The sequence below is a fragment of the Haemaphysalis longicornis genome, unplaced genomic scaffold (assembly GCF_048455015.1).
Source record: "Haemaphysalis longicornis isolate Haplotype H1 unplaced genomic scaffold, Haemaphysalis longicornis Haplotype H1 scaffold_5, whole genome shotgun sequence".
NCBI lineage: Eukaryota > Metazoa > Arthropoda > Arachnida > Ixodida > Ixodidae > Haemaphysalis > Haemaphysalis longicornis.
In genome coordinates this window covers 48,856,987-49,001,165 of record NW_027526385.1, presented here as the reverse complement: position 1 = coordinate 49,001,165, position 144,179 = coordinate 48,856,987, and the positions used below count along the sequence as shown (strand labels likewise).

The following is a 144,179-nucleotide window of genomic DNA, read 5'->3' as shown; positions in this document are numbered from 1 at the left end:
ACGACCTGGACCTTGCCAGGGATGTTAACATATTTGCCATGTTATCTATGCCAAATTTCGACTCTCTGTTGCTACAAACCATTGTATTGAAGCATTACTGGAGTAGTAGTTTTAAGACTCCGTACATTCCGACGCGCTGCCTCCGCCCTAAAGAACCGTATCTGATACCTAGATGCGCCACGAGATACGGAAAAAGAAGTCGAATTTATTATGTGCCCCATGCCTTCAATCAACTTCCTCCAAACTACCTCTCTTTTCAAACTAAGTATAAACTAAGGAAAGCGTTAAGACATTATATTGTATAAGTCCTTTCAGTATTCTGGTGATGTTTACCTCATTGACTGCCCAGTAAACAGTGTTATGTTTGTTTGCTAGTTAGCTACAAATTTCTGTTATATTAGTTTTCTTTATGTAGCATGTTTGTCCGCTCTGCCAGGCACTGCCGTTCAAGCCCTATGAGGCTTTGGTAGGCCTGACTTCTGTACAGTTTCTCTTTTTGCTGAAAATAAAGTATTATTATTATTATTATTATTATTATTATTATTATTATTATTATTATTATTCATCACCAACATAATCACCCTCTCATGTCCTGTTCAGGACGAACACCTGCTTCATACACTTCCCACCGCTATTATCCTAAGGCATCCTAATACGCTCGAACTTCAAGTCGTGCATCTTCAGCGGGCACGCCATCGCACACACCACACACCACCGTGTTCGCACATCATTGGCGTCGGCAGGATTTTGTATTTGGGGGCAAACACACGGTATTGAGGGAGAAAAGGAAGAGGGCGAGAGGCGGGGCAATTGTGCTGGGCTGGTTTGGGTGGGGGGGGACATGTTCTTCTTTTGCACACCCCTGCCGGCGCCCATGTCTCCCAGATATGACTGGTGGTCCGCAGGTGGAACTGCGTCAACATTCATCACCCTTATTATCCCCATCACCACTTCCTCCAGCTTTACCTTCTTCAAATAATATCCACCACCATCACGATCCCTCACCCCCCCCTCAACCGCAATAATAGCAATAATCGTTATTTTTACCGGTGTCGTCATAACACACATCTTATGCTGTTCGAAAGCTTTCCGCCATGGTCTGAAACCCAACCCGCGACCTCATTTTCGAAAGCAGGGCGCCCTAGCCCCTTCCCAAGGCGTGCAAACCAAACGTTCACGTAGGCCCGGCCAGGCAGGTAGTTACGACCGAACTGCCCCGATGTAGCATTTCACCGGCCTAACGCCATGGGGCACCCCTTGCGTTAATAAACATGTATGCTCGTCGCTCCTTGAACCGTGGCCGACCTTGCACGCAGTAAAACTCGCGCACACTCTGCTGGTTGCATGCGCAACTCACTCCGCAGAAAATGATAACATAGAGAAAGAAACTACTGCGGGCCGGATTTTCGTGCCGGCAAAAGTTCTCAGTAGTTTCACCCCTACTTCGCTCGCCGCCTTTGTGTGCTTCGCTTCGACCTACCCCCCCTAACTGCGTGTGCGCGTGCCCAGAACAACGCCGCTTGCAGATTAAAACTCCAAAGCGGATCATAGAACGGTTCAGTGATTTTTTGGAAGGAACTAAAGGGCGAGCCCGCCGTCCAGAACGTACTTTCGCAAAAACGAGAAAACGCCAAGAAACAAAGCCGGGCGAGATTACAAGCGCGAGGCTCTTTCTAATAAAGTGAACTTGACCGCTTCGCAAAGGAAGGCTGTTCGTGCCGGTTGCTTTCCTTCCACGGCGGTGTTTATTCTGCCAACTTTTTCAGCTGCACGGCTCGAAGCTTCACGATGCGTGCAGACAAGAAGGAGTATAAGGGCGAGGGGGCGAAGCGAAACGCGGCATGCCAAGCCGTCGCCATTTTCTTCTCCTCTCTGCCTTTTTTTTTCTTCTGCCCACCTTCCCTCTCGGACGTCTCTCAGACCACCATGTTTGTTTTCTTTCTTTCTTTCTTTCTCTCTTCACACAATCAGGGAACAACAAAAGCCTCAGCTCCAGGCGCCTTCTCTCCGACTTGACGAGGAAGCAACGCGCGTCCTTTGGGAGGCAAATTTGGGAGGTTTGTTGTTTAGATGAGCGCTTGAGCTTCTGTTTCGGCACCTCTCTGGCTTGTCTGCAACGGCAGTTCTCTCACGCACACGCTCAGTCTTTCTCTCTTTTCCTCCCTCCACATCTAGCTCCTCCATACATTTTCTTTGCCTTCTATTTCTCTGTGCTTGGGTCTTCTAGTTCTTGACGTGACCTAAACGTCGCTTCTCACCCATCGCTTCTACTAGTTAAGTCTATATTTTCCACGGCCGCCTATTTTGCGGGCCGTCTGTTTGACGTTTTCGTCGCTCAACGATTTTCGGAGGTGGGCGAGGCGCGAAGGAGGAAAGGAGCCTCCTCATCTCCATCGCCCAGCCCACGTCGTCGCTGTGCTCTCGTCAGTTCCCTTGCCGAAGCTTATAAGAAGGCGGGTCGGTCAGCAGGGGCCGTTCAGTTTGAGTTTTGACTCCGGGTGAGCGTTGTGGCCTCGCCGTAGAATATCCGCACTTGATGCTATCTCTCCAGCAATCGCGGAAAGTTTAGCTCTTCTGTGAACCTTCTGGCAAGTTCCTGGAGGTTTGCCCTGGCCTACACGTCCCCGCTGAGACGTTATCTGGAATTTAGTGGTTTTTAGATGCTTTCGAACTTTGCGGTTGTTGCATTCAACGGTGCCTGAAGAAACCACGGTGCATTTGCCTCTTTGTAAACACTCGGTTCCAAGAGGCGTTCGGAACACTGTCGGAGTGAGCCCATCTCTCTGTGGACGTTTTCAGTGGAGTGAAGTTTGAATCAGAGAACGTTGCAATCTTGAGGATCGGTACCTCTTTATTCGTAACATCATCGAACTCCTCCAAGCCACACCACCTTCGCCCAAGCTCTGTGGATTTTTTCGTGGCATGCACTGAAAGGAGCATCTTTCGTCTGCTTCTGTCGTCACCTGCTCCGACAAGTGTCGATTCGAAAGTAACGCCTGCGATTGGTCGGCCCGACTAAGTTGACGGGATTGCTGCCTCATCCACGCCACTTTGCGGTTTGGGAATTTTCGACGTTGTGGTCCGAGATCGTGTCTTCGGTGGGGGCCAGGCGTCACCAGGAAACATGAACAGGTCAGTGCTCCTCTTTATTAGCCGTATCGAAAACACCGCTTGAAAAAGAAACCATATATGCGCGTATAGCGCGACGCCAGAGTCGCGCGCGCTCGGGTAACGTGTGCCGACGATACGAGGCAGTGGCGCTTTGAAAGACTACCACTTCAACAAGATGCGTCGTAACATTGTTCACACCAGCGGTTTACGTTGCGTGACTTCTATAAAAAGGGTTTTGACAAGTGAGCAACCCTGCGAAATTACTGTGACGCCGTCCCAAGAAATGTGTTGATCGTTAAAACGCTGGATAATGTGCACCTGCCACGTTATTACTGCCCCTAAATAATCAGTTATATTCAAGAGTCTAATTATTAATGCGTCGCATTCTTTCCGAGTACCCCCACAGCGAGGACCGTGGAACGCCCTGCATTTCCACAAAAATGCAGGTATCGCGGGAGTTCCACCTGTAATCGCTGTAATGGCAAGAATGGCGATTACTGGTTACGCGAAATTCGGAAACACTAAAAAATAAGAAAAGTACGAAAAATTACAGTAAATGGAGAAACGTGCAACGGCTTGCAATTCCACAATAATGCAGGTTTCGCAAAAGTTCCACCTGTAATCCTTAAAATAGCGTAAATGGATATAATTGGTCGAAAGAAATCTTGGAACCCTAGAAAATAAAAAAAATATGAAAAGAATACGGAAAATGCCAAACCCTATCACGCCCTGCATTTCCATTCCACAATAATGCAGATTGTGCAGAAGTTCCACCTGTAATTGTCATATTAGCGTAAATGATATAATTCGCGGAACGAAGTTTTGAAACACTAGAAAATAAGAAAAATATGAAAAAATTACGGAAATGGCTAACCGTGTAACGCCCTGAATTTCCATAATAATGCAGATTTCACGAAAGTTGCAGATATAATCGTTATAATAGCGTAAATGGAGAAAATTAGTCAAACGAAATTTTTCAAAACTAAAAAATTAAGAAAAATGTGCAGAAATAACCGAAAATGGCGAACCGTGGAACGCACTGGATTTCCACAATAATGCAGATTTCGCAAAAGTTCTGCATTTAAGCTTTGTAAAAGCGTAAATGGAGATAATTGGTCGGACAGGAGTTAGGAAAGCCAGAAAGTTTGTCTCCAAAAATCTCACACTCAAGGCAAGCGGCATAAGAATGCTACACATTAGTAGATAATGCTCTGCCGAAAATTTTTTCGTAATAAAGTGAAACGGGGTGTGGAGATGGGGGAAAGAGGCGTATTTTTGTGTAAAGCCAATTAATAATTAGCAAATTCAAATTGGCAAAGTATTGGCAAATTTGAATTTAGTTTGTAGCCAATAGGTAGGTGTCATCACGCCATCCATGCTTTTCTCTTCAGACGTTTTCAGTTTATAACTTTTTATACTTGAATTCTGGTATTCTGAACAGTAAGACTATACCCAAGAAGAGAATGAGGCAGACATTCAAGCTTCAGAGAATAGTGGCGATGTCAGTAGCCAGGACTTCTACGTAAACTACATGCGACGTGCTTCAGACCTATGTTTTGTACTGGTGGTTTCAACGATGATTGACAGACTTGATAACAGAAAAGTTAAGCTAAACGTTACCTCGGGTATAACATACTAAAGGTGGCTAATAGAAAACAGCGCGAATATATGACTATGGGGACAGTAACTGCCTGAAATAAAAGTAGAAATAAGATTTGACAAGTGTGTTGTGGAAATTATTTGGAATTCCAGACCTGAAGGTTATCGCTCTTTCTGCGTTGCTTTTTACGTAGATGCTTGGAAATGCACTTGTAAACAGGAATTTTCGTGTGGGCGAGAAGTTTCGTCTTATCAGTGTTCACGTTGAAGACCAATCGTGCAGCTGATATAATTGCCGGAAATACAAAATCTTGCACCAAATGTCTAACGATACTTTAGTAGGTGGGCTGCCTAAACTTGTTCTTATAGGCGATAGTGGAAAATCATAGATCTGTAATACTGCCTGGCATCAATTTGGCATTTATATTAGGGGCTTAAGCCAAATGATGTGCCACAGACTTTAGTCAGGCAATATTAGTCAAGATTTTGAGCTGAGTCATAACCCGAATTAATGAATTCCTCTGTTTGCCGGTGTCTGTAACGCTTTCTGACGTGCGCGAAAGCGCGGTCTGTTTCTTGTAGCAGTAAAAATGCAGAAGAGTCATAAATAAGATCTTGGCATCTTTATAAGGATGTTATTAGGACGTTTATTACAAAAAAAATCAGAAGTAAAGAAATTTTTGTCGGTGAAGCAAACAAAATAGAAAGATAATATAGCCATGTAACAGCTAGCTGCATATGAATTAATCATTTGTTGTCATGAAATAACTGTTATACGTATTATAGAGATTGGATACGTTAGAATGATCAATGAGTCATCGTTTCTGCCTTCTGGAGTGCCTGTCGTATGTTTAGCAGTTTAAGTCGGTGTTTGCTATAGAATTTTGGATGACAGGGAGTCGCAGAATGTTATAGAAGCTTGGCATGGCCGAATGCTGTAGCTTTCGGTATTTATTATCTGCGACTGCATGAGAGTCCACTAATGCAACTTCGTTCCCGTAAGCATAGCCGTACAAGTAAAGCTGTGAAATGCACTATCCTCTTGTATTCCCTGGAAATTCCTGCGAAAACTGGATTCCTAGCTGTTGTTTTTCCTACTTCGAAACTCCGCAACGTTGCATCCTACCTTTTGTTATTCAAGGCAGGTTGCATTGTCGAGTCGGTTGCTGACCTTTTAATTTCATTTCCTTTATCTGCTAATTATGCTTAAGCCTACTCTTAGTCTCAGAGATATAATTGCCCCAACGCGGCATTTTTTATGACTTTTTAAAGCATGACGTCAGGCGTCAGTTACAATTAAAAGTTCCACAAACATCTTCGACTACTCGTAGCCAGAAGCAGCATACCGGCAAGTAAGATTAGATACAGCTCCGACACAAAAACAGATTGAGCCAATCTTGGACAGGGGTTTGAAGGATATTCACTTCTCAACACGTTCTTTCGCAAGCGGCGTCGTCTCAAAAATGTCTACAAGAACTGATGTTTTGGGACGCCCGCAAATGAAGATGGTCTGCATAGTGCAGTGTGCGGATCGCTTATCTTACAATTATATTCTGAGCAGTTATCACCAATTTTTCATGAACTTGAAAACGTGAAGTACCATAAAATGGGACCACGCCCCCATTTATATGTAGACCTTCGTAGCGCGACGACAGAAAAGGCTTCGAGGGAGTGCCATAGAATACCGGCAGTACTTTTCCAATAACTACGTATACGACACAAAAGTTAGTATAACATCGTTTTTGCTTGGGCATTCGATATTGAGCGTTGGAAGCAGAAGAAAGTGGCATCACTGTCCGCACATGAATATCTGTGTAAAGCATTACGCCTTTTAGAACACCTGTGGATGCATACTCACATTGTTACAGGTGTATGTTTTATTTCTACAGGTAAAAAAATTCGTTAATTCTGTATAACACTACCCAGTGAAAAGTAGTTCATAAGGTGAAGTCGGTTGAAAGAACTAGAGCGAGTTCGTGGCATTTGCAGCACCCCGTATTCACGACTACAGTGCGAAGCATACCTTCCTCTGGTACCTGGGCTGCACATTTCCTGAGAGCTGTTAAAAATTAGAACATAGTAGCAGGGTGTGAACGTCACCAAAACTGACTATAATAAAAAGATTATCTAGAAAGCTGTCCCATGGAAGTGTCGACATTTTTATTTACAACTCGACATGCTCGTAGACGTTGTGTGTATGGGTGTAGTTTGTAGCATCGTCTTGCGCTTACGTCAGCGAATGAGAATGGTGCACATATCCCACTGTGCGCGGCAAAAATCATTCCATCTAACCCCTTAAAAAGGCTTCGCTGCAAGCCCATTTGTAGTGAAAGAAAGCTGGCTTCACGAAGGGGGCATTGCTAACGATAAAACACGCAAAGCACCGTGCAGAAGCGAGGATAGCCAACAAAACCACGAAAGAATAAAATCCTACGGACATGAATAAAGGGCCCGAAAATGAAATCGCAAATAACGACAATGATGTGCAGAGCCAAGGAATTTGAAAGGGAAGTCTTTACGATAACTTCAAAGCCAGTGCTTGGCTTCTGAGTCATGGTAGGTTGCATGAGAATGAGCAGCTTCGTTCAGAAGTATACCCAAAATTAAGGGACATGTGTGGTTAGATTAAGGATAAAACGAAACGATTCCCGCCAATTTGTTGGAATGTGATTGCCCATTCAACTCTATTTGAGGGAAATATTCAACTCGCTGAAGCCCTAGGCTTTAAAATACAGAAAAAGGTAATTAAAAGGCTGCCGGAAACGAAATGCAATATAACACAGCAACCACCGGTTCCCAATTTGCATGTGAACCTGGCGCTGAAAGGAGCGCTAAATTACAAGGGGAGTACAACATAGACGCATTGGCTTTTTTATTGAGATTAGACACGTCACCTCTCTTATACAAAGGGTATGCCATAAACAATCATTCAATCATAAATTAAGCAAAACAGGACTAAACTTAAGCCAAACGCAAGTTCTGTGAGAGCAGCTCTATGCAAGCCATCACAGATCACGTTCTTCGCAAACCTAACGCTCCGACTGCACACAAAATCACGTGGAGCCTTCGAATTATAAACTAGTACCAACGCCACAATGTAGCTGGCCTTCTGCATGAAGCGACAGAAGATTGATTACACGCATTTCGTAGCGTTGGCACTGCCGATCATGGTAACAGGCGCTACTCAACGCTTACCGCTCCTTAAATGCGTAGCCTCCGCGCCTGCACATCACATAGCGCGGCTCCGCCATCGTGAGCAAACACAGTCTTCAAAAGTCTCAAGCCTTCTGGAAAGCTGTCTTTTTGGCGTGGCGTCAAAGGGGTGAGTGCCTGTGTGGTCTCGTCTTAACAGCGCCGTGTCCTTGCCTTCCTCCATGCCTTGGTGCCCCATGTGTCGACATCCTGCGCAAAGGCCTGTCATTAGCGGCGCCATTTCCGACCGCAAAGTAGCGCCATCTACAAGCAGAAATGGGTGGCTTCGCGGGGAGCGGAAATCGGGGAGGCTTAAGGGCGACCCGACCTCTGAAAGCCGGTGGCGGGGCGATAGAAACAAACAGAAATATCCCCCAGTGCGCTTTCGCACGCGTGGTCGTCGGCTCGCAGAAGATCCTCTGCTTCCAAAGACGTGCAGGCGACCAGGAAACGGAACGCAACAAGCAGCTTTGAGATGGAAGAAGGAGCCGGAGTGGCCGTTAGTTGCTGTCTTGTTTGTGGACCTGTTTGTTTTGGGGCGACTCTATTCTCTGCCTCTGGATTGATAGGTAACGGTCTGAATTCACGGTGGATTCTCGAGTCGCAAGAAAAGGCAGGGGGGCGAGGCTGGACGCCGCACAAAGGAGCAGAAGACGATGACGGATCGTAAACGATTGTAATGAGACGCTTCAAGATCCTGTTGGTGGTGCTCTGACCCAACGCTGGTTGAGGCTAGGAAAAGCGGGACTGCCTACGAGGGAAATGAATTCCGACCCCCACGGCGCCATAAGATGGCATGTGTTCGGATCCCCTTTCATTGCTTAGCGAAGTCGTAAACACTTCCCCTTTGGGACGTTCTGTGCGGGCCAACTGCCAAAGCAATCGGAATGACAAAGTGAATCCGGTTCTTGCAAGGACGGAGCAGCAATGCCCATTAAAGGGACCCTGAAACACCTTTCTAAACTTTTTTTTTTTCAAATCTTAAATGCTTCCAGAACGTTGTCAAGGAACACATCCAGTATTTAGATTAGGGGGCCGCAAAGTGCCTCAGCCAAAAATTACTGCCCTATGCCCATCAGATAACTTGGAAACTGGCTCAAAAGCTTTTTCTCTCTTTCGCGGTCTTGAAGTTCTTCGACTGCTCGAATTACGCCACTAAGGCCATGTAGCGGCTGTTGGCCGGTTTTCCTTCAGCTGCCGCAATGAACGCTTTTCAATAACAACTTAAAAAAGCCACAAAAACAAAGCGAAAATGGAAGGCGTATTTGATGCGACGAGTAAATCACGCAGTGCCGCTCCATGCTGGCGATAACTATAGCTTTCGCAATGGCTCCAGACGCGAAAGAAAGAGTGAAAGCGCTTATCGAAATTTTCGCAGGGTCCCTTTAAACTTGTAATCGGGAAGGTGGTACAATATTTCTACTGGTGAGATTGCGGTCGAAATGCGGTAACATTCCCGACTTTATCACAATCACTGCTAGATAAGGCCTTCAGATTTCTAGGGAATTGTGCGGGCTCAAAGTGTTTGCTTTGGTGTCACACTGCTCGGTGCTTGCCTGCATTAAAAGCTGCAAAAATTGACATTTTGTGTATGTCGAAAACCAACGCAAGTACAACATATATCCTTATCTACCCGCCGCGGTGGCTAAGTGGCTAAGGCGTTGCGGTGAGCACGAGGTCGCGGTTTCGATTCCCGGCCGCGGCGGCCGCTTTTCTGATGGAGGTGAAAAGCAAAAACGCCAGTGTGTTGGAGATTTCGGCGCACGTTAAAGATCCCCGGGTGGTCAAAATTAATCCGGAGCCCTCCACTACGGCGCGCCTCATCGCCTGCGTTGCGTCGGCGCGTTAAACCCTACAATCAATCAACATATATCCTTATCTTATGTGAAATAAAGATGCCCTGAAGTCTCATTTAACTCTATTTTGGCCTCGACGGTCGTAGTTCTCACAAAGAAAAACGTCACTAACATTGACAAACTTTGAACTTTATCTCTACACTTCGCCAGAGTAGCACCAGGGTCCACTACGCCGGGTTACACCAAAAAGAAAGTAATGAGTCCGTTAACTGTGTGCCAGCATTAAAACGGCGCCATCAAACGAAACCCGAGGCCCCCCTATAATCACGAAATCATGTTTATCACGGGTATTGTTGGCGGCAGCCAACCGTGCGTATCGGTTCCTGCTATGTCCAAGGGACAGTGCATGGAGGTGGTCGATGATGCGTCACTCCTTCATCTGTTTTCGTTATCTAGTTCAATGATTCGAAGCTTGCGTTAAAAATGGGCTGATTGTTGTTATGAACGGTCGGTGCTTCGAATGAAATCGGACTTGTATTATGTCTTCTTGGTCCTTTTAAGCACAGGCAACGTTTTTCTCGCTTGGTGTTGTTATGAACGGTCGGTGCATCGAATGAAATCGGACTTGTATTATGTCTTCTTGGTCTTTTTAAGCACAGGCAACGTTTTTCTCGCTTGGCTGATTGCCAACAAGTGTTTAACGTTTTTCCTTTGATTGAGTACCAACAGCGATATAGTGTGATTAAGGCTACGATCAGTGGAGCGGGAGTAATACCTCAGATTCTTTCAGTGTTAAAAATGAATACAACGCAATTATACGCATTGTCTTGACTTTCGCAGCTTGCTTTAGTCTGTACGTGCTTAGTGCCAGATGAGGAACTCGCCATTTACAAGGAGAAAAATATTTTTGAAGGTGCCAAATCAAAAGACATCCATTTGGTAGTGTTGTATTTTGGTGAAGCTCTAACGGCAACCTCTAGAACTGGGTGGTCCCCCTTCTTCAAAACAGGAACATCCGGAAAATAAGAACAATTTCTCGTCAACGTTTTTTATAGCATCTAAAAGGAAAAGCAAACGCGAGTTCTTGGCCCGTTTCCAAACCCACGGGAAGCAGTTTTCTTAGCTAATAGGTTGAGAAGTATTTTCAGAGCTTCACAGGTTATTGCATATGCCATGTAATATGCAATAACGTATGCACTATGCCCTGTCATATGCAATATTGGGTATATGCAACTAATATTGTCATATGCAACTAATATTGGGTATGCCATATGCCAGGGCTCATCAGAAAATCATGAGCGGCCCAAGAGTAAAAACAGGCCTGTAGCGCCAGCTCTAATATTCTGTTGCTATATTACTGTGTAATAGAATTAGAAAAACATATTCTCGTCGACTGACCTCCAGAAAATAGCGCAAACGTTACTTAAACTAGCTAGTCCAGTTTACACTATGAATATGGCATATCTGTCGCAAGGGTTGTCAGAATGTGCGGCAGTGAATGCAGTTGAAGAACTTTGTTGGAGATTTTCCGCAACCTTTGTTTAAGCACTGGTATGGGTAAGAGCGCGGAACTTGAGTTTGGAAAATGTACAGTTTCAAGAATGCATGCAAAGATAACAATCCGAAATTTCGCAAAAACGCTTCTTGATTTTGTGGTAGGATGAATTGGCAGAGTAAATTGCTAAATTTGGCTAACTTACGCCAGTGTCATTGACCCCTTTCAGGGGCAGGAATAGTGGAAAGCAATCATATTCAGCATTGAATCGGCTTTCTTGGAAATAACAGGCTAGAATTGGATACACTGAATGACCGTTCGCTCGCAGTTCTCGTTATCACGATGCACACTGCTCCTAGGCCATTGTCTATGCTTGCCTGGAACTCGATGCCAGGCTTTCGTGGCCAGCTTCGTCACATTGCGATTAGCCAGCTCGTTTTGCCATTTCTTTGCGTGTTTTGTGGGGTGGGAAAGCAAAAATTCGAAAGGCAACATGTGCCCCAAGACAAGGAGAATTTCATTTTACTTTTGCTTTGCGGTTGTCGCTCTCTTCCTCCTTGTTGTTTGTACATATTTGAAGTCTGGCCGATAAGCGAAGTGCGTAGCAGTAAAGGTATAGCGACGAAGCACCTCCCCTTTATTCCGCGGTGGTCGCACAGCTTATAATCGCGGGCACTATATTTCATTGCAGAATTGGTCCCGGTTTGTAGGTAATTAGCCGACTTGACGATTGCAAATGAATAACCTAAATGGGGCGAGACTGTCGCAAGAATGATTACAATGGTAGCTTATTTAGTATAACCCTACATTCTGGAAAGATTTTGTAGATTTGAATGACGTGCGATATTGCAAGCTTTCCAACTGGTGCATGATGGAAGGTGAGCGCGTCAGTATACCCCGAGTGTGGAAGTGATGTCGTGATATGCGTGTGAAACTGTGAAATTCTTTAACAAAATCAAATTAAGAAATAACGTTTGCCTTGTATTGAGCCGCACAGAACGTGGGAGTTCCCGGGGCATTACTGATTTAGCCGACGCATCGGAATGATTAACTTTTTGTAAAAAATAACCGTATCTACCTTCTGTAATATCGTGGCGAAGGCAACGCTAATTGAGAGTATTGTAATATTGATCAATTTCGATACTGGTGGACAAAAAAAGGCCCGAGAGGCCGCGAATGCCGCTGCTAAAGCAGGCAAACTTAACCAATGAGGCGGTTAGAACGCTTAGCATGGTTGAACGATGTGCGAGGGGCGTGCGAGAAACGCGGTTGTGCAGAATTCCAAAGCCGGGCAGGCCGTAGGGATTGGGTCGAGCCTCAAGTCTGCTAGACAGCGCAGCAAGATACTCATGGATATTTAAAGATCTACCTATAGATCTTCCATTGCTTTTATCCCATTGTGTCATGTCGGTTCCGCAATATTCGCTTCCCTGCGGAATCTTTCATTTGTTTTCATAAATACCTAGTGCCAATTTTTCAACAACATAACCTTCATCTAACTCGCCCATCTGTTTACCCTACTGTAATGTTTTGTTTGTTGATTTAGTGTGTGTTCTCTGCGTTTAAAACCTCTTAAACATCTACGCACCAACGTGTTTTACGTTTCTACGCTCATTCAAAAATGATGTTTTTCCCATTCGTTGCTTATGGCTTGGTCCATTGGGACGCTGTTATTGTTCTGCGTCACTTTAATCTTCCTCATTTTTAATCCACACCATTATTTCTTCCTTTTGCAACTCGCGGACAATATTTTTTTCAATCCACATAAGAGTCCATTGTTGCCGACATTCTCAAATGTCTGCGTAAACAATCCCATATGCCCCACTGGACTTCGTTGGAGGTAGCTTCGTTTCTGGTTGTCAGAAGATGGCTCATTCGCTTCTGGGAAAGCTGTTTGCCTTGTGCGAAACGTATTGAAGTTATGGGATTAATAGTAACGGGCGTAATGCTTTGATTATATGTCAATCTCTAAGTAATGAAGGTACCTTTCATCGCCTGTTATGCGCTCTAATGCGGGACCATTCACTGTAAGCAGTTCGTTTACTCGGTCAATGCACTGCGTACATCAAAAGTATCAATAAAGGTATGCCTTTTGAACACTTTATGTGTACAAAAGGCAAACCGTCTTTTATGTTTTTTGAAGACCTGCAGCGTCCAACGGCTGCAATGCGTGATAACATTGTTATTGCTGAACCCTTTCAAAACCGAGAGGTGCACTCAGTGATATTTTAACTTTACGCTTTCCCGCAGTGTCCAACAACAACAAAAGAAAACGAGAAGGCTGTAAGTGAAAAATTCTGCGGTGCGTCTTCGAGCGGTCACGTGTCATTGAACTGTCATTGCCGACGGGCCTCAGGGAACGAAAATAAACATTGGTTTTCAAACCAAACTAGAATACGAAAAGGACGAAGAAAGGCGAACATGAAACTGAAATAAGTTGTCTGCTACCAAAGCAGTATCTTAGTACGTACATGCCCCTGCACGAATGGACACGAAGGGGCTGCCGTAAGGACGGTTTTTGAATGCGCTGTCTGATGATGCATTTCTGTAGGAGTCAGTTTTTGAAGTTTTTTTACCGTCCTGTTCAATGGCTCTTCGCATCGCGGCTTCCTCTTTTATGTGGGCGTGGCAGTGAAGCGTCCCATCCAGGTATTGAAGAAAAAAAACGCGCACGCCTTCTAATAGCTGTTTCTCTTTTCCCATACACTTCCTTATCGGAGCTTCGTGGTTTTCACTTCGCCCTGACTGCTTTGACCCGCCTTCTGCAGGAACAATAAGCAAGTTTCCTCTTATCCCATTCGCCCCTTCATTCCAACATGGCGCAGATATTTCGTATTGTCTTTGTGCGCATCCGTTTTATACTCTCTCCCCGACAGCGTGTATCCTGCCCAGAGGAGCTGCCCGTTCAAAGGCGAACGCTAGGCCTATCAATACCGCCATCCGTCTTGCCAACTGTCCGAGTACCCGTAACGCCGAGGGCCAGGCTCGTACATATGTCTTTCTAACGATGCAATTCCACTTGGCGATGCCTCAATTGACCCTTGAAGAGACGCTCAGACCGGGGCGTTCGTCGAAGAACGTGCTCCCGTAGCGGCGCCGAACCGGGGTGCTGCAGGAAGAAGTGGCCATGCGTGACCTACCGTATGCCACCGTGCCCGTCCTAGTATGCCGCGCCGCGCGGCGTCTAATGGAATATGGACGTGTACGGCGGACCGCCTGGAACTGCCGCCCGTATGGAGCCCCGATCTCGATCGCCCTTGAAGCGACGCTTAGGGCTTGATACGGATCGCCGAGAGAGTTCTCTGAAGAAGGAAGCAGCACCGTTATACGACTCCGAACACCGGCGGTCAGCGCAGTTCGGCCGCCACCTCCTTCAGAATTGATCACGCTGCTGCTTTGGGCGAGCGGAAACTCGTATCGTCAAATGAAACAGCGAGGAGTGTTGTTGGTGGTGCGCGCCCGTAGCAGACGATTTGTGTCTCTTTAAGACCGCCTGTGGCAGACGACGTCTCCCTGGAGCGAGGCTTGGCGGGGAACTATGGTTTGACAAGCTGAGTAATGAACCGCCACTGCTCGAGGGGCAGTTACGATGGACTTTCCTTCGGGAGAAAAGCAAAATGTAACGGGAACATGGACGTGCTTTTATCTTTTTTTCTTTCTTTTTCTTCAAAGGCGTGTTCGCACGAATGAATCATTCGTTCGGAGATGTGAATGGGCGTGCGTATGTGTACACTAAGCACATACGAGAGCTCCGCTTAGAAGGGCAACTGTTGTGTGTCACGTTCATGCGTTCAGGCCATCTGTAGGCCAGCCGCAGCGCGGCTGCTTGGGCGGCAACATTACTACACGCAGGTCGTTTTAGCAACGTTACAGACATTATCTCAACTTTTTATCTAGCATTTAGCGTATTGTTCACGGTAACGACACAACCGTTGAATTCATGTGCCTTGCAAGGGGCACAGAATACAATCTACCTATTTTGGTAATCAACCTATAATAGTAATCCACCTATACTAATGTCGTTGCCCCGCCTCTAGTGAAAGTGTGCTGAAGGGGCTGAGAAACGATGTTTGGACGTTTAAATGTCCAAACGTCGGCACTACTCAATGCGAAATCAATGAAATCAGCAATGAATGCACCTACATCTACTACAAAATAAATGGCGCAGCTTGAACTAGTAGTGCAAGACAGAGAAATAGCAGAGCTGGCGGATCTCTCTTTTCGCCGGAGATGCGGCTGTTGCACTTAATGCCTGAACTCGCCGCTTAAAGTTTGCCACGACTGACACGCCGGGATAGTTTTGTCCGCAGGCTTTTACATCCCTCCCAAAGTGGACCGCGTTAGCACACGCTACAACCGGCGGCAACCGACGCCGCGAACACGGCGTCTGTGCTCCCCACTTCAGGTGCGAATGCACGTGAACGGGCGAGAAGAGCACGCGAGAGATGACACCACGATCGCTGGGCAGGGTGTTCTCGAAGGTCGAGTTGGCAGACGCCGGGCGCCCACGTGCGCTCGTTATTTTTCTTGGTATTTTCTCCTGGTAACGCTGGACGGTGGAACTAAAAGCTTAATTAAACGGCTCTGCTCTTAAAACTCGAATTCTGTGTTCACAGCCAGTTCGCACCGCAGTGTCATAGCAGCTCAAAAATTCCCTGGGCAATCAAGTCTGCTTACGTGGTTTGAAGGCGGAAAGCCTATAGCAATGATCACACTTCTTCACCGGTACATCGTGTTCATGGCTCTTTGTTCTTTTCTTCTCCTTTTGTTGCAAAATACTATTAAAGGCAGAATGGCTGCACTTCTTGTTTCAACTTCTCCACAGTCAGAGTCTCCTCCTCGCGCACCCATTTTATGCACGTGCCGCCACGTGCAATCGTCACGGCGCACACATTAGGATAATTTTTGTTCCATCCTGCCAGGGCGCTTGGTTAGCGCGGCGGGTAGAGCACCTGGCAACTTCTGGGGCAGCCCGGCCTCAAATCACGCAATAACCCAATTTTATTTTCTCTTTGCACGAGGCCATTTTGGTGAAATTCGTGTCGACGCCTACGACGAGGTTGTTAACCTCGTCGTAGACGTCGACAGGAATTGTACACGTCGACACGTATACACGCACAACTGTATACGCGTACAATTGTACACGTCGACATGTCGACATTCGACACATCTCGACACTTCGAGACGTATACGTATACGGTCACTTTTCGAGTTTCCTAAGACACGAAAGGCTTTACCCTTACTAAGTAAATGACAAGACATCAAGCGCACAGTAGCAGACACCTACGGGAAAACTTGGTAGACCTGTTCGCTTTTTCAGCGCGCATCGTGCCCATTGACGTTCTTGCTCTGTTAGCTCCTCGAGAGGAACAACCACCACAAAAGGGCGTTGAACCAGAGACCACGTGATTGTCGCTACAGACTGTCCCAGTCAGCGAGTCACTTTGGTCGTTGCGCTCAGTAAATCAACTACTGGATGTATCAATCAAGAAAAACATCATTCTAGAACGCGTCCACACGAAAGCTGCCCGCGCACGTCCCAGTTTTGCAAAGTAATGCAGCGTACGTGACTTTGGCCACATTTTCCTCCGTGTACACGCTGGTTTGTTTACCACGTGCCCGAGCGGCGGGTAATTCGGTTATGGAAGCCCAATTTGAGCAAATCTTCGCCTCCAGGAACTCTCGGGAAGCCGCAGTACACTGCGAAAGGGTGGAAAACAAATGGGCCAACGGGCGCATTCCGGACGAGGCGGCCGTGCCTTTTTTATTTCTGTTCTTATTTAAGCACGCGGGCTGTGGAAAAGAAAAATGGTCCGGCCTCGTTAACGATAAGTTTGACCCTCACTTTCAAATGATGCTGCTATCGCCGCGGGCAGTGCAGCGCTGGCCACAATTGCGGGCTTCTTCTCTAAGAGCCGGTAGGGTTAAACATCGGGAAATTCAATACGATTGTGCTGTTTCAAAATCGACATCGTGATTATTTTCAACCGCTGATTATTCTAACATGTATAGCAGCCATAGCTTCCCTTCTGTGATCACCCATAAGTCCGGGAGGTCAAAATAAATTAGGCCCAGTTCAAGGGCTCTGCTCACAAAAACATTCTGCTGATGCCATTTATATAAACGCTGTATGACATGTCAAGAGAGCGCATATTTCAATCTCTGCCCTAACCAATTCATCGCTGATAATTGCTTTTGTTACTGTATTTTTAATTGGTACAGTTCCTTTAATGTATATACAGTCCTTCAGTTCTCACTGTTTTGACCATGAACTTGGCTCACGTTTGTGTCTCGTACCACTAGCTATCACTTCTTGCTGAGTTCTAAACTTTCCCGTTCTTTATGTAACACCCCGGAAGGGGTATCTAAGCTTGCAATATTTCAGTATTGTGATAATTTTCGGAATGACGGAGATCACTGGACAGACGTTGCGGACGTCGGCGAATGAGTTCCGGGTAATTGCGGCCATGAACTGTGTGGTAGCGACGCCTACTATTTGCTTAACTCCCGCCGGTCTTTTGCAACCTTCATTGATTGTAAAGGGACCCTGCAACACTTTTTTTTCAGTTTTTTTGAAATAATAAATGTTTGCAGAACGTAGTCACCCCCACCAAGGACGTGGGCCCGATTCCAGGCCGCGGCGGCCGCTTTTCTGATGGAGCAAAACAAAAACGAAAGCGAAAACCAAAAACGCCCGTGTGTACGCGATTTCGGCGCATGTTAAAGATCACCAGGTGGTCAAAATTAATCTGGAGCCCTCCACTACGGCGCGCCTTATCACCTGCTTCGCGTCGTCGCCTTAAACTCTACAATCAACGTAGTCACCCAACACACCCAGTACTTAAATTAGGGGGTCGCAATGTGCCCCAGCAAAAAATTACTGTTTTATGCCCATCAGATAACTTGGAAACTGGCTCAAAAGATTTTTCTCTCTTTCCCGGTCTTGACGTTTTTCGGCGGCCCGAATTACGTCACTGGGTTCATATAGCGGCTGTTGGTCAATTTTTCTTCCGTTGCAGCAATGAACGCTTTTCGATAGCAGCTTGAAAAATAAAGCCACAAAAGCAAAGCAGAAACGGAAGGCGTATCTGGTGCGACGAGAAAATCGCGCAGTGGCGCTCTATGCTGGCGATAACTCTAGCTTTCGCAGGGCTTCTAGACGCGAAGGAAAGAGTGAAAGCGTTCATCGAAAGAGTTTCGGGGCCACTTTAACATGAGCGGAAACTAACGTATGCTCTGCTGAGCACTTGACTTGAATCTAGTACTCCCTCTTCCTTATGGCCGTACTCTATGGCTTCTAGCAACCTCCACATCCATAATAAAGCATGTCTGAACACTTTTGAGTGTAGGCCGATAAAAAATGACTACTGCTACGAGCAAAGGTTCCAGTTTATTGTAAATCTTTGGCTTTCATGGTGCAGCAGTGTTTGAAAAGAAGGGAAAATTGGTTGTGCCAAACACTTCTGTCGACGCACTGCTCAAAAATGGGGTTGGACGTGTGCAGCGGCCGCCCATAAGGTACCTGCGAATCCCAGAAAGCCCGCGAAATTTATTTCCAGACGGAGAACGCATGTCTTGAGGCAAGATGTATCATGAGGTGCCTAAAAAGGATGAGCTAATACATGGTAGCTATTTATTGTGCTACTGATAATCCTCGGTACCTTTTATTTACGAGTCCAGAATATTTATTATCTCTTCATTGGCAGTGCAGGACTGCTCGAGCAATATAAATTTTATGGATAAAAAACACGTGGCTGCTCTGGAGAATATAGCTTCTTACAATATACAATAGAGAAGAATCTGGCGCTAGCGTCTATGCGGCTCACATCGAGGCCGCCTGTGTCGTCATGAACCGTCATTACATCATGCGCTCGCTTAGTTTCATCATTGGCCTGGATTGAAACGTTCTAGTCACCGCAAATTTAAACAAAGTGCCACAAAAACGCGAAGAATTCTGTCAATTATGTGAGTGGTAAATAAAACAGGGTGTTTCAAAACTAAGGCAGAAGGAATTAAAGCGTATTTTGGCCGGAACGGTTATGCCTGCTGTTCTGCGGCCAAGGTGGTAGTTACGAACAATGTTAATATTTGGGGAGGGGGCACTCATTAGAGACTCTTATTTTATTATTTTACCATTATTTCAAATATTAGGTTGCTTGAAGAGTTTAGATAGCTTTTTGAGCGTCCCTATGATAACGGCGCCTTCGTGGTGAACCGGTGCACCGACCGTCAGCTACAGTTTAACAAAACTTGCTGCTAAGGTTTGTCGTGGACGATGACAAGATAGGACGGATACAGGCCTATCGTATTTTGTCGTATCTTGTCTCCGTCGAAGTACGTTTTGTTTCTTTTTTTCGTCAGCTACAAATTTCGCGGCGGCATGTTAGCCGCTGAGTCATACGTCCTTCGACTACCTCATGACCAACGTCAGGTACGATCACACACTGCCTGCGCTGTTTCACCGAGAAGGGCTGCCACAGAGCAGGCAGGATTTGGGTTTCGTCGTAGCTCGTAGACGTGTTAATGGATAGGGAAGAACGCAAATTCCAAAAACCGCCTAAGAATCCAATTGTCATGCCAAGTCCAAGCCAAAAGCGGGTGTCTTCCCATAAACCCCCCCGACGACATGGCTTACGAGGCGCGGTTTCCTGTCTGGTGTATTTACTAAGAAACTATATGCTCTGGAGCAGTCCTGTACAGTCCAACATGACAAATCATATGAGACCCACTAATGAAGAAGTGCCGTTGTCTAGAGATAGCAGGCGACGCGAGAAATTCGCTTAGCCTTACCCCAAGTGCACAGAAAAAGCTGCGCAAAAGCAGGTATGTGTGCTTTGATAGGCGTAACACCACAATGAAAGGTAAGGGCTGCATAAAGTGTAGCGGAGATAAGGGCGAGTGCAAGAAAACGGTGGCAAACTTTGCAGCCTAATGTGAGCTTCACACTATATACGCCAAAAAGCAATAAACGGCCTAAATATTTCTGAGCAAGTGACCTCAAAACTGAGGGAGTTTATTGACCGAGTACAAAGCATGTTTCAGTGCCCCTTTAAAGTTTTACCTGGGGGAACTTTTCGTAACGCCTCAGGGCCGTGATATTGATCAACGTAGACGCATTGGCAAGAAGATCGCTACATTGACGGTAGAAAACGCTTTAATCGTTTATTTTATATATTCACCTTGTTCTAAAAATCTACACTGCTCGCAAAGCTGCTATGCGCAGTTCCCACGGGCCGGCATGCCCCTCTTCTGAGCCAGGCTACAGATTATGCACATGACAAATCATTGCTCTAGGCTATAGTGCGTTGAAGAACTCGCTGCACGAATTAGCCCTTTGCGCTCAGATGCAAGCAGTTATATTCGCACATACCCACGCGTTTTTATTTCTTTCTTCCGGAGCCAAGAACGCAACAAGAAAGGATTGCCTCGACTCCATTGCACTTTCCTGTTTAGATCAGTTCACGAGACAAAATACCTTAGTGTACGTGGAAGATAACTACAAAAAAAAAAAGCAGTTCGCTATCCCCGGACGATGGTAGGCGTGTCGTTTTCTTCTGTCCTTTTTAATTGTAGGCGCAGCGCAGCCTGGGGCGGACACTTCATCAAGGAGGCACTCTTATCGAGGCGGCTTTTTCGGGCGATAAGGACTGAGCCAGCCTGCATACCGACCGGCCGCTTAAAGCATGCACAGACCGTGTAATTGCGGATTCGTACTATGTCCATGTCGCCGCCGCAGTGTCTTTCACTTTCGGTCCAGCTCTGAGCGGCCTTGCAAACGGCGTCGTCTGCTGGCCACCGGCGCGATCGTCTGCTATGCTGGGGGCAGGCGCCATCTCCGGCCGGTTTGTGTTCTGTTCGGTCCTTTCCCTTTCCCTCTTTCTCCTACCTCGGCACTCCAACCTGTTGCGTCCAGTTGCTCCGAACTCTTCAATGCACATTAAAAAGAAATGCACCTAGAGAAAAACGTGCCTTCTTTTGCTTTGCAGAGGAGAAATCGGGTGTGTTCCCGGTTTCTGCTTTTCTTGTATTTCTTTTTTGTAATTCCTGCGGCACTTCTTTGGTTCGAAGGAGAAGCAGGCGGAGGTGAGAAACCGGTCTTGAGGACAGCGTAGTAGGTTCAGCGGTGGTGGGTTGTTTTGTTCGGTTGTTTCTCTTCTTTTCTTGTATTTTTTCTTTACTTAGGATGTCTTTGTGCTTCTCTCCCGCTATTTGACTTCCGTTTTTGGGGTTTTTGCTAATTTAGGCCTTCTTGGCCTTGCAAAAGGTACGGAATCAGCGGTAACGTACCGTAATCAGCGAAATACTTTCGCTGTAAAAAGCTGTGGCGAAATAAGGCAGTACAAAGGACTGGACGAAAGCCGCGATAAAAAAAAAGCAAGGACACGTGCAGGGAAAGTCGAACAATATTAAATAAATTCCTTGAAATCATTTGTTAAACAGGGGGGAGGTGGTAAAAAAAACGTAAGTAGGTGAAAAATACTGCTCTAGGATGTAAAACATCCGTGTTGACGAAAGGAATTAATTTATTTATTTATTTATTTATTTATTTATTTATTTATTTTTGTGTTTCAGAAAGGCGACTGTGTGAGACTGCATGCAAGGTACACAAGAGAAAATACCAGAACAGGTATCAACAAGACCAAACAATACTATTTGCGCGCAGAAATATGCAGTTCATGAGCACAATTAATGCTACGATCAGTTACCAAGTAGCACGATGCGAGTAAAAAAAAAGACGCACGCTGACTGCAAGGATATAGAAGGCGACAAGCACATGCGGAAAAGTATACAGTGTAAAAGCGAATTTTCATTGCACGTGCAAAAATATATGTACGCAGGTATTTTTAGCGGTGTTGTTGTTTGGCAGCTGGAGCCTCACTTGCGGTGGCAGCGTAATGCCATCGGGCAGCTTTGGCGCGTTTACGTTTGGGCTCCTCCAACTCGGCCGGGCTGACTTGTTCGCGTCTTTCGGGAGGGGAATTTTGGCGGGAATCGAGCTGCAGGAAAGATGTGCGTGGCAGATTTGTGTTGAACTGAATTCCCTTCGCTAAACCTTCCTATACCGTATCTTGAGTAGCGCCCGCCACATCTAGCCTCCGTCAACCCCTCGCAGTTTAAAACTCAAATCGCTCCTCACCACTCCGTTTTCAAATCTCTCTTGTCTCTCCCCCCATTTCTGCCCTCTTTCCACACCTTGGGACGGGAGGTCAAATTGCGAGCCACCCGGCTCCTTCCCCGATTACTTCATTAAGATGGTTAGAAACACGTGAAATAGTGAACCCGCGAAGAGTGCGTCGCATTATTAACCCCGGAGAAACGAAACGAAAACGGAATAACACGTGTCCAAGTAGCAAGGCGTGCCACAGATATTTGGTAGAACCCGTATGGTTAGGCTACGTGTGCGTCAAATAGTTATTACTCTTTCGCTGACATAGAAAAGCAGGGTGCACTGACACCTTCGTTCCCAGCAATATAATTTCAGCTGCTTCCCATAATCTCTGCCGTGGTTTGACCCGCGTTCTTGTCAGTGACAGAACATTGCTCAAACAGCTGCACACACCCACAGTCTTGGTACCGCGTTCTGGAAATGTCTATACACGTTATTTCACGGATTAACATGACGCTTCCGCGGGTGGTCGTTTGCGGCCCCTCCGGTCTGCCCAGCGTACCTAATTCCAGATGAGAATGGGAGGACATATACGACAGGATGTGCGCATGCGATCAGTTTGTTTCCTTGTGTGCTGCTTCCGACACTCAGACCTTTTATTTTTCGGAAGGTAGATCAGCTTTCGTAGTTTGGGTGGGTTATCCAGAGCAGAAAAGAACGTAAGTAGGCCCCCGCCATTCGCTATTTTGTTTAAGCAATGCGGTACAGTGCGTATTTGTAAGATTACCGTGTAATTTATGAGGCCTTTCGTATGATTTACGGCACGTCACCTCAGGTAAAAACGTTATTTTCTGTTTTTTATCGGGCCGCTTAAGAAGCTTTAACGCACTTTAGAAAGCCTGGTTCTAGAACACTGTTTCTACAGTACTGAAACGGTCCTGCTCCATTAGAGTACAAGATTTCCGGTGCGCCTGTAGACAGGTAGACCATCACCATGCCCTTACCTGACAACTTCGAAGGCTGATGAAAATAGAACAGAGGCTTCTTGGCGCGAAAATTTGAAGAAAAAAATCTCGTTGCCAGCAGGGTGTGCGATCCACGACGTTGAAAAACTGGTGTGAAGAATGAGTTGCTGTGAATTCAGTGCTTGAACGCCGCTCAGGACGCGCTGCCTTCCAAAGCCACACGGGTGTAAACGAAGAGAATGAAATCATTCATGTAGTGGAGGACCTTAACCACAAGTAACACATCCATGAATCCTCTGCAAGGTGTGCCAGGAAAATGGCGCGTAGTCTAGAGGCAATACAGTTCCTTTATAATATACTCCTTGCCTTTACATTTATGTTGTGGTGCAACATGACTTACGAAAATAAGGAGCCATTCAGCTCCGCGAAGGTGGATGGCGGGTGTATGGTGGATGTGACGTTGCAGCACATCATACAGGGCTAGACAAAAGTTCATGTATTTATTTCATCATTTGGTAATAATAATGGCAAGGAGTTTCTGATTCCGATTACATACACTAATTGCTAGGTTGCAACCTTAGACAGATTCTTGGGTAAAATTAAATCTATGCAGGACTGTTGGGTTAGTTAGAATTGTTGGGGCACCGCAAACCCAACTTTTCTAGCACAAACGGAGTGAACCACTTTTTCTCTCAATTTGAAATGTTCACATTGAAAACTTCAACGACGTTTACTGAGTAATGCCATCACGACTGACCCATTCAAGGTGCGTGGCCATGAACTTTTCGGTGTGACGCCTGGGCGTACATCAAAATTTCGTATTTCGTTTGTGCGGCACAGAAGTTCCCACAGTCAGTCACTGCCCTCTTACGCGTCAAGTGTGTATAGTTTTGGTGAAAGTTAAGTTTATGAAATAGTTATGTACTGTAGTGGGTTGATGGGGATAATTCTCGTACTGCTGTGCAGACTGTTCTTCCATAAACTGGATGAACCACTTCTTGCATGTTTCGGACATACATCCATATTACAAATCCGGAGCGATGTTATGAAAAATTATATGGTATACATGACCTATGGGCCGTAATTGGTTCATGAGAATGGCTCTACGGTATTTCCAACACTTCTACACGAACTTTCACTGGACCACTTCTCGTCTTGCCGGCAGACATCGACATTACAATCACTGACGAGAATCACCGTAGTTTGTTATACCTGCTGATTGATTATCTGGTCGCTTTCCACACGGTATCCTGTCGATCACGTTGCCCTCTCTGTTCCCTTGCTCGCTCTTCAAAGGCACGCTGCTCTCAGTACGTGGCCTAGCCTTAGAGTCACTAGAATACGAAAGGAATGCCCCGTGCACGTGCAGGTTTTGAATCGCGGACACGAAAAATCCTGACATCTTAGCCACATACAGCTTGGAGTAAAACGCAAATAAGGGAACTAAGAACACACCGAACAAACGTACGTAAGCGTTCAATAATCGGCAAAACAAAAAGCTTATGTGTATTTACGTTACCCTCCAGTTCCTGCTATAATGACGCGTTGGAATCATGGACAATACTAAAGAGCAGTCCTCAGAGCAAGAAACGCGATAAAACGACAACAGAACTCGCCCTTAAACCCGCCAAGGTAACGGTGACCAGCACGTGAATGATAAAAAAAAGCCAAGCGCTCCATCAGCGCTACGATATCGGTATGCCAGTTCTCAATACACGTCAACCAGATGTTAATCATTCATTTAAAACTTCAGGTGCATTGACCTTGAATTGGAGGCAGGGGTTCACACCGTGCTCGGAGCCAATCTGGTCAACGGTATTTTCACAAAGTCAATGCTTCATGTTCGTCTTCAGCAAACACGCTCGTAAGTACGGCCAAGTTTTGGTATTCTACAAGGGCCAGGATATTTGTCACTCTACTGTATGTCCTTTTTATCAGTGATATCGTTATCACTTTTCTACAGCTGGTAATTCCTGGTCGTCCTTACCTCTTAACCTCTTTACTTCTACATTACCCTCCTTTCTTTGTCACTATCCCCTTTCCCGCATTCCTTGCTGTCAGGCACAAACCTGAAACGGTGCATAGGTGCAGCTTAGGTCACGTCGCTGTGGCAGGGAACGGTATTTCTTATTCTTAGCCCCCAGGAAGGCACAATACGAAGCTGATGGTTGGGAGTTAGAAGGTCAGGACAGCATTATCTTTCTTCTTCCGTGGCTCTGCTGACTTCCTTATCCGGCTCCGCTTTCCACTCTTTGTATCGCCAGCCTCTTAGGCCGGCCAAGACTCTGCCGAGCGAAGCTGGCCGTGAGCGGTATAAGGCACGCACGTGCACGTGCCCGTGAACTGCTCCCCATGTTCGATAGCTCTTTGTTCCACGCTGATCAGCCATGGTGAACGAGCTGCCCCAACGACCGACAGAGTCGACGCCGCTCGTGTCGAAGTCTTCCCACAACACGAGGAAGGGACGCGCGTTTTACTGGTACACGAGAGAGTAGGAAAAGAAACGGAGGCAATAAATAGGAGGAAATAAGTCAGGTTTCCGGTTTCATCTTCGTTGCGTTTTTGCTTTTCCTCTTTCCGTGGACTAGGGACAGAAAGTCCCGAGAGCGCTGAAACAAAAGAATTACAAACGCGTGCTCGCGCGCGAATGCGTGAACACACACACGCACGCACGCACGCACGCACGCACGCACACATGTATACATATACATACATATGTATACATATGCATAAGCATAGATATGCATACACACTCGAGTCACAGCCCGGGGGTTAAAAAAGAAGGTCCCCTTCACCCCGAGTAGTCCGAGTGGCACTGGCTACCACCCCCAAGTACAGGAAACAAAAATTCTTAAACATAAATACCCCAGAAAGTGGAGGGGAAAATCGTCCCGCCGGTAGCGTAGTGGTTATCACACCAGACCGGTATTCTGGAGGTCGTGGGCTCGGATCCCACCGGGCGGGCATTTTAGATGCGACGCTGAGATCATCTCTTGTCGGCGGCCCTGTCCTTCCTGCGTGCGTCGGTTGTTGTTGTCCGCAGCCACTCTCCCCCCTCTCCTCTCCGACAGCGAACACTCTCTCGCGAGGGGCATTCGATTGGATTCGATTGGCTTGGCTTGGCTTGGATTGGATTGAATTTGGATTGGATTGGATTAAAGTGGATTGCGTTGGATTGTGTTGCGTCATAGCCACGGCACTCTCTCTCTCCGCGGTCTCCTCTCCTTCGGGAGCGCTGCGCATACAACCGGTGTGCCGCTCTCCGGCGGCCTTTCGGTCGACGGTTGCTCTCCGCTTGCGCTTGAGCCCCCTTCAGCGTAGCGTCTCACCAGGTTCCTGCGAGGGGAGGTGGGCGTAATTTTTTTCTCCACTTTCTTTCTTTCCAAATTCTTTATCTGTTTCAATTATCTACCACATCTTCCCCTTTGCTTTCCAAGGGTTTCTTGACTGCCAACTCTTATTTCTGTGTTATTTTCAACGAGCCCCTCATTTCCTATTCTGATTCGGTACATGCATAGCGAGGGCCTCGGTTCTAGCAGTCTTGGTGCCATAGGAAGCTTAAGAGGGTTCAACGCTGGTCGACCACTCTCGATATGTCGTAGACACTCGAGTCACGGCCCGGGGGTTAAAAAAGAAGGTCCCCTTCACCCCGAGTAGTCCGAGTGGCGCTGGCTACCACCCCCAAGCACAGGAAACAAAAATGCCTAAACATAAATACCTCAGAAAGTTGAGGAGAAAACCGCCCCGCCGGTAGCGTAGTGGTTATCGCACCAGACCGGTATTCTGGAGGTCGTGGGTTCGGATCCCACCTGGCGGGCATTTTTTCTCTACTTTCTTTCCAAATTCCTTGTCTGTTTCAATTACCTACCACATCCTCCCCTTTGCTTTCCGAGGTTTTCTTGACTGCCAAACCTTATTTCTGTCTTATTTTCAGCGAGCCCCTCATTTCCTATTCTGATTCGCTACACGCGATAGTTCGATAGTTCGACCGATAGTTCGGACGCTGTACAGCACGCCGTTCAATTTTTCGGCATTCAACTGCTTTCGGCATGCGGGGACTTGTGGTTGGCTGTGAGAATGAGGATAGTGACACAGTCCAGAACCCCACAGCTAAGATGCCGCCGGCCACAGCATCCGACATTTTCGATTACCGCCGTGCTGGCCGTGTCGATTTTGGAGTGACTACGTTTGAAGATTTCACCTACATCGATAGTGCTGTCCTGCCCTGTGCCGAGTTGGATGATGACGAAATCGTACGCCAGGTCCTCGAACCAGCGCAGGTGAACCAGCGCACCAACGCCAAAGGCATCAAATACTGATATAGCGCAAGCCCTTACAGTGCTAATGTCGGGCTACAGTGACGAACAAACGCAGGCGGAAATGCAGGCGGACTTAGTCGCTTGCAGGCGTGCGTGTGTACAGACCCGCATACATACGTTTTTTCCAGCCGTTCGGCCAATGAAGGTGTTTTTTTTTCAGTGAATCCCTTTTTTCGGACTTTCGATTATTCGGACGTATCAGAGGTTCCCGTCGAGTCCGAAAAAACGGTCGGCCACTGTATACCACATATTCTGTATATTCTAATCATAATCCAGTGGGTACTTTCAAATCCCCTCGTCAATGTTTTCATATGTGCGTTATACCAGATGCCGCACTGCATGGTTTGGATACTTGGGTTTCTCATACTTTCCAGTACACACATACAGTTGAGACGCTCTGTTTTGCGTTTTCAATCAATCAATCAATCAATCAATCAATCAATCAATCAATCAATCAATCAATCAATCAATCAATCAATCAATCAATCAATCAATAATCAATCGATCAATCAATCAAACGTGATATCATTCATAATATCCGAAACTCCCACTCACAATGCTGACGTATTGGTGACATGATTGGCCAGGAAATGCCAGCTTTCTTTCGTTTGCTGGCATAAACGAGCGCCGAACCTTCATGCAAGGCATTGCAGTACCGTACTCTGCCAGCCAACCCCAGGTACACCAAGAAGTAAGCCATTATTCTCACAACTGCAATTTCCAATTACCAAAATATTGTGGCTGTCTGCAACGTTTTCTTTCATAGAGTCAATGCTGATCAATGTGCTATGTATTCTTTTCATTTATGCTATAACTATCCCCTTTTGCATAAAGCGTGACGTTGTCTTGGAGCAAAACCACGAGGAATACATCAGACAAGTCGCCAGAATGGAGCTGGCAACTTCGGAGCTCATTGGGGAAAGGTCTACGTACAGCGAACTAATGGAAGCCCTTAAGCCACTAGCGCAACAGGAGAAAATCGTACAGCCCCATCCAACGTGTTTTCTCCGAGCGATCGCAAACAACGTGTCTTCGAAACAGCAGCGTAACGGAACCGGGGTAACCTCTAGCGGCAGAGAACGTGGTTGCCGACAGCGTCTACGCGAAAGGAGCCCCCGTCACCCAGACACTTCCGCATACACTTATAATGAAGGGCGGATGCAGCGGGCTCCGTGCGTCTCATCAATCCGGAGACGCCGCCGACCACAGCGACACGACGCGAGATGGTTGCAGGAAACATCCACGCTGGGAGCGACCCCGTGCGCGGCTTCTATTCGCGCCGGCATCAACGAGCCCGTGATGGATATGCATACGGGTCAAAACAAAAAGGGAAGGGAGGGAAGACAGGGCGAGCAAGGCGGAGGGTGTACTCCTGCCCTTTCCTGTCGACTCGAGGGAGACGAAAGCAGGCAGCGCAGTGCTACAGTCCAAGGGCACAGAGAAACAGACGCACGCACGCGAGGGGGGCCACACATCATAAAGACGAACACAAATGCGTGCACGCGCGTACATAAAGGCAACACGTAGGTACAGCGGTGCACAACAGCGTCGTACACACGTGAATACAGACACACACGCACACACGAACGGCATGCGACGACATTCGCTCTGGCGCGGCTTGTCGTGCGCGCGCTCTGGCGACACAGTTCCCAGGGCCACTAATGCGCTTCGGACATGCGGGGAGAACCTTCCTTCTGCTCTTGCGGGTCCCACTGTCGGCACCAGCGCGTTGGGAACTGCGCTTGTTCACTCGTTGATGCGCTGTTTCGCTTTGTTTCGTGGCACTAGACGGGGGCTGAAGATTGGGCAAGCACGTGTCTCGCTGTCCTGTCGACTGCGCCACACGCGGCCGCCGAAGAAGCACGGGACAGACCACGACGACGCGTGCCCGTGCGAGGCTGGCCCCGGGGGGAGCCGAGGATTTACCTCTCACGCGATGGTATTTTCGAAAAGACTGCTTCCCGTTACGGCGCCGACAACTCGGACAACGCTTGTGCAGACAGCGCAGGCAGGTGGTGGCCACAGCGTGTTACCCCAGGGACTAAGGCACACTTGCACTAGGCACCCATTCCAGGATGACCCAGGCTTCTTGGCTTCCTGTATTTGCGTGTGAAAGGCTCGAAGTAGGAAATGGGTTTGTGGGAGCTGTGGGATCCATCAGATTCCACGCATTAAGGTAGAGCGTTTAGAAAGCAGCACGTCTGCTTAAGTGTCTAGCAGGTTGGGCTGTTGGCTTCCTGATGGTTAACTAATGCAGAACATGTGAACCAACACAACACGAATGGAAATGTAGGCTAAGTTGGAGCCAACCGTACTATATTTGTCGTATTCTAACAGTAATGAACAGAGAAACAACACTAGAGAAAATGAAGACACTTGAGCTCAAGGTTAGAAGGTGAGGATAGCTGTAGAAAAAAAAAATGGAAGTGACCAAAAAACAGCTATACAATGCAACATAATATTGGCGCCCCATGAATTCGGAGCAACGAAAATAAAGGTCACCACATGGAGTAAACAAGATTGTAGCTAAGGGGAAAGTTGGACAGGAGAGAGAGAGATAGAATAAGCTTTATTGGTAGCAAAGGGGCTGCGATGGAGCTATTTTAGCTCAGTCGGAGTGGTTCCTTATTCACAGGATCCCATATGCTTCCAGAGCCTCCTGGCCCCTGTGGGTCAGCCGAAGTTCGTCTTCCAGGGCGGGTGTGGTCAGCAAGATCTCCCATCGCTCGTCCTCTATGCTGACGGAGTGAACAAGAATTAGGGCGGACTTGAGTTTTGTGCATTCTCCGATGGTGTGTATTAGGGTGCCTGGTTTTGAGCATAGGGGACATTCTTTTGCGTATCTAATTGGGAACATGCGGTTGAGGAGTAAAAGATGCGGGAAAGAAGCTGTCTGTATCTGTCGATATATTGATTGTTCTACCCTGGATAGTTTAGGATGAGGGCGCAGAAGACTTCTTCTGTTCTCCCTGTAATGTTTGATGATTTCAGCATATTTGGTGGTTGGGTGCGCCCCTTCGCCCGTTTCCCCTGTGGCCCGGAGGTCTAAGCCTCGGGCCTGTCGATGGGTGAATTCATTGCCCTCGATTGAGAAATGCGCAGGGACCCAAATGAGTTTAATTCTTGTTTCCGGAGGTTTCCCGCTTGTCAGGATTTTGGCGGCACTTCCTGAGATCCATCCTGTTCTGTATCTGTTGTAGGCTTTCCTCGAGTCCGTGAGAATTGTGGCTGAACCAGGTTGCGTTGGCGCCAGTACTATGGCGGACAGGACGGCAAGACTAGCGAGGTAGTTGCTGCCCTGTCAACAAGTTCTTTTTTGTTCGCGTGCCGTTTGGCTTATTTTAGCTGCGCAATAGACCAAGCAAAGGTGGGCCGTTAATATCGACAAATCATGAGGTAAACCTTAAGCAACAGATTTGGTTGAGGTAAGGGACGGTGACGCGCTGTATGCGTGAGTTGTGTGGTTTTGACCCCAGTCTCAACCAGCCAGTTTCGTGTTAAGTGGGGCTGAAAATGGAGATGATGTTGAGACATGGTTTATAGTCGTCAGGCGTACTTTTCGAGCGCTACGTCTCCATTTATGTTTTTGGCAAGCCCATTGCTTGGTTAAACTTCGTGTAAGAACCTTTACAGACCAGCAAGGTAGATGTCATAAATTCTTGTTACACATTGCAAAAATTCTTAGTTGCCACAGGAAAACGTTAGCACTAAATACTAACAATGTAAAGTGTCTAGTTCAGATGCATAATGAGTACCACATCTTTTACAAAAGTTAGAATCTGGTATTGGTAGCGGTGACTATTTAAGGGCGGGAGCTGAGCTGAGATCAAGTTTTAGGTGAGGTCAAATGTGAGGTCTATGGTGTTCCATTCCTGTTGACGTGAGCTCGCAAAGGCGGTTTTGAATATCGAGGCTAAGACAGAGGTTTAGGCGAAGCCTACAAAAGTACTTCAAAGTGGACGTGGAGTCAAAGTTCTGGTAAGTCATTCACCCCCTTTTGGTACAAAGATCCGCGTTTTCAACAATTTTAGGCACCCGAAAGGTGATTTTTACCTCCGACAGGAATGTTTCGACTCGTATTTTGTAAACTTGCGGGGAAATGTAGCCAACAGTCTGCAGCAATCGGCAATGACCAAAAGGGGAAAAATTGCTGCAAAGACACTAAAGAATGAATCCTCGGCGTAAATGTATAGAATGAACGTCTTTGAATGTGAACAATAAAGTCTAACACGCGTACGTCACGCTTAGCGGACGAACTGGAATTTTCTATGGCGCCTCGCGGCACGCTCGCTCGCCCACTACGGGTCACACCGGGCACGTTCCGAAAAGGCCCAGATGCGAGCGCTGTACACGTAAAAGAGCTTCGCTTTCAGCAACCGTGCTTTTAGTTTCACCTTTGGTGGGCCTGCTTAAACGTTATGACCGGGGCGTAACGACTCGGGACGCACCATTCGTAATGGCTCGGCTCGAAGTTGGCAAGTGTGCGCGGCCGCTCTTCTGCTGCAGATGGTCTTCATGGCTGCTCTTTCCCACACTTCTTCCCCTTGCCATTCGGCCATTGAGTACACGAGCGGACGAGACGCGCGTCTTCAAAGGGTTGTTCATTGCGAAAGAAACAAAAAAGAGAGGCTAAGCCTAAACAGCCACCAGATGCCAATGCGAAAGTCGGAGGGAAGACAAAAAGGCAAGAAAGAGAACCAGGAGGGCTCCCGCCGTAGGTCATTACCAGATCACTTTGTGGGTTGTACAAGACCGCCTCAGCGACCACTAAGAAAGGGTTGTGAGCAAGCTCTTTTGGTAGAAACACGCCTCTGTTTATATAAATGGCCTCCTTGCCTCCGTCGCTCGAGGATATAATACGGGGCGCTGCGCGGAGGACCATAGTTTTGACGCTCCACTTCTTAGCCCGCGGAGACTGTTGGAGCAAATAGCCCCCTTGCGTGAGAACGCGCGCCTACATCGCGGATGACACATATTGCTTGTAACAAGCCCCACCATTAATTGAAACGCACCTCAAAGCTGTTTTTTCGATGGTTTGTTTCGCTTATACCTTGCTCGGCTTGTGGGAACTCCGGGAGGCTTGTGCTTGAGAGGACTGTAGAGGGTGTCGCAGAAATTTCACTTCGTCTTCCTGCTTATGAGCCGCGAAGTGGAGCATGAGATGAATTTGTGTTTCCTTTGCGTTTGAAGATGTCTATGCTTTATTAGCCGCTTCTTTGGAAGCAATATCCCATACAGCCGCTTGCTTCCTCATTGATGCCAGGCAGTAACTACGAGACAGCTCGGCTCGCCATACAAATGAGATCAGCGTTCTAACATCCCTAAGATCGATCTGGGCCGACCGCACTCCGCCGTTTTTTCCCCGCAATTGCCGCGATGGTGACACGACGTTTGCACACAATCGCCACGCCTCTCGTGGAAGACGAAGCGCCGTTTTGTAATTGAGCCATCAATGAGCGACTGTAGGCGCCGCGCAGTCAGGACGGCTCGATGGCCCAGTGGTCCTAAAAACAAAATCGTCGGCCCGAATGAGTACGCGGCGGTCGCTCGTGTAGACGGCACACTTCGGCTGCAGGAACGAGTAACCCCGCTAATTACTCCTTGCTAGAGGCGAGCGATTGCTCCTTGAAGGAACTGAGACGGCGGTGTTATTGAAACGGCCTTGAATCCGACACCTAAAGGGTCACTGCTTCCCGTACCACTGTCGTTTCCTATTGCAACTTCCCTTGTCAGAACAACCTTTGCAGCTTGCGTGGAAAGTTTGCAAGTCCCAAAGAAAAAGTGCTATGACGCTTGCGAACAACTGGCCAGAATTTTTGTGATAGATTTAAAGAACTATCTGATAAGACTGTAGAAATTTCCGGTTTTCATTCCAAAGGAAAGGGCCATTTCTTGGAGGAACCTGAGTTGCTAGAGTATCTTGAAGTCCTAAATGGAGAGCTGGAAACGTTGCGGACATTGAGCCAGAATTTAGTGTGTTGCATTTAAAGAAAAGCTGTTGCCTTCGTCGACATGTATTATGTCGAAATTATGCTCAGAGAAAATTACACCCGGCATCAAAAGTTTCCGGGCCGCGATTTCGAAAATCGAAGTCAATTACTCTACAGTCTGATGGCTCACCACTTAATTTGCCCTTCTAAGGGAAGCATTGCACTTCGAAGCATCATCACCATACGCATAGCAGGAGCTTAGACACCAGGCAGCAGATAAAGTAGCTTCGATTTGCGAAATCGCGTGAAGGAAACTTTTGTCGCCAGCTGTACATTCCCGAGATAGCTGCCAAAGCAGTGTGCTTTCCAAAGCGAGCATTTGAAGTTCAGTCGTTTTTTTTGCTGTTATTAACGGAAAGTCAAGTAAGCAAGTAAAGTCAGGAATTAAGCAAATTATTAAAGTTTTCTTAGAGTTAGATGCAGAGGTCGAATAACTAAAAAAGATAAATTACGAGACCGGTACAATATTTGGATAGCGTTTGTATGCGAGATGTACACTGTCTAGATATCTTCAAACAGCACCGCTTGACAGAAAAATTGCCTAAACAAATATGGCAGGAGACGTGACCTCAGCGCTGGCCCTCAACATATATATCCCAAGGTTCTGTGGGGTCGAAAACATTATTTGAACGATGTAAATTATACAAATATACAAGAGGTTAGGCTGAAAAACCATTTCCGTTCATTTGCTGCTGCGCAAATTTTCTGTGCAAAATTGTTTTTCTGCTGCATTCATTTCATGTGCTGCTGCGTTCAATTGCGGCGGCGCAAAATTTTCTAACAGAATACGGTGTTCGTTTCCCAGTGTCCAGTAAGCTAGTGCACGCGTGAAGGCGCCAAGTGATGAAAAGATCGTTTTTTTTCCAAGCCTCCAATGTACTACCGCATATTTGTGGAAGCTAAGGTTTACAATGTTTATGTTCGGTTTCTGCGTTTCTGCGATAGCTTGGGCTGCATAAGGTAGCGGTCAATTTCTCAAGGAGAACACGGCATCCCTTAGCAAAGATAAACATCTATTTTTGCGAAACTTTGCAGAGGTTATGGATGAGCCAATTATTGCGGTTACTTGCGAGATCACAAGCGAGATTAAAAGCCGCGCACGGAAGAACCCGAGATTCGTGCAGTAATCCTCCGTTAAAACACTCTCTAGAGGTCGCGGTCGATGACTGCGTTCCTTTTCATTGTGTTTAGATCGCATGGTTGCTTGCACGTGTCCTTAAAACAGTAAAAATAACAGATTGCTGTCTCTTTTTCTCAAAACAAATAGCTTAAAGGAAGCGAGTAGCGTTACCACATACCGCAAACGTCTTATACGTGATGTAAACACACGCAAAGACGAGAAAGTCAAGAATTCGGGCCTCGGGGAAATCGAAAGATCTAAATTAAAAGAAATCCCGAAAAAGAAGAAACAGAACTATTTGATGGAGCGGAGGCGGCTGCTGGCTTACAGCTGGGGACATGCGTTCTTTCGGCGTTCCGTTGTAAATGACTTGCCGACGCGGAGTCCTACGTCTTCACACCGCGCCGAAAGCAAGAGTGAAGGGAGTACATCGGTTCTAGGTTGGAACCGCTATCTGATGTCGTGTTTCACGAAAGCTTCGCAAATAAAAGACGACCAAACGAATCGCATTCAATGCGCCAGAACCGCCGTTTATCGCATGTTTCCTCCGCCAGGCGCAATGGCACGCGCGGCGGCGGGAACCGGTTTTGTCGGGTTCATTACCGCTGTGATGCTCCGTCGCCAGGAAAGCGTGGGCAGTAGACGAGCTTAGCTTTAAAAATATTGCGCCGCTTCCGCAAGCATTTAATTTAGGAGATGTAAAGCGCCGCACTGCCGCCGAACGTTAAGCCGAAGATGGTGAAAGCGAAAGTCAGACTTTACCGGGAGCAAAATACGACCACCTGTCTATGCCGGGCCGTTGCTGCCAGCTGGAATTCCTGTATCGTCTGGCTCGCTAGAATGACGCTGCGTGCCACACGGCTCGCGCGGCTATCTGATCTCCGTGCCTCGAAAAGCTTATGAAAGGAGAAATTAGTGGTGTCTAAATCGATGGCGTGCGCCCATAAGTTCCCTTTTCGGACCGCAAGGAAAGCTTCTTTGAGAGCGGCGCACAGTTCCGGTATCTTCAATCTAGCGGCACTTGCGCCGGTCTATGATTGGTTGAGGATACGTGGATCAGTTTAGCGTTTTTTGCATAGTGGAGTGTTCACTCGGGAAAGTTTGTTGCTCTCCTGAATGAAAATGATTGCCGGTGCCGGCACAGACGAGATCCCGTTGATGTTAAGGCGGGGTCGTCTCGTTTATGCCGCGTAATACACGTTCGCTTTCCAGGTATTTTTGTTTGCGATTGCTTCGAGTTGCAAAGCGTACGTTGACAAGTTCTTTGTTGAGTTTTCTTTTGGCGGCTACTTTGAACGTTTAACTTGAAGGTTCTGCTCGGGAAGGGTGGCAACCTCTGCCATTGAGTGGCACCAGTAGTTTGTAGTTTTTGTAGGTTTTTTGCAGGCTTCAGACTACCTCTCGCCGTAATCAGCCTATCAAAGTTCACGGCGGGTCAAAGACCGGTGCTATACCCAACCGGTCCTGTTCTGGTTACCTTCACATGTCTTTTAAACTAGGCAGCAATAAATTACCTTTACAGCTGGTCAAAAAGCTGTGCCGCCCTAAAGAATACAGTTCGGTTGTTTAAAGAAAGCGAGAGAATTGTATGTCTATATTTAGCTCACTCGGTGAATGTGGAAGTGCTTGCAAAATACAAGATGCCACATGGTAATGTTGATGTTTTGGAAAGATGCTTTTTTCACAAACGACTGTGTTCATTAGGAAAGTTAAGCACCAAACATGCAATTCCCGGCCGCTTCAAATATCGAGGTTCTGGTTGTGTGCGGATGTTGGGAAAATCGTTACGATCCGTGTGATGCAGAAAAATACAAATACAGATTTGCAGCTGGTCTGGGGAGCACGGTAGCTGTGAATGTCTGGAGCCCACAGAAAATTGCAGAATAGGCCTGAAACGTCATCGCGTTAAAAACTGCTGCTGGTAGAAACGGCGATAAGACTAACAAGCTTGGGCGTGATTACAGCGTCGTCCATTTTAACCTAAGCTTTCCTCAGATATGCGTGCAAGGCCTTTTGAGTAGAGCTAAGGTTTTTAAATGGCCAGAAAAAGAGCCAAGGAGGGGAAAGTAAATGCCAGCACTTTTTTATCACGAGGTTTTTCTGACTACCGTATTAGTTCATTCAAATGTGTTCCGTTAAGAAGTTTCTGTGAGACAGTGGAGAAAGGGGTTCATCGAGCAGCAATAGCTGGCGCCCCTGCCGCTTTGCTCTTGCTCTCAGTTATCCACATCGGCCAAGTCCTGGTTGTATTAGAAAGTGACTACTGTTTCTAGTTGCCCCATTGCCTTATCCTTATGATATGAACCTCAATATTCCCGCTGACCTAAAAACTACTTGAGAACTGCGGCGCCCTGCTTCAACGTGCGCGTAAAATTATTTGGCGGATCTCTTTAGAAATGCGTTTGTCGAAATGGGAATGGCCGCACGTGGCAATATCGCGTAGTTTCCTTACTGCTTTTCCACAAGCACTATAAAAAAAACAACAACAAGAAAATGCGGAAATTGAACGGGGAAGAACAAGCGTATAAGTACACGCACAGCGTACTCAGAAGCCAATGAGGATGAAAGCCCCATTGATTAAAAGTCCTAATGCGAGATACACGACAGCGAAAGTCGCCTCAGGCTGTGCAAATCTAACTGAGACGAGGCCGGCTTTCCCTGGAGGTCTCCTTATTAATTGGAGCGTCAGTTTAGAAGGAAAGAATATAAATTTCTATAAAAAAACGAAGGGAAAGGGTAGGCTTCAAAAGAAACGCTGGTAGTAAGCGATTAGCGATCATACTAGCGCTTAGATAAAGTCAGGCTAGAAACCGCTTACAATTTTTTTTGCACAAAGCGAACGTCTATACATGTTCAGATTGCCTACTTCCACGCAAGTGTTCATCGTCTGCTTCCACATAAAAAGGACAAACTCTTCCGATAAGGCAACCTGCTGCACGAGTAGGGCTTGCTTGTTCGATGTTTTGGCTCACTGTATACAGGTTATTTATCACCACCATGGAGGTGGGCGCTAATGTAGATGCGGGGCGTTTATCTCAACACGGCGCGGTTGCCGCTACACGAGGTGGAAAAATGGCGGAGAGTAGGAACTGCAGAGGGACGTCTTACTTTCCCCACGTCGCCCCATTCTCGTCTTTTGCTTTTACCACCGCGTCTCATTTCATCGCGTCGCGATTAATGCGGGGAAAATATGAGGCCAGGGTTTATAAAAATAGCCTGCGTCGTCACGTATCCCTCTTTTTTTCTTTCGCCCGGTGGGTCACGGGCGCCAGCAAACTGACCACCGACCGCTTGTTGGAGACCGCACACAACGCAGACGGCCTCCGGGCGGTCGGCGTAGCAGACGACGAACAGCTAAGAGCAGCAGACGATACACGCGAGCAGGGGGGCGGTTTGAAAGACGCCAATGAGCGGTAAAAAAGGCGATAAGAAAGAACGAGGGACAAAACATGCGCGTTAGGCAAGCGGGAGTCATTTAGGAAGCCGTAAGAGTAGTGTTCCTCATGGAGTTTCTTGCTAACTTATACTAGAGGGAAATCTGGCGCCACTGTCTGGGCGAGTCACGCTTTAGCGAGCGTTCCGTCATGTACCGGGCAGGCATGTTCCACTTGTCCTTTGCATGGCTCATGAATAGGCTTGAAAGTGTCCTCTGGCTACAAAAAAGCAACAGTCACTGCAAAAGATTAATAACATTTTTATTGTTGTTATAAAATTGAAGCCCCAGAAAGATTAATTTGTTAGGGATTATTTAGAAGCTTCATGCAAGATGAACAAGAAAGAAATGTTGCCCCTTTTTGTCGATGTGGCTTCGAGACGAAAAAGAAGCCACCCAAGCCAAGCAGGCGAGGAACTGCTGTAGAGGAACGTCGCTAACGGCAATGGCGGCGCCCACGGCGACCCGCGATTGCAGCGCCAGATTTCCGTCTAGTATATATTAGTATGAAACTCTATGCAGCAGACGATCCCTTTTGCAGACGATCCTGGAGGGTCAACTGTCAAGCGGTGCCGGCGTGCGTTTCAGCAAAAAGAGAAGGCAGTACCGCAGGACGACAAAAAAAGGCGTAGCGGCGGGCCGGTTTCACGTTATCCCCGTGTAACTTGAGATAAGCGGCTGCCTAATAAATATGGACGACATTGGTAGCGGGCGCGGGCAAACAACCTGTGCAACAAGGAGGCAAAGGCAGTCCAAAAAACACTGGATAAAAAGAAGCACAGCTGGAGAAAGCGCGGAATTTTTCGAGCTGGCGTGTTAGGGAGAGCTATTTCTTACAGCTACGGCATGCACAGAGTCAACAGAAGAAGGCTTCGCGCATTAGGCGTGTTAAGCGGTTAAAGACAGGCGAGAAAAACGAGGACTGCACTAACAATATCACTCGCCTTGTTGTTAGTGTACAGAACAATGACGGTTTCGTTTCGATGTTGTTGTAGCGTCGAAAAATAACATCTGCTTGTGACTTACGCGCTTTCTGTTTTCAGTTTTCGGTGTTGTTTTCATGGCGGCAGAACTGCTGTTGTCTTGCCTATTTATGCTGGTTTTGTAAAGTGAGCTACACTGGCCGAGGTTGAGGAGTTTAGCGTGGCTCTTGGAGAGCCGTGCTGCGCATGCGCGAGGAGCAGTGACGTCTCACGGCGCACAGCTGGCGCGCTGGAGACGCCACCGCCGCGACTGGAATGGATTCGATTGGACTGGATTGGAAATCGTTTTAGAAGCAGTAAGCATGATAATCTGCTAATCCTAGACAACCAGGAAACCTAAGAATAACCAGCTGAACCTTAGCTCATGCTACGAATATCCTGGCATAGCCGAGCTAAGCCACTGCTAATTTTCATTTATTGACCCCCCTCTCCCCACTGCAATGCCTCAGGGGCTCTGAGTATTGTGTAAATAAATAAATAAATAAATAAATAAATAAATAAATAAATAAATAAATAAATAAATAAATAAATAAATGTTACACTAAATCGAATAGCAAGACACAGGGACCAGTAGCCGAAAAAGACATTGAGCAGGTCACAAATAAACACACCTAAACCGCGTAAACGCATCACTGGCCGAAAATATTGTTCCTGTTCTTCCTTATTTGGAAGGCTCAACGCCGCGTGTCACCACAGCTTTCCTTTTTTGGCTGTTCCCTTTCACCCGTTTCTGCGGTCGCCTGCCTCAGACTCGCGGAACAGCCGGTCCGAATCACGGTGTCATTCTTCATGCGGTGACGAACGGGCTGAAGAGGCGGCGGTTTTCCGCGTGTCTGGCTTCTTGTCGTGCCGCCCGCTGCTTCGCGCCTTCCTGTTGTCCTGGCCGCTATTCAGCGCCGTGCCGGCGGCTCTTTACCCCTTTCTGCCGCCTCCGTGATTGCTGCTGTAGTGGGTCCCTCCTGCTTTCTGCTTCGTGCGTGCGGAATTCGTCTGCTGTCGCCAAGGGACTGGCTACCATTACCTTGCCGGCTAGTTGGTTCCGAAATGCTGCGCGAATCGGTTCGTCCAAGCAAGAACAAAGCTCCGCCCCTATGGCACATACTGACCGGCTTCTGAAGCGTGCCGTTCTGCAGAGATGGAGGCACTGCACTGCGTTTAGGAAGGGAAAGAACACACTTCCTTTGGTGTGAAGGAGAGCTGTTTTTCCCCAGTTGGCCGGCATGGGCAGTACACGGAGAAGTGACAACTAGAAGGACTCGTCGTGGACCTTGTCACGTCCTTGTCCTTGCACTGCCACTCACCTGCATTTGAGTCTCATCCTTCTGGGGCCTGACATGACTATACTTGGAACAAGTTAAGAACGGCAATAGCTCATGTATGGTATCGCTCCGCCTAAGCGACGGCCCGGGATGTCAACGGGCGCGCGCGTTTTGAGAGGAGATAGCTATGAATGTGTGACATCATATCCGGACTGATACGACTAGTGGTTACGGATGTGGAGCACTAGCGGGATTCCGAAATAGTATTTTCAATCGAGACGGAGACTAGGTTCACTCGGAGACGCAGTTTAATCTCAGATAACTGTGTGCCCAGGAATGTTTTCATCCCTGAAGGTGAGCGCGGCAGAAACGTAAGTGATCCAAATGACAACTGAGCGCAATTTCGTGTTCGAACTTTTTTAGCTTCCAGAAATATACTCCACCACACACCTCATCCCACCACACCCCTTCCATCCACACTCCGCCCTCACACCTGTGAACCATGCAATACCCAACTAGACACTTTATACCTTCTAATTCAATGCCCGCACTCTCCAGCCCTACCTCCCTGACTAACCCTCACCCCTTCGGGAGAGCAGTGGGAAAATGTGCTGACCAGCTCCGGTCGTGAAGATGGCGGTTGACCGGGCGGCGACGCCAGCGTCCTCTTGCGGCCGCCTGGACATAGGAGGCTGACCACGCCCCCTTCGCTTACGTCTTTTCTCGATAATCAATGGTTATTCATTATCATCCAATAGAGCGTTCCTACAAGAACCGCTTGGGTGCTATTTTTGTGCATCACTGGGAATAAACCAGAAATTATTTAGAGTTGGAAAAGCTCACCAATCGGCTTACACGAGAGGAAAGAGTCATATCAGGCTGGCTGACCCGTTATGATGATCACAAACGGAAGGAGAAACAGGGTTCCCACCTTCCCTTTTCCCAAATAAAGGCACGTATTTTTTGGCGTTCGTTCTATGTGATTTTGTCTATCTTGAATTTTCAACCAAGAGTATGGCGAAGTCGTGTAATGAGCTACTAAAGGCGACTTTAAATTTGGCCTTTCAGTAAGTAACGCTAAAAAATTTCTGTATGCGTCGGGAACAATGGGCTAAATTGAGCCCGTAGCAGGGGTAATAATAGTTCATTTACGTCCCTTGAAGCGGCAATGTCGACAGTGAGGTTTTTTGTTTTCCTTCATTCGGCAACAGCTTCGGAGTATCAGCGTTAACAACCAGCACGGCGTGTAATGTTACGTGGTGGCGGCAGAAAACAAGACTTCCTCACGTACACCAAGAGGCTAACAATACCAGCATCTGCCAGAACGTCCGGTAGGCACTGCGCACGCAATGGCGTGCGCTTTCAGGTCATAAGCAACTCGTTCCAGACATCACTTAGGGGCGCGGCGTAAGGGCAATTACGCTTAAACCAGCCAGATTGGATTTTGTTTTCTGCACACCGCGTGCAATAGGGATGACCTGTACGTGTGCAAGATGGAAGGCACACCTAGTAATATATTATACGACCCAAAGCGAGGTTATACTCGGCCCTGTACAGCAATGCTTACGATCTCCCTGGGTAGCTAGGCTCACACCGTTAACAAGCCTCCATAAACTAGGTGGCAAAGTATTGCGATCGTAACGCTTGCTCCGAGGCTACCTTCGGCGTGGTTTCTTTACTTTCGCAGCAGGCGTTGTTTGCACGGAGCGTGCGTGCTACGGGAACAGCGTCGCCTGGTAGCGGATGCTGGAATTGTGTCTGGCTTAGCGCTGCTTACGAAGTAACGTTAGGTGGGCCGGCCTCAGGTTAGTTCTGCAGGGCGGCTGCTTCAAAATGATCCGCGTGGCTTCGAGAAACATATCGTTATCTTTCCGCTCGCTCGCTCACTCACTCACTCACTCACTCACTCACTCACTCACTCACTCACTCACTCACTCACTCACTCACTCACTCACTCACTCACTCACTCACTCACTCACTCACTCACTCACTCACTATCATGCTCACTCACTAACTCACTCACTTCATCACTCACTCACTCGCTCACTCAATAACATGCTCACTCACTCACTCACTCACTCACTCACTCACTCACTCACTCACTCACTCACTCACTCGATTACTCACTTCATCACTCACTCACTCACTCACTCGCTCACTCACTCACTCACTCACTCACTCACTCACTCACTCACTCACTCACTCACTCACTCACTCACTCACTCACTCACTCACTCACTCACTCACTCAAACCTTCCGACCCATTTCCCGGATAGACGTCGTAGGGGGATCACTTCCACAACCACGCCACATTCCTGGCCCCCTCGGTGTGCCGACAAAGATCTCCCTAAATGTCGACAGCAAGTGTCCAGTTATACCGACGCACTAGAAAACTCCGCTCTTCGCTAACCCCTTACGCCCGACGACCACGCAGCATCTATAACGAGGACCTCATAGCTTGAAGACCTTCCCCTCGGGCGGCGGCGTAATGCATCCAGGCCGTGTTCATTAAAACGCCCGGTGCCGAACGCAACGCCGACCTCAATTGGCCTCACTTCTGTTGCGTCTCAGTTAGCGCGATGGCGAGTTTTAATGAGCTCCCAGCAGGGCGCTTCGGACCCACGTGCGAGCTTCAGAACCGGGATGACGCCAGGAGTCTGCATGCATCAGCCGCGGGCTAGCACTTCTGGACGACGGGCAGCTTAAAGAGACCAGTAATAATCTTTCTGGGTCCTGGTGGGACGAACCAATATTGCCGAGTGTTTTATGACACCTTGCGGCCGTCGCCTTCCGTAATGTCAGAGCGTAGGGGCTACGAGGAGAAATACAACTGTTAAATATGAAAACAAAGAGAACTAGGCTTTGGTAACTCACTCAGCTGCATTCCAGCCACAAAAGACGTCTGAAAAGAAAAGAAAAGAAAATGCAAAAAATTGAAAAATATTTCAATTTTCGCGCTGCAGTGACGCACTGTAGGCAGAGGTGACGTACTATGGGCAAGGAATAGAAACGTAGTTATCTAATGTGCTAACCACGCGTTAGCATTCGAATCATAGCGGGAAACGGAACTAGAGGCCCTACTACAATCACCCAGACATTTTTCTTGGCTATGGCTTTGGTCGGTGACCGCCAATTGGGAAAAAAATGGCCCCGTATGTGTTCCTTTTGTTGCAAATGTCGACGAAAGACGATAGTAGACTGGCGCCACTGGCAAATAAATGATTCACTTCTCTTTCCAACTCTCCTCTCATGCTGTTCCTATCCCGTCTCGTTACTCCCAAGATAACACGCTAGGGGTTTGCTCAAGCCAATTTAAATTTACCACGTTTCGCTGCTCCGAGTCGGGGACCTCGATGCCAGCGCTGTCGTACGGCGGAGACCCGCGTGTGAATTGAGGCCCCCTACTACAACGTTTATAGAACCACGTTGTAACCCCCCAGCGTTCCAAGCGGTACGTGAAACCTAGTGGAACCCTCTGTTGCTGTTGCAGTTTCATTTTTAAATGCCGTGAGGTAGCGCGGGCAACAGCAGGCGATGGTTTTCTTCAGTTCAAGTGGTATTTTATTTGCTATGGCAAAAACCAAGTGTCCATGAATTTTTTAATAAAGGAACATTGCAAATAGCACTCATGTATTGATTTTCTGCCTTATATTTGCGTGGTATCTTGTTCTTCTTGAACACTGTTGACAAGTATAAACCTTAACACCGGTCTTACTATTGCGCAATTTCTATTTCACTTTGGCTGACAAAATTCCTGGGTATACAGTTCAGAGATTTAACTGCGTCTCCGAGTGAACCTTGTCTGCGTCCCGATAGAAAAGACTATTTCGGAAGACAATTTCTATTTCACTTTGAATCGAGTCACAGACAGACAGACAGACAGACAGACAGACAGACAGACAGACAGACAGACAGACAGACAGACAGACAGACAGACAGACAGACAGACAGACAGCTCAAAATTTATGCGACTAAGTAGCCCAAGAAAGACTATCATCTTTAAAACATTCTGCGACGTCATAGAAAAAAATCGCTTGAAAGTGGCTGGGGAGGTGGATTATTCGTTTTCCGTTTGCGGTAAGCAGTCATTTTAATGAAACAAACTTGTATTTTTTCTACGTGGACCCTTTGATGCCTCGTCACACCGCCAACACGTACCGCTTTTGCAAAGCGTTTGCTGTGCAGATGTGCTACTGTAACGACGACGCCACAAGGAATATCTCACGCGTCGCCGACGCATTTTGCTACGCCATTGTGAAGCGACCCCCTTGTAACACACACAAGCGAAGCGGCGTGGCGAACACCGTAAAGGACTTTTCACGCTAGTTTGCACGGTAGTTTGCCCGCTAGTTTGCGCTAAGTGCGTAAGCACGTTGTCTGGCTCCTGGCGAGACGTGAACGGCAACGCGTTGCGCTTTAACTAAAGAGGAAGCTGGACGGTAAGTGAGAACGTCCTGATCGTTTGTACGACGGAGTAACTGGCACGGGGTACGAACGATGAATAGGAGGGAACAGAAATTTTTCCTAACCCGAATCTTGAAGGTAAGCGAATACTAAAGTCACCAAACGTAATTTCGCGTCCTGGTACGTGGGAGGTTTGCTAATAACAGCAGGAGACAAGTTTGCGCAGCTAGTTAAGCGCATCCATTATCCTGAAAGAGGACAACGAAGTTCGGAAATGAGCGATGATCCTGCGCCGGAAAGCACGCTATTCATTCTGCGCTGAGTTCGCAGTTGCATGTTGGTAGAACGAGACTGCACCTAAACAACAGCAGTTCACGTTCAGCTCCAGCATGATCACGCATGATAGTTCGCCGAAGGATGGACTCAAGAACCCCACAGCACACAAAACGAGCTCTTTCGAATACAATGACGAGGTCAATACAAACGTTTACCCTTTCAGTCAGGTGCATCCTGGCGGACGATTCGCAGCCCCCATGTTTCCTCCTAGCTGGATCGGTGAAGAACAATCATCGTCTGATAGTTTATACTTGAACAGGGCAAGCAGGAATGAGCACGGAGCACTAAAATGAGCACAATACGTTGGGCGTTACCGATTTCAGAAAGGTATCCTGTTACAGCATCTTGTCGTGTTGCAGAGTGGCATCGGGTTACCGCATCGCATCGTGTTACGTCACAGCATCGCGTCACAGCATCGCGTCACGTTACTAAGCGATGCCGTATACGAGGCGCCGCCGAAATACGATACGCCGCCTACTGTATCCCATGGACTACCGAACTACGCAAATTTTGTTTCCACTTCCCGGGCAATTATCTTCTTTTCTCGTATTCTCCCTTTTTAAAGCGAAAGCTCTCTTAGTGGGGCCAATGGCGTCCTGTCAAAAAACTAATGCATTTCCACATAGAACGGTTGGTAGACCGAAAATCTCTGATAAAATCTTTGGACACACGGCGCGTGCGTGAAATCGGGCTTGCATTGTGTCACAACGGTTACTTGGAAATCGCCAAGAAGGACCGGCTCTAGAAGAGGCCATACACGCATTGATGATGACGAAGGAGTACAAAATGTATACCTTCATCTCATAAGCCACGCATCGGTACTAGATAAGACAATGCACGCATCGATCATTAAAGCAGCCACGAAGACTAAATACAAGTTGGGTTTATTAGAAAGACTGCTTAGTGCCGATAACAATGATACCAATATCATCGCAATCTTCGAACAAATAACGGAGATATTGAAGAAAACGTGTGAAGCAGTCGCGACCCCCTAGCCAAATACCCGCCACTTTTCTATGACGTCACGGAACCTTGTTTGTGCGATTGGCGGCCGCCTAACTGACCTGTCGCGACGACACATGACTGGACGTCTGTAATGGGGTCTCTAGTTCCATTTGACCGCATCACTTGAGTGCTAACGTGCACTTAACGCACTGAAAATTATGTTTTATTGTTGGCCCGTATGACGTCATTCGTGCTCATAACACGTCACTGTGGCGCAAAATTTGAAAGTTCTTAAATACTTCTTGCTTTTTTTTTCGTTAGAAAAACATCTTTCGTGGCTGTAATGGAGCTGAGTGAGATAGCGAATTCTAGTTGTTTCAAATTAAACAAAGTTGTATTTTCTCTTCATGGCTCCTTTAAGTAGGAGTGCAATAGTATGCGGTTATCTTATTAACCACGTATCGGTTTACATTTAGGTCGTTCGTTGATGCCTTTACTTATTACGGCAACACCCGTCGCATGTGTTCGTTCTTCGTTTGCGATTTGAGTCTTCCAAGGTTTGGACGATCGATTGGACGCACTTTCAGCCAAGGTTGGAGGCATATTTGATGCAGTTTGTTGTGAGAAAGCTTTTGCGCTTCTCCCAACTTCAGGAAGGGATGACAAATATTTTTGTGTTACTACAGTAAAACAAAAAAATTTGCCACCCCTTTTCTTTCCTTTCGACGGCAAGGGAAGAAGAAGAGCTCGCAAAAGTTCAATAACAAAATTCAAATCAGTCCTGTTGCGTCGCAGCAGCACGTAATGTTATCAACCGTCCACCGCCTTCCTTGTTTTGTGCATTCATTATTTCCGCGAAGCACCCGAGATTGCCGAAGTGGCGCCAAAGAATTGTGACCACACACGGTAGCCGGCCGTTGCTCGCTTCGTGCCTGGAATTCTCCGAGCGAGATTCACTTTCAGACTTCCGCGATGGCCTTGGTGCATCCTTGTCCGGCGTTTAACATCACGTCCCGACGCTCCTCACTCGCCCTTGGCCCTGGCTTTCCTGCTGGCGACCAGAACAAGCTGTTTTGACTTTTTTCCGCATTTTTCGACACCTTCCTCGTCAACCCGCCCGCTTTTATTTACGCTCGCTTCATTGAGTGGCGTTCGAGGTGTTGCTTCAGCGCGGTAGCAGGCGATCTAATATCCTCGTCTGCTGCCCCGCGTTCCCTGTAGCCGACGACCGCAGACGACAGGCGGGTGCGGGAGGCGGATTTCTAATTACGCTTCCGTGGCGCCGGCCCGGAATAATGGACTTCTTGAGCTTGCAACCCCCACCCTCTTTTACTCTCCCCCATCTTACACTGCCTTCTATTTGGAATCGTGTTTCGGACGTGTCGGGACGCGAAGTGGGTTTACGCTTTTACTTGTGGATTGGCTTGATCCGATGACTTAGGTATACCCTCATCTTTCCTCCTCTTTCTCCACCTATTCCTTTACGCTTCGCCCATCGGCTGCCACTGCCTCCTGCGTGAGCCTGAGCTTAACGGCTACAGCAACCGGAATCCAGGGAGGCGTTGTATTTTTGCTGTGCTTTTTCTTTGACGTGTAGTAGTGGTGCTCAACGCCCTAGCGCGCACGTCACCAGGAAGTCGAGGATTGTTCACTAGTTTCAAAACGAATCGCATCTGGTACCCTGCGTGGCATAGAAGCCTGGAAAACTTGTAGGATGTAAAAACAAACCGCAATCGCATCGGATGATGATGTTCCTGGCGGGAGCCTCGTAGTCGAGGCAGAAATTTCGGCCTAAGCTGGCAAACGCGTGCCAAACGTCGACATTTGTCGAAGGTCTTGCCCAAGAGGTGATCTTTCACTGTTGCTTCACTGTTAGGAGTGTGCGGAATTTTTACGGTTGGTGAGGAACGCAGGCGTTTGCGGCGGAGAATGTTGCAAAAGGCCAGCCTTGGCCTGCACATCTGACACAGCGGAAAACAACCACCCGAAACATTCGGACTGAACAAGGTGTTAGCGGTCCGCCTGCGAATTGAAGATCGGTTCGCTTCGCCCGGATTCACCGGCGGAATTAAAATACGAATCGCTCAACCTCAGAAGCTTCCGGCTTTTATGGTCGCACTCGATCATCGTTGGGATAGATGCCTTCGTGTCCCAGGCGACCTGGTCGTTTCCTGCACGTTTTGTGTGTTGTGATGAAAAAAAAAAGTCTTCGTGAGAGCAGAGTGGTTTTTACCATTTGCTGTTTAACCTACATTCCTTCAGCTAAGTGGCCCTTCAACAGTGTTTGTTGGAAGATCCAATAGGTTGGGTATTCTGAACCATTTTATGTCATCTAACATCCCGTTCTGCGCATTATTTAGGCGTCTTCCTTGCTTTTGATTATGGGTTTCGCGCCGATCTAATTAGCAGGATTTAACTTGCCAGTACTGTCATGAGGTGTTCTTTGAATGGCCATGAAAACAAAATACAGGTTTAATTTTTTAAAACGACTTTTTTTTTGTTCCGGTATCAACGATACCTGTTTTTATCGCCAACTTCAAACGACATGTCGGGATAATAAAGGGAATAGGTGAAGCAGTGACGTCCCGGCCACATTATGGTGAGGTCGCAGAATTTTGATTGTGGTATTGGCAACCACCGACCGAGGTCACCCCCCAAAAAAACTTAACTGGTAGATTACAGTGGGGCCGCTAGTTTCATTTGATCGCATCACTTGAATGTTAACGTACATTTATAGCACTGATAACCGTGTTTTTATGGGTGGCCTTTATTTGGACATTCCTTCCCATATTACGTCACTGTAGCGCGAAATTTCAAAGTTAAACATTACTTGCGTGTTTTTCTATGAAAAAACGTCCTTCACCGCGAAAATGGAAATTTTTAAGTCACCAAAGGCTAGTTGTTTAAAATAAACCAAATTCGTCCTTCTCTTTATGCCCATTTAAAAGTAATAATACGGTTAAATGGTAATAAAATGGGATACCTCAGAATTATATGCTTTCATGTTCCATCTTTCATCGCAAACTGATTTTATGACATAAATGTTAACAGTGGTGGCCCTAAATATTATAATATTATATAGCAAACATCAATCGTCCATTACAAAGATCAACTTCTGATGTTCCGGAAGGTTCATTACTAGGTCCACGGATATGTATCACTAGCTGCCCTTTATCCCTATACTCGGTGACAACCTAAGAACGGCACCGGAAGTTGCCGCTGTGCTTTATCACCGTAGCCGGATGTTTCTCCGCGCGGCACAAGTACGGCGTTACTGGGAATATTTTGAACATGGTGTGAGCCGTTCCCGTAATTTTTTGGACTTAATATGCTTATAAACGACTCCAGTGACGACAAACAAACTGCGTGAGACAAGGCAGACGATATCACGCATTCATAGCAAACCCCTTTCAAAACGCGCGCGCACTGACGTCACGGGTCCGGCGCCTTGGCGGAGTGATACACTACATGAGGTGGTGCCGTTCTTGAGTTGTAACAGAGTATATTACCCATATTACGTGACTGCAGCGCGAAATACGAAAGTTGTTCAATATTTCTTTTGTCTCTTGTTTAAAAAATGGCTTTTGGGGCAAGAATAAAGCTGAGTGGGCCAGAAAAAGCTACTTCTTTCAAGTTGAATAAAGTAGCATTTTCTCTTCATGGCCCCGTGAGTTTATTCCAACCCGAACGTATACATACAGAGCTGCCAGGAGCTACCATCGTACAGGACCTGCCGAGCTACCGTATTTTCACGCGTGTTGCGTGTAGTACGCATTACGAATGCGTGACCTCCGGCTTTCTTACCAATGATGAAAGAGATCTCAGTGCAGACGGCGCATGCGTTAAGAGATGGATCGCCGTACGTGCAGCGCATCAGATCATCTGAATAAGAAAAAGGCCTGCCCTGGCACTTGCGTCGGTTTTCGTTCCTTCTCGATGCATATCAATCATCCGAAGTGCCACAAAGAAAGAGCACCGGTGTCACCGTAGCCTTGTAAAAGAGCTTAGCATTTCCAGCGCCTCTGTACAGCGAGAAATTGTGGCCAGGAGCATTCGGTGAGAGGAACGCATCGAACGGGACCTTGCCGTGTGCTCTGTATAGGCCGTACTTCTTTTCCCAGTCTTCATTGCACCTTAATGCATTACCTGTTATTCCCACGTCTCCCACGTGCGCGGAAACTCTTTAAGCCCAGTAGGCGAAGTTTCTAAAGTCGTAACGATTTGACACACGCAGGAACAGTATAAAACAGTCTTAAATGTATTCATATCGTTAGCTGTAACCACGGAGGCTACCTTGTTTTGAAGTTGTTGCTGGATGTAAACAAGACGAAATAAAACAAAAGTGAGTCAACTTTAAAATTAAGCGCGGAATGGCCTGGGTCGAGAATACGCGTGCGCATGCACGGTAGCTGACCGGTTGCTGATCTGCCGACAAGGCAGATACACAGGCACGAAGACGCGGATATACATAGCTGGTGGCATTAACATCCCGGAACGCAGGGCGCGAGAAAAACAATCACCCGCCACTCGATCTTAACGCAACGAACTTTAGAACACCGAGTCCCGCGCAGCGCGGCCGCGGCGCGCATATACAATTAAGTTTCAAAACTTCTCACGCATTAAAAAGCCCGAGATTGCCGGGCAGCGTGAGTAGGCGGTCACGCGAGGGCGTCGCTGGGCGCGGCGTTTTTCTCCTGAGAACGCTAAACAAAGGTTACGGAAGAAGAAACCTCCTCCGCTGGCATGTAGCAACCCCGCGAACCACAGACCGTTACGCGTCCAAGATGGCGTCGCCGCCGCCGCGGCAGCATCACTGCTGCGGCAGACGACGAGTTTGGGAGCGCGTGCAGGCAAAGCAGCCAGCGCCGTGAGAAAACTCTCGGCACCAGACGCGCGATGAGCAGCGACTCTCGCCTTCGGCTTTGCCACCGCGTCTTCTGCGAGGTGTGACCGCGCTCACGAAGCGGCAGCGGCCAGGAAGCGCGGCTGAGGTCCCGGCCAGGGCGCCTAGTGAAAATGATAAGACCGCCGCGAAGAAAGGGAGGAAATAATCATCGCGGCGCGAGAGGGACGTCCCGGCTTCTTGCAGTGGTGTGCGAGGAACGCCACAGCTAATCGGTCGACCTGTCAAAGAAGACAACCATGGGCGCCCTTCTTGGCGTGCCGTCATCCCGGGCGGTGGTGGCACAGGCGCTTCCGTGTTGCAAACTGTTGTGGAGCTTTGAAAGCCTCGTTTAGCCTTTCGGGTGCCAACGGTCGTGCGTTTGGTCCGTTCGTCACGTTAGATTTCACGCGCGTTCTTGAGCCCCTCCGTGCTTGTGGCCTGGTCAGCACCTCGCCTTAGCTCCCTCGCGGATGTATGGTTGGATCTGCCGCTGCGAACAAAAGGCGGCTATGTGCACACCCTGCTGCGGGTTACGAAGGGCAGCAACAAAGCATGCAGTGTTATTTTGTGCAGATCTGTTGTAGATCCCGCAAAGAAAACCGGACAGACCGAGAATGACCTGCTCGATAATCACTCAAAATCGTGAGCACCTTACAGCGGCGTGAGTCTTGTATGCGGTATTCTACCCACTGGGGCATTCTTTGCTGCGCTGTAATTAGCGGCGATTGTCAACAGTTATAGCGGACAGCGTTTCTAGTTTTAGCTTTAGTACCCGCTGGGTCGCTTTCAAACTCCGAGAAACCAATAATCGCATGTCGTTTTTGAAAGGGAGATGTATAAGAGCGTCGAAATTGCTGGGTTAGCTTGCATCATTGAAGCACTGAAAGTATATGAGGAGAATAAACTGTGAACTGCACCGTCGTTAACATTGTCCTGAGCCACACATGTGTTGTACAAAAACTCAGCACCCGCGATGTAAGCCACTGTACTTCGCAAAGCCCCATTTTTCATACCTCACTTGAATGCCATCGCCATCGCCATTGCCATCGCTAGCACCAGCCATGGCAGCGGAAGGTCTACATACAAACTATGCCACCACGCTCAAGGTGGAATAAATGCTTTCTCAATCCAAATCGGCTCAAGGTTAGTGGACCAGCCTTCCCGAACAGGATGCGCTAAACTCAGGGGCTATATATAATGCAATTGGAGAGAAGCGCGTGGTCAGAGATAAGGCAAGCCGAGAGCAATCAACGATGCGAAGTAATGTGCAGGCGGAATTAAAGTTATGTCGTCTACTTTCGCTACGAAATAGAACAGATATAGGTGCGACTGAAACCCGTTCAGTGGGGCTGCGGCTGCACGGCCCCCCGAAGTCCACACCAGGTCCGAGGCTTACATAAATACGCAGGCCAATTGGCTCGGATTGTTTATTCGAATGGGGTCTCTCCGGTTCCCAGCACTGGGCAGGGTAATGGCGTCGTGGTCGCGGAATTTATTCGGCGCCATCTGCAATTCATCGTCTGCGGGCGACCCCCTGGACGGCGATTAGTGGAGAGCGTATTATTACCCAGAGACTGGCAATTATCATCGAGCCTTTGAGGGACATAACGGGTAATGGCAGCTGAAAGAAACGTTCAAACGCAGCTGCACCGCCTATGTGTGACCAACGTAACCCCTTTATAGTTCCTTCTAACTGCAGCAGAACTAATCAGTTCTGTGGCATCGTTACGCACCCGATTTGACACGGGTTACCTCAGACATGATAGTAATTCAGTAAGCTAATTGAATACGAGGCTGATTGGGGCGGTTTTATGTCACCCCGGTTGGTCGTAGGAAGTAAAATATGTGCGACCCTTGACGCCTGGGTGTTGAGGCAGAACAGCCCAAACCGGCCTAAACGAAACAGGTTAAGCTTTTCATTTACGCGCCTAAATAAACTGCCCAATCAAGTTGGTCTGATAGTTGTAATATTGGCTGAGACCACTGATATCGTATTAAGGTTGACGTTAATTGGTAACGGTGCGAGTGGGCTGAATTATTTAGATTGTGATGGGGTGCAAGCGCGGAAGGTTAGTAGGGCAATGAGTAATTCATGCAGTTCATTGCCGCTTCACTATTCGGTGTTATCTGAACAGTAGAGCAAAATTTTTCCGGGGAATTTTGTGAACTAGTTAGTGTTAAAAATGATCAACGTGGCCCATTACAGTTTCGCAATGTTCTACAAATGTGGTTTTTTGGGGGGATATTAGAGGAGGAGCCAGAATCGGACGAAACACAGGAGTGCGAGGACAGAACGAGTGCAAATGATTGAAAAAGGCCAACCCAATCTCAGCCGTTCTGAGCCCACTGCGCACTTCTGTTTCCATAAAATTACGCCTCGTGAGAACTAAGTAACAATTAACGTTTTTTTAGATAACTCCAGCGAGCTCGCTCCCATTCGTTACCAACAATACAAAATCCCACCAAAAATATTTATTCAACGTTATTTTTTGGTGGAATCATGATGACAATTAGGACGATGAAATCGATTGCGTTGTATTTATACATAAAATTGTTGCTGGCGATGAAGGAGAAATAAAAGGAAAGAAAAACTGGGGTTATTCGGAAGAAGAAAAAGAAGAGAAATATTAAAAAGATGATGGTGATGATTACTTCGAGGAGTTTTGACGTGCCGCAACGGGTACTTGGCCAGGGCTAAAAACTCTCCTGCCCTCGGGTTGAAGGTCCAAGATAAAAAGCGAAGTGTCCAAAGGAAAGAGAAAATCCCAAGGATTAGATACAAATAATCCTGACCCAGATTACTAAAAAAAATTCACGCATCTCCACAAAGTGAATCGTGACGAGTGGGCGAACACTGGGGACCGTTATTACCGTAAATCACCCGTGGCATTGCGCACTCTCGCATGTAAATGAGTGACAACGCGGGAGTACAGTATATACAATTCCAATCCAATCCAATCCAATCCAATCCAATCCAAGCCGATACAATTCAATTTAATTCAATTCCATCCAAATCCAGTCCAAATCCAATCCAATCCAATCCAATGCTCCTCGCGCATGCGCAACACTTTTTACACACACGCCAAGCTCCGGACAAAGCGAGGTTCTAAGGTGCTTCGCCCTAAAATTGTATAGTGAAAAGTGTCATTTGAGAAGGAGGAATCTTGATCGAAAAGAATAGCGGGCGTAGAAGGTCGGGGTTGTTCGAAGTAGTGCGCATCCTGGTGTCCGTAGCAATCTTTCAGGGGAGTCAGGTTTGCCTATTGGGATGTCGATATATGTCTTGTGAGCTTGGGACATATGTTTTGCGAGCCGCCATCTCGCGAGAAATGGTCACATGATCACACGACAGTGGTCACACGACTGGCGTGAACGTCGCTCTATCACCGATCCTGTAACTTTTAACGTATAAAAGCAACACCGGGCCCTATCACTTTCGGTAGCAGTTGAAAGAGCTAACTTGAAGTCGGCAGGCACTTCGTGCTACTAAGGAGAAGGGGGAAAGTTTATGTCCTTTTTCTCATAGAAAAAAATTCGCGTTCCAACGGTGCTTAGTTATCGTCTGCTGTACAGAAGAGTTTCACCGTCGGCGTGGCCTGCTACCGAGAATACCGGGCTCCAATCTGAAACTGCATCCGGATTGCCGGCCTGCGCTGACTGCGATAGTTTCACGAACCTGTTGCACAGCCTTGTGAAGCAATTGCTGCTTCCAAAAGGAAATAAAGAATACTCATTTGCCAAGCTAAAGTGTAGGAGAAAAATAAAGCGGGGGAAAAAAGGCGGATCGTTGAGGTGCCCCGGCATTTCGTGTGTCTCCACGGCGTTCCCGGAACAGGCAGCGATTAAGACCACAGTGTTGTTTTTGTTTACAGCGAAACAGTGAAAGCAGCAGCGGCATGTCCTAAACGACGGCAAGCTCCGGCTCTTGTTGCGACGACTTAAGATTGGCGACTGAGAAAATTGCACTCGGCATGCAGTGAGCAAGAAACTGTTATGCGAAACCGTTGGAGGAGGAGTCACCTTGGTGCGGTTTGTTTAATGGCTTACAGGCGGCGCCTCCGGCATTCGTTCAGCTTGCACCGAAGCGAAGGTCGAAAGAGGTTCGTTCGCGTGACTTGAGAGTTTACGATGGGTTTGGGACAAAGCCTCCGCGCAGGGTTGTTTGTTGGCGTCGTTCGCTGGAATAAATTTCCACGTGAAGAAACGGAAGCCATTATGTGGTGCTGAAACAAGACAAATATTACGGGCAGTCATGGCGCTTCATTTTTACATCTAAACGGAGATTCTAAGGGGAGGTTGAAGACCCTGTCGTTTGGTGCTCTGGCAGGATGATTACCCTGTATATACTTAGACTCTGGTTAGATAAACGAAGCGGTAAGCGGGAACTGTAGGCGTCATATTCGTCCAACCGAACACCTCAGACCTATTATATCTAGGAGTCTACCTACTTCACCACTTCAATTATTCTAACAGTGCAATTTTTGTGACTTCTTTTTAAACCGCAACCCACCTCCGCCGCGAAGTACGGGGCAGATTTTTTTCTTCCGTGTACATGCATTCGAGCGCTTCAACAAAAATTAGCAGTGGCTTAGCTCAACCATGCCAGGATATACGTAGCGTGAGCTAAGGTTGAGCTGGTTATTCTTAGGTTTTCTGGTTGTGTATAGGATTAGCTGATTATCATGCTTACTGCTGCTAAAACGATTTCCAATCCAATCCAATCCAGTCCAGTCCAGTCCAGTCCAGTCCAGTCCATTCCAGTCGCGGCGGCGGCGGCTCAGGGGCGCCATCTGTACGCCGTTTCACTCTCCTTCTCTACGGCTATACCACGCTGGCAAACGCCCCGCTATATTGCTGCACCGCACGAGCCATCGGTTCCCCACACGGCCACCCCTCGCATGATCATCAAGTGGACCGGACCGCCACGTGCCGCGCTTGCGCATCCCGGCTCTCCAGAAGCCACGCGAAACTGCTCAACCTCGGCCAGTGTATCTAACGCTACAAAAACACCTTTTAGCCGAAGTGTGCAAATGCGGTGTGGTTATTATTTCACGCCGACTTTTCACGCTTTATGCGGTACGTCGAGCAAGTTTTCAAGTTTTCGTTAATATTTAAAAGTCATTACCAGGTAGCTAAAGCGAGGCATACAGGGTTGCCAGGCTGGTCATATTTCGCCCGAGATTGGTTGCTACGCGCATTTGAAGGGGTCGATCTGCGTCCAAATAGTGTGGACTTTCGAGATACCTGAATTTTTCAAAGGGACGTAAAACGTTAATTAGAGTAGTCGCCATGCCGCTCATGCAATTCGATAGCATTAACATTGTTCTTGAAAGTTTAGCAGGCCGGTAACGCTCCCAGATGTGTTGTATTCTTTAAAGTGCGCCTGAGGGTGCGGCATAATACCACCGCTGCAAAATTGGCATTATTATGACGGCGAACATGTGCGCCATAATTACCCTTTTCTTTTGGCCTGAAAGATCACTATCAGCCATTCGAAGCGGTGGGTGTCCCCGGATACCAGGCACCGATAGCCCAACCTCAGCAAATTGTGTATGATGTGCGCCCTATCCCGCAGTGGGGTGCTGGATACAAAGTTCTATGCTGTCATAGTAAGATGAATGTTTCAGCGTGAATCGAGGGGGTCATCATTTCAAACTAAAATGTGCCGCTAAAGTCTATGCAAGTTTCCCGAAGAGTGCATCTACCAGCATAGGTATAATACGAAATGCGCACATTCGCACCGGCTCGGCTGGCAACGTCCAACGGTCTACATAAATTGGACGTTAACGAGCCAGGGTAAGTGTTACGCTGACCTTTAGCAGTACCTCGCACGTAGAAAGGGAACAACGCAAAAGGCATTCCTAAGGACATTCAAAGTAAGAGTACGTTCTTAAAACTCGCCGCAGGTGGGCTTCGCCACAACACCCCATAACAACCATTCATTGTAACCAAACGTGCAAATTCAGTGAATGACGAGGCATAGCCTGAGATTAGGACAAAATATAGAGCTTTTTAACTTGTAAGTCCTAGGAACTGCCATGTTATCAGTGGGCTGTGCAAGGGGCTCTATAATTGGCGCAGTCGACAGGAACATGTAACTGCGCATGCGCAACGCAGCCCAAAACGTGTCTTGATCTTATAAAGATTAACGGATGAAAAGGTGTATAGTATCCGCTGCATATCCGCGCCGGCAGTATATATTGCTGTAACCGCATGCTGGGCCTCGCCATTCGCCAAATTTGCACATTTGGTCACGGTGATTGGTTGTTCGGGAGTGCTACGGTGAAGCCCACCTGCGGCGATTTTTAAGAGTAAATATTTTAATAAGAAGGCCATGCGCTCCCGCGGTGTCGCCCTTTATCCCGATATACAGTTTACAGTCCTGACTAGAGTTCTCGGTTTGGGTTTTACTGAATCATAAATCATAGTTCTACAAGTAAGTATGTGGGAAATGTGGGGGGGTGTTGGTGTCGCTGCCAAGTGAGAATTAGGGAACTGGCCGTATGCTGCAGACGGCAGCGTTTACCATCACTGACCACATGTTATACCCTTCAGGGGTCACGTGACCCGACCGAAGGCCATTGAGAACTCCGTACTGAGAACCTACGAATGCCTACTAGGGTAGCTTCGTGGAACCTGCATGGCACCTACGGGATGTAGCAGCAACGAATCAACAAGGGATGCAATAATTATTTCGGATTCAAAGTATTAGGTAAGCAGGCGTCAGTGTACCTCGAAAGCCGTGGGTTGAGTTCTGGGCGTGGTGCAGTGGTTAAATTATTTGCTTGCCACCAGGTGCCGCTGGGTTTGATCCCAGTTCCTGCCACTGACAGCGGCTGTCATGGTCGCTAAACAACCCCTTGAGTGGGTAAGGGTCTAATCCTAATGCCATTTGGAACTCCTTAATAGGAATCTGAATTATGCTGCTTCATAGCTGAATTCGGCTGCTATATCATGGAACTTCATAGGAGCAGCATGATATACCAATAATGTAAGCTTCGGTTGGGGCAGACAGTGCCTTCGTATTCAAAGCACGTAAGCAGGCTTAAGTGTCCTTCAAAAGTCGCGTTTCGTGCTGCCTAAGTGAAGAGAGTGATTAAGCCACTTGCCTGCCAATTTGCATCCCTGAGTTCGGTTCGCGGCCCCGGCAATGTTTTTCTAATTGAAGGCACGTGGAATTTAAGTCCTTCCTCTCTGCTCATTATGGGCCACATATTACCTTCACATATTGCTATTACAAGCAGTTCGATGTTTTCAATTCCAACTAATAACAGCTAATAACACAACATAAAATGTTCGCTGAGGTCGGGTAAACGTGCACGAGTAATGAAATGTGATTGCCAAGGGAAAGCCTTGAAAGCAAGCCTTCCCTTCTTGGTGTGTTCAGCCAGTTATGATTGATATTTCAACAGACCGTTCATAATAACCAAAGAAATACACTCTCACGGTTGCCAAAGGTAGAGGGAAAAGTTACTGCCGGAACTATCTCCCCGTAATGGCTATATCAGCGAGACAGCCCGGTACGCACGCCTCTGATTGGACGCAGTGAAGGAAAAAAAGGACCGGCGCATAACACAAGCGTCCAGAACGGGCCTACGTGTCTGGTGGCGGCCGGCGGGCAATAAATACCACGCTCCTTACGAGGGTCACGCTTCTTGGAGTACAGATTTTCCGCTGGTTATCACCTCGCTTCCCGAAGCTTTTCTGTTCTTCTTTTACGTCGTGTCATACAGCTTGTTCTTAGTCCCTTTCACCTTGGCGAAGTTGTTGCTCAGGGGTATTTATGAGGCATACAGAGAAGGAGAGAAGACGAGAAAGCGAAGAAGAGGAATTTTTTTCTTCTCCTGGCACGAGCTCGGTTTCCGCCTTGCTAATCCTTCGTCATGGCTTTCGCCGCGCACGGGTTATGGCTTACCGTCGATGTAATTCTCTGAGTTGGCCCTTTGGGGTTCGCGCAGGAGTTGACTCACGTGTGAGACGCGGCGAACAGCGCAGGAAAGCGAAAGCTCTTTTACGATCGGCGCTTGCGTGTTGAGAGACGCGCGGGAGCTCCGGTAATTGGATGGCGTTGGTTACGCGATCCTGCGTGCTGGGGTCGTTCGCTCGTTCGGAAACTAAGTGTCAGCGCCCATATACATCGAGGCAACGGTAGTCTGTTGGGGAGATTGGAAGGTTGCTTCAGGTCTACGCGTGGCTTTCCGAAGCCGCAACAGAACACTTTCAATCCTGCGTGCTTGCGCAACTTCTTACGCTGTCAATGAATGAAGCATACTTCAAGCATACATTAAGCGACGGGAAAAAAGATAAAGAAAAACACACGAATCAAGGCATTCTTTTATTGATACAGTCCAACAATGTGAGGGAATAAGTGTGCAGGTATGGAGTCATTAAATTTGGAGCTTTAGAATTTTCGAATTTCGAGCCACGCCCTGCGACGTAAATTCTAATTTAAGCCACTTGTGCCCCCTTATTTGTTCTGACTAGCCATAGCATACGTATTAAATGCCACACCCTAATTGAATAGAATCTAGTGAACAATTATTATAAGCGTAGCTACAATTAATGCACCCGAGCAACAGAGGAGTATTGTTCTCAGCATAGCTTGCATCTGTCCTAAGCTGTGGTTGGCTACGACGCATTAAACAACAATTGTAGCGTAGAATACCTATATAATGTTACACGCACCAAGCAATTCATACAGGTGGCTTACATTTTGGCATGAGAGCGCACGAACGTTTCCTGGGCACTTCAACTTCTGGAGGTCATTTGTGCTGAAAATACGCGCACATGCATTGCAAAAAGCGGAGTAAATCTGTCTTGAATTTTTAAATGAAATATTACGTGTTTCAGTGGTTTTTCTCTTTCCCTGTGCCATTAGTACTGGAATTCTAAAAATGAACAGTTTACAAAATAGGCAAAAAGTGAGTGATCATTACATTGAGAAAAACGGCTCCTCGTGTAACGCAATCATTCGTACTTTTTGTCAGTCCAGCATTTGAAGAACCGAAAAATCTCTAAGTGTTCAGTCGATACTCTGCTTTGTTTTGGTGAAGGGTTCCGCTATCAGTTTTTTTCACATTACAGAGCGCTGCGCGATTCGATTTTCTGATAAATATTCGTTCTTTTTATTTATTTCTTCCTAAATGGGGCCGCTTAGCACTGTCACCGAAAGTACGAAAGAAAAAATACTGAACAGGCCAATGAGATTGATTCGAGAGAATGCATCTTACGTTACAGATCTTTTCATCTTTACGATATCGTTGTAACTTTTCTGACTCCGATAATTGGTACAACGTTGTGCTTGCCACCAGTTTTCTCAATGGAGTCTCCGCATAACGCAACGTTTCTGGAATGCTTTATTGCGGCATTTTTTTCTAGCGTGTTTCTCTGCTAATTGTTGAAACTTTTTGCCCCAGCAAAGCACAAAATTTGTGCCAGGGCGTCCACACTTGGGAATTCCGGGTAACCGCGCGAATAGAAGACAGAACAATAGGTATACGACATGCAGTGTTGTTGTGTGTTTCTTCACTTCTCGTGATGTTCAAACGGTTACCATGCGTTCCCAAACGCCTTGCTGCTTTTCTTTGTTCTGGTACGGTTCCGTACCAACCAGTGTAGACCGGCTCGCGGTTGGCTGCTTTGCTATCCAGATTGTTCATGTTTAATATAAGATTGCCGATATCATATTCTTTCAGTTTCGATGCTGGCCTTGTTACGTCAAAATGTATTATCTATCGGCTCGGTGTGGGAAGTGGGACAGTAAGGGAAAGGTAAAAAAGTCTTTCACATTTGTGGGTGCTCCGCTTTCAACGGCGTATTTTAACGTAGAGTGGAGGAAATGTTTTGCTTCCAGTGCTTGAGGACACAAGTCTTGTAGTGTGAGACCAGATTTCTTGAGATTGTCGTGTGAAGTCCCATACATAGTGGGGTATGCTCGGTACAGTCGCTATCGGACTTGTGGGGCCCACCAATATTTAGCTGACGATGCCAGGTCGGTATCCATCCCGTTCTAGTCACGGCCCTTGTTTCTCTGAGCACCTTTGATTTTCCCTTTACGGAGGACATCCTCGGTGAGTGCGGCTTTATAGTCATTTCTTGCTATGTGGCATTACGATTCGCACATTCGGCTGAGCAAAGTAATGTGAGAAATTGTGACTGGGTGAGCTCCGACGAGGTAAAACTATACTAAGATGTTTTCATAGGCACAAGGAATCGTTATCCTCAGATGGGATCATGTTACAAGTTCAAGCAGTAAATGCTCTTGGCAGGATGAGAGAAAAGATGACTGGGTAGACTCTGACTAACTAAAACTATGTGAAAATGTTTTGATAGGGAAATGAGTCGGTATCCTAAGATGGGATCACGTTAGAATTGCAAGCAGCAAATGATGTTGGCAGCTTTCACTGAAACGTTTTCGCGGTATTAGGGACATGGATTATAATGAGGCTCAAAAAGAATTGTAAAATATACTGCCTCTGCCGGTACCACCGGTATTAGGAACAGTGACACAGCGTTCAGTGCAATCTAGAATGCCCAAAAGATAGCGTCACTTGATCGACAAATATGGTCATCTACGTAACTGTGGTTGCTGTCATTCAAAATCGGACATGAAGCCAGTTTCTCAAAGGCTACAGATCAAAACAACATCGCCCTGTGATCCTGCCGCCTTGTTCGGGCACATTTACAAATTGATTCTCGTAATTGAAGAGGCTCCTTCCGTAAGTGAAAAAAGATGACCGGCACGGCTTTCTTGAGCGCGTGCGCATCGGCGAGAGAGGATCGCAATCGAAGGTCTTCTATTTCGACTGCCGGCCATAATCAATCCGGAGCCAACCGCATCCGCCAAGCAGATACTTTCGCAACCTGTGTCTTCTGCTTCTTCGGTGGCACCTTCTGCAAGCCGCTGCTGCGTCGACCAATTGCGCCCGTGCAATGACGCAACAGCGCGGTCTGCACGCACGCGCTGTTCTGGAATCATGGAGAGCGGTCCCTGCGCGCAACCGCAGTTTCGTATTTGAAGGAGAACTCGCGGCACGCGTAGGTACAGGGGCTGCAGTTTACCTATTGGACACGGCGACTCAAGGCGTCCGTAGAAATCAACCTTGCGAGAGCCTTCCCGTATCTTTTTTTGGCAAGGACGCGTCCGTTCGGCGCCAGAAGACGTGTCGGTGTACCGTTCGTTGCGCCGCCCTCCCGTGCGGAGCTGGGGGTCGGCCAGTTCATTCCAACTCGTGATACTCACGCTATTGCGTGGGGAAGATTAGTTGCTTATACGGGCTTCAGGATCTTCCTCGTGTTTTTCTTGGCGCTTTTCGGTTCGGCAGCCACGACCATTCATTGAGCGTTTTGTCCGCGATGGTTCAATAGATTTGGCTCGCCGAAGCGCGCCGTTGCGCAAGGCGGCGGGTAATTTGCCTGCAAAACGGAGAGCTAATATATGTTTGACCTGTATGTGCGTTTCCTAGAGTGGAATTGTGGCTTTGCTCGGAGTTACAGTTGCGTAAGAAGGGGTTAGTGCGCTAGTGCGTCTACGGCGGATGAATGTGTTTTTGTGAGCGCGCTTATTAGCGTTACATTCCATTGCATAGAAGTCGCCGGCGCCAGTTATTGTTAAACTAGAAAGAACGCGCGTCCCTTCGCACGTAATACCCTCAAGTGTCGGTCACAAGATCTGTAGATGGTATATATAATACAGAAGTAAAAAAAAAAGATAAGGGCCAAACATTTGTAAGCTCTGAACGTGCACATACAAGATAATGTGTTTTACCCAATTTTCGCAGCTGTGGTTTGCTACAACTGCTGTCATCTCGCGTTGCGTATAGGACCGAAGTGACCTTAACATAGGTCACATAGTCGGGGCTTTACAAATAAAATGCCGAAGTTCCGAGGTGTAAATTCTAGGATAAATTATAATGCCTCTCTGGTACACACCGAGCTTCCTCCTCGATATCGGCTTTACTACTAAGCCCAAGAGGACCGCCGAGAAGAACATTTTTCAAGCGCTAATATGCAGTCGGGTACTAAAGCATGACCCGGGGACTTTTCATTGACACACCTCTCTAGGACCCCATGCATTTAAATTTACCGATATATTTCGAGCCCATTTCGGCATTACTTTTTGCACAGGGGATTCTGGGTAGACAATTTTTTTTTGCTGACAAAGTTTGATATCGAGGTTTGATGTCCTGAGGGCTTTTTACATTTATTTATACACCATGTATCCCTACAGAGCGCCACACACCGATCGCTGCACAGTCGGCCTCAAAACTATACCTAAATGCATTGTTGGGAAAACTTCTTTGAGGGAAACAAAGTGTATGGCATCATCTGATATCAAAGCAGGAGGTACCTATCACCTTTTTTAGGAAACCCTCTTTATAATTAATCGTTTTATTGTAGTATGTCTCGCTTTAATTAAAGGTTGTTACAGTCCCAACTGATGCTCAGAGTAGTGCAAATCGCCGTTTTAAACAAACCTCGTCTTTCCTGCTGAGGACTTCATTACAACAAGGGCTTACAAAAACCATTTAAAGTTAATTTCACTACTTTACGAAATAATTGCAGGGAACACGCTTTCAGCATCATTGTCTGTAGTCTTACGTGAAAATAAAATTTTACAGCAACGTAAAATGTGGCGCCGAGCATGTGCCACATCACGCGTTACGCATGGACAGATGCGCTTCCTTGTTGAGTCTACATAGGAATTCTTAAGAAATAAATTATTATTATTATTATGATGATGATGATGAATTATATTTTTAGGAATAGGAGGACCGAAGGTCGCTGGTGCGGGAAGAGGGTAATATGGAAGAATTTAGGCGCCCACTAAATCGCGCTCGCCAGGCCGCTGGCAACGCCGAACTGAGCTAAGGTTACTATGTGGTGAGGGGGTTCAAGGACGTTCTTATGCAATGCTTCAATATCAGAATTTTGACAAACACCATGCTTCAGTCTATGCAGATTAAAAGCGGAGCTGTGCAGAATAAGATTTTTCATGTTTGCTTCACACACGGTGTGACGAGGTGTGACAAGGGCAGACAGCACTCACTGGTGGTTGCATCCGTATACTACCGACCGAATAATGGCACCACATTTCCAGGACGATTAAAGCTGGATACCAAAATTAGCGCACGAAGCCAGTGGCACCCAGATCTTCATAGGCGGAGGCTCTAACGCCAAGCATAGTATCCGGGGAAACGCCACAACTGACTCGAGAGGACTCCTCCTGGTTGATCAACTGGAGCTATTACCGCTTCATACCTACAACACAAGTGGAGTACACACCCGAGCAGGGCTCCATGCGAAACAAGCCGACACTAAACCCGACTTGACCATTTTCTTCCTGAAAGCTGTGAAGCATTGGGAGACACATTCTACAACATTGGGCACATTGTTCACTATCCCATTATTGTTACCGCCAATAAAAAAATTCGCGAACAGGGTACAACCATCCGAGCTGTAAACTGGTCTCACTTCCGAGATGGCATAGGAGCCCACTTCGATATCATTGAATAGTTCGTTCAGGTTATGCGAAGCAATCTAATCTCTGCAACTGAATAAACAGTTGGCGAAGAAGACAAGGCACTTGCCGACTCCCGGATGCTAGCTCTGCGTAAGAAAGCTAGTAAGCGCACACATCAGTACAGGACCAGTGGAACAAGTATATCAAATCCTCAGGCATGAAGCAGCTCTGGGGCAACCTTCGCAAAATGCTAAAAGCAACAGTCCTACCCCGCTGGAAACTTACTCTCCGCCAAGACACCGACAATCTCAATGAGGAAATTATTAAATCTTCTTTTCCTCACGCCAGCCTCACGCTGCCAGCTGCCATCGAAACCCTCGAGTTCGAGTCTAAAACCCCAGAATTAGATTCCCCCTTTACTCTGGGAGGACGTCATGCCACCCTGAAGCATGGTAGAAGTGACTCAGCACCGGGACATGACGTTATCACTTGGAAGATGTTGTGAAACGTATCCGAAGACACTGAGACTGCTTTCCTGAAAATCGTAAATGAGCAGCCTTTCAAATAGTTCTGAACCACATGCGTGTTGCAATTATTATTCTGATACCTAAACCGGAAAAAATACCCGACAAAAGTCACCAATATCCGCATATATCACTCCAATCCCTCATACCAAAAAAACCCCATATCACTGACACGAACCATATGCGAACCTGTGGAAAGAATGACATAAATTGATAACCCACTACATCGAATGCTGCAAACCAGGCTTACACCTGTCTCAGGCCCGATTTGGATCTAACATGGAGCACATAATATCCTCTAATTGCTTCTGTGAGTACCGAACCAAAACTCAAGAAAAGGACCACCAGACTACATCCTGGTCGTCGAAATAAAGAATGCATTCGATAATGTCAAGCATGAAGACATTCTGTCTAATTTGGCCTGGATTTACCCTGGCCAATAAGCTTTCGACTGGACTGCCAGATTTCTGGAAGCCCGACCAATTCGACTTGGGAACACCAGCAGTGACCAGGCTGTCACATACTACCTCGATCGTTGTATACCCCAGGACTCAATTTTGGGCCCCCTGCTGTTCGATGTGGCCATGATTACTGTGGCCCGAGAACATGAAACCAGCACTGGCGTCCGCTGCAGAATTTATGCGGACGTCATCACCATTTGGGCAGAGGCCAGGACTGCAGTGGGAATAGTGAAGATATGGCCTCCGAGCTCCAGGCTGTGCTAATTTATTTATTTATTCACATACCCTCAGGGCCCAAGGGCATTACAGAGGGGAGTGGGGGATAACAAAATTATTGGAAGAATATAAAGCAAGTAAAAATATAACAACAGCTTTTTACACAAACAGTGCAGACACTGCGATAGTTATAAGGAAGCATGCGTTGCACAAGTTGGCGTAAACACTCATAACACAGCTTTACTCCAACAGAGTCGACATTGCACAGATTTGGCTGGCGACAATACAAATACAACGGATCTTCACCTGAGAAGGCTAAATAAACAAGTAAATACTGCCCAAGTCAGGTAAAGTAAAAAACATACGGCACACACATTTTCACTCAAACAGTCTGGAAAGTGCACGCCTAAAAGCAGCGACGTCCAACATTTCGGCAACTGCATGTGGCAGTTGGTTCCATGTAACAGATGTGCTCGGAATAAATGAGTCGTGAAAACACTTTGTATGACAAGATGGAATGCCTACTTTGTATCGATGATCAACGCGCGCTGACATGTACGATGGATTCGTTAGTAGTCTCTCTCTAAGAATTGAATTCCCATGATATATTTTGTGGAATAGGCACAAACGCGATATTTGCCTGCGGTGCTCGAGTAACGGTAGAGACAAAGTCGTTTTCATTGTGGTGACGCTGGACATGCGATGATAATTTGAAAGTATGAAGCGACATGAACGATTTTGAACCGCCTCCAATTCGTCGGTGAGCGATGCAATGCCATGATGCCAAACAGCAGCCGCATATTCCAATTTCTAACGAACCAAAGTTTTATAGAGAATTAGTTTCAAAGAGCTAGGTGAAGAATTAAAGTTCCTACGAATATATCCTAACATACGGTCGGCATTACTTACAACATATTCTATGTGTGGTTTCCATGATAAGTTAGAAGACACTATAACACCTAAATATTTGTACGACGGCACCATTTCAAGACAAACATTGTTTAGTGAGTATTCAGGAGGTGTAGTGTTAACTCTTGAAATGCGCATGCTTTTACACTTTTTAATATTAAGTTTCATTTTCCATAATTCACACCAATCTGAAATACTGTCAAAATCTGATTGCAGAATTTGGACGTCGTTGTTGTTAGTGATTTTTCTGTAAATAACACAATCATCGGCAAAAAGACTGACAGATGAGCTGATGTTAATCTTCCAAAACTCTGACTCACCTTAGCGCCTGAAAAAACGGAAGTCCTCTGTGTCAATGGAAGGCGGAGTGCCCGCATGGAAGAGGAGACAATAACGTTAATATTGGAGCAACATGAAATCATGACGAAACGTGGTATGCCAGAATTCTCGGCAATCCTCTACATAGCTGCAACACGGGTGACCATTGGATCAGAGAACTCAAAAAAAATTCCCGCGCCTTCCCGCGAAATGAACACGAGTAAATGCAGAGCATTGGGGGTCGTTAACGCCGCGTAAAGTCGCGTTAGGGTGGGTAGTTGGGTCGTAGTTGCGTTGGTGTTGGTTTGGGGTAGAGAGAGGAGAGTAAAGTCGCGTTAGGGTGGAGCGAGCGTCAACCAAGGAAGGAAGGAGCAACGCAGTGACTGAAGAACTAGCGACCGCTAGCTGCTTTATATTTGCAGCGCACGCAGTAGAGGGAGAGCAGTACGGGGGGGAGAGCGCGCATGCGCAAGCAGCGCGCGCCCTTCCACGCCCCACCGCGCTGCTATCACGCATCTGTTACGGTGAGACCGCGACGGAGCGAACGGGCTGACTACGACGCATGCGCGCGCCAGCTGCTGTTGAGGGAGAGGAGGGAAGGAGGAGAGGCGCACCTGCTGCGGACGCGGAGCTGTGGACGCCGTCCGACGCAGGAAGAGGCGAGGCTAAGAAATGCTCTGCATTTAAAAGCAAGCCCCTTCTGTCTTACACGCAATCAAACGTGTTTCGAAAAAATATTCACGAGCAACACCACAAAAGTATGTGCACGTGGTAAGCACGCAATGTTGCGTTTTCAGAACAGGTTCAAAATTTATTGGGAGATGTTAGGTGCACCACATCTGCGTTACCAAGTGTAATCCAAGGCAAAAACTTGATTTGCATTGTTTGCTGGAACTGATAATTTATGCGAACCCCTGCTGAAAAATAAAAATGAAAACCTAAAAAACTAAAGACCTATTTCAAAGGCCGGATTAGATGTTATTCATAAACGTACCGGAGGTTATGGCTGTTCAATGTCTTACGAATTCTCAATTTATCTGGCTTTGAACATGAAGCAATTATAAAGAAACCCAGCAGTCTACATGCTGGTTCGCGAAGATACTTTTCGCACATTCCCAGTTCTAGCATCACATGGGCGTGTTCGGTAGAAATGTAGACGGTTCCCCGAAAGACAGCCACCCTACCTAATTTACCAGGCTCGTATAAAACATAAAACAGAGACATACATCCTTCATATATCGCAGATAACGATGAAACACATGTAGGCTTATTAGTCAGACTGCAACGCTCTTGGTACTCTCGCAAAATGAATTTTAAAAATGAAGTTTTTTATGCAAATAACATTGATTTCTAGTTACTGTGAGGTACACCAGCTACCTGAAGACGCATGATTGGTTGCCATAAGCCGTCGGGGAATTCCCTGGGCTTGTCAACATCTGCGAGTTCTCCTGCTATAAGAGTGGAGTGAGAATAGGGGACGTTAAAATATTCCGAACAATATTGAAACAAAGCATTGGAAATACTTAGAATGATCGCGTGAGCACACAGAGCAACTTTATGTGACAGATGACTGATATTTAATTGTATTTTAGAAACCATCCAGCATGTTAGTTACCATTGAGTAGACACAGCCTTCCGTACAAAGTAATGGGTATTACGAATATTTTACAGCGCTTTTTTAGACCGCAGCTGTACACAGATCACTTGGTGGAGTTCTTGTGAGTTTACCTGCGCAAAAAATAGTCGAGGCAAACATCCAGCCCCGAGACAATTGTCTTGCAAATGGTATTGTCGCAAAATGAATAAAAAAATGAAGTTTTTTATGGAAATAATATTGATTTCCGTTTAGTGTGAGGTTCACCAGCTACCTGAAGACGCATGATTCGTTGTCATAAGTCGTCGGGGAATTCCATTGTAGAAGTGTTAGCATAAAGACTGCTGTACAGGAAGTAGAATCGTCTGTCCAATCATGGCTGGCCTTTGCGAAACGGTTTAAAGACGTCGCCATAGGACTTTACACTAAAGAACATGGGCACATACAATGACCAACATGAACCACTAGCGCCATTAAATTATATTCTAAAAAATTCCAGTTATTTGCTTCCTCACCATTTTTCAACTCGTCATCTTGCAACTAGTTAAACGTTATCACGGTTGACAATATGGCTGAAGTAGGCCTGATAAACTTGTCGCCTTGGACCAGATAAATATGTCCTTTAATTTTTTGAAGTCAATGTACTACCACAAGTATATTTGTATATTTTACTCTGCACTTCGATTTTGTAACAGCAACATTTTGATCGAACAAATTGAAAAAAAAATTATGGCATTGGAGGACTTACACTCGAGTTTTTTTTAAATCCTACCTCATGAGCAGGATACCGTTTGTATCACTCAGTGATAGAAATTTTATTACAACCGAAAAATGTTCTGGTGTTCAGCATTGCTATTATTTTTGTACATTACCAAAACAATATTATTCGCGGGACTGCAAAATGAGTAATATAGACTGATTACCAGCATTTTTGTCCCCGTATTTGTATTCAAACTTACTCAATGAAGCTAAGAGGGTTCTAAGCCAGCTTTATATTTGGTCAAAATGTAGCTTACTAAAATTCAATTTATAGAAAAGAATTCATAATCTCCAACCCCCAAAAAAGCCATATTTTCCTATCCCACACACTTGGAAACTCTGATACTAAAATTAAAGTTGTATATAAAATAAGCGGTCCCGATATTTATTTTGAAAACACCGAAGTTTGGGACGAACAGGTAGAATTTATATATAAAATAAGCGGTCTCGATATTTATTTTGAAAACAGCGAAGTTGGGGACGAACAGGTAGAATTTATAACTGGGGAACTTATTTGGGTACCGGTGATTAAACCGAAACACTCGCGTACGTTCCTCCATGAACTAAACTGCGTATAATTAATTATTGTTTTCTGCTCATAGAAACTATCGCCGTTTAGTATTCGTGCTGTAACTGAAGCCATCATAAATACGCTATTTTTAGTTTACAAAAAGCATTTTGCGCATTGTGGCTAACGTCTTACAGATTTCCGAGGCATTGCGTCTATTTAGTGATTTCAGCACTGCTGGAGTTTTTTTTAATTTATACAGATGCACGCTTTCCGCTAATTCTGCTTTAATTTAAACAAAATAAATACATGTTGGCTGAATTAGCGAACCTAAATGAAAAAAATTTCGTCGGATGCCACTGGTACGCCTATCTCCTAACTAGTTTCCCTTATACTGCACTGAAGCCGTTAATTTTAAAGTTAAGTTCTAAAACCAGCAGACCCGTGTTTATATTATTTTATGGATTAGAGTCTTTATTTCTTTGTTTTTTTGCCTGTGACTCATTGTTGTAGCAAATATCGTTCTTATTTAAGTTTCGTGGCTATAATATGATAGGTACGCCTATCCCCTAACTAGTTTCCCTTATAGTGAACTTAAGCCGCTAATTTTAAAGTTAAGTTCTAGAACCAGCAGGCCCGTGTTTATATTATTTTATGAATTAGAGTCTTTATTTCTTTGTTTTTTTTTGCCTGTGAGTCATTGTTGTAGAAAATATCGTCCTTATTTAAGTTTCGTGGTTATAATATGATCGTAACATATGTGTGGGTGGGTTCAGCCATACTGTGACTTGAATGTGGTGGTTGACGTCCCCTCAAACAGCGGTTAACGGCTTTTACGTCACCCTCTTCAATTATCTCTGGGTGATACGGAAAGGGTAATAAAAGTATTCAATCCTTATTCATCTGAATCACTTTTATACATCCCTGACTCTTCGCTCTGAATGTGTAATGTTTATTTTTCAAAATATGAGTGACAGGGGACCATAATAGTTACAGCGGCAAGTAATTTCTAAAAAAAAAAAAAACGAGTTAAGAGCATACCACACGATAAAGGGATCTTTTCACTGGAAGTGCATCATGTTCGGCATCGGATCGTGCAATGCCGGACATTGGTGCATCGCTGCATCAGCCAGACTGCAGTGCGATGACGCCGCGCATTGCATCGCATCGGGACGAAGTATTCTTTCGCTCCGTTCGTGTCGTATGTGAAAGCGAAATGGTCAAACTCATTTTTAGTTCTTCCAAGACGCTGACGAAGGAATCCCACTTAGAAAACGGGAGCAAAAATGAGGGCCGAATCCTGCTTACGTCACGGCTCGCGCGGACCAATCAAAACATCCCAACAGCGAGCAACTGGCCCACCGGATTGGTCAGCGCAGGCGGAAAAGCAGCAAAGGTGGCATCACGTTGGGAGAGGAGAAGAAGGAAAGAGCATCGCTCGGTAGGGGAGAGGAGGGACCGGCCGGCGTGTTTCGCGTCGTCTGCTCCGCGCGTCGTCTGCTCCGAGAAGTTTTCTCGTCTGCTCCGCGAGCGCATCATCACACCGGGAGTAGCGGCTAGCTCGCCGGTCCTCGCCCGCTCTACTCCGTCCGTGGTGCTTGTTGGTTCGACGTCGTCGTGGTGGGAGTGTGTGGTGTACACGCGGGAGTTCTCGGCTCGATTTTTTGGGACACCGGTTCTGGTGTTCTTTCTGCTCGACCCGACCAACGACCAAGCAGGACCGACTGCGGAGTTATTACATTTTTCTGTTCATTATTCCTCAACTTCTCCCAAATTCCGCGGCGCAAAATTACTCCAATCGGGCAAGCCGGAGAAGTACACGAAATGTTCAGGTAAGAACTCCCCGCCTGTTATGTATTTTTCTGTTGTTGTGTCAGGACACCGTAGGTTACTCGTGCACGGTCAAGCATTGTGTTCCGTGGCACGCATTCGCCCCCTGCCGTCTTCCCTTGACCCTTGCTTTGATTTCCGTGCGTTCGGGCGGAGATCTCGTGACGACCGTTTCCGGAGACATCAATCGGGTTCCCTGGATGGCTATATCGTCGTCGCCGTTACGAGCGGGCACGACCAGTGACAGGCCTTGTACCGAGTTTCTGAGGTAGTAACGTTAGCGAAATTCTAGAAGTATAATTTCGCCCGTAGCCTACCGCTGTTCCCAAGACTAATAAATCGGATTTTATAATGAATTTACCGATGAATATGTAGTTCGGGAATAAGATTTGCCGGGGTGGGGTAGCATTCTTCTGCTGGACATCCGTACGATGTGTGGAGCCATGTCGTCCCCAGGACGTGGCGATCTCGCTTTTACCCATGTCACTAACGACAGGCTGGTCATTAAGTAATAAGATCGCCAGTTTTTGTTTTATGCCGCAGAAAGTTAGGGAGCACTTCAGTGTCTCCTGATAATTAAGCAATGACTATAACTGGCGTCTCACTGTGAACTGTTTCGTCAGAAAAAAGAACCTAATAATTCGCGGCCGTTGAAGAAAAAAAAAAAAAACAGCGAATGGGGACTTCGGGGATAGGCATTCGGTTTTCATACTAGCCACACGAAAAGCTGGAACTGTCTTGTTGAAACCTTTTTTAACGTTTTTATCCGTCTTTGACTGTTTTTAGACCTTGCATTGGAAATGCCCTCTAAAAAAATGAGGCGTTTTTTTATGCCTGGCATTTTTGATATCGAGAGCCTTCTACACTTCTAAATGGTCGCTGTTAAAATTAGGGTCATGGTTCGTATTTATGAAGGAGCCACTTAAAATCAAAGAGATTGTATTTCGTTACGGGTTTCGTAGATAAAGTTTTGTGTGAAAAATCCTGCATCTTCAGTACGCAGAAACAAAAGTGATGGATGCTTGCAGTACACTCTAAGAAGTCCCAGCACGTAGTCTTCAACACAGCGCTCCAAAATGACCAGCTGCAGTGAACAAGTGTGAAATTTCACCGAATGATGAAGACCAACATAATATTTGACTTAAAAAAAAACTCATGTGCGCCAGGACAACACGCTGGGTGTGAATGGCGTTTTGCATGGCGCGATGTTCCTGCGCAGGTGCCTTTTTTTAATAAAATTCAAAGAGGGGCCACGTCATTCGTATCATTTGCACACTAGGCCACTTGGATTGGTCATTCTGGAGCATTGTGGGGAAGACACCCTACGGAGCCTTCCTAAAGTATACTCTTACCAGGTTTGCTACTTTAAGAGGCTACGACTGCATGTTCCGTAGTTTTCTTCTGCGCTCAGCCACGCGTGTCGGTGCGGGAGCTCCGCTGTACGAAAAAAATCTCCCTGCCCATCAAGACGCGGTACCAGATTCCTCAGCGTGTAAATGTGCGGGATATGCGCATCTGAAAAACAGGACTTATCGCTTTAGAGAGGAAACGATCAATTTATTCAACTTATAACAGTCAGCTTCGATACTGCGAGAAATAAGGGACGACACATGTTTCAGTGGGTATTAGCCACGTGCCTGCAAAACAATTGCACGCCGTCTACACTCCAATAACAAACGTGGGAGAGTCAGGCATCCCTGAAACTTGATTTCATAAAAAATCTATGCTAAGCCCGGAGGTATAGCAGTTTCTTGTTCGCAAATGCTGGGAGATTGAAAAGCTTCCACGCTTGGTACGCTAGTCATCAATATATTTATTCGTTCGGTCTGCAAGCATTTGCTATAAAGTACAAAGTGTTTGTCGGGGTTTTGAGCAGGTATCAACAATTTTTTGTAAGAGCGGAAGCCGTGAGCGAGAAATGTATACTCCGCCGCCTACGCTTTAGCTGGAGCTGACTTTGCGCTTCTGTGCGTTGAAATGCGAAGCAGAGGGTGCAAGTGAAATCTGTCGAGACTGATCGGTGTTGAGTGTTCGTCCGCATTTCAGTTAGCGCTGTCTGTGTAATCAAATAGAGAGATAATTTATTTAAATGGGTGTGTTTGGCTAGAGTGTAAAGTTTAGCAAATTCATTTTTCTACTTAAAATAATAACTGCGATTGCGGTAGCCTTTTTGTAAGCGATGCTTCCACGAACAAAAAACCCCGTGCAAACAGTGGGTACAAGAACTAACCTTTAAAAGTTGCGAATGCGGGAATGATACTGCAAATTTAGATGCAGCAGCAGTAAGAATAACCTTCAGTGCAATAGAGCAAAACTTTGCAATGTGCAGTAATGCACCGCCGTAACATTCAAAGGAAATACTGTGTACCTCTCTCCTCGTCAACGCAGTTTTCATTGCTCGTTTTCGGGTTGCTGTGTTTTTGAGTAGAATTTTTACCGAGAGGTTGGAAAATCCAGTGTATTTCTCATGCTCTTAATTTTCAATTAACTTTTCGTTATGTGCCACTTTATTCCTAAAGGGCGTGGGCCGTCACGGGGTGCTTAACTACGTCAGAATATTGCCTTTTTGACTGTATCCTCCGCCTACTGTGCTCATTCCTGTGCAAACGTTGCCACACATGTCGATAATATAAAGAATAAAACACAACAAATGGAAATATCTCAGCCCTGTAAGGAAAAGAGTAGGCAAAAGTCCTGCTTTAAAATTCTACCTGTAGTGTATTCTCTGTCGGATAAAGCCTGGGTTTTGAGTCCCCTGAGCGCTTTATCCTGCAATTAGTTTAAGCATATCACCTCACCAACAGCTCGCGAACGCCGTCTTGAAAATCGCATCATGTCGGTTTCAGCAACGTTTTGAGTTTGTGTGGTGGGTCGAAATTGGCTGCGTATCTACTTTTTCCACTGCCAATGCCGTCGAAAAGTGATAGCTGCCGCTCCTTCCGTGTAATACCATCTCCCCTCTCACACTCAAACCATTTATGCTCTTTCCCTTCCCTCTCCACACTCTCAGGATGAATACCATGGGGTTTTCCGAATTCAAATTCAATTTTATGCGTACCGCTGCCCGCGTGCCATTTTTCGGAACGTTTGTTACCATTGTGCTTCAAACACCTCAAGTTGGCACGTTTACTTTCATTGTTTGCTTTTATGTTGCGTCCCAGCGGCACCATGTATAGCAAGTGGCGTTTTTATTTGCTACCGTAAGAACAAAGGTGATATGTATTTTTAGTTGAAAGAACGCTGCTTTTCTTTGTTAGGAACGTATTTTATTCCTCAAATGTACCTGATGTTTTCTTTGCGAGTAAAAATGTTGTCATGTAAAAGACCTGCCACCAGTTTTAGTACTGTCGAAACGTCTTGCCTTTATACTCTTCGTGTTTAATTAAGGATTATTTCACCTGTTCTTTGGCCGGGTGGCTCAATCGAGTGACTGAGAGACAGGCAGACGCACAGACCAAAATATCCGCGTCCGTCTTTATTAAACCTCGTAGTTTAACTTTCGTAGACCGGAATCTTCGAACGACCAAAGTGCAAAGACGCGCATAGCGCATGCGCGAACAGAAGTCGGAAGAACTGAAGCGCGATGCGGCCATTCCAGACAGGACGCAGCGCGTCCCGTGATACGCAGACGACCTGTGTGTGTGTGAGCGCGTGGCCGCGGCCGGTGATATATCGTCTGCTACCGTGCGAAGACCGCGCCCTCAGACGGCCGTTCCGCGCTTCCACCTTTTGTCTTCGCCCTCCATTAATGCCCCTAGCACCTCCACCTCTTTTTATTCTTTCCAAATTCGGACTTCGTGACGCGTTTCTTCCCTGCATGAACGCTCGCTTCTCACCGAGTCCAGTAGGCGTCGCACGACAATTGTCCCGCCCGTTTCCTTTTTTTTTTTTTTTTCACGGCGTGACGAGCAACGAAAGCGCATCATTTCCTGCGCCGTTTCGTGTTCCTTCTATCCAGGAAACCGTTAGGGCAACGGAACGCACACCCTACGCTAAAGCTCGCCCTTCCGAGTACCTTGTCCTAGCAGTAGCCGTTTTCTCACCGTTCTTGTCGAAGTTACGGCAGCGTGCAGCCACTAAAAAACGAGGTATCGTCGAGGCTCCCTCACCTCCTAACTTTTATTTCTATTGCTTTCCGCTTCGGAATTTCCGTCGCTCGCGCCCACGAATACGTTCCTCATCCTACGGGGCAGGGCAAGATTTTTTGGCATAGTGAGATATACAGCCGTTAGGCCTCTCTCGCTCAAAAAATACCTCCTTCTTTGCCCAACGGCGGCGCTAAAGTGATGCGAGGAGTTTACGCGTGAACCCTGAGAAAAACGAGTAAAAAAGAAAGAGTCACCGCTTCCTTGCTTTTTCTTATGCTTCCGTTGATCGCTCCCGCCATGTTGTTGTTCCCTTCCCGTCTGCTTACTCGAGCGTCATCTATCTACGTGCCGCATCTAACGCCTGTCGTCTGCTATTCCTGCCGCAATCGCCTGCTTCGCCTTGCCATCGCCTTTTCCTCGCACGCCTGAGCTCGCCGAAGGGGCGCAATGTTGATCTTGGTGTTGTTATCCGGCCCTCCCCAAAACCAAGAAACCGTTTGCAAAAGCTGATTGACAACAGCGGGTCACGGGCATTGTAACGGTACACCGGCCCGGCCCGCTCGGATCTTCTGCTCATTTTTTGATTGCCTCCTTTCCCGCCCTTTCTTCGGCGACCGTATGCGCTGCCGCTGTAATCGTCTCCGGATTGTGTTGGCTGCGTAGCCGCACCTCCGGCCGCCGCGTGCCACACTCCGTTGATGCGTTGCAGTTTGCCCGCGCGTTGTCTGCTGCTGCCCGGGCCTTCCTGAAAGCGTGAAGAAACTTTTGACCTCCTGGCTCACGCCTGATTTTGGCCGCTTAGTTTTATTCATACCCGGAGGCGCCTCCCGCCAGCAGTCGGGCGCGAAAATGGGCCTGAATGCGTGAAAGAGTTCGCAGAAGCTGGAGCGCCCGGAGTGGCTACATTTTCTTTCGTGAACTCTCTTTTTCTTCACTCCGTCCGCGGATAGAAGACGGGCGGCGGCGTAATGTAGGTTCTTATGCATCGTTCAGCGTATTGTGGTGGATTCAAATATCCCAGGGCTCTGTATTTGTGATTTCGCGCTTAAACGTGTCTGGAATGGTTCCATCTTCGATTTTTGCGGGAAAGCCTGTGCAATGACCAGCTTTCCCAGCTTTCTTCTTTCCTCAATTCGGCGGTGCTTGTTCTGCATCGTCCTGGCCTTCGTGATCCAACCTTGCACACGTTCAGGTGGCCACCACGGAGCTATTTCGATGGTTCTTTTCAGGGCGCATGAAAGTATGGTCAACAGAGTCGAGACAAGAATTTTTATTTTGGCGTAACAAAATGGAAACTAGAGCCACGCGAAAGTGTGAACTGTTGAATTGTCTTCTCCCATTCAGCAAGCTAACCTATGAAGCTTTATACATGCATACATAAAGAGGTCCGATTCTTTGCTTTCTACGAAGCAGGGCGAAATTCTATGAGAACGAAGCCATGTTTTCTAGTACCCCATAGCCTGTAGCAATTTGGGGAGTGGGAGCAATATAATAATTTTTAAGGCCCGCGTATTACTCAATGTAACATTTTGTTTTACGATGCGAAAGTACGCCAGCATTCAGCATTCATCAGCAGCTGGAAGGGCATTCAGTAACATGCGTCGCCTTTTCAATTCGGATATCTTTCACTTTTGAGCCACAACGCTTTCATGAATTTGTTTTTAATTGCAGAGAAAAATAGTTGAGCATTTGAAAACTGCGAAAATATTCCACGTGGGCCAGTGAAGAACAACGTAAATTTAAACGTTTACCTCCTTTTCTTGGTGCTGAACTTGCCTACGTGTCGAGGCGTGGAATAGGAACGGAGAAACATGAAATGCACGTGGCAGTCCAGGAACAAAAATGTGGCTCATATAATAAAACTGCATCAATTCCATGACAGTTTCGATTAGGCTAATGTAGACCATGCCATGCTCAAACATTTTACACGAAAAAGCTTTGAATCCGTTATGTAATGTCCGCGGCCCTTGCAGGTGGAAGTAAATGAAAATGGAAATGGAACGTAGACGTCCCGTATGACCTCACAACGCCGCTATTCCATTGCGCACACCACTTGTGCTGCTGTTGCAACAAGACGAGCTGGAACAGGCTGGATGCAAGTGTTTGCGAACATGCCTTGCACATCCCGCGGCGCGACATGAATCGGCGAATTTCAAACAAGGACAGATTGGATGACGCAGTGATTGAGTGTCCCGAGACCGCAAACGGAACACGCTGTCGTCAGGAACGTGATATCAACATCACTGCCATATGACTCTCCGAAATTACCAATGCGGATCGCTGTTTTCAGTGTCACGATAAGTACACCAAAATTGAGCCCATAACAGCTTGCCACTGCAAAACTCTTCCAGAAAAAGAAAATGCTACAACCATCTAGAAAATAGTCTCACGGACACTATTGCATCGTCCCCAGGCTTCTGCGAATTGCGTGGAACCCGACGAGAGCGTACCTGAGGAAATCCAAGTTACATTTATTCTGTACGTACCATATCTGAAGAAAATTTAAGCCCTTCGGTCGACCGTTGCGGAGCATCTTATAAATTTAAAGTTGCGGTTAGAACAGTATGTACAGATATTTCCGTCAGAGCACGTAGGACTCGCACTTACATTACGTAAACGCAAAGTGTGAACAAGGCAAGCTGAAGCGAGCAGGTTCTATACACAAACACCCATTTTGGGCGTTAAAGATGTCGTTCAGTAGACGCGAAAAGATTGATTTATGAGTATTCCTGCGGCGGTAGTATTCAAAGGCGAAAAAAAGTGTCAGTATCCACCGTATTGCGAGTCACGCCAGCTATCGCTTTCACCGCAAGGAAAAAAAGTAATTACTTTTCCCACGCGGTGCCGACGAGTTCATCGTAAAAGGCAGACCGACGTCTGCCCGTTCACACCTACGTAAATAAGCTATTCGTTAGTGCACTGCCCGCGGGCTCCAACCCAGCATGGGAAGGTCAGTGAGCTTGTCGGTTCAAAAGGAATGAGGAAATAGCAAGGAAACAAAAAGCCAGGAAAATTCTTTCTGACACCCCTAATGGCGTCGGCAAAGTTCGAGTTAATAGCCAAACTATCAAGATGTATCAACAAGATGCCGCGACGGAGCGCCCGGGGCACCGAACCGCTCCCAGCAGACGAAACTAAGAGGGCGCCATCACCCTTCCTTTCCCAGATGATAACGGCAGAGCGTATACCGAGTTAGCAGACGACGGGCAGAATCCCGGAAGAAAAAGCTCAGCGAACGAAAAGATACAGCGGACCAACAGCGGGGTTAATGCTGCTGCGGCAATCAACTCTCGATACTGAGCAAACCAGGCACGAAAAATCTGTCCCGCTGCAAGAAGCGGCCATCATACCCTGGCGACGACAGTAATTAATTTGCCTCGCAACGCCCGGAGCCGTTAATAACAATCTCAGTGCTGGGAGCTTTCTTCTGGCATCGCCCGTCTTTCCAAGCCCGCCGCGCTAATCATCCGCTAAATGATTAATTCCACACTTGCCCGTCGTACCCGTTCTTTCCGCGAGGGACAGGTCTTCGCCGTAGGAGCAGCTGGCCGAAATAACTCCGTCAGAAGAAACGTGCGGTGAACCGATCTTTCAGATGCACAGCTTTGGCTGTTTTGGTTCTCACCTCGTTCAGAGCCTCCTTACACTTCTGTTCGAAGTCGCATTGGCCGTTAAAGGCGGAAAAGCCGACACTAGCGGGTGTCGAAGTGTTTGAAAAGGTGGCGTGAGATTCCAGCCCTTTCGGTACTTGTGGTCCCTTATTAATTGCTTCCGTCGTTGATGAATCGTCTTTGGAGAACTGGCGACAGGTTTGCCGACAAGTGACTCGCATTCGATTCGGACTTCCTTGGCGGATTCCTTGCAGAGTGTCCCTGCACTGGGGAGAGTTGAGAGTTGGGATGCTTTAATGCTTGCACGCCATATTCCGGAAGTGATGCTCCGCGTCGAACAAAATGAAGTTATGGTGGGGCACGGGCCTTCCTGATTAGTTCTCGATGCCACACCTTGAAGCTGCTATAACGTGTAGGGTCAGGTGCGAATTCTGGTTGGGACGGAATAGTTGTTTTGCTTTGGCATCGCTCTGGGTACACAACGTGTGATTTTCGCCAGTTCGTCCACCCTAAAATTGCCTTGTGCGCGGTTTCCTCCGGCCACCTGTGTCTGCTGCCAGTCCTGCCACTTTGCACTCTCCTCTCTCACTCTCTTCTTGCACTCTCCTCTTCCCCTATCACCCACCACCTCCTGCTCTCCTCCTCCCCCTCCCGCTCCCCCCATGGTGAATCCAATGGAGCTCTGCTCAAATCTATTCATTTGCCCACTTTCTCCCTCCTAGCGTGCTATCGGCTGTTGTATCTTGTTTTTGTTGTTCTTGAGGCCACATCTGCTTTGTTGTATGCTTTTTTTGGACTATGTCTGACAGCGTTCCTTACATGGTGTATTCTATATTTGCAACACTTAAACCAATCCAACATGATTTTTAATTAAGAGAATGTTGGTACTCTCGGTTATTTAAGTTGAGTTTGGATCCCGAAATTCCGTTCTTTTTGTACCTTTGCAACAAATTTACAACGGCAATGCTTAAACGATGTAAAATGTCGGAATTGGGGAACACCAGTACTCCTCCCAGGCGGAGTTTCTTCAAGTCCTACGCAATCTGCATGGTCTGTAAAATTTAGTTACTGGTGGTAAAGGTGATGCGAGGTACGCCCTTTCAAGCATTTAGGGCAATATCTTTGTCGTCAGAAGATGTATTACAGCGCTCATGACCCGGCAGAGAGCGCCACTGCTCTGCCCGGCGAAAGTAACTCAAACATAAGGCTAAATAGTCACTTTTGGAGCAAAAAGGCCGCCGACGGGGCCATTGCTAAACAAACCTCAAGGAGCAAACCATGTCTGCACACAGCAGCAGTGCATCTGTCTCGCCGTAGACACATCCCGGCTCAAACCCGGAATTCCGCCGGCATAGACCAAAGGCCGTGGCATTCATCAGGGTCCCCGCATGCCCTTCGAAAGCTGCTCCCTGTTTGCCCGGAATGCTTCTGGAAGACACCCAGAACCGCAAACAAGAAAGTAAAGAAGCCGTTTGATGAACGGCTCGCTTTCGGATAGACGAGGGCGAGGCGGCCACTCGCAGCAGACGACGGCTAAGTTTGTCCTAGGCCCCCGGCAGACGACGCGTAGCAGGCGACACTGCGCCCTAGGGCTGCGGGCGCCATTAATGCTCTCCGAACTCTAGGGGCGGCCAATCACCCACCCAACGCATCTAGGAGTACACCCAGTTGTTTTATTCACGGCACCCGCGCACCCGCGGTGGGCCGTAGGTGTGTTATTTACACCGGGGAGCTGGTCTAAGGCGCCTTTATACAGTAATAACCGTTTATCTCGTTCGTCGCCAGAGGGCGCGCGTGCTCGTTAGACTCCGCTTTCGGTGTGTAGAGCGGCGTTCGCTATTGGGTTCCTTTTATACGACACTCCGGCACGTTACGCAATCCAGGCTTGGCCGCCCCGAAGGAATGCTGAGGGATATAAAGTGTTGAACAGCGTGAGGTTGCACTTTCACTATCGAGAGAGAGATAAATGGTCAACAGCACGCAGCCGATGACAATTGTCTATGGTGCCTCCGTAACGGCCGGGTGTAGTGAAATAACTTGCTTTCGGCGGAGGCCATTTCGCGAAGCCGGTTTCCCGCAACGACAGGTGCAGTCCAAGGCCATATTTCTTGATGTGCCTCGGAGACCATGCCCCTTGAGTATAAAAATAAGCACAACTGTTTAATTTGAGGGAGTTTCTTTGTATTTTTTACTGAGGGAGACGAGAGAACGACTGCCCTAAATTGTATGGAGATGGGGTTAATAGCCTATGAGACTGTAGAATGCCGATCGCGTATTCTCTGCACACAAAAAGAGCAAGGCTAAAATTTCTCAATTTCTAGAGCCGCTTTCACCGTGAAATCGTGCCTTCAATGAACACGAGAGAAAAGTTTTTCACTGAGAGATTACAAAAATAAATATCCACAAAACAGTGAGAGAAGGTTGCCCTTCAGTTATCGGCTCAATTATGGGCAGCATAAGCCTTTGTTAAAACCTCGTTCAGTGAAATGACAAAAATATTTCAAGAAAACTACGAAAGGCCGTGACACAATAACTTAGGGCAGTTGTCGTAGGTCGAATTAGTCTTTACTGCACCTAACATATCGAAGGAACAAGTCGTGGAATATATCCGTGAACGGATGTTCCACACAATGGAGTTGTTGCATGCGAAGTTCACGTAGCAAATTATGCAGTAGCTGCACAAAACTACGGCTGCAGTTCTAATAATCAATACCCTAGGTTGCGCCCAAATTATCCTTCCTATGACACATTTTAGATAAATGATGATACTAAAACGGCACTCGGAAGTTACAGGCCCAATTTGCAGCTTTAAAAAGATAAAATTCAAAAAGCCTTGAGAACTCCCCGCTCTTTAAGACTTACGAAAATGGTTCCGTAGTGGGTTTATTTCTTCTTAAGCCTTAAATAAATCTCCCACCAAAATAAAGACGACGCAATTTGTCACGCTTACAGTTCCCTCCTGCGCCAGCGTGTTTCATGCTGCAATTGGGATGTTCTTTAGAATTCCCCTGTTTTTTGCTCTACTGGCGGTGGTGTTATTTGCTTAAGAAATATAAGAATAAAGAAAGCCCACATCATAAGCTGACATCATTTGACGAGGAAGCACCACTTTGCGCTCAAACGAGGCCATATTAGATAAACAAAACAAATGAGACTGGAAGCAAGCTCCGTACAATCAAAGTGCCGCTTTACGTTTGTTTGTTTTGTAGTGTCAGAATCCCGCTTTCTAGCTTCTTGAAGTACAGCGCCACCCAACAGCGAAGACATGTGCATTAGGACACAACGACCTTATAACGACATTTCCTTCCGCATTGCATAAGTGCCGTACGCTTCGAGGCAGAATAATAATAAAGTAAAAAAAAAGGTTCGTCCCACACAGGAAAAAATGGGTCTAGGTTAGTACGAGACTCCGTCGACGCTAATGCGCCCCCTCTGTGTGCTTCTTCCTCGATTTACGTTTTAAGATGCGCAGCGGCAGAGACACGCGTTACGGGAGGTTTCTTTTTTGCCGTTAACTGCGTGGTTATAAAGTCAGCGAAAACAAGTAGTGCGCTGAGGAAAAGCTGATGTCTCGACGCCAAGTCGTGTCCTTGAAGAACCATAGAAGATTATATAGGCCTCCAGACCGGCGTCGACCCTGAGTTCTTTTTATTGCCTTTGCGTATTTTTCGTGCGAGGCGCTGAAAAGACTGATTTTCTTGTTTTTTTTATTCACACCATTTCCTGCCGAATATGGCGCCTTACAAAGTTTGGCGTTATGCGTTTAAGAAATTCTTTTTTTTGACCGCATTTCTTTGCGGCTTTCGATTCGTGTTTTCCGTCGACAGAAGCACGCAGACTGAGAGGCAACAAGAAAGAACACGAGAGGACCAAATGGTAGGCAAGGAGGAGGAGGGCAGTGCAGGATGTGGAATCAAGCAGGCGGAACATCCTGCGAGAAACGCCCTCTCCGTCTTCTGCTTCTTTTTGAAGCAATTTTTTTCTTGATTTGGGGCCTTTTACCGAGTTGGTGGTGCAGTCTCAATCATAGTGCGCTTTTTCGTATAGATTTTTGCTTCGGTGGTGTCGTCTGCGCTGACGCAGACGTGTCGCATGCCTGCCCACCGACAGTTCCTCTCTGCCCGTCGCAGCCTGGCGCACAAATTTTGCGGTTTCTGGGGCGAACCTGGCGCGACCTCGGTGAGAAGGGCGAAGTGTTTACAGTGCATTTGACGTAATACTGGTTACATGGTACGACCTTCATTGCAACTCTTGCTTTAAAATGTAAGACGAGCTAACCATAGCCATTTGACATTTTTCTTTATCCCATTGCGTTCGCTAGACTTCGGTCATCATTCTCGCTTAAAGATTCGGTACCCCTTTCGTGCACTACTACACAAAGCCATAGTATTAATTCGTCTCGTACAAACTCTCCACAAAAATTTACTCCTGACTGGAGGTTCACATACAGACTCGTTGACGTCATAACAACGCAATCGGGAGGCGGCGTTCAATTTCCACTGCTCCGGCGACAAGTAGCGGGAGAGCCGAAATGTGGAGTAAGTGTCTGCGAATAAAATTGGAAAGTGGCTGCCACTATGTGCATGCCAGATTTTTTTCTGTGGAAATTTACTCCATCTTACTGGTTTTTTTTCGACTGGTCACCTAGCACTTGTCGATTAATAAGCGCTCTCACTACAAACACTGCTATACTTTTGGCTGGCTTTGTTGGCATGACGACGGCTCTAGGTAGGTGGATGGTCCTTGGTTTTATTTATTTGTTTATTAATTTATTTGCGTGCCCTGAATGCCCTAGGGTATTACAGAGGGGTGTGGGCGGTCACAAGGTATTTTACAAGTTACAACAAGCATTACTACAGTAATAAACAGCTCTTTACTTCCAAGAAGCGAGACACTGCGCTGGGCAGAGCAAATCTTAACTCGCCAATAAACTCAAAGAGGCTGGACACTGCACATCTAAAACCCAAAACTTGCAATATTTTTGGCAACTGGGCGTTGGAGATGATTCCGGTTGAGAAGAATCCCGGGCACCAAAGAATGTTTCTAAGGAAGCTTCCGAGAAAGCTGAGTACCTCCCTTGCATAGCCATATGGCTGCATTGAAAACAAAAGTCAGGTATTTCTTCCGTTCGACCACTGTTACAGAATTCCCGGTTGCTGTCAATAGATGGCCGTCAACGGAGGGAGCATGGTTGCAGAAACTTCTGCTCCGCCTGTTTTATCAAAAAGTTTCGCAAACACTTGCATGGTAATTAGCCGGTAAGACAACTCTAACATTACGCCGAATTTCGCTTACAGTTCAAGTATTTACAGCGAAGTTGTAATAATTGTGGAACCCCCGTCTGCTGCGCATACATGGGCTTTTCTACGGGAGGGAAACGGCCATCCCCATGCTTAGTCGCTGGAAGGAAACTACAGTCCTCCCAAGTTTCATTCAGCTAATTAGCTAGGATCTATGTTCAATCCTAAATTACAAATTACAAAGTGTTTGATTTGTGTACTCGTTGCTCTGCGGCCCATTCAAGGGAGTCACGTACAGCTCTGCTGCTCGACTACCTTCACAGAGTGAAATGGCGCCGAATTTTTTCAACCGCGTGTGCGCCCATATTTCTCAACGGGGGCTCGCTTTTTCGTAAGCCTTATAAGTGAGGTTCCCGCACGTTTTTCGCCATCCGCAAAATGTTGCTTAGTATTGATGCCAGCTTTTTGATTAACGGCTTTTAGTGCGGTTTGGCATGCAAACAGGCACGAAGAGATAGTCAACACCGAATTGTGGGCGATTTTGCTTTTTCCTTGAGCGCCATCTGCCTCCTCGACCTGCAGCGAGGCCTTGAGAAGAAAAGTCAATACACGATGGCGCGGAAGCTTTTGTCCTCTCCGTGTGCTCGCTGGGACAACAACAGCTGAATATCGAGCCATTAGCGCCTCGTCGGCTCAAAATAGGAATGACTCGGCGCAAACATCAAGCCGCCGATCCATCACGGACTGCGCGCTGTCACCGGAGAAAGCGAAGGAAACAAACTAGCAACGGCAGAGGCAATAGGTTCTTTCTCCGTCTGCAAAAAAGAAAATGACTACCGGCGTCACCTGCACATGAGCTGCTCAACGTATGCGTCGCGACGTTCATAGCCTTGGGGAGCTGAGGTGAGGAATCCGTAACCCCGAGGAGATTAGGAGCCCGTCGGGGGTCACCCCGACTCTCTCTCTCTCGGAGAAACAGCGCGGGGGATAATCTTGTCGTATCTGTTGTTGCAGGCGGGATCGGACCCCAAGTGCGAAAGCAGGCGTTATGGAATAAGCAACTACGGAAATAAGGAAAGCGGAAGGTTAGTTTTGTGCACTGGTGTCAAGCGCACAGCATAGGTCAAATGAAGGTTTGTGCCCGCAACTTCCTTATTTGTATCCTGAAGAGCGTGCCGGTTGGCAAGTTGCCAGGGCGGTGGAGACCTTTGGATCGCACAGCACAGGTCTAGAGTTCGGAGGAAACTTTGTGCTGGTCGTGCTTGCGGGGTTTAGAACTCTAGTTTTCAAGTTTCCTTCATTTGGACAATTGTTGTGAATTGAAGGTTAAGCTTCAATATTGTGAGACACAATAAAACATACGCGCCATTTTAAAGCACCATCCAACAAACCATTTTATTATGGCAAGCTCTATCACTACAAGCACTACCACCGTCCCCTCCCCAATCATTACCATCTTAATATGATAAGCTCTATCGCTACTACCACTACCACCGCCACCACCACCACCATCATCATCGTCGTCAAAATAATCGTCATCGTGGTCGACACCATCACGATCCTGTGCTCATTGCATGATGTAGGCCTCTCCCTAATATGTCCAGCCACTCTGCCGTAGACTTACCGAGTCCATGTTTTGCACCAGAATTTTCTTGCTTCAATTCTCCATGGAATCCTTCGTCTCCACATATTTCTTTCACCGTCCCTTGGTAGCCATTCCGTTGAACAGGTGGTCCACTGTTGTGGATTATTCGCATTCTTTCACCTTAGTGTTCAGTACACAAACCTAACAGCCGAGGTTCATTTGTGCGAGAGATATATGTGTGTTTCTTCGAACCTTCTCTGCAAATGTTTTGTACTCATAGTGTAAGTTTCTCTTGTTGCAGTTCTAACAGGAAAAAAATACTTTTTTAATTTTTGAGAAGTTGGCGAAGACTACAGAGTTTCGCACAAGCTTTATATATAAAAACTCTAGGGCAGAGACGAAACTTACTTGAAAATACTACTGCAAATGAAATGATACGTGCCTGCCTCACAAAGCATTCATTAGGGGTCGAGCGTGCTGCACAAAACTGCGGCCGCTGGGAGACGAGACTTCCGTGGCGTCACTAATCTCTCCGCATATTCAGGTATTTTCATTGGCTGCTTCTCTCGTTTGTTTGCCTATATTCTACACATCGCTGCTGCTTTACACAGGTGGCTCCCTTATACGCCCGTCGCCTGAAATGAAGCCCCCTGCGGCCTAACAAAATTCCGGGTCGACTTTATCTGCTTGGCGCCGGCGTCGTTTCGCTGTTTTTTCCAATCTCGTTCCTTCGTTTTTGCGCTTCGCTCTGTCAGCGATGAAAGAATTGTGTTCCGGGAGGGAAATTAATGGTGGCATTTTCTTCAAAAGGATGTCTTTATCTCCAATAAGAAGCAAGCTTGTTGCGTATTTGAAGTTCTTTCAATATGCCTTGCGTTTTTACCGTCTACTGGCCGAGTGGAGCAACACTTTCCTCTGAAGCCTGGTTACATAAGAAGGAAAGGCGACATGGGTGGAACAAGAACATGAGATGTGTTCACAATGTTTACACATTTTAATCTCATCAGTTTCCGTATACTTGAGAGAATAGTGGTTCCGTGGCTGTTGCACGCCGAGCAGCCTTGTGAAGCATCGGCACAATATTTTTCGGCGAGACATGAAGGTAGGAACTACTTAAACCATGATCTTATAATGCACGCCCTACCCTCATGGCTATGTGTGTATGTATGTATGTATGTATGTATGTATGTATGTATGTATGTATATATGTATGTATGTATGTATGTATGTATGTATGTATGTATGTATGTATGTATGTATGTATGTATGTATGTATGTATGTATGTATGTATGTATGTATGTATGTATGTATGTATGTATGTGTGTATGTATGTATGTATGCCTATGTGTATGTGTGCATGTATGTATGCATGTATGTATGTATGCATGTGTGTATGCATGTGTGTATGTATGTATGTATGTATGTATGTATGTATGTATGTATGTATGTATGTATGTATGTATGTATGTATGTATGTATGTATGTATGTATGTATGTATGTATGTATGTATGTATGTATGTATGTATGTATGTATGTATTTGTATGGGTGCTTCTGCGATTACCATATTTTCTACAATTACTGGTATACTTGACGCCGTTATAGTCACAAGGCCCGTGTTCTCTTCATGACAGTCAAGAGAGGACGCTGGCTGCTTCCATTTTCGATAGAGAGCGCCTGCTGGCGTTGAGGGCTTTACAAGTCTTGAAGCTCAATGTATTCTGGGCTTCAGCCACAGTGCATTGGGCAAATGGGTTAATTTTATCTCCCAATGGAGGACACATCCTTAACTGAAAACTCTAAAAAATGTTCGCTCCGCGCGGTCCTAGGACAGAGCAGCCACCAGATCTTTGCACAGCATACGCATCCCGAACCACGATTTGTCTCTACCTTATCTAACGTCTCGGCGGCTCTGAACACCAACGTCCCATATGTTCTGTAAAACAGGCTGCTTTACCTTTCCCATACAAGGACAGCGTTTTAGTTGGAACTATAAAACAACGCGTTAAGAATTCGCCTTCTCGTGAATAAACAATGAAGATACTGCGTGTATTTCTGCATTACTGACGTTCCAGCGGATCTATCTTCTAGTTTCTGGTTTGCAATAAGTAGTTCTTGAAATTTGTCATCCCGTTGCCAGCTATCTTGGGTAACAGACTTCGTCAGAACCTTAAAAATCTGTGAGAGCAGGCAGAAAATAAGAAACTCAGAGACAAACATTGCGACTTCACGTTAAGGAGGTTTCAGCTAGAGGAGATGACGCGCGCATGAGCATTCTCAGACGAGCAAAGATGCAAGGGGAATGGCACACGATCTCTCACATCTCGGTATGAGGTCGAGGTTGTCGATGACCACAGGTGCCCATTAGAGATAAGTGGTTCTATAAAGCTTGGAGTTGGTCTGAAAATATTTGAATGTTTTTGGCTGCTTATACTTACATTTTTCAAATAGAATAGCCCCCCTTGCAGGATGCTCCCTGCATGGTTTTCCCCATCTATGCAAAGTTCTGCTGACACCCATTGAGGCGGCCTTCTTTATCATGTTCGACACCTAGGTAAATGAGAACTCATTGAACGTCTTTAAATACCCAAGAAAATTATGCTGTTCTTTGCACAGCTGCACCGGCAATGTGTAGAATATTAGACGCTGCCACACACCAGACCGGCAATATATGTATGTATTTATTTAGTTATTTATTCATTCTGTTAGCGGGTAAATTCATTCTGTTAGCGGGTAAGGGCCGATAGAGGGTGGAAAAATAAGTAATACAAACCCCGGCAAACGCCGCCTCAAGCATACGGAGCTGACAAAATGAAAGAAATAAGTAAAATTTCAGAAAAAAATACCTATACATTTGGAACAGCACGCATACCACACGCGGAAACACATCGTGCAGAATGTGCGACATATAGATAACACATTAAAATACACCCTGTCGGCTCATCGCACTCATAATGGCAGCAAAAAATGTCCTGCCGTCTAAGTGCCGACACATTGCTGACAACAAGGATAAGAAACAAGAACTTCCAGGTACACATGAGCACCCTGTTTGCGCGAGGCTATGCTGCATTCAATGAGCGTAGCGGACTGCATCAGCGGATGAGCACTGCTTACGAGAGGCCTACTCACATAGCGTCTGAATATGGTCAATCAAACGCAGAAATTTGAGCTAGTTGGGGATAGAAGGTGAGAGCTGAGTGGCACTAGTGTGAGAGTACAGAGAGCCCAGCCTGCAGAACAGTAATATGAGTTAGACACGACCATTTCAATTATTATCTGTGCAACGCACATGGTGCTGTACATTCTCTGTCAAGCCTGGTTATTTCTGCCATCCACTGAGTGGAGGGTTATGAGGGGAAATCGGTGTCACCCTTGTGTAGTTTATTTAAAGGCTGTTGGGGTGTGTCCGAACGTAGTTAAACCATTCTAATGCGTCTCCGTATGCTTCGAAGGGGAGCGTAGCTTGAAAAAGGAAGTGTTGCGTCAAGTTGCCGCCAACGATCTGTTCAAAGTTAACCTTCTCATATTTAGTCCTATGAATTACTCCCTATTTTTACTCTTTTTAAGTAACGGCTCTTGTAGGCGGGAATGGCAAGGTGATTTGTGGAAAATATGAACAAGTCCTCCGTTAACAAGAATAAACCATCACTCTAGTTTAAAATTGCCGCAACGGCCCCGCCTTCATGGCATCTCGAAACCGCTTCTTGGTGGCTTCAGTTTACCGCTCTATTATGCGCGTGTAATCGTGAACCGATCGCAGCGCCGTGCATCCTACACTCCCTCAACTAACCTCTTGTAACGCCGCCGCGAAATCGATCCGAATCGTTGGACAGCACTGTACCAGGAGCTACCAGGCCGTGGCGCCTGCTGGCGCCCCTAAAGCAGCAAGCCAAGAACAGCATGCAAGGACCCCCGCTCTTTCACCCTTTGCCGTACTTGTTACATTCGGCTGCTTCTTGAACTCGTAACCGCCTTCCTGTGGACGCCATTCAGAGACACCACCAAGATCGCCAAAGCAAACATAGCAGCGCAGGTGGTTTAAATTTAAAGTCGGGCACACGCGGCAAGGGTGGGCTGTAGGCAATTCTGTGTGCGACCGAGCAGTTTGTCCCAGTGACGTGAATGGCTCCTCCTCCTTTTATACGCACACCTTGCGCAACCTATACCGCCGAGACCATATACAAAGAAAGGTAAAATTTTATGGCAGTGCGTTGTACCTCAAGGTGAGCTTCGATGTTGCCTTGGGCGTAGCTGTGTTTTGGTATTTTCCTGCCTCTATCTTCGATCCAAAGGCACCGCAGTGGGTGTCGCGTCCCCTGCGACTTTATATGGGATGTGGATGTCCCGTTGGGGGCTATATATTACGGGTATCGGAGGGCCCGCCGACGGCGCCGACAAATATCAGTAGAGGCCGAGATTAAGTTGCCTGTAAAGAGCACCGGTTAGATTGTACGTGGCTGCCCTTTGCGAAATCACTTCCTCGAACCAGATTTCCTTCATCCAAGTTGTCCTGTTTTAGTAGAGTGCTTTGTCGAGTAGCATGCATTTCTAAACGGAGCGTACGTGTACGACTTGTTTTATTCAAGAACACTGTAGCAGTACCTCATTACCAACAAAGTTGTTAAGACGCCGTCATATTTTTGACTGTCACTTAATTTTCCTAGTGATATGAAGGGCCAACACATTATTGACTGTTGACTCCTTGCGCTCAACTAATTTCGGGCCTTTTCGTTCAAAAAGACAATGCCCCCTGACTTGTAACCCTTCGCCTTGCAGTCAAAATGTCCTTGTTTGAACCGAACGTACGTGTTCAACTTGCTTACAGCAAGAACATTGTAGAAACGTCGTAACTGCTGTGTAAAGGACATTTTTAGCAATGTCGCTTAAATCCTGTCCCATTTTTGTCATCACTCTATCCTTGTCAGGGATATCAATGGGTAGAGATTGTTGATTGCTGACCTGTTATGCTCTGCTAATTTTATTCTCGTCTTTTCCCGGTCCAAAGAGGAAACGCCATTCGATTTGCTACCCCCAGGCATGGCGTCCATACGTTTATATCTTAGAATGCACAGTGTGTTTTCTATATCAAGAGAACGGGTGTCGCTTTTATCGAGACTTCACTTCCCCAGCCTGTCAGAAGGAAGCTCGAGAGGACAATCGAAATTAGCGCACACTACATACAGAGAAAAGCCTGCCCACGTTTGCTGTTTGGAAAGTTCAAAAGGAAGCGTTATAAAGGTCACAGTAGAACTGGCCATCGGGGCGTTACGAAGCCCACGTCCTTGAAGGCACGTCCCCCCAGTTGTGTGGCGGCGTTGGAAGTCCCGGGCGCCACGTAATCTCGGCACGGAGCCTGGCGCGGCTTTCGAAGTGATAACATCTCGGTCGGCCTGCTAATCCGCGCAAATCTGAAGCCTGTTTGGGGGACTGCCCAGGCGGAGACCGAGCGAAATTGTACGCTCTCGAACGCCGCTCTTGTCCGTGCGCGCGACGGCATCGCATGCCATTCCTGCAGCTCTGCCTGATTTTGTCTTCTAATTTCGTGCCCTAATACAAACGTGCTAGGATATAATACCGAATAACAACATATTACAAAACAAGTTCGCTGAACTCGTTGCTTTGCCTAGTTGGTGCAGGGTTGATAAGTAAAATTTGCGCCTGTGGCAGGCCGCAGAAGTTGGGAGCCTCGACGCCCCCTTGAGTGTCTCTGGGGGTTCCTAATTTACACCTGTGAACTGAAGTACGCGGAATTGTTTTGGATTTGAATGCGGGCGGAAATGCACGGGCTGTAGACGTTTCCCATATATTCAAGCAACGACAGCAAATCACTATTTCTTCTCGCAAACAATGTAGCACTCTTGCAAGGATTAGAACTCCGCTCTTGTGTCACCAATTTTGCGGGTTTAGTGATCGAAAAAAATTAGACCTACCGTGCCATCATACACTCCCACTAGGCCACAGAGGCCGAACGAATATTTTGGAAGTTGATCAAGGAAATTGTGGCAGTGTTCATTACAGGAAGTTCCCGCCCATCTTCAGTGACTTTGAAACGGAATGTCGAAACTATTGCGGATGCACAAGAAATGTCAATCTTTAACTTACTAATTCCGCATGTAGAGTGCAGTGGTAACTTCGATCTATTGCATTTTGAACAACGATTTAGCAGTTGCTTTTTTAAGCTCTCCGTCCCGTTTTTTAAAGGGCCAACATGCACATAATCTAGATGTTTCTCAGAAACAGTTCAGAGTAATGCCCTTAAAAGAAATGCGTCAGCATTTTAACAGCCCATTCCGCCTGTGCAGATGGTATCAGAGAATCATATCTAGTGCTATTCAAGCTGAGAAAAACAGCTCCAAGGCTAAACCAAACTTCATGCACATCGTGATTACAACCAAGCGATGCAGACGGAGTGCGTGGAGTGCTCGATTAAGACGGAAATCGCAAACGCAAACCAGGGACTGACGCGTTCCCCGATGACACTGACCTTGTCCAAAGATTGCAGTTGCGAGGCTGTTCTTGGTTTAATGTAGATGGTGGACAAAAAAGTTAATTTACAATGAACAAGATTTCTTGCCTCGATGCAAAACCAACCCTCGGCGAGGGACTTGTTATATATAAACAGTTGGTCCGTTTAACAAATATCCCTTTACAAAATTTCTGCAGTCCTTCTCTGGACCCACTTTCTTATACAACTTCCAAAAATTGGTTTGTAGGAGCAAGACCTGTTTTCCAAACTCAACAATAACCAAATAGTAGTAACAACCCAGACGTTCCGTTCTGACGGCACCATGACCTCAAGAAGAGCATTTGTCGTTAAGGTACTCATTTATCCCTTCCGACAGCCGCATTCTTCAAACGCAGTGAGATCGTATCGCTGATCTTCGAGACACTGCGAGGATCTTGACACAAGTGCTATATTTGGCACTTCACAGGTGCCACGCCCCAGCTAACTATACGCGCCACCGCGAAACCTTGACAGCCCTTGCACAGTGAAACAGATTTCACGGGGAAATACACGCCCTTTGCCAACCTCCCAGGGCTCAGGAAATGGCTATTCCTGAGGACCCCTATGATGCCCCTAACGGGGGGCCTCTGCTGGATGTCCGCCGCCTTTTGCAGTTCGAAGAACCCCCGGCTTAGGAATATCGAAAGTGATGGAACGGGTCCCATAGATCTCGCGTTTTCCTAATCTCTCGCTTTCTCGTAACAGAAACAAAATTGAGTTCCCGCTGCCTCTTGGTCTCGCAGCCGATATACTTCATCGGTTGTCTTTACGTAGCATTTTTTCAGATTTATTGGACATGTTTGCGCCTGTTCCCTCTTTTTTTGCACGCAGTGGCACCTGCAGTGTTGACGACCGCGGCTTGTATGAACTTTACACTTTGAGTGCCGGTTCTCGACACCCAGAACCCTGTTTCTACCGGTGAGAAGCAAGTATATACACAGAAAAATGGATGCACGCTGTATTTATGGTGGTTGTCTCATCTCACTGTGCTGTAGCCGGTTTCTTTCTTGCTTTCGCGCGCGAGCACGCCGTCTTTGTGTAACACGATTAAGCACCGTGTGGTTATCCGTGCGGGCGGTGGGTTAGTGATGTGCCAAGGCCGCGTACCGTCGGGCGTTTCGAAGTGGTAGAGCTGCATTCCGAAGCAACAATCAAACCAGCAAATAAAATATGCCTTGCTTTGCTCACCAAACCTATCAAAGCTGTCTGTATGGAGGTGAGGCGAAAGAGACCGGGAGGAAACGAAGCTTTTAATCTTAAAAGCCCACGCCACAGAAGACCACACAGATAGCTCAGGACGTTGCCACTCCCAGAAATAGCGTGAATCGAATTAATTTCAGGGTCCGCCATCTGGAGCAGGATTCGCATGAGTGACCTCCAGGTCATTGGCAGGAAAAGCAGAACTAATCTTGTAGGCGGCGTCGGAGATTTCGTAGAGTAAGTCGCTGCAGCTGAAACAAAAATTTCATGTTTAGCCCAATTTTCTGCATATATACCAACAGAACTTTTGGATTTAGTGAACGAAAACCGGAGTTAGATATATCAAAAGGGCGTGACTTCACAAAATACACGTCACTTCGGTTTTTGATGAAAGGGGTGAGAGTTGGTTCCATACCACGTTGAAAAGTATAGCCCGCACTAAATTTGAGTTGTTTTTATTTTGAACTTCTGAAGGGGTGATAATAAATTTTTTGATCAAGCGTTCAAACGGAATGGCGGTTTCATAGCTTCCCGGTTTCAAAGCTTCTGTCCGGTTTTGAAAGGCTTCAAACTGGCGGGCAGCTGCGTCATCATGTAAATATTGTTAAGGGATCAGGCACTCGTTCATTGCAACATTTAGGAGATGTGTACTGTAAATAACTGGTACGAAGAGAAAATATTGTCGCATGCATAACGGAATAAAAAAACTTGTAGTAAATACAGTATAGCAGAAAAATTCTTAATACCGACGTTTCCATTTTTTTGCAATCATTTTTTCGCATGTTTATACGGGCCGGAGGACCAGGCATATCCCAAAGAGAATGGCCAGAATTTCGATTAACGGAACGACTCGAACAGTGACAGAAAGTGGAGAAAGCGCGGGAAAAGAATAAAAGATGTGATGCTTCTTTGTAATACGAAACCGACAAGCCCTGCTGTACTCAATTGTGTGCAATGATACACGTTATAAAAAGGACGATTCATTGTTCTGTCATTTTGTACGTAATCGAAAAACTGCTGTCACGAATTGGGACGAATTTGCTGTGCAAGCACTGTTGAGATTCACAAAAGTATTTCCTTTTGCGCGTAGGGTTAGTTTGAAAATTTTAAACAGAAAATCTGAGACCGGGCTGTGTCTCCTTTTGCATCACTTCTTGCTTTCTCATCCATATAGGCGATGAATTTTGCGCAGTGAGGCTTAATAAATCATAATGAGCAGGGCTCAAGGTAATTTACTTTTAGATGATTTCTGTTTCGTTTTGGGCAATACCATCGCAACTACATGCATAAAGGTGCGATATTTGCATTTAAAGTTCTCGCGGACTCCCGTTGCTACGGCATACTATTCACGTATCAGGCCAGAATATGGTCAAGGGCCCATAATCAAGTTTTCTTTCTGTGATGATCCTGAGGTCATCCCAGTACGCCCTGGCTATTTAGAGGGACAGATTTTCCACTGTCTTGTGTGAACATCACAAGGATGAGTTTTAGGTAGTTGAGAAATCGCCTCTGAACTCACTTTATCTTAAATGAACCCGTTTCAAGCTACCTGGGTTTAATTTGACACAGTTATACCATGTTGCTGGTTAATTCGTTATTACCCCAAAGTGTATGAGCATTTTAAGTTTGGTTACAGTAAAATAAAGCATTTATTCACCATGCCTAAAATCACCGATAGAAAATTTTATTATTATCATAAGTCCCTGCGGAATTTCTAAAATTGGATTTTGGAGCGATAGCAGGCTGAATACTTCGTTGAAGTATTCATGAATAAAAAAATAACTGTTTATATCAGTAAAAGACTGCGTTGTCCTGGTCACAATATTACAATTCTTTATGGCTAGATTTGAACAAATAATTAAAAAGACAAGAAAACAAATCAAGTGGTGGTGATGCCCTATCCAATTTCTTTCTGTTTCTATCAATGACGTCACATAATCTTCTTCGAGCAAACGGTGGCGACCGAACTAAGCCACCACGAAAAAACATGGCTGGGTGATTGTAGTGGGCCCTCTAGTTCCGTTTGATAGTATGACCTGGATGGCAACCTGCAGTTAACGCCCTGCGAATCAATGTGATATTTAAGTGACTAACTGCTGCCGATATTACTTCACTGCAGCGCGAAACGTGAAGGTCTTTCAGTATTTCTTGCAGTGTATTCAGTCAAAAAATGTCTTTTGTGGCGGAAATGAAGGAGAGTAAGGTATCAAAAGCTAGTACAGTGTGTTGTTGGGCTAGTTGGTACTGCATTTCAAGGGTAGAAAAACTGCGCGTAAAAGGCAAGATAATAAGGAAGGGACAGGAGGAGCGGCCGTCCTGTCCCCTTTTTATTGTGTTGTCTTTTCCACGCAGTTTTTGTACTCTTGAAATAGCAAAGGCTAGCAATTTGAAATGAAATTGAAGTTGTATTATGTCATCATGGCCCCTTAAACGAAATCTTGCGCTAGCCAAGAAGCCACATTCGTTTGTCAACCACAGCGCCTGAGAATGCTAAAAATCTGGACTTTAGGTTGGATCTTGGACTCTGATCCAGAGCTGCAACTGCATGCGGCGAACCTGACATGCATGTTTCATAATTACAAGGCAGTACACCTTAATCCAATTTAGAACAACAAAATTCATATGAACAAACAGGTGGAGGTCCACGATAATTCTTGGCGCCACTGAAAAAACTTCTGATAGAAACTTTCACCAATGTTTTGCGGTGCAATATTGGCACCCAGTTTTTCTTGAAACTTTAATTACCTTCGGTTCAAGGGAAGGATAAGGCAGTTTCTTGGTCATGGCATGATCTTCTCTAAGTGTAGCATTTGTCTTCCATGGTCCCATTTGGAATAATTTACATCTTTTTGCATACAATGCTACATAAAACCAAAGTACTCAGTGTTAAAAGAATGTATTTCAAATCTCGAATATTGAATAAGCGGTAACCCAAGGGCAATCCCCATGGCTCACAGAAGTTTTGATGGTAAAAAGTTTGCGTTATCTACCGCCTAGTGAATGTTTGAGTAGTTTGCAGAATGTGAAACACCCCACTGAAATTGACTTACTAGGAGTCAAACCTCTTACAATACGCACGTTACATCCTGCATGAATGCAGTGTTATGACCCTTTGCCGCGTAACCTGCTAGGGACGTCGTTATATACCATTTTGAAACATCTATACGGAGAACCGTGCGTTATATACTCAGAACACTAATCCCTATCGTGTACCTGCGAGTCCAACTGACGCCTTGGCACCGGTTGAACGCTCAATTTTCTGCAAAGATATGGGGGAAATATAATATTTTCTGTGGCGTTGGGGTGACTGCGCTAGGTAAACAAGCCTGCAGAGATACGAACGAGCCATAAGTCCAGTCTAAGCATTTATTTTTTTACTTTTTTCTCTCCAGAAGAACTAGGTGTAGGGCCGCTAGCAAAATATAGTTGGAGAACAGTCTGAAAGTCTAACCGATAATGTTTCCACAGCAGGGAGTTTTTTTAAATTATCGGTGTCCGACGAAAGTGAAGCGCAGAACAAACATTCCGCGGCCGTAACTCCGGAACGGCAACATTTATAACGTTTTGACTACGTTTGCGCCCAAGCCAAAGAAATCGTTCTGCTTATTCTTTGGTTTTTATTTTTGTTTATTTGGACACCCCGAGTAGGTTGTTCAAGGCCGTTGGATAGTTCAAACGAGCTCGCGACCTTTACCGGGATAACTAGTTGACCAGAAAAATTCGGATGGCCCTCCTTTGCGCTGCGTGAAGTCGTTGCGTGTAAACTGTGTGAACGAACCATAGCCGGTCGAAAGCGACAGCGGTGCCCCGTTTAAATCAGACCCCAGTAACAGGGAGTATGAAGAAGGAAAGCGCCGGAGAAACAAGACGGGGCTCAGAGAAGGCCGTGCGGATTTCGAACCGCGCCGCCCAAGACGAGGCGAGATAAGCCGGAACATCTTTACGACTTCGGTGGTGCGCAGGGAAACAGTTGGAGCCGCGAGGAGCACGGTTTCTATTCGCTCTCAATCACCTGGCCGCTGTGAAGCGAGCGTTTTTACAACCGTCGCAAGGAAGCTAGGATTCTAAAGAAATTTGTTAACAAAAGAAAGCGGAACGGCGCGTTGCAAATGGTAGCACGTAAGGTCAGTGCCACCTCTAGTAGGCGATGGGCACGTGGGGCTGTCTCTGCTTGAATCGAATTGTATTTTTAGTTCTCCAAACACGTGTAAAAGTTGTTCACACAGCCGTTGTGGGTGTAAAGGGGAGAAAAATCTGGTTTATACTGGGTTGACGAACCCCACAAGTAGCAAAAAACAAAACAAGAGCAGCAGTGGACAAATGTAAACATGGTAACTCCGTTTTGCTGCTAATGTGAACCGGCAGAAAAGAAATCAGTAAATTTATGGTCACCAAGCACAAACATAAATGGTCAGATTGAGTAAGAAGGTTTCAGTAGTCACATTGCATAATAAAACATTATGTATACACATGGCAAAGAACTAGCTAAACATACTCTGTAAACTATTTCAGAAGATTACATTACATGATGAAACTGGAAACATACACACAATAAAAACAACTAGTGAACATACTTTGCAAACAATAGAGAGAAATTTCAAACTATCTTCTGTTGTGTTAAGTGTGTTGATTGTATGAGGAAGAATGTATGGAAGCATTTGGAACACATGGTAAAGAACTAGCTAAACATGTTCTGTAAACTATTTCAGAAGATTACATTACATGATGAAACTGGAAACGTACACACAATAAAAACAACTAGTGAACATACTTTGCAAACAATAGAGAGGAATTTCAAACTATCTTCTGTTGTGTGAAGTGTGTTGACTGTATGAGGAAGAATGTATGGAAGCATTTGGAACCATATTTGTACCTGGTGTTGCGACATTCGTTTGCATGCCTTTTTATTCTTTTAGTCGTAGATGCGACCTACACAACACAAAATGTCGAAATTCGTAAGGTGATTCACCCGAGTTTTGCTATTCGTCGGGAAAATCAGTGGTATGATCAATAAAGCCCTGATTTACAATTGTACGTACAACCCAATTTTAAAGGTTTACCAAGCTCTGCCAAGGTTGTTTGTACTATTTCCTCATACCAAGTAAGCGTAAACTGAGTGGGAGCTTGAAAAGGCGTTATAGACCAATAATTTTGTTCTGCCCTCTGAGGCTCACTTCTTCCTAATGCACCGACGCCCTGCTGAATTTTTTCCCAGACTTGTTCGTTGGAAAGTTTTATTGAAATGAATACTGAGCGTTTAAGCTGTTGTTGAAATTTGAATTTCAATGTTATTGAGTAAAAAACCTAAATGAAAGACACAATTTACCCAGAGAGGGAAAAGCAGCCTTAGTTCGGAACCTTGAATAGACAGAGAATTTTCTAGGAATCACGTAGCAAATCTATATGGTGATCTGTTTGGGTTTTTAACAAGGTTTCTAACATCTCTAGCTGCGAAAATAAAGTTGTATTGCTTGAACAAATACTACATTTAGCGTTTTTACGCTTGCCGACTAACGGGTCTGCGTGTTTTTTTAAAATAAAAGTGAATCCAGTAAACTTTATTGAGGTTGAAATTTAAGGTATTTGTAGGAAAGACGGGTATTCCGCGTCAATTACGGCACATCGGTAAAACGTTTAATTAAAGCGGGAGAAACGCCTACGTGAAACTAGTGTAATTAATTTTTGAGAAAGATAAACAAATGGTTTTATGAGAGTCGGAAGGATCACTCGAATCGAATAGGTCAGTGCTTTGTTTAATGTGCCATAGTACTCTGGCCGCCATGAGCCGTACATCCTATTTTTCTAGCCGTTAGTTTTATTGGTTTAGGCTATGGTGAGCCACAGTTTCTTGCTCTTACTTGTTTGTTGTGCTTTCTTGTTCTTGATCGAGCGCGTCTGTATTCATTGCCCAGCCAAATTCATTGCCAAATTCATTGCCCAGCCCACCCACACAAACATCGCGCAACCTCGAGGATATTGCAAAAATTTGGGAGGATATTCCCAAATGCAAAAATTACTCCCATTCTCCAAGCTTTTAGCGTCGTGGATGAAATCGACCTTTTTGAACAATAAAAACTTGGAGCAAAAAAAAAAATGCTTCCGCAATGTCTTGTTCACGCAATTTACAATACGACGCCGATATTCCATTTTCTCACGTCCTTGGAGGTTGTTCGCTGGCTTCTTTGAGCAACAGATGGCGGACCAGATGCTGTCGCAGCGTTGTACTTCAGCCATCAACGCCAATGCTTTACTTGGTAATGGCTATGCGACATAGGCGTAAAAATATTGGGGATCGTTTGAATGCGCTTCAGCATGCAGTAGTCAGTCGAAAACACCCATCCCTCTCCCTCTGCTTCCTTGACGTTCAAAAGCGCGGTTTTTAAAAAATAAGAATAACAACCGGTACGAGCGTAACCCGAATCACCAGTCAAGTAAAATTCCTCGTCCAAAGTATCACAGTACGAGTTGCATTGTTTTTTCTTGCAGATTTCGAAATCAGTTTGTTAAGGTTCGTGAAGAGTTGGGTTGCAAAATAAGCGCACACAATTTACAACAACGAAAAAAAGGCGACGCTTGAAGAGAACTTTACGCATTTAACCAAACTGCATAAATGGCCTATTGGCTGGCTGCTAAACGCGTTAGCTGCTTCTATTGTCATATGACGTTGCGACGAAGAGAGCACGGAGCACACTCACGAGTTGAACGCATGTTAGAGGTCTGAAATGTCATTACGATAGAAGGTCTGCCATGCGACAGTAAAAAAAAAAAGAAGTTTAACAAACACTAATGTTCGGCGTCTATTCATCTGCAAGAGGAAATGCGAGCGCGTAGGGACCGTGCATTTTTTTTGGTTAGTTACATTCGGGCTCAGTATTACCTAGAATGCTCAGTATTATTCTCACCTTTATAAAGCGTACGTTTCGGGCCCGGGGCTCAAAATGAGGTACCAATTAAGTGCATAACGTGCTGATGCTGCAATGCATGTTTGGAACGAACCATTGTCTTTTTCACATTACCTACACCATACTACTCAGCGTTGCATGCAGATCACATCGAACGGGACTGCACGTTCCCGGTTCGTCTTTTCGGAACGCTCTCTTGTACTGGGATTTTAATGTTGAGATCGCGCACATTCTATTGCTTTGAGGCGTTAATCCTACCTCGCGGCTAATCTTAAGCTGCCCTTAATCCGTTGTCTCCGATGTTAGGCCTACTTTTGAGAACTCAGGGTAAACATGGTTTAACAGCCATTCATATACGACGCTGAAAAAAAGAAAGAAAGCTCGGGCGCTGGTCCTCACTGCTGCTCTAGCCAGATAATCTAATGTTATTTTGGCTGAGTTTACACTGCAACTACGGGCCACTCATTCATTGTTCACCAAAGCGTATCGCTTCAATCGTACGAGTGCACGATTTCTTTAGTTCTGTTATTAGAGGTAATTGCTAAGAACGATAGTGCCAATGATCGTGCTGGTGTGCCTTTAATATCTCCTTTCGAAAAAAAAAAAAACACTTTTCGGATCCAAAAGTAGACTCTCTATCTTATTTTTTCCTTATTACTCTGACAATTCGTGTCGCTGTGTATGCCCGCGCTTGTCCAAGATAAAGAATATTCGATGTTCGGTCACCGCTCCGTCCTGCACCTTTATCACAGGTGCAATTTTTCACGCCATTCATTCGAAACCAACACCATGCACTAGCCGGCCTATATCGACACCATCTTTCTCGCCAGACTTGTAAGGGAAGCGGCGAATAAAGGGGCAATGAAAAGACAGCGCAGTAGGACACCGACGATACAGAAAACAAGTATACAGGACGAGCGCTTGTCCCGTCTACTTGTTTTTCTTTCTCGTTCCACCCCACTGCAGCGTATTTTATTCAGCTATGAAATAACTCCTTGATCCGAGCATGACAATAATAGAATCTACGTATTTTAAACGGCAAAACTATAATATTGGCTGCACACGGACAAGATCAGCCGATCAGCAACTTTATGAGTTGCTCGGTCATGTTTTACACTTTGGCGACGCTTCGACCAACAAGCACTACAACAGAGCATCATTCACTGAGGTCCCACGGCGACCAGGGACTCGCCGTTCCTTGAAGTCTATTTGCCGCAGCTTTCAGGGTTCAGCGAACGAGACGTCTACTAAAAAAAAGCCTTTGCTTTAGGTCAGCGACCACACAACTGGGGGCGCTGTAAGCGTCCGGTGAAACAGCGGCAGCGGCAAAAAAACCAAACGGACGGCGCTTCTAAGAAAGCGTGGTGTCGTTTCTCCCTCAAGTTTCTTTATTTTTCTCCGCAAATGTGAACGGCTGCCATGGCTCAATGAGTGCTCGCCACAGCAGTGGGGGAAACAATGCTTTTGCAACAGTAGCATAGGACGGTGCGAGACGGGACATCCGTTCGGCACAATAGGTGTTTGAAGTAAACGCAAAAGTGGGGACGAAAGGCGCCTGGCAAAAAAAAAAGGAAGTCTCAGAAGCGGAGGACAACGAAGATTCGTTTTCGGTATCATTCACGCAAACGACCTATTCCAGTTTACTTGCTGCCCCTTTCCACCGGCAGCTGCCGGTAGTCATTAAAGGGTTCCGTCGATGCGGTTCCCTCCGGTCGTCGACTGGCGACGTTTTCGGCACGACCGCCCAGAAAGAACCGCATCGCTTGCCATAGCGAAGCCACGTAGTCTTTCCACCAGTGGGTTGCATGGCGTTGTATCTCTACTTCTTCCTCAGATTTGTTCCAGTCGTCAGCGGTAATTCTAACTAGGCTACGGAAATAACCTGTCTTTGTCGTCTGGCTTCTTCGAAGAGGGTCTTACGCGGGCCGTTTTTGGGGAAGAAAAGTTAGCGGGTAGGTGATGTCACGCGCATACTCCTACGTAATAAAAGCCATGATTACCACGGCTGGAGAAAATGAATGTTTTACCTAAACCATTTTCGCTGTTCCGTTTGCTTCAACCTGTGTACGTCCCGCTTTATTTAAAATCGTGGGGGAGGAAGTCGGCGGTAACTTGCCGTTTTCGCGTCAGAGCCCCGTTTTGAGCGAGATACAAAAGCTCAGGCCACTGGAACAAATGCCGTGAGGTCAGCCCTGCTAGGGAGAAGGCTTGCTACACCAGAGGGGGGTGACTAAAACGATGAGTGGTGAATATTAGACATTAGGGGTACAGCAGGAAGAAGACAAACAAGAAACGTTAACAACGAGAAAGAAGAGAATGCTGCTAGTAGAGTACGGACATAAAAATACAATTGAAAAGGAAATCGGTAATATAAACGCTGAAGCAAAATTCAAAGTGAAAGGCGCACAAAAATAGCAACAGCAACCCAAGCAAAATATATAGATGAACACCAGAGCGCGAAAGAGTACATATCATGAAAAACTTGAGCTGTGCATGATCTAGCGAGATTGGTCGTGTGTTCAATTATTGCAAGGGGAGAGTGGACAAATTTTTTCATTGCTCTAGCGACAATGAAAGCTTAGAATTTAAATAATGGTATAGCGCTCAAATCTCCTCAATTCCATTCAATAAAACACTAATGGTAGTTTTTAGATTTCTGTGCTTACACTGCAAACTCGTAAGTGTCGGTATATCATGCAACTCCAAAGTGAAGACGCTGCATAATTGGAAGGCAGAATTGGCTGGTGAGTCATGCCAGGAAAGAAAACATTATCGACCCCTCGGCCCACACGAAGTTGCTCTTCTCTAGAGCTCTTCTTGCTGTTAGAACTCGATGATCCTTCGTGGAGATCGTCCACCGTATCAGTGTACATGTGTCCAGGATTGAAGCAACAAACCGTCCAAGAAAGATACGTTGATAAGTGAGAATGTGGGGGGAAAATGAATGACGGAAATGGCAGGCGTTGACGTTGTGGAAAGGAGGGTAGACTACTTATAGCCAGATCGCTGTTGCTCCAGACTACTTAATTCTGCAAGTCGCAGTCTGGCCGGCCGGTGATGGGAGCTCGCAGGCACCGACGCGTGGCACGAACGTCACGCACATCTAGCATCGCGGTCAAGACCAATCTGTCATGGCCGTCGGAGTGCCATCTTCGTACAGTCTGACAGAACAAAAGGATTGCGAAGTGGATTCGGCGGTACCATGGTGCGAAAGCGCAACAGCTGAGGCCAACTTGCACAGGTCTAACTTCAAGGGCGACAATCGCTAGAAGGATGAGGCTGAGAATCACCGGAAGTTGGTCAGTAGCCTGAAATTAATACACTGGTATTACTTTACGCACCAATCTTTATGTCTGGAAAGCCACTGATCAAATCTGTACACTTGACTTAAACAGTCTCTCTTAGACTGCTGAATGCTTTAAAGTAGCAAGCGAAGAAATGTAACGAAAACTGGGCACCCATCTTAGCGAGTATCAAGGAACCGCAATAAAGTGTACGCGCAATCCGGGGGCACCAACCCATAAGGTTAAAGTGCATTGTTAGCAGAACTTTAGATGAATTTGAGATGCATAGAGAGATACGTCGCAATTCACTGGTAATGAAGAGCTAGCAGCAAATGAAACGCGAACTGGAAGCTTGGGAACCTCCTCAAATAATTTTGTAGTTTGACGTTCATGGAGGCAAAATGATGAATGGCTTTCATTACAGATATAATGCAAAGCAGATTCATTTCTACTTTATATCACATCCGCTTCAGTTGTCCAAATTGAATATTAACCGCTAAGTGGTACACTTAATATTTTTGTTTCATGCGTTACAAAACCTGCTTCGAACATATCCCCTTCGCAAAGCTCTCGTATAGGGCAAAATTGCACGCGAAGAGTTAGGTATAATTACCCATTTGGTTCATACAGAAACACGGCAGCGAAATGCAGAGAAAAAGATCGTTGTTTATGCTCTGCAACACGGCAAGTTTCGCGGTTGCGTTGCGAAATGTCTTCTACAATAAAACGCGCGCAAATATGGGATTTGTTTGAATGAGGTGCATCACCCAAGCGTCGAATCCTGTTTTAACACTGGATGCAAAAAACGTCGTTCACGGTTTTAATTAGTCAAGTGTTATTTAAACCACACTTAACTACAGTGTCTTATAGAGTACATAACATTAGTAAGATGTGAGTGCCACCGCGAGTACCTGACATGTAAATATAAAAATCCGGACCGACGTAACACAATGAACAACACTTGAACACTTACCTCAGCATAAATATTGTTTACTTTGGTCGCTCTTGGGAATCGCGCGTTAACCATTTTAACATCGCCCTGCGCTAAAACAGTAGCAGTGGCGTAGTTCCTAGTCGGGAGGTACCCTACTGTAGTAAGCACATATCTATACGAAATCACTATTCAGGCCGCAACACGGAATCCGGTCGTTGGGAGGAATGGGCTTTCCGTACACCCCGAACGAATGCAACCAACTTCGTCAATGAAATACACATTAGTACATGACGGTGTCCTTTGCGATACACTTTTAATTATCAGTGGTATGATTGTTTTCCGCAGAGTATGGTGAATACTGTAAACATAAGGTTAGATTACCCCAACCCCAACGTATAAATGAAACTGAGAAGCTCTTGACCAGTGGTCTTGTTGCCTAGTTTTGTTTAATTTCTGATCGTTAAAAATAATTTAGGGCTAAAATTTGGTGTGCAGTTAGCCATGTTTTTGAGGAGATTCTGTAAATGCAATGAGGAAGTATTTGGTGTGTGTACAATGTTGAAAAACGAGAGTTGGTCGCGTAGTAAGCCCCCTTGCCGTCGTTCCCATTTCTGTTCTGAGTATTGGTATAAGCAATAAGGAGACAGTGCCTCTTGGGATTCAATGTGCAGTGCTTTCTGGTAAAACCTAATGCCGTTTCAAAAGCCCTTTTGGTAATTTCCCCATACGACTCCGTGCAAGCAAGCTACGTATCCACGATGGGTGATAAATGTCCTCAGTTTCTGTCATTTGTAGAAGAAAAGTGAAGTCTCGATCTGGAGATCGCGTGATGGCGGTGTCTTCACTCTGGGGCTTATCGGTTGAAGAGCCATGGCTACGACCAGTTCTCCGTTTCGCGTGGTACGACGCCTGGGAAACTAAAGTAAATGGAAACAATTTGTTCGCGCTTGGTCGATGAAGCGGTAGCCTTGTTAAGGATGTTCGTGCAGAGATGGTTGCAAAGGCAGGCGAAATATACCGGCTCTTTCAAACGTCACAGCTTCACCGGCTTTGGTTCATGCGCGCAGAAGAACTGACACTTAAAAAAAACCGTCGTCGTTTTCAGTATTTCACCTGGGAAGAGATTTTGTCTATAAGTTCGTCATGGACAAGTTTGCTTTATATTAGCTGGGCTGCTGTACAAAACGTAGGAAGCATGAAAATGCACACACGAAACAGAATGTTTTTAATAGCGTTACTTTGTAAATGCATGGGTGTGTGCACTGAATAGAGTTATCAACCAGGGTACAAAGACACAAGACGAGCGCAAAAATATATATATTTCGGCGCTGTGCTTGTAATTTGCAGATGCCCTAAATTCAATCAGTTACCTTACCTTATACTTTTGTTTTAAATGTTTTTTTAATTACAATACACAAAGGAGAGTGCGTTACGAACAGTTTAGGGCTGAGCTTGCGAAGCTGCCGCTGCGGACGGCACTGGATGCGAGTATGCGGATGTTCTGAGAAATGTGTGTGCAGGCAGTACTTAGTCAATGTCGACTAATTAGTAGTGTGCAAAGCAGTTTCCAACTTCCTGCTGGAAAAGTCTCGAACTTCCTGCGCTAACCGTTGTTGTGGATTGCACGCACGGAAGTTTTGTATATATCGTTTCTAGGCTTAAAACAAACCTTAAGAAATTGTACGCAATATTTACGCATGTTTGGTTCTTCACGGTCTTAATATTTTCCCACATAGCCGCTTTACCTCTGGGCTAGGCGCTACAGCCACGTTCAGCCCATTTGACCTCTCAGTATGGAGAATTAGTGTTTGGTGGCTTATGTGCTACGCTATCATTGAAGAGTTAATGCTGGGGACCGACGTTGAATGCTGACTACTCAATTTTTTCACATACATTCTAAACTAAGCCCTTGGAATATTTGTATATATCTTCTCTAGGCTTAAAACAAACCTTAAGCAATATTACGCAATGTTTACCTATGTTTGGCTCTCCCTGGTCTTCATATTTCCCCACATAGTTACTTAACTTCTGGGCTAGGGGGTACAGCCACGTTCAGCCCATTGGACCTCTGAGTACGGACAATGGTTGTTGGAGGAATGCTGCATAATATAGTGTCTGCTGGTTTATGTGCTACGGTATCCTTTAAGTGTAATGCTGCTGGCCGAGATTTTCAAATGTTGGGTACTCATTTTTTGCACATACATTCTGAATAAAGTCCTGTGGGCCAGTGTCCCCATAAATCGATGGATGAACCAATCCATGTAGACGACAATAGAACTTCAATAAATGAGGATGTCGAGCATACAATCTTATCGAATGCTTGCTCTGAGCTTTGACATCATGCAATGTAAGCATGACGTTATGCAGGGCCAAGTGTCAAAGGCAAGATAAGATCCTTGCATAAAATGGTGCGCACTTTCCTTGTTGTTTGTTTATTGTTAAAACGCAATACAGGAGGACGTCCAGAAGTTCCAAAGAACTGTCCGGGGTACCTCCCATGAAAAGATATCAAACACCGTTACATTTGAAAGGAGCGACAATTATACATTACTGAATAAAACGACCTGATTAGTACGAAAAACACTTCATAGACAAATAAGTTTAGACATTGCACAAGAATGATACATTACATGAAAATTTAAACAATACCGTCATTAATTCAAAAGTTAACTCTCAACTTAAAGCTGAGGCAAAAAAACTGCGTACAAACAAAAGAAGAATAATGAGGCAATGGCGAATAACTCAGAAACTAAGAAAACATAATATTTGAGGAATCCTGCGAAGTTATCCATCCGTCTGTAATAAGAGTGTAATGAAATATGGCTTCACCCTTCTACTGAACTGTGTTGACGTGCGAGAGAATCTTATATGGTCAGGGAGGTGGTTCCATATTGAAATACCCATGAACTAAGCCGTAAATTGACCATAGTTTATTTTGGCTTTGGGTAGTAAATAAAGAATTGGTTTTTTTTGGAAAACCGCGTGTTATTGTAATTAAGCAGAGGAGTGGCTGTTAGGCTGTCAATAAAATTTTCCTGGGCATGACCACGGTAAATCACTGTGGTTAAGATTTGCTGAAAAATGCATATCAGAGGCAAAATATTTGAGCTGTGAAAAATCGGTTTCGCGTGAATTTGCCATGTTGACAGCATGTATTCGCCACTCAAGTGCATTGCGGTGAAGCTGAACCACGAGAATAGATTGCCTACGAGTGTATGACCTGTAAATCAACAAAACAAAACGTTGGCCAAAGCTCAATTCCTCAATAACCGCTGGAACACTTGCAACTTCTCGCAGGTGCAAGACGTCACACCTCTGGTCCCTGGCTCTCTTTGTCGCGCTACCGCTAGTCCTCTGCAGACCTGCGACGGCCAGCTTCCTCAGTCCCCGAAGTAGCAGTGGGAGCAGCGTAGTGTCCAGTTCCGGAGCCCTAGCTGCAACGTCTTTCCTGCGCTCCCTGTGGAAGAGGGCGTCCATGCGAGCGTCAATGCGCAACTCCATGCGTGACTCGCCCATCTACTACGTGAGCACCTTCGTGCGGAACAAGTCGCCGGCGCAGGAGCAGGCGCAGGCGGCGCTATTGTCGCCCCTCTTCAAGATTCCCATCGAGTTCATGTCCAACGCGAGGCCGCTGGACGTAAGTACACATCCCAACCTTTGTTTGCGTTGTGGTTACCACCGGGTGAAACAAGCAGCAACCAGACACAGAAGGTCCTCCTTCCTAGTTAATAGGTGTTGACTGCTTTGCGTTTTCGTACGCTGAGCAATAAACGTCTATAAGGAACTGCACGAGGCTGAGCCGATATACCAAGTTATAATGCCATTTTGTATTTGTCCATATTGGTGTTGTTTTCATGAGTATACTGCAATAAATACTAAGAGTTTCGCAAAGATACAAGCTTAGAAGAATTTTTGGTGCACCGAGTTTACATTCAATGTGTGGTTGAAAATACTTAATTCATACGTATCAGCAGGAGAGCGCTGTACCATAAAGGCACTACCATTTTCCTACGAACCGATCTTAGAGCTAGTGTTGCAGAGTCTAATCTATGCGTCAGTATCGGTTGAGGTCAGTGGATGATATTGTTTTCAAAATTTAGCCTAATAACTGCGGCGGGAAAATCACCTAAAGTAAACAATTCTATCCATCTTTATGGTGGAGGATCCTTGTGCGGCTACTAGGTTGTTGTGTATTACGTAAGGTATTACGTATGATATCGTATGGCTACATCATATCATATCATAGGGTATCATATATGTATCATATTATAAAGTACCGTTCGTATCATGTCATATTCGTATCATATCGTAAGGCATCATATGGCTAACGGATGGGGACGCATGGAAACAGGAAATGTTAGAAGCCTAGGTAATGTTCGTTTTTCCCACTCAACGTTGTATCTAGTCATCAACTATCAACTACCCCAGCAAGTGGCATGATTGAACCAAGAGCCTTTCCCTCAGCTGTAACGTCATCAATAAATGCAGTTTTACCCGTTAGACACTGGTGGTGGGGAAACAGTCAGCCAATTATAGCGGCAAAGCTTTTTAACCGGCAAAACTTTATACCGGCTTTTTAAACGTAAGTTGTAGAGTAGGCTACTGAGAGAAATGTTTAGCTATTTGCAATTTTTGTGCGGCCATTTACAATGTCTGCCCTTTTCACTTTTCAGAGCGTGAACATTACTTCGCTCATTTGGCGAAACATGGTAGCAGCCGCAGAATACTTGATGTCAAAATTCCGATCGGCTGTGTACGCGGAAGTGCTCCGCGTACGGCAGGGGAAAGACGGGAGCGAATTGGTGACTGCCCGATATTAGGCCCAACGTCACGATTTGAACGCTAAATTCATCAACCCTTACGCGGAGCTTGACGCACAATAAGCTTCATGTAGTATGGCATACCGTTAGGCCAAAGACACAGACACTTAGCATTAGGCCTGAACACAGGGCCAACAACAGTTCTCGGCCAAAGCTCTTAGTAGCTGGGAGAAGGAAAAGACTCAAAGGGGAAGCACAGAGCCACCAAATAAGCTACGCTTAAGAGTAACGACCCTGACGCACGGCGGCAGCCATTTTGCTTCCTGACGCTGGTGTGGCCAGCTTTATGCACACTATTGCGGCTGACATTGACGGGTGGTATTGGTCTGGGCGCCGCTTGGCAACCATGACAGCTGTATTTACTTTTCGAAGATTTAGAGACAGCGCGCTGGTGCGATAGGGTCAAGCTCGGTTACGCTAGCGTAGCTTATTTAGTGGCTCTAGGTTACGCTGAGCCACTGTTGTTCTTTCCCAGAGGGAAGCGATGCAGGCGTTTTCGACCTTCCCACCGGTTGAAACAGCTTAGTATAGAGCAGCACGGCATCACTACTCTGTCTGGGGGCTTGAAAACTCACTCTCAACGTGTCATACAGCCGCACTGCGCTCCGAAAATCCCAACTTATTGAAGTGCGCGCACGTGGCAACAAAGAGGCACCAAAATGTCAGCGCCCATGGGTCTTCCCGTGGTAAACAAATGTCACGTGACGCGGTTCGACCAATGGCCGCTGTCGGCGGCATAGAACAATGACATAAATGAGTGCCGATACTCTGAAACCTCATCTAGTGGCCCTAATAGAGCCACAAATAAGCTACGCTCATCTAGTGGCTCTAGGTAAGCAGCAAGGACGAGATTTGGTGAAGCCAATTCATTTTTCCCGCTTTCCAATGTTCATGCACCATGTACTGTAAGCTTTTGTTACTGTGGAACTTGTAACGATGCCACGTGGTCCTGGATCGTCGCCTGCTCTGTTCGTATTTTGGAGTCATAGTATCGTTTTCAAAGAGGATTTTCCTAATTTCTATCGCAAATGTCAGCAAACATTTATTTTCAAATCAGCGAACACTGCGAGTTCCAGTTGAGCATTGATGTTTTCCTCAAGTATGCCTACTGTTTTCATTTTGCTTAACTTTACTAGTATTAACTGTTTTCCAGATATTTAGTTTGGGAAAGTTTTGTCTATATAAACCTATTGTTCAAGCATTATTTTAACTTTTGACCGCGAGGTACGGACAGACATACAGACAGGCAGACATACAGACAGACCAAAATTTTCTGCTTCAAGTAGCCCAAGCAAGGCCCCCGTCCTTAAAAATTAAGGTTACCTAACGTAATCCTGAATAAGGGCAGGTTGATTGATTACAAGGTTGATTGGCGAAGGCTTTTATTCACAGTAACGGACCAAGGAAAGAAAACACTAAAAAAGGGGTTAAAGAAACAGGTGATAATAAAAAGGTCGAAAGAGGCTGTTTTGTCGCCCTGCATACTCTGCGGCAGCATGCACTCCGCAACATTAAACTCGGCAGGACAAAACCTAGCGACAAAAAATTCGGCGTCATACCTCGCCGAAACAACTGCACGAGAAGTGATGCTTATGCACTCTCACATCATAAAAACGTTAGGGGCCCTCCCATTCTTTTTTACTGCTTGATGTAGAGCTTTATAATAAACCGAGAATTATTTCGAACGTTGCGCAGAATACTGTAAATAACATTACACTTGGATTTTATTTTTGCAAAAATGGATTATAATTTGTAACTCCAACAGCCGTAATTTCAGTTAAGTAAGTTTGAAATGTCGATATTCTGATGCGCTATTGCGTATTAAAGTAGCAAAAAATAAAAATAAAGTAGTGTTGCATGATACCTCCACCATTCTGGACTCTCATAGTTCATGTCGAGCCACCGGACCACTCGTTGTTTGACCGAAAGCCCGGTTTACCTAGCAGAGTGCCGGCTTTGTTTCGCCGTTATTACAGGGTCCTGCACAGATCACTTCTCTTCCGTCTATCCGTCTCTGCCGCGCATAATACCCAAATCGAACAGTGCAGCGTCTGTCCTCGACGGCGTGTAGTACGATTGGTTAGCGCGTTAGCTGTAATCGCGAGAAGCTGCGCGGGCGTCAGTGATTACCACGTCGTCTGCTGCTGTCGTCTGCTCTGAAACCCGTTCCTGCACTGTCCTGGGTGTAGCGTACGCTGGACACCTTCTAGACGACAATGCCTTCGCACACTGGCGTCATAGTACTGCCAACAAAAGAACCCTTCATTCTTCATATTACCCAATATGAACGAAAACACCAGGCAGCTATGAACAAGCATTTCAAAGAAGTATACGAAGCGGCCAGAAGCCATAGTCGCAGGCCTTGTATAACCTAGGGGGTGCTTCTCCGCAGTGGCGCACCCTGAGCTTTCCAGGCCGGCTTATACCTGTGACCGCCTCCCTGTGTTTATAGTTGGCGGGCTCTGTTCACGTCCTCTCTGTTGTCTTCCGCTGTCGGCAACCGTGAGACGACTGATTGCGGAGATCCCCACGAGACGGAGGCGGCCGCTGCTTGTCTGCACCTTTATTTCGTTTCCGCCATGTTCTGCCACTGGTCCTCCGTCTGTGCTGACGCTGCCGTTCCCGGATGGAGATCGAATAGAGTGCGCTTGTCAGAGGAGTGGTCCAAATGAGAAATGGGGTTGCGTGCTTGCATGTGATATGTGATTCCCCATACAAGGCGATGCTTATATATATATATATATATATATATATATATATATATATATATATATATATATATATATATATATATATATCAGGGTGCCGAACCGAAAAAAATACCGGTTCGGTTACGGTTCGGGTTCGGGTGAAATAATTTCGTTCCGGTTCAGTTCCGGTTCGACAAAATCACGTACCGAACCGGTTCGCGAACCGGTTCGGGAGCTTGAACCGGTTCGCGAACCGGTTCGATTAGTTGAATTATCACTAAAATTATAAAAAAAAACATTTACTAGTTTAAAACGACCGTCAAATCAAAACACAAACTGACATTCAAAATGGTGCTGCTCCCCAAGGGCAGTGGCGCAATTGCAAAGGAAACTTTAAACAATTAGGAGATATTAGAAAAACACATGAAGTGGCGACGATTTACCACCTTCTTTATCGCTCAGACTTTCTGTTGTCCTAGCAACTATTCATAAAGCCAACGCCAAGAGATATGATGGTGGGATATATTTTCTGTCCTTTCCTTTTTTGTTGAAATCGCAATTGTCGCTATGCAATCGCCCATCACGCTAACCTTGAGGCCTTAAATTTAATCCTGCGTACGGGCGTGTTCAAATACCAGCGCTTAATAACAATGGCGCACATTTTTTATATTTGTAACAAAACAGAAAAATTCTACAACAGGCACATAAATACTACCAATGAATTAGATTATTTGGTAACCCTGAATAATTTGTTAGCTGTCACCTTATCGAATGTGTTAGCCACACTTTTGTTAAAAGTAAGCTTTAGTTACGCTCAGTCACTGCATTATTGCTCTGACCACTGCAATTCCTTTTGCGATACCGAAAGTGTGCATTACAATCAGTATGTCATCGTACCGCCTGAACCCCTACCATCGTTCCGTGTGCTACATTGCGGAATCTTATAACAGATAATGCGGTTACAAAATGAAAGGGAAATTTGACACGTGGAGCATGAGATGGGACTTTTTGGGTAGACGCTCTTTAATTCGTCCACAGCAGTACTCCCCTCCGGAACGAGTAGCAGTAGAAGCAATGTAGCGAGTTGGGCAAACGGCTTAGCAAACAGCTTAGCCACTGAGCAGCTCCTGCGGTCACACTTGTCAAGTATTAATAATTTGCAGGTGTCGGACCTTTTCAACAAATTATGAAATGCAAAAAGTTTGCACACATCGGGTGTGAGCTTTCGCTGTTGCGCAGTGGAGCACTCCTGCAGCCTGATTTCTCCAATGAAGTCGCAGCTAGGGAAGGGCAAAGTCGTTTTATATCACCTGCAAGCTGCCGAGAATGACATTTCGTTTGGTCAGCTTGCACTACGCTCGCGCCTCCAGCAGCAACAGACCAATGCTACATTGGTGCTCATTCATTTCCCCCGTTGTTACATAAAGCGTGATAGTGTTCAATTGTCTGGAGGGGAAAGTGTGCGAGCAAGTACGAAGTTGATGGTACGGGAAAGAAAAAAAGGCCTGAGTTGCATTGACTGTGCAATATCAACAACAGAGGGTCGAACCGTTTCGGCATGAACCGGTAACCGTTATTTCTTTTTCCGGTTCAGTTCCGGTTCGGGTTCAGCGTGCTCAAAAAATAACGGTTCGGGTTCGGGTTCAGTTCCGGAAAAAATACCGGTTCGGTTCCGGTTTTCGGTTCGGTTCGGTTCCGGTTCGACACCCTGATATATATATATATATATATAGTAAAAAGGGGCGCAAAATAAAAAACATAACAAGTTTACTTCGAAAACATAACTTTACATCGACGTTTCGGGCGGGGACCGTCCTTTATCAAGTCTTGATAAAGGACGGTCCCCGTCCTTTATCACGGTCTCCGACGTTTCGGACGGGGACCGGCCTTTATTAACTCTTGATAAAGGACGGTCCCCGTCCGAAACGTCGATGTAAAGTTATGTTTTCGAAGTAAACTTATGTTTTTATTGCGCCCCTTTTTACTATTTAACCTTCACTAGCCTAACCGTTTATCTTATATATATATATATATATATATATATATATATATATATATATATTGGTTTATAGTACGAAAAGTGTTAGGAAGTGAAGTTGAAGAACAGACGGCATGTCGATAGCACCGTTGCTTTTTGTGCGCCTACTTAACTGCATTCCTTTGAGAGTACGCCGGGTAGTATTACAATGTTAAAAGTACAACCTTAACGCCCCAATGGACTCCTTCCAAACAGCAGCCGAATCTCTACTGTTTCAAGTCACTTTTAAAGTTAAGAAAACTTCACTTTTAGCGCACTTTTACTTTTAAGTGTACTTTAGGTTACTGTTAGTGTACTTTTAGTGTACTTTTAGTGCCGAAACACTACTAGCCTACCAACTTACATTTCGCCTGTCTGTAGCCCTTCTGAGCTAGCTGAGTATGTGTTGCTATGGAAACCAAAACAAGCCTTGCAAGGAATGTTATATCTCCCAGGGCTTCAAATTTTGATATGACTGCTTGCACTTACCAAGAAATGTTTTTGCAGCAATGCTTGTTTGGACAACAGTGCAGACGTATTGAAACTGCTCGGTGTAATCTTGGTTGTAAGCTTGCATGCCCCGCTGAACGCTTCACTGAAGCCTAGTCATTAACAAAAAAAATTGACAGCACTTTTGCAACAAAACATAAGTGTTGTAACGGCATCGCTACTCCAAAGCAATCAGTTAACCACCGCTCTAACAATGGCTTAGAAAGACGTAACTTGGAGCAAGAAAATGTGCAAACTTTCCAAAATACACGATATTTACTGATTGTAGGGTTTAACGCGCCGACGCAACGCAGGCGATGAGTCGCACCGTAGTGGAGGGCTCCGGATTAATTTTGACCACCTGGGGATCTTTAACGTGCGCCGAAATCTCGAACACACGGGCGTTTTTGCTTTTCGCCTTCATCAGAAAAGCGGCCGCCGCAGCCGGGAATCAAACCCGCGACCTCGTGCACAGCAGCAGAACGCCTTAGCCGCTGAGCCACCGCGGCGGGTCAAAATACACGATATGTTTCGCTCGATGCAAGTTCCCCGTGGCTGGCACTTCCAAAATCTCTGTCATTTTTTGGTGGATTAGTTTTACAGCAGCTTAGTTTGAAGTTACTTTTTCTCCTACACGTGGACACGAGAAAGGCGGTTCTCGAAAAAACCCCTGGTTGAATGTTGGAACAACCTTTGCGCACATTTATTCCAATCTTATTCAGAAAACAATGTAATATCAATAAAATCATATAGCCTAACATTTTTTTCGATGCAGAAACAGTAGACATTTATCGCTTCATAACGTCTGTTCTTCCCACCATCATTTGCTGTTTTCTTCCCCGATTCCAACTTTCTGCTAGAAAATTTGAACGCATGACATGCCTTGACTTCGTAACGAACGCTACGTTTGAGGAGGCACTTGACTTTGAAACGAAGGCTATGTTAGAGGAGGCACTAACCTTAATTTTCGAATAAAGACCATGTTCGAGGAGACAGACGTTATTTCTCGAACTGTCCCTTTTGAATGCGCATCTACTCCCTAAAAAGGGAACATGTATTCGTCACACTCTTTATTTACCTGTGGAGCATTGATTTTTTATTCTTTAAATGAAAGTTCAGTGTATAGTTCTTTTATTAGTCGGTGTTTGTATTTTGAATAACATTGTAATTCTCAACGCTTCCCCCCATGGGAAGCGTCTCTTGTGTTGTCGTAGCGTTGAGGCATGCTTTCTTGGAGAGGGCTACGCCTTAATCGCGGAGTGCATCAGCCTTCTCCTCGCGCAGACCGATGCCTCTGGCACGTTGAATGTAAGCCATTTTAGTTCTAAAAAAAGGGGCCTTGAGGCCGCCGATTGTGCTTCTGTAGAAGATATCAGAACCCCTGAGCTAATATACACGTAGATATAGCCCTTTTTCACGCATGCCAAAATTGAGTTTAACAAAATTTGCTGCAACTCGACAGATGCAAGTGTACTAGCGACTTGTTTGGTGTCGGCCCTGACTGTGATCGGAAACTCGAGGAAAGGAACCTTAAAAGACCCCTGTCGAAAAATGCCGGTTAGCTTTACACAAAAGACGGCTTTGTCTGCATAGCAATTATGTCAATTTGTGGTGTCCCAGGAATTTGTTTGGGCGATTGGCCGCCAACGACCAAAGCAACGCCAAGAAACAAGATGGCGCAATCATAGTGGTGTCTGCGGTTTAATTTGAAGGGGCCACTTCAATGCTAACATGGGGTTAACATATTCATAACTTTGTTTTCACTTAAGTTGCCCTATTACGTAACGGCTGACGTATTGCAGCCGAAATCTTAAAGAACACGGTATGCGTTCGCTTTCTTGCTGAAAACCAGATAAGTGAGGTTCTTAATGAGTCACGTAAACCTAGCCTTTTCTGATAAAGCAAGGTTGTATTTTCTTTTCGTGGTCCCTTGAATTGAGCATTATTATGATGTGATTCGAAGAACTGACGACCAAGGCATCATCAGAGTAACGCGCTAACTAGAAAGACAACGGGCTAGAAGATGGACATAGATTGTTAACTCGATGGAGAGATGACACCACGAAATTCGGACGAAAAGAATTAACTGTCACCGCAAGACAGGAAGGGCTAGAGGAGCATAGAAGAAGACTTCGTCCGGGCGGGGATGATGGTGGTGATGACGATGATGATAGCTATAACCGAAGCGAATAGAGGTTCCTTTCGAAAGCATTAAAAGGGCGCGTTTTATCATACTTTTTTTTCGTTACGGAATGCAAAGAAGACGAAATATATTGTGACCTTTTTAATAAACATTCCTGGTCCTAAATCCGGCTAGCCTGAAATGCAAGGTCTAAATTTAGTGCCTCTTTTATTGCCTTACGACTGCTGTAGAGACGTAGTAAGGTAATAGCCAAAATAGCCTAAGTGCATAAATGGCTGGGTGTCTTGAAATTACTGGTGGGCAGACGTAGGAGGCAATAGCGTAAAATGATGTGACAGCCCTCCTGTAGAGCGTGTGCGGGCTAGTATGATTTAATTGAGCTTCCAAAATGGCGTGACGCAAATTCCAGCTCCTGTGGTGTTTAAATAAAATTGTCAGATATATGTTTTATTCTGTCCCCATTCCAATTTTTTTATTAGTTTCAGCTCTGGCGTTGCTCCTTCTCTAATGCAATATATTTTGTGGACTGTGCGGTGTTTCAGGGGCGTTGGTGCTAATGATTTGTTTTATTGCTTCTTTTGTCCACTACGCAGTTTTTTTCTTTTTTTAGTTACGCAGAGTGTAGTTCAATGTCATTTCTTTTTCTTTTATTTTTTATTTCTTTTTGTTCCTACGCAAAGCGCAGAAGCATGTGAAGTTTTTCTTTTTTTTTCCACTACGCAGACCGTATTACAATGTCAAACTTTGCCCTCTATTGTAAATCGCTGTCGCTGCCAGCTGTAAGGGTGGTGGGAGCTTCGTCAAGCGATTTCTGTTTTTTTTTCGCTTTTACTCCCACCACCTCCATCACTTGTATTGGTGGAAATAATGACTATTATTATTATTATTAATCCGGCCGAATCGGGGAAGATTGTTTCAGTTGTGCTATCACGTGGTTATGTGATCAGCGTCGTAGGAGCCACAAGTTTACAGTGCCAGGAAAGGCTCAATGATGCATTTGCACCCAAGGAATAAAACCGTTTTCAGGGAGCAAATGCACGTAAGTAATGCTTATAGATGCATCGTTCTCAGCTAACGTGGAAACAACCCGAAAGACGACCTTATATTTGATCTTCACTCGTGAACAATAAGGGTAACATATAAGCAACATAAGCAACACGGCACGTTCTCTGTCCTTGCTCGTTTGGCCTCCTGAGCGCGGCAAAAAAGTTTCCTCAGGATCATCATCATGACCTTTCAGTGACAAACATAATCTAAATACGACGAACACCATTCACACATCCACAGTCAGTGAAAGACAAAATACGTACCACGAACGTGTGTTTGTAGCTTTCCCACGCGCGTAAACTAAAAAGTTTTAATAAGGAATACCTCTTCGCCCCGTTGTTTAAAAAGTTGGTGCTCGTTGTCCACAGCAAGTATAGGCAAAGGCTCCATCCAGATGTTACCGGGCCATCACCGTCTCATTGCAACGTAGCAAAAGCAGCGTCTCTCGCTGGCCGAAAGACCCGGTCTTCGCTTCGGAAGCGTCTGCGTACAGTACCTCGAGGAAGTGGGCGGGGCTAATAACCACTCTTCTTCACCGGCTCCGCGCAGTGCCGGGCATCGAGCGGCAGCAGGCGTCCAGACAGAGTCGGCTCCCGTAGAGGTGCGGCCAGTAGCAGGGCGCCGGTACGCCTCGGGGAGTGCGATATATATATATATATATATATATATATATATATATATATATATATATATATATATATATATATATATATATATATATATATATATTATATATATATATATATATATATATATATATATATATATCCGTTGTAAGATCAAACCTCTGTTTGGCACGCGCCCGTATACAGCGGCGCATGTCCCTATTCAAACTAAGCTGTGGCCGGCCTCGGGCCAACTTGGCGGCTCGAGGCAAGAAGTCCTGCGTTTATGGCGATGGCGAAAACGCATGTGTGTCAAGCAAGGGAGTGCCCGGAGCGCGGGTGACTTCTGCGGCGCCCTGGATACGCGCTCAAATCAGCCTTTAACGATAATGACACGACAGACACGTCCCATCTGTGTAATCGATTACCCCTGCGCGTCCGGACTGCCTCTGCGGTGGCTGGAAGTAGTACTAGTTATTAGGCGCATGCAAATAGCGACCTATTGCAACGGATCTGTGTTCGCTCGGAGTAGTACGGGGTGATGGATGGTTGTTGTGAGAAGTATGTAACAAGGACGTTATAATAAGGCGCGGTAAAGAAAAGATTACGAAGCTGGACTGTCGAACTAGTGCCCGTAACGATACGTAACAGGACGGTAATGTAACGATAGCCGTAGAAAAGACTGATGAAAAATAAAAGTACCACATTTAGGGTGGTATTATAATTCCAGCAGTGCTCCTCAGGTACTGGAATACAAGAATGCACGTGGACTTTCACGGCTACGTAGAATTAAAGCGTAAGGAGTCCGATTATTTTCCAGAGGTATCGGAAGTATTTCGAAGGGGACTACGTGCTTTTAGCATATTATTCCACAAACCAGATCTAGGTCTTTGTCGGCTTGTGAAATGAATAGTTTTTCCATAGAGGTCGGCCCCGGCTTTGTAACGGAATCTTAAACATTAATTATTGTAACTAACACCTGTTTATTCACTTCAGACGTCCCGCGTAATATAATATTAAAGGTACTACTTATTCGGTTTGGGATGGGCAATTGTACCCGAAAACCTCTTGCAATTCACCTCCAGGCGTGATACCATCAAGGTCGTGAATAAAATTATGGGAAGAAAATCCTGGACTCCTGCTTCCAAGAACGGCAAAACTCTAGGATTAGTAACATTTCAGTAACAAGTTACAAGAAGAAAGGAACAGGGCGAATTGGAATTTGACTAAAGGTTAGGCTTGTCAGACTGGTCGTACGTTTAGGCTATATGACCCAGTGGTTTTTAGCCTCGCGTTTTGGAGAACCCAGACCAGTTTTTGTTTGCTTATTTTAGTGGTTTGTTTATTCGTGGCAGACAAGGGCGGCTGGGCCTCCTCTTAACAACAAAAGGGGCTTGAGCCGCCCTGATAACCCCTCATCCCGAAAGCCCTAATGGTCCAGTCAACCAAGATAAGGATAGAGGGTCGTCTTTAGAGACATTTGAGAGTGGAACCTGCTGCTGTCCAAATGGAAAGCGCCAGTTTCTTTTGCAAGGACATTTCCGTTGCCGCAGACTTCAAAGGTGACCTGCAAAAAGTACCCTACGAACCGAGGCTTTCCACAGCTTCCGCCTATTACTCTACGGCCGGAAAGGTCTCGACATAAAGAGTTGCACATCGCGAGACGTGCACGAACCTCACAAAACAGGCCTGGTTGGCTCGCCCATTGTACAAATAAAACTATAATAAAAACTATGTTATCTAGAACCGGTTTCATACCGCTTACAAACTGAAAGATACGCTACCAGGAGCTGACCCTCTCGGCATCTTTTCAGAGATTACAACGGACTTTTATGACCAGTCAGAGTGGTTGGTTTATCTCCACTGGAGACACGACCAGAAGAGAAAGCCGTGGAAGGGTTTCCGGGGGCCTCGGCCGGTTTAGGTGATTAGTGTATCTCTACGGGAGGCATAACAACACCCGTGAAATCACTGCTGCGGAATAATTACAAAGGTGTGGGAAGACATTCGTACAGTGGGTACCATAAAGCTCGTGGTATCACGGACAGCGTGTTAAATGGGTTGCTGAAACGTCTGCTGCAATGCCCAGCCGTTCCTGGCACCACGTTGGACGTGCTGAGAGTGCTAGTTTGTGTTATCCTCGGGAACGTCAGACGTACCGCGGTCCCGGGCCTGCTCTTGCCATCCAGGATTCGGCATGGACGGGGCAGATGAAGTCTTTACGATATAACGACGACCGGCTGCGGATGATGGCTGGACCTTGGCACATCTAACCATTGTTGTACCTCTATTGAAGCGGGCAGAAAGATCTCACGCTGCAGAAGGTGAACTAGTGTGCCCATAACGAGGACTTTCTACGCGACGCGGAACTTTTCTTGGGCTTGTGCTTACTGCTAGGGATAGGGCTTAAAAAAAAAAACGCAGGAAGGTATTATCACCAAAACAGCCGCTTTAAAGGTGGCACCTATTTTGAACACCAAAGCCCATGCCCAAAATAGCTTCGCTTTTGTTGGACGATTCACTTCCTACTCTTGTTTTGGACTGAAAACTCGCTTGATAACCTCGCTGCTTCAATCTTTTCTCTGGTCATTTTAACAGCAGAGCTGTTTAAGCTTTTAGTTCCGCCGTCGAACGTTACCAGAAAACTCAGCCTGACCGCACGTAAGCATGCGCCCGGTGAGGAGCGCCCAGCGTAGTTCAGGCTTGCGCGTGTGCATGCGCCGCGTGAGGAGCTCGCAAAAAAATACCAAGACGAAATACCCAGCGCACGTGATCATGCGTCTCGTCAGGAGCGCCCGGCGTCGGACAGATCGACCGGCAAGAACACTCTGCCCAGTGTTCGCGGCGCGATCTCTCACGTGCTGTTCTCCTCGCCAGTTCACGTGCGTTCGCGCCTGAAGTGGGGAGCACAGACGCCGAGTTCGCGCTACAGACGTCGCGTTCGCGAAGCCGGTTGCCGCGGGTTCTACCCCGTGCTAACGCGGTCCACTTTGGGAGAGATGTGAGAGGCAGGGAACATTTTTAATACAGTCCGGGCGTGCCAGTCATGGAGAACTTTAAGCGGCAAGTTCGGAAATCAATATAAGGTGCTACAGCCGGGTCTCTTAGGAAGGGACAGGGGCTGCCAACTCTGCTGTTTGGCCAGCCTTGCACTGTTAGTGTACGCTGCGCTATTTGGTTGTTTAGGGTTTCCTTGTTCTTAATAGAGAGTTTTAGCATATCGTTACCGTGTTTACGCTACCGTTTACCGTGTTTGCGGGAGTCGACTGCGCAGCGCGAGAGTTACCGGGAACGGTAACTTGCCAGCACAGGCTTCACCGTCGCCAGCGGCTTCCGGTAACACAGTAAATGGTAATGCAAACACGGTAACGATATGCTAAAACTGCCTAATACTAGCGTGATCTTTTCGTGTGTGATATGCAACAGAACAGAAGTTATCCGATGCGGTCTCATTATCGCCCTTAATTCACTCCCATTGACTGTTTCGGTTTTCTTCTTTCTGCCTTGTCAGTTAAAGTAACCATGCAGACAAAGCATACGTTTGGTTAATGTATAATATTACCACGTCAGAACAAAATCTTGGCAGTTTTATTGCAGCTCTAAGAGGGAATTAAGCTACATAGCTACATAGAATTAAGCTACATAGAATAGAATAGAAGCTACATAGAATAGAAGCTACATAGAATTAAGCTACCATAGTTGCTGACTTCCATTATGGGACACCCGGGACAAATTTGTGTTTGCAGTGTATTGTGTGCATTGACTCCATGAACCTTGCAAGAACTCTCCCGCAAGAGCTTCCTTCGCCGAACTGGCCAGTCAGTTTGAGACTCTTGAAACGTATATTACGAACAGTAACTTACGCGAGAAGGAGTAGCCGGCGCTTCTATAAAGCGTCAACCTTTCCTATTTTTTCACCAGGTATTAAAGAAGAAAGAAGAAGCTACATAATATTAAAAGGAAATGGAAACGTGTTGACTCAATAGTCGCTTCTCGCGCTACGCAATGATGTTAAGGCGATAATCTTTGGTTTCTGGCGGTCGCCGACAAACAGTATTATTACCTAAAAGACTACGGGGGCACCTATCAGCTTTCGTATACGATGTGCGAAAGCGCGAGCATGAACTGTCACTCAGTCAAGTTTTCGGCCTTTTGTTCCGAAAGCACAACTAGGCGATCAAACTGTATTTCGCCTTCCCTTCTTTGATTCCCCTTCTGATGTAGTGAAAAAAAAAATGGCTGAAGTTTTGGCTCTGCCAATTAAACGGATGTCGTGGGATAGAAGCATGCATTCTTTCTTATAAAGCGTTGCTCAGTACCCCGCGGAGCGTATGTGCTGCTCTGTGGGCATTTAACACTTTGGTAGGCTTCAGAGTAGGAACATGTATTTCTTGTTGTTCACCCTTCTAATGTTTGCACTTTAATTAATTGATTGAATGGTGCTTTAAGTGACTCATCCATGTCCCAGCATGCACGGGAGATGGAAACGTTTGTGGCAGCGCGTGCTGCAGAAGCATCGCTCTTTTCCGTGCAAGTTACTGCAGGCTGTATTATTTACTTGTTACCGTATTTTCTCGTAAAAACACGTCATTGCATACAAACCGCACCCCGCTTTCCGTCGACGAATAAAAAAAAAATACATGCTCGCGTACTGCCCGATTATTTTATGCATAAAATGATGTACCAAAGCTACTACTCGAGCAACATTACACATTTGTTTAAGCAAAAGAGCTTACCTAGCTGGACTGCGTATCTAGATGACCTGACGCATACATTTTTTCAGGTTGGTATATTGTTGAGCTGTGTGTGCAAAATAAGCACCGTCAATGAGATGACAGTGGCTTAGCCGCTATTACTGCTGTAGGGCATCACGGCCCAATCCGACTTGCGGTGAAGCTGCACTAAAGGAAATACCTCGCATATAATCCGTACCTCTACTTTTCCCGGGAATTTTCGCATTTTTTCGTGTGGGTTATACGCGTCATAAGACGCTATTTTACGGCAGAACGTACTTTTACTGGAAACAGAGTACAAGAAAACACTCTTTGCTGCGCGAATAGAGAAGGTGGCCGTAAGTACTAACAAGCGGGAACCTTTGATCGTAGTAACTTGCGTGCTGCTTGAGCACGTTCAACTCAAAGTTTTCAATCACTCGCGAAAATTTCGATTACTAAGGCGAAAACCGTAGGAGCCTCATCAAACGCGAAAAGCCACCGCAACTGCATGCAGGCGTCGGCGCCAACAGAAATTGAACCAAAATGGCCACCGCACTGTAAAAAGATAATAAACTGAGTTCATGTGGGACTTGACTCTGGGTCATCGGAGCAACAGCCAAGTGCGGTACACACAGCGAGAACCATGTAGTGTAACCTGGCAGATTGCAACATGAATCAGCCTGATACGTAGGCTGTGACATATGGTGGCACATGCGTAGAAAAAGTGCACACGGCATAGAATTCTGACAGTAGAAAAGTTGCACTGTTAATTGAGGACAGTGGGCCTGTCCGAGGAATTCCCGTCAAAAGACAAATAAAAAGAAGATAGAGAGGCCAACATGATTTAGCAGTAAATAAGAATCTGATCACCTGCATACTCTCTTTAAAACCACGCCAGTAGACTTAATAAGTGAGGGAGAAATGTTTCCGTGTTGGATATGCACGATGCCAGGGGCACTGCCGAAATGAGGAGACACGACTTGTTAGAACCTTTCGTCATGTGTGGTAGTGCGAAGTGCTCGTTATGCCAGACATTTGGCCGGTAGCTCGAAATATAAAACTTTCAACTGCTTTTCATCTCTTCCACGTTGCTAATTTGGAGGACCATGCTGGACTTCCAGACGTACATTTCAAACCTTACGTACGTTTCAAACCTTAAGTGGCTGTCTAGTAGCCCATTGGTTTCCTTTGGGCATGGGGTTACTGGTGTTTTTATTCATTAAAGGAATCAACAGATCCGCTGAAAATTTCATTTATGATTTGCTGCCACTTTCTTACTTTAACGTAACCAGTAACACTCACTGTGAATGTATTTTGAGGGTACATATTGTTTCGTGGGTATTTAAGCCCAGGAAACACAAAAGGTAAATAATACAAGCAGTGAAACCCTTCCTAAATTTTTGTGTGCATACTTTTGCAAATACACCCGCATATCCCCTTTATTTTTATGTAAACCGGGGTGAAGAGATGAAGACGGGATGAAGACCGGGGTGAAGACGGGACAGGATTTCCAGTTTACATTGTTAATTTCTCCGCACTCTGGGGGTAAGCTCTTGCTGTGCGTACGGTGATGATACAGCGAAGCGCATGGCTTCGCTGACAAATTGAAATGACGTCGTGATCACCGAGGGAACAGAGAAATTACGTCTAAAGCCAAAATCGTGTCCCGGAAACTTTTGACCCCGGGTGTAGTACGTACTACTAGGTTTTCAAAAGCGCAACACAAAGAATAATGATACGTAAAAACACATTTAGCCACTGAGTATTCATGTCATGGTGCCTGTCGGTGCGGGGAATCTGGCTTCTAACTGTCATGGTTCTCCTGGCATCTAAAAAATTTGCTGTTTTATATCTTAACTACACCACGAATAATTAACCTGATTTTGTGCAAATAGCCAAGCACAATCAAGTAACTTGGTAATTTGCAAGCGTGAAATCAAGTGAACTATGCAAACGTACGTAATATTTGCAAAGGTGGGGGGATGTAAGCCTTTCCCTGGGAATGATAAAGTTAAGAAACCACCGTAATTTAATACTTGGTTTGCTATAGCATTGCGTGCGCCACCGTGTCTTTACGTTTTGTCTCTGCTATGGCGCACTCAATGGTTTTTACTGTGCCAATTTCTGTTTTTTTCTGGAGTATCTACGGTCCCCAGAGTAACAATATTTGCGTGACGTTATAGCCTTAAATACTTCTACACTCAGGATGCTTACAGGCGAGCCTGCAACACGTCATTGCTTTTAACCACTCGCAAGTGAAGATGAATGCAACGAGCGTACGTCGAGAAATGCAGATTTCTTGGTTCCGGGGTGTTCCTTGTTGCTAGCCTTCGACACATAAAATAGCGAAGCGGCCTCAACCCTTCAACCCCTCTTCTCTTCCCTACTTCGGTAACTCAGTTCTGCCTTGTGCAGCCAACAATCAAATCGCTTGATTGCCCGGTACGCAATCACGCTGGAAATACTGCCTACATTAGCAAGCGCGGACAACACGTTAGAGACGACGCGCCACAGAGTCATCCTTCTTACTCACTTCGCACCGAAGGTAGCAAAAAGCTGTCATTAAGGCAAGTATGCCGGAGCCGCTTGTTTGGTGAGGGAAAGAGGAATGCCAAGCGCTCTCAGGCTTAGTCATCTCGGTGCCGTTGCCGCTGGCATCCATCTGCGATCCCGGCCGCCAAAAGTATATGGGCGCAGACATACTGGCTGCGTAACCGTGACGCAACACCGCAATGCAGGCTGTAGCAGGATGCGTGTTTGGCGCGTTCTACTGAGGAAGCCTGTGGCGGCTGCAATGTTTCCGCTTGGGTGACCGCAGGTCGAAGAGAGACGAGACGGCTGCCCTCAAGGAGCGAACCTCTTCCCTTCCTCTTCGTATTACGGCCTTTACGGCATGGGAAAGGGCTGATGCTACGGGGAGGGAGGGGGAAGGAATTCGTTTGTCTGAGCTAACAATGACCACGTGCCGAACACCACCGTCGCCATTGCGGTGACTGAGTGCGGTGAAGGATGTGTGTGCCATGCGGATGCGGATATTTATGCGCAATCGTGTCCTCCAGACGTGGGAATGGATGTCAAGGACGTTTAGAGCGAAGTTAACGCAAGCTGCTTCGGGCAAGGTTTCCATAGAAAGCACTTAGTTAGGAATGCAACAATGGAAACACACGGACAGCGTAGGCAAGTACGGCTAGCTTTTACTCCCAGCGGAACATCGTGGTCTAAACCGCAGTTTGATGTGCACACTACACTGATGCATGCATTCATGCCACAGGGGTGAAAAATTTTGGAATGCTCGCAGGTCACATGAGCGTCAACTGCATAATACAGTTTTTCTCTGAAGCCGGTTGAAAGGTCTTTAATGCCAAGTACTGCAGCGTTAATTTTCCATACTACAGTACATTTGGCCATATTCAAAATACTTGACGCGCGTTAACAGCGGTTAATGAGGGCCAGAGCTTCCATGAAAAACTCAGTCTGCTTTTTTAACAGCAAAGCTGTTTACCAAGTTTCTTGTGTCTGCAGTTAAAACACCAAGAAATTGCCGAGCGCGCGCACGTGCGCGCGTGCCTCGCTGTCACTGCCCAGCGTCCCCGGCACATGTTTTTCAAGCCAAGTATACTCACTTAGGGAGATTGGCCAAGATTGGAGAAAACAAAAACCAGCTTTCATTGTAATCGTGGTATAACACCTGCTCGGAACAGGAAATACTCCTAGGTTCAACGTGATTGTGGCAAGACTTGCTCGGACTGAGGAAGACACACCATAGAGTACTCCCCTCCAAGGTGATGTCCAATGACTACGGCTTCCAAATAACGAAGGATGCTCACACTTATAGCAATAATAAGAGCAAAGATCGTTGTGGCAGCGAAGAAGCAAATCAGCTGCGATCGTGGACTTAAACCTTCGTGATGATCGCGAAGGGTGCGTACAGCTTCACTAGCTTCAAGTCTTACGCGTTAGTGTGAGCTACCTTCAATTTTTTTCTCAGATACAATTATTACACTGAAATGGCGGCGGTAGTCAAATATTGTTGGTTTGTCACACTTCCGCGGGGGTTTGTTATAGCAGTAACTTATGGGGGTCTACAGGAAGACGTCCGTGATTCTGGGGTGACATGCTCACAGGAGCCGTATATAAGATCTAGAATGTTTAGGTTGTCTTAAAATAAAAAAAGAGCTACGGCTTGATAGAATATGTTCAAATATTTGCGGTTAGTTGACCAGGACTTTACTGTATTACTGCGGTTTGTATCAATGCAAGTTTCTGACGATTATTTGCAGTGATTAAGCCCACTCTTCTTTTGGCGTTTAAAAAAACCCCGTGTCGTGCAAGTGGTGTGTCGTTTGGACGCGGCGCAGCCATATAAATGAAAATGGTGTCCGAGTGTCTGAAAGAGCGGAAGGACTGAAGGGTAAATCATTTATAATGGGTTACTCTGATCGATGCGGTAAGCACTGCGGTAGCAGTGCGATTCACTTGACTGCGAGATTTACGTTTCGAAACTGAGTACACATATCCCACTTCGCTCCCCCCTTCCCTCTCCTAGTCATTAACAAATATTTTGTACATTTTGTTCCTATATTTTGTTGTCGATACATTGCAAGTTGCAACTGGGTCTATATGCAAATTTCGCTGGTTTGAGACACTGCATAAAGTCCGCGTTTTCATGGGCTGACCACTTTTTGAACGTCGCATATGTCTGTTTCAACAACTGTTTTGACCCAAGTACACAAAATATGAAAAGTTGCCTGGTGGAGTTTAGTAATCAGTTTTGCGGCCCCTTAACTGCCGTGACAACAAATATTAAGATTTTAAGTCGAACGTAACATAAAAATAGTGACACGCACATCGAATGATAGGCTGAGTTTTTGTACAGCATAAGAAAATTTCCCCATAACAAAACTTGTCAGCTTCGACGTTATATTCTTTGTAAAATAGTGAAGGAAATGGCTGCAGAGAATATTTTCTTTTTCCGATGAAAATTGCGGCAAATTGGTCTGCGGCACCCACTATGCTCTTCAGTGGTTCGCACTTCCCTTGTTCGAATTTGCTCTCTGAATGGGTAAGCAATGCTGAATAAAAATACAAGCGAGCACACATTCGTATATTGTATTCTACAAAGACATGGAGGAGAGGGCTGCAGGCTTGTACAGGTACCACCTGAGTATAACCGGTTCTCTCCAATGACACCAGTAAGCAAATGTACACAATAGAGATCCCGTTAGTGAATGCGAGGGCTTTCTTCTTTCCTGACCAGATTTTTCGAGGCGCCGAACCACCATTGTTAGTTACCAGAATTCAACCATCTGCGCGAACTCGCTGTTTAGTTCGACTCCGCGCGAGTACGCAGAAGCTTCTCCAACTTGAGCGTTATTGTTTCTTCTCGAGCGTATCTGCGACCATACTAGATTTACGGCATGGCCAAGTTCAGTGTGTCGTTACGCAAGAATCCGAACGCCGCGGCAACGGACGAAAATCAATTTGCCCGCGAAGAGTCAAGATCCGCCTCGCCTGGCGTGGCCTTGAGTGAACGTTCCGGTCCGCCGCGTTCGCATGTTGGTCGGCTTCCAGAGAATGGAGACGAAATCAAAGGGGAATGCGTGGCGTAATGTTCCTTCAACTCAGTCGGATCTATCATCGCGCGCAGGTTAATTGTTTCCACTTCGGGCCGTACTGCCATCAGGTTCGAAAAAACGCGCGTTGCGTTATTCTTGTCATTGGCTATAGCAGTAAGTCCTCGTGAATAGGCTTACTCTGGATGAGTGAATGCGATGTTAAGACGCAGGCGTGAGTCGGCACCTTCGCAAAGAGACTTCGCGTTGACACTTTGACTTAGCTTATGTTCGGTCGAAAGTGCTTTGAACTTTGGATGCCTGAGTAAAAGCGTGTAATTAAGCTGACCTTCACGTAGCGACTGAAAACAACAGGAGGGGCAGAAAAGGAGCGTTTGCCACACGTACTAGATATTAGGTTTTTTTGTTTTGATCCGTGTTCTCCTCTCGTTTTCACTCCACGGCAATCGAAGACGTACCCTGTTTCCTTTTGGAGACTTCGTCATCTTTTGCTTATATTAGCCATCCTTGAAAAGCAGGATATTCCGCCTGAGCAGTGACTCACCATAATTCACCGTTGTGTCACCGTATTAGCTACTTGTGTTAGATCTGTAGCGCGTTGTTATAGAAGAATAGGTAGCTCTTTTCCGTGAATCCTTGTACGATATAAAGTGAGACGTTTTGAGACGTTTTAGAATAAACATTTAATAGAGCAAACGGTGGTGGTTGAGCCGTCACTCGGTGGGGTGGGTACACCTCAGTCCAGGTAGCCTTGGGCCTTGGCTGCAGCCCTGGCACGGGTGACCAGAAAGATCTGGTCAGCGTGACGGGAGCTGGTCAGCAGGCCCTCCCACTGCTCTGGGGAAGGTCTAAAATTTGGGGTAAGCGATGGCGGGTTTTGACAGGCCCACACCATGTGGTAGGTAGTATTAAGAGAGGGGCAGAATTGACAGGTGAGGGTGTATTGGGTAGGTTTGATTGATTGATTGATTGATTGATTGATTGATTGATTGATTGATTGATTGATTGATTGATTGTAGGGTTTAACGCGCCGACGCAACGCAGGCGATGAGGCGCGCCGTAGTGGAGGGCTCAGGATTAATTTTGACCACCTGGAGATCTTTAACGTGCGCCGAAATCTCGTACACACGGGCGTTTTTGCTTTTCGCCTCCATCAGAAAAGCGGCCGCCGCGGCGTGAATCGCACCCGTGACCTCGTGCTCGTATTGGGTAGGTGAGATAGCGTGGAGGTGGGTGCGTTGTAGTAGGTATTTGTTTGTAATCGACGCTAGATGACTGCTTCGTCATTGGTTAGTTGAGGGTGAGATTGAGGCAAAGTGAGTCGAAGGTTGCGATAATGGTGCAGGATGTCGGGGTACCGTGATGGAACAGCGGGAGGTGGAGGAGGCTGGATCGTAGGTTCTGTTTCTGAAAGAAATGCCCGGTGTGGAGGGGCGTGGGCAGCGGCGCGAGCCGGCTCATTTCCCTCGAGGGACGAGTGGCCAGGGGTACAGACGATGTACAGCTCGGGGAGGGGATTGATCGATGCGAGTATGCGTAATGCGAGAAGTGACATGCGTCCACGTTGAATGTTACGGCAGGCTTGCTGGGAATCTGTTATTATTGTGAGGTATTTGGAGCCAGTTGTAGCAGCGAGGGCTATGGCAATTTCTTTGGCAGTGGTGGTTGATGTCAAGAGAGTTGTTAGGGAGGTGAGAACTGTGCCATCTGAGTTTACAACCGCCAGAGCTTGAGTCTGGCGTGGGGGGTAGAGGGCGGCGTCGGTGCAGAGAGTATCGGGGTGAAAGTGGAATTGTGATCGAAGATGCTTAACCCGGGAGAGCCTTCTACCTTGGTTGAATTCTGGGTGCATATTGTCAGAAATTTTGACTACAGTAATGTGGGACCAGATTGAACATGAAATGCGCTGAAGGCCTTGTGAAGCAGGTGGGGTCGATTATCCGAGGACCTGGAGGACGTGTAGCCCGGTAGTGGTAAGGAGGAGTCTGGTGAGTTGGCTGTTGCGTTGAGCTTCCAGGAGTTCTTCGAGGGTGTTCTGGATTCCGAGTTGGAAGAAACGACAAGTAGAGGTTTGAGCGGCGAGGCCAAGTCCAATTTTGAAAGGTTTTCGACTTAGAATGTCGACTTTCTCCCGTTCTTGGGTTTGAGGGCGATGTCTGGGATGGAATATGTGATGCGACTAATTAAAAGTGCTTGACTTAGTCGTATTGTATCGTCTTCTTTGAGGCCCTGGCGTTGTTTTGTGATGCGTTTGATGAGATTGGTGAATTGGGTGACAGTGTCTTGAAGCTGGAGAAGAACTGCAGCGCCAGAGCCATCTTGATGGAATTGGACTCCGAGTTTGATTTTTTTTAAGCGACAGGACATACAACCACCCAATACATAGTGTGTAAACCAAAAGGTATGGGGTTAAGCGTCCCAAAGCTACGCGTGCGCTATGAAGAATGCTGTAGTTAAGGTATGCGGGTTAATTGTGACTAGGTTGAGATCTACAACGTGCTCCGATATCTCGACACACGGACGCAGTTGTTTTTGTCTCCATCTGAAAAGCCGCCACTGCAGCCAGGATCGAACTCGCGTCCATTGGCTCAGCAGTGCAACGCCTTAGGCACTGAACAACCCTAAATTGAGCAAGAAAATGTTAAACTTGGATTATGGGTAATATATTCATTCGGTTTACGGTGCAACTTTAGCTCCTTTGACTTTTGAAAGACTGGAAGATTTCAATAAACAATTTTTTGTCATTGCTATTCTTGGGCACCTGTTTTTCACGGAACCCACAAATTAATAAATTATATTTATGGAACCCACAAGCCTCAAAATTAGCACTACCAGTTCAAGTAGTTACATTGTAACGACCTTGCGAATCTTGAATCTTTCAGTGGCGGTATCACTTACATCATTTCCTCCCTCCTTCTGGCTCTGCTTTCGCACCAGACCATTCGTGCCCCTCAGCTATTGAAACCATGCTTTCCCTCGCCCGCGCAATGAAGGCATACAGTTGTTCAAGGCGAATTGGGATGCCTGACAATTGGTTTCACTTATGTGCACCTAGGCCATGCGGTGGACGTCGCCTAAGGGCCAGTTTAGTAAAAAGGAGTTCCGTGAATAACTCGCATCTGCAATAGAATGTTGGAAAAATTTGTCTGAATAACAAGATATAACATACAACGCATTGCTACTCCATAACTAACTTGAAATTTTTTGTCCTTGGGTTACAAAAAAGTAGTGTAACTTTTTTTACTACAAAGAAGAAGCAAAAACACAAAATACAGAGGGAATTATTTCATAGATAGGAAAGCGACAACTCTTATTGATGCTAAGCACTTGTTATTTTTCGTCTGAACCGAATACATGGAACCACTAGGTCTTGAAATATTGCCGGTGTAGAAAGGGTAATCGTTCTTTCCGAATTGATTTAATATGCTGTGCATTTTGTAAACAAAAGCAAAAATGAACTGACACTTTTCTTTCCATTCGTGTTCGATGTACACTTTATGACTATTTACATTCTACGTGCGTGGTATTTTTTCACGCAGTATGGTGATCGTGGTTTAATATGTGTCTGATTCTCCTTTCGGTGTGGTAATATTTTGTGTTTAAATATTGCGCAGGTGGTGAAAGGTATACGGAAGCCATCCTACTCCAAGCCCTTCAGGAAACAGTCACTGTACCAGACGTCCAAAATGATCCTAATGCCCATCAAGTTCCTGGCCAACGGAAAACCACGCAGACGCGTCATCGTCAAGACTCCACCCCACTACTTCCGGATATAGAAGAGTAGAAAAGCGCGGAGCTTCCGCGCATCACTAGTGATTCCGTTGTGAGCGCTCTGGACTCACTCGCACGTTCATCATGGCCTCAACAACTGGACCTTGCGCGACTGGCTCACTGCAAGGTGACCCTCGGTGATTCTGTGTGAAGAATGTGCTGAATCCAGCCATGTCGTTGACAAAAAACAGCGTACAGTGGCTCCGGTGTTTTGTTTTTTTCCATCATCAGTTGTCAGGCGCGGCCTTTAAAAAAAGTGCTCGTTGAGGTGTTTGTTCAACATCGGTTTTCTTGACTCCATTTCGGTTAACACTGCAACTCAACGCACGCGCCATCGTAATGGGGTGGCTTTTGTGCAGTATGAGAACTCAATCATGACAGCTTTTACGCGCCTTGGTGAAATTTTCAAGGAGACGATGAAATTGTGTAAGGCCGTGGTATTATTGCATATTCATTGTTCAATTCTTGGGGGTCCGCCAGTTGAAGTGAACTTCGGCTAGCGAGCTGTTATTGGCTCATAAAAATAACACACAGTCGACGTAAGGTAATTGTATGACGACGGTACTGTAAAATTTATGTTAAGAGTAAGATGAAACCACTTATGTCATATTGCATAGCTGTTTGTTAACGATGTGCGACATTTTTGTTTTGAATCGATGATTTCCTGCTGTCTAAGAAACAAAACTAGACCTTATAACAAGATCACAAATGGACTGGACATGTACTTTCTGGCGCTACAGTAGGCGTCGAAGTCATAGCATGTTGATTTATTTGGTACTAAGTTATCACTGAACATATTGCGCAAGGTAGAGACTTCAAGGTAAAAAGGCACTTCTTGAGACTGTTAATGGTTCTAAAAGACCTGACAGACCAATGCGTTTGCATCTTCGCAATGCGGCACTGGTCGCCAATGTACAAACTGCCTACATTTCTTGTTGGGCAGTTACACTTAGTATGCTCAATCCTACCTCCTGTGAATGCATTTTTCGAGCCATCCTCATGAAGCAACCAAAATGTAGTTTATGCCCTCAACGGGCTAGCGTTGAACGCAACCGGGTGTTCAGCAGAATCCATCTGTAAGCTGCCTTCTACGCGAAGAGAAATCAAAATAATTCTTTCATCAGAACATGACAAAGGAAAACAAGTATCAGAAGAAGGAAAGTTGCTCATCTGTGTGTGTTAACTCATGTTTACAAAATGCGTGTTGGGAAAACATTATCCCCATTTTGGAACTTCCGTGTGCACTTCTTTTTTTTGTGCAGTGTAGAGGCCTTGGATTCCGCTAAATCCTTTCTGATTACATCCAGCTGTCTTGTGTACTGCCATCCTGTTTTACTGAGGAACGAGAGATTGTAGAATGTATTGGTTGGTTGCTGTGCGTAGCGATGTGAGAAACAGAATGTTGGTTGTGTGAAATATGCCGGCAATGAACCGGACTAAATTGTACGCTTTATATCGCATCAGACGTCGTCGTATACTTTGAAGAACTTGCTGACTTCCATACCAAGCATCAGGAGAATGTGGGTAGTCATTTTCAGCCAACTGTCCAATCATCAAGCCTCAGTGACACCAAACCAACCCTCATCAAGTTAAACATCCAAATCTGAACAGGGTACTCTTTTTAAACATTCCGTCGTGCTATATCTGCTGTTTCGCCTGATGCTGCAAATTACAAAACACACAAAAAGCAGTTTTCGTCTTTCTTATTTGAAGTGGATAATGTTTGGGTGTCAACTTTGGTACAAAGTCACACGGGGGTAGAAATTTCTGAAATTTTTATAGAGTTCTAACTTGTATCAATGGTGCGGTGACCGTAAACTGGTGATGCCCCGTAGCTAGCAAAAGCTGCTGTAAAGGTATTGCGGCGAAATATGACTACAGTTGAATGAGATTTCATGCGGGTGAAATGTTGTAGGGGAAACAATATTTGTCAGAAATATGGGAACAGCAATTACCGCACCCTCAAGAGCGTAGAACGCCAGAAACATGCATGGAAGCTTGAAAGTGAGATTTGTTTGCGCATGTATGCGTCCAGTACGTTACTTCATGGCTGTGAATGATTCATGCGCGTGGGATTGTGTGTTGTCGCGAATGTGCTATAAACTCATTGCCATTGATGTTGAAATGAAATGCTCACGTCTTCCCTTTCAATTTAAATTAATCGGTATTTTCTTAATTTGGTCGTAAATTGATCCTCATCTGACAAAGTACGCAGTTTTCGAGAAGGAAATGTTGTGCATATTCATCGCAACATGTTTGGCTAGGGCACTCTAGGTATCATATTGAGCGTTTTAACGCCGGACTGAAATACGCTGTACTGGTCGAATAAAGTTTGCTTTGATGTGCAACAAATTTTGATATAAACAATCACCCTGGGAACGCTTAAAGCAAACCTGATTTTACCTAAAATATGGGGATTTATTAGCGTGTGGCTTTTGCATTATGCTGTAACCTTTTCACATTAGTAATGTCACATTCACGAAGCACGGACTTCTTGTATGCTTCTCTCCATCATCTTTTCACGAATGTTTCTGATGTCTGTAAATGAATGCCTTCGATTTTTTTCACGTAATAAAGAAAAAAATGTTTTCTTTTCTAGTTGCTTGCTTAATCCCAATGATAACACTCCAGTGATCAACAATCAGACATGTGTCCAGTTTCTTTTCAGACAGAACCAGGCCAGAAATTTACTTCTTTTGGGCTATTCAGCTTTGAACGGAGTGGAATGACCACTGAAGGCTTTATAGTGACTGCAATGTTTTTTTTTGTTACTTTCTGAGCCAAGTGCATACAAGCTGAAAGGCAAGAACAGGACAAGCGATGTCAAATTTACAAATGCATTTTTCTCTCGTCCATACCTATATCCAGACATTACGAAACTTATCATCATTTCTCCATTTAAAGGAGCCATGAAGACAAAACACAAGTTTGCGTTATTCAAATATTTGGTGTTTTATAGTGCCACCAGCGCTTGTCCGAATGCAAACAGTGCTTTATTCACTGAGAAATTAATTAATTTAAGTTATACTTATGGTTTTCTCGCTAAAGCATGCGTTTTCGTGGTATGAATGACATAACAGGGCCTTCTTTACCGTTAGTGGACCTAGATGGCGCCACCACACCACAGCAAGCCGTTTTTAGAGAAACTCTATGAGAGAATTATCACCAATCGGCTAACCAACTACATAGAAGATAACGACATCTTCCCAAATAGCATGATAGCATTTCATGCAAGACTGTCAGCACAGGACGCCTTCCAACTAATAAAGGAAGAAGTAATAAAGAAGGTTGCTCAGGGAGAACACTTTATCTTAGCCTTGGGCTTGAAGGGAGCATTTAATAACGTCTCTTATAAAGCCATTTTAGAAACTCTCAGCAAAATGAACTGCGGCGAAAGAACCTTCAAGTTCGTCACAGCGTTCCTACCCTACAGAACAGCAACTGTAGGAATCGGTGACCTCAGATCGGAACGCTTTCAGTTGTCAAATGCAGGCACGCCACAGTAATTCGCCATACCCCCTCTCCTCTATAATATTTCCATGATAAGGATTGCGAAAAAGGTGAGAGAACTCCCAAAAATTGGACACGTAATCTATGCAGATGATATAACGATATGGGTGACGCAAGGGTCAACTACAGAAAAAGAAAAGCACCTTCAGAACTCCGTAAACTGGGTAGTAAAGCTGGCAGGCCAAAACGGACTCCAGAGAAAGAGAGATGATAAACATCTTTAATTTGGAGCTTAATGGTGCAGGATGGTGAGAGCACCACCGGTGGGGGGTGACTCCAGTGCGCCCCGGAAAAATCAGAGATAGTAAGAATCCACACACACCGAAGCAGCGGCAACGAAGAGAAGATAGCTGTGAAGATTGGCCAATCCGTAATCCCAGAAAGAGATCCCAATCGCGTCCTGGGAGCGACCATGCAAAGAAATGTAAGAGCCGATCTTACTATTGACAAAATCAGTAAATCTTCAACCCAGCTAGCCCGAATAGTGAAGAAAATCACGAAAGGCAGAGCTGAATTGAGGGAAGAGGAAACAATAAGAATCATGCAAGCCCTTATCATGAGTAGGCTGGTGTACAGCTTACTGCATCACAACCTAAACGAACAAGAAGAAGAACGAATAAACATTATCATCAGGATGGCATATAAAGCAGCACTGGGCCTACCATTGTACACGTCCACGGAAGCATTCTTTTATTAGGGGTGTACAACACCTTCGCAGAGATCAAGGAGACATTACTAATCGCCCAGATCGCCCAGAAGGAAAGACTTACCCCCACTAAAACTGGAGAGCCATCCTTTGAAAGATAAGTAGTCCCCTATAAAGAACGTGACTGGACGCCATGACGGACGCAAAAACCTGCAGTCACATCAAACCCCTTCCTCTACCGGAAAACATGGACCCCACTGTACACAAAGACAGAAGACAAGCGAGAGCCAAATACCTCAGAAGAAAATTCAAGGATCATAAAAACACAGTCTATACGGATGCTGGAACATGTGAGAAAACCAACGCCCCACTAGTGGTCACAGATTGCAATTTAGCTCTGCAAGATTGCATGACAATTAGACAGTCAAACATAGAGGAAGCGGAGACTGGCGTCATCCTCATGGCAATTCCACTCGACGAAAAAGCAAGCAGAAATCTGAACATAATAACAGACTCCAAGAGAGCAGTATTGAATCTTTCCGCAGGAAGAATACCAAAACGCCTCAAAAACCTTCTTCCACCTGCACTGAAGAAAAAACACAATACCACATGGTGTCCCGGACATGAAGGACTGGAGGGTAACGAAGCAGCTGACAAGGCAGGGCGTGAGCTTACACACCGCACACCTCACGATCACGCTTATCACACCCACTCCTCGAAAATTACGGAGAAAGACTCTCGCTTATTAGGCAGAAGAGAAGTACTTTTCCTACTCCACACAAGGAATTAAATGCCATAGAAGCTCAAATCCTGAGGCAAATACAAATTAGCAAGTACCTCCTTCATGCACAAAATGCGGAGAGATAGCCACGGTATTTCACGCAATCTGGGCATTCCCGCGCATCTGGCCCCAGGAAAACAATAGTACACAGATTAATCCTATCGAGACATGGGAGGCAGCCCTTACCAGCTCAGCTCTCGAAGATCAGCTACGTCTAATTCAGAGAGCCAAGATGGGAGCCGTTGCATCTGGAGCCCTGGTCGTCGGGCCCCACCCATGAACTCCCTCTCAACGTTTCACCCCTATCCCCTTCCCCTCTTTTTTTCACAAGAGAAGTTCTACTACTACTACTGAGCCGTTTTCTGCCTTTGGTCTGTTTGTGAACGTATGTGTACCTGGCTTGTTTCGTTCATGGAGACAATCGTTTTTGAAACACGGTACTCACTCGACAAATACGGTCACGTAAGAAATCGTCGCTTGCGTCAGTCGGCCAGTGTCGTGTGAATCAACCCTAAAACACCGCAGTCCTGTGCAGCCAAACCAAGCATAGTGCGCTCAGTAGTAACAGCAGCATCCGCATCGGTACTTCTATGTTTTAAAGCCCACCATTCTGAGGGCTTTAAAAAGAATGTGCCATACATTTAAGCGCAAATAGCTCGTTCGGCAAGCTTATAAGCTCTGCCTAATTTGTGTTTGCTTTTGCCGCCCTCCACCAATCGCAGAGGTAAATGGTATGACATCATAGGTTCTGTTGCGGGAAATGAGCTAGTGGGTCGCATGGCCATTCCCTTTTGTCCGAATTAGACAGCTTATTAGAATGAAGTTTACGTTAAAAGTGGTGTCAGTATGATTCTAACGATTCAATCTTTTGAATGAACCAAACGTGTTTTCTCTTCGTGGCTCGTTTAAGTACTCATTTTTTAGACGACAGAGTAAAACAAATTAATACCTAGTTGTAACTGAGGTCCCTTAAAGAAGCCATGAAGAGAAAATACACGTTTTGTTCATTCAAATGACTGCCGTGTTCGAATCATACTGACACTACTTTTAACGTAAACTTTGCTCAAATAAGCTGTATAATTAGGAAAAAAAGGAATGACCATGCGACCCACTATAGCTCATTTCCCGCAACAGAACCTATGATGTCATACCAACCAGGTCTGCAATTGGCGGAGGGCGGCAAAAGCAAACGCAAACTAGGGAAAGCTTATAAGCTTGCCGAACGATGAGTTATTTGTGCTTAAATTTAGGGCACATTCTTCTTAAAGCCGTAAGAATTGTGGGACAAACAGTGGAAGTTACAAAAGCACACGTAAACACAGAAGTACCGATGCGTACTGCTGTTGGTAGTGCGCGCACTATGCTTGATTTAGCTGCACAGGACTGCGGGGCCTTGGGGTTGTCTCAGACGACATTTGCCGATTGACGCAAGCAACGGTGTCTGACGTGACCATATTTGTCGAGCGAGCACTATGTTTCACGAAACGATTATTTTCCCCCTGAAAAAAACAAGCCACGTTTAAATGCAGTCAAAAACAAACCAAAGGCAGAAAACGGCTTGCAACGGTATGGTGGCGCCATCTAGGTTCACTAACGGCAAACAAGGCTTCCCAATCGGCTGCAGAGTGACCGGCTCCCGTGATCTCATTGCAGACCACAAAAACGCACGATTTAGCGGCAAAAACAAAATTTTAAAGGAGCCATGAAGAGAAAACACAAGTTTGGTTCATTCAAAAGATTGTCTCGTTAGAATAATACTGACACCACTTTTAACGTAAACTTCGCTCAAATAAGCTACATAATTAGGAAAAACGGGAATGGTCATGCGACCCACCAGCTCATTTCCCGCAACAGAACCTATGATGTCACATGAGCTAAGCTCTGCGATTGGCGGAGGCTGGCAGAAGCAGACGCAAATTAGGTAGAGCTTACAAACTAGACGAACGAGCGATTTGCGCTTAAATTTAGGGCACACTCTTTACAAAGCAATAAGAATGATGGGACAAACAGTGGAAGTTACGAAAGCACATGTAAACATAGAAGTACTGATGCGTTCTGCTGTTCGTACTGCGCACAGCATGCTTGGTTTAGCTGCACAGCACTACGGGGCTTGGGGTTGTCTCAGACGACACTAGCCGATTGACGCAAGCAACGGTGTCTTACGTGACCCCATTTGTCGAGCGAGCACTGTTTCAGGGAACGAATATTTTCTCCAAGAACAAAAACAGCCAGGTTTAAATGCGGGCAAAAATAAACCAAACGGTTGCCACGGTATGGTGGCGCCATCTAGGTTACGGAAGGTAAAGAAACGCGGGAACAAACCAACACCGCTGTACAGGGTGGAGACAACCTTTGAACGGTCCCGTGCCACCGCAATTGGGCCAACGGGCTCAACGCGTTATTCTTTTCGTTTCCCACGAGACCTAGCAACGCGAATCAGACAATATGATTCAAACTTCTTCAGTAAACCGCGTTGCGGCGATAATTTTAGCGCGGTTTTGACACAATGACTTGCTTCGGCGGCGAGCGAGCAACTGAAAATGGCGGCGCCAGCGTATACGTGTCTCTACCCTGTACGGCGGATGCGTGAATGAAGGTACTCTAGGCTGCAGAGCGGTCGGTTCCTGTGATGTCATTTGGGACCACGAAAACGCACGATCGAGCGGGAAAATCAAAATTTCAACCTAAATTGTTTAATTTCTCAGTGAATAAAGCACCGTTTGTATCCGGACAAGCGCTGGGGGCACTATAAAACACGAAATCTTTCGAATAAAACCAACTTGCATTTTCTCTTCATGGCTCCTTTAACTGAAATTAATTAATTTCTTAGTGAATAAAGCATCCTTTGCATTCGGACAAGCGCCGGAGCACTATAAACCCGAAATCTTTCGAATAACGCAAACTTGTATTTTGTCTTCATGGCTCCTTAATGGGGCAATGCAGACAAAATTCGAAAGATTTCATGTTTTATTATGCCCCCAGCGCTTATATGGCAGCAGGATATGCCGTCCTGAGTGAGAACTAATTATGTTAAGTTAAATTATTATTTCTCTTGCCAAAACGTGTGTTTTTGTGACGTCTGCCAGGAAACCTTGAGGGGGGGGGGTATTCAAACGAGCTTCCAGTGCGTCACTAGGCTCTGCAGCCTTGCTTACCGTCAGTACTCCCCGATGACGCTACCATACTGAGCCGAAGACCGTTATCCGCCATGGCTTTGTTTTTGACCGTATTTATGCCTGGCTTGTTTTTGTTACGGTAGAAAGTAATCGTTTCGTGAAACAGGGGGGCTTGAAACTGGACAAACAGGGTCACGTAAGACGGCGTCACCTGTATCAATCGGCCAGTGTCATGTAAGTCAAATGCAACGAGGCTGACTGCTGTGTAGCTAAAACAAGCATAGTGCGCCCATTACCATCATCAGTGCGCATCAGTACTTCTATGTTTACGTGTATTTTCGTAACTTTTAATGTTTACCCCGCCATTGTTATTTCTGTAAAATGAATATGCATTACATTTAGGCGCAAACAGCTCGTCACCAAGCTTATAAGCGCTGCCTAATTTGTGTTTGCTTTTGCACGCCTCAGCCAATCGCACAGGTGGGCTATGGCATCTTATGTTCTGTTGCGGGAAATGAGCTAGGGGGTCGCATGGTTATTTCCTTTTTTCCTAATTGTATAGCGTATTTGAGCGAAGTTTACGTTAAAGGTGGTGTCAGTATGATTCTAACGAGGCAACCTTCAAATGAATCAAACTTGTGTTTTATCTGCATGGCCCCATTAAGGGCCAGTCAACATGGGGGTGGCAGCATGGGCACGGAAGTCGTTTCACTGTGGAAGTGTGCTTGCCACAAAACAGGAACTTGGCAACAATTAAAGACAGATTCCGACCATGAAAGTTTATAAAACAAAGATGTTTTGTCTCCCGTATTGGAGCCAATGCGGACAAGGCTACCTTACGGAAGCCGAAAGGTCATTGTTTTTATAAACTCTCTTAGTCGGAGTCAGTTCTTAATTGGTTACCATGTATTTTCCCGACAAGACAGGCTTCCGTACAACTCTTGATTTCTAAACTTCGAATATGCCAAGAAGTATAAGAAGCTGAGACAATGAAATAGAGGCGAAGTAGGGAGGTTTTTTATATTGAAAAGATACAACGAGTCGGCTACTTTTTTGAAGGAATGCTTGTAAATCAGCACCTGTAGTTGACGTTTAGTTGATTTCTAAGAGTGCAAAGAGAAGTCTAAAAAATCCTGATAAATTCCACTCGGGGAATGTGGATGACCAGCAGAGTTGGATTCCAAACTATGCGGGGCCTCTCCGTTACGACGATGGTAGAGAAGGTAAGTTGAACCGCCACCCGGACGAGCCGGAGGAAATTAAACATGCAAGCTAGAACGCTGACAAAGAAAAAGCGGCGTGAAAGTAGACATGACCGACAGGTGTTGCATAGCAACAAATGTGCGAGAAAACTTAATTTTCCACATGACAGTCTAGGGCTCTTTAAAAAATGGTGCCTACTGATATCTAAGCTACTCCGAATGCATGTCGAAGGGATAAGACATATAACATTCTGCATGGAAAGAATGGTTTCGCATCAAATTCAGGCCCTGAGTTTTCCGTCAAGCAGAACAAAATGTTCCCTACTCTGGCCATCTGCAGCTTCTCTATAATCACAGCAGGCTTGTGTGACCATACACAATCGCTTCTAAATTTTCAAGGAAGCTGACATCCCCATTGCATCCAAATATAATCTCAATACACCGAGAAAACAAGCCTACGGAGGTTTCACTGCCACTTTCAAATGTCTGCTACGCTTTCCACTCTCAAAACCATGGGCAAACTTTGTACGTGTTCCACCTTACGGCTGAGAATCAGGCAGCGAGTAAGAACAAAACAAGAGTTGAAACGAGGCTTTCTATGGCGACTAGATAACGTCACAAGCGCTGGGTCCAGATCGAAGTAGCGGCATCCGTCCCCTGAGAAGAAATTGTGCAGCCGCCGCGGTTAGCGCAGCCGCGGCATGAACAGGGGCCTCTGTGATTTTGTGCATGATGTGCCGCTATCCCCTCCTTCGCCATCGCAACTACGAAGCTTCGTAGCGCGTGTTGATTTTGATGGTGACATTGGTAGCTCGCCCGCGCCCGCCGCAATGCGCTGTTTAGCCTCCCTAAATACAGCGTTTCTAAAAGACTTTAAGTATTTAAAAAATACGTGTTCGGAGGTAAAATTGTTTCCTTATGAGAAGTAATCAGGCGCCGTGGCGGACGCAATAACACGAGTTCCAATTGGTATTTAGGGCCACAATTACCTAGTGCTTGTTAAATAACTTTTTGATTTTTGCAGTTAGGCGTGTGACTGTAAAGACATTGTAGAGGATCATCAGTGAACACGATATCTAGCGTTAGATTTGCGAAAACGTAACTGCCCGCCGACCTATGGGCTGAGTACTTCAGTTCTCAAGACACGCGCATCTTGAGATCGGCGGTTGCAAAGCGCCGCAAGGCCATGGCCATCTGTGTTGACGTCACTTAGAGCACGCCCCCCCTACCTTGCATTTGAGGGAAGGTAAAGCCCCGGCCGGGATAATTCTTGCTCCATGGCCGGGCTAGAGCGGAGACGGTCGCGCCCTCTAGCTCAGCCGTGATAAAGCGCGGCGTCCGTGTGGACGTGTGCAGCTCTGAGTGATGACAACACGTGGCATGGCTTTGCAGGTCTTTGCAGCCTCCGAGCTCTAGATGCGCGTGTCTGCAGAAGTGAAGTACTCAGTCTCAGGTCTGCAGGCAATTACACTTTCGCAAATTTAACCCTGGATATCGGATTGTCTGATGATCGTCTACAATTTCTTTAGAATATCACATACCTAACGAGTGAATTGTTGCCTTAAATAGAAATTGGAACTCGTTTGATTGCATCCGCCATGGCTCCTGATTACTACGCGCAAGATGAACAAGTTTACCTCCGACAGCGATTTTTTTAAAAATTACTCAGTGTTCCCAGAAACATCCTGTACATCCTGCTCCGTGGAGGAAAGTGGAAATGCGCATTGATACTTCTTCGTGATACGCCTAATCAACAAAGGAATTTAAAACTTAGTGTGACGATTATCCCTGACGTTACACCTATCGCCTCCAATCGCCGTTTTTGTTAGATAATGACGCCCAGCAAGTAAATTTTTGGAGGCATGTGATGTGGGGAAGGTATATTTTGTTCCTTGAGACATATAAGGCTTTTACATAAACAAACTGTAGCAGGATTACAACACAAGCGCGCCCCAAGTGGCTCCGGGCGCCGGCTGGAGAAGACTAGTATGTCCTATTTGTTTCTTTTTCAATCAATCAATCAATCAATCAATCAATCAATCAATCAATCAATCAATCAATCAATCAATCAATCAATCAATCATTTACTCAATCCCCCAATAAATCAATAAATCAATCAATCAATCAAAGAACCAATATGTAAATTGTTCGACCATGCAACACGCAGGAAAGGCCACTTGAAAAT

The 144,179-nt window shown here is 46.0% G+C and overlaps 1 protein-coding gene across 1 annotated transcript; it reads left to right on the top strand.

The window, feature by feature from the left end:
* Nucleotides 1–71,164: 71,164 nt before the first annotated feature.
* On the top strand, nt 71,165–135,337 carry LOC144138194 (uncharacterized). Its single transcript, XM_077670370.1, has 3 exons — nt 71,165–71,522; nt 108,167–108,506; nt 132,583–135,337. Exons 1-3 carry the CDS (start codon nt 71,515–71,517, stop codon nt 132,742–132,744), a joined length of 510 nt encoding a protein of 169 aa, XP_077526496.1. The 5' UTR covers nt 71,165–71,514; the 3' UTR covers nt 132,745–135,337.
* Nucleotides 135,338–144,179: the final 8,842 nt, after the last annotated feature.

Coding starts and splice junctions, on each gene's coding strand:
- LOC144138194 (XM_077670370.1), top strand. Junction 108,507..132,582: donor CCAACGCGAGGCCGCTGGAC/GTAAGTACACAT, acceptor AATATTGCGCAG/GTGGTGAAAGGTATACGGAA.